Raw genomic sequence first — 144179 nt, 5'->3', positions numbered from 1 at the left:
AACAGCTTTTATATTGGCCCGATACATCGAGCTCACACTGCTCTCTATCAGCACAGGAGGAATACATTAAATGTATCTACACAAAAACAAAAAAACACACCCATCTGCCTGCAATATTATGTGCCAGGAGATGCTATGATATACCCCATCTCTCAGAAAAACACACAATTTCACACACGGCCCAGCATGCATACACATCGTTTCATGACACTATGTGGATAAATAATCCCATTAAATAAGATTGAGGGTCTTTTTTCCGATTCAAAGCATTTGCACACTCTCTCTCCATTTCTTTCTCTCACTCTGTCTCACTCAGAATGAGGTACGCACAGGAAGTATCTTCCGACAGGCAATTTACAGGCCGGACACCCTCACACACGCACACACGCACAACCAAAAAACAGTCCACCAGAAGGCACTCTTAGATAGGTCACAATAACTCTCGCTAGGTTGAACTTGGCACTTATGACTTTGGAGCAGAATTCATGGAGGTGTGGGTGTGTGTGTGCGTGCATGTGTGTGAGAGACTGTGTGTGTGTGCGTAAGACTGAGACTGTGTGTGTGTGTGAGAGAGACTGTGTGTGTGTGTGAGAGAGACTGTGTGTGTGAGAGACTATGTGTGTGATGACAGACGAAACAAGTCATTTAAAATCCAATAACATGTGAAGTACGTGTGGCCTCCTGGTGGCAAGCTAAGGTGCGATACTGAAGGTTTGAATCCAGCTGACAGGCTTTGTTACCTCTCACCCAGCAACACTTCATCTCTCTCTTTCTCTCCCGCTATTATTTCCCGTCACTCTCCATTTCATTATTATCTCGCTGAGAAAAAAAAAGCTTCCACAGAACCTAAACTTTTTGACAAGAAAGACAAACTTCTGTGTGAACAGAGCTGTTTCTGAGTGAACTAAAACCGGTGCATCGCCTGCAAGTCGTTCTGTTTGGCCGTGTTTACTTTGGTTCCTCATTATAAAGAGACAATGAGTACACTCCAGAAAGGCAATAGGGTAATTATCGAAGCTTATTCATGCGCAGAGTCAGGCATGGTCTCTGCATACCTGAGAGATCTCTTGGAATTCAATACATCAGGTCAAACATATTCCTGCCAGTCGCCCTCACAATCGAGCACCATCTTGACATTCTTCTCAGCGGGTGGCGCACCCTCTGAACATGGCTCAGTAATTGGCTTGTGTGCATCGCTCTCTCATCACTTTGGATAGCGTTGCAGACAGTGTTTGCTTATCTTTCTGTGTTGCCATAGTAGGTTGTGATAGTTCATCATTTGGTTCCACTTACACACCTGTGTTGGTCCAAATTGAGAGGTTTTAGTTCCTCGGCAGGTTGTAGATATTAACATCAGTTGTGGTATTCCTGATATGCTGCGGTATTGGGTCTAAATTGGATTTGGGTGTACAAGGTTTGTTTTTTGTCAAATCATTTGAGTATGCATTTGCCAAGAAGCACAGGAGAAAACAAAAAGACAGCTGATCTCAGAAAAGCCCTAAAATATCCAGTCAACATGTATCAACGTGTCAAACAAAGAAAAGCTTTGCAGCATATATACCAACACACATGTAAAGGGTAGATATTTGACTCTATCCTACATATGAGCATTTAAACAGACAGACACATTATATTTGAACAGCCACTGCTTGTCAGTCGGAGTCAGGAAAAAAAAAACGTTGCCAGCCAAAGCTCACAGTTGGTGCAAGTTAAAAATCTATAATTGAGCTATTTAAAAAACACACGTTCCAAATGCATGTAATTCTATTTTTTTTGCTGCAGGCAACACACTTAACTGTGGTGCAACTGATAGGAAATCATAAATTGATGACAATCTGGAGCTGGTGCAGCCATTACAAATGTTCTGCATGTTGAGCTCATATGAGAGAGGGCCTGCCAAATGTGTTGGCCGTTTGTTTTCTCATTATTCTGGTTCTCATTACAAAACAGTGCTGCGCGAATCCTGGAGTCTTATTATTGAGGGGAACATAACATCTGTCATAAAATTGCAAATGTACATTGAAGTAAAAAAGAGACAAATTAACGCAACATAAAAATAACATATTCAGAAATGAGATGATGAATGGCTTTTTATTTCCAAAATAATCAGTAACCCCTGGCCATAGATAGTATAAATACTTTCATACATGTCCCTCTCCATTCACTTTCTCAGCCTTTGATCCAAGAAAGATCAAAAAGAAATCACTCTCATCAAATGAACTCCTCGATCACATCTTCGGTCTTTGCTTTCCTTTCATCACTGGTTTTATTCCCTCTACAAACTAGTTCGTTCTACATCTATTTGTTAAACATTCTCCACAGTAACAGTTTAGCAGAACATCTCACCTGTCAGTGATACCAACTAATGCATTTTAATGATCTTTCATTAACCCGCTGCACAAAAGCTTAATGACAACAGTTCCGTTGTGATTGTCTTGAGTGTGAGGTACAGGTGCTAACTGTATCTGTTGTCGAGAGGGATCTATGGGGGACATTGCATTCTTTCTAAAGTTCATTTGTGCACGAGTGAAAAGGTTTTAATGACTCAATCATAGCTCATTTCTTATTTTCTCGCAGTTGTTTATTGTAACTTGCTCTATTTAACCAGTATCTGTGGAGACGCCTGCAGCTGTTTCAAAGCTCGAGGTAAGGAGCCGTGCAGGCTCTCTGAAGTCCTGCTGCTCAAACCAAAGCTCCTCTCTGAACTGGGCTGTGTGTGATTCTACTCTCTGAGCTCCCACGCATCCCTCTGCTGCAACACTCAGACACAAAGCCACAAAGCAATCCAGCACGGCCCAATGCAAGAGCATGTGTTTGTGTGTTCGGGGCTGCGTCAGAGAGCCTCCTAAATTGTTAAAACCTTCCCTTGTGTAATGCATCTTGTGCTCCGTATCTGGCATCTCCTGTGGGATATAATAATTTCAGGTTTTCTTGGGGTCTTATTTATTATGTATTTTCGATAGTCATAGCCAAAACATGGCATAACCTCATTTATATGAAAGTACAGTTTGTTTCAGAGCCATACTGCCTCCTACAAAAGATTCCATACGGCATAAACTAAGACAATAACAAAAGCTCCATAGTATACATTTTTAAATAATATTATTGGTCTTCTCATCCTCAACTCTGCTGATTGTTTAGCTTTGAAAACAAAGCGGCAGGAGGGCAAAGTTGAATTTATTCTTAAAACAAATTATCTGTATTCCCTTTTTATATATTTTTGTTTATGGGTTATAATGCGATTTGTTTGAATAATTAATAAAGTATATCAACTTTATTATTCAACAGATTTGTTTCTATTCTTTCCAGGTCATTGAGGATCTGAGCTGACTAAATGACCAAAAGATTAACTGAACAATGAGCTGAAACTCAGTGTAAAGCGGAGGGGAGCTGCAGATTTACATGATAATTATCAGTAGGTTTGTACGAGTGAACAATGAAATTGTCTTTGATAAAAATGTTCCTATGAAAACAATTGAAATCGCCGGTAAAGGGTTGGGGGGCTGGGGGGTAATCCCCCAGCAAGATTGCCTAAGAAGCCAGTCCGGCTTTATGTGTGCTATGTTTGGTTCATCAGCCCCACCTAACACATTTGCATATTGAGATCCGATGACAATAAAGAATCGAGCTAACAAGAATGTTTATCAACATCAAATATAATCGCAACTGCCCTTATAGTAATGTATAGATACAGATCACATGTTAATATCAGGTTTAAATGGGGCCTTTTCTTCTTTTGTTCAGTATATTGTGTAGTAGGGAAACGGATAAGATCAATAAATGAGGAAGGCTGCAATCCATGACACATTATAAGCTCATAGTATTTTCCTCAACCTGCAGACCATTTATATGATCTAGGATTTGCTATCAGTTGTATACGAGTTAGAGCTGCATTTCGTCATCTGTTTTTCTCGCAATCAGTTTTCTACAAACATGATGTTTTTGCCATGACAGAAACAGGGAATCTGAAAACTAAGATTAGTCTAAACTGAAATGTAAAGATCAGGATCCGATTTGTGTCATTGACTGACCGCCCACTGTTAGTTTGAGCGTTTTCATCTAAATGAGCTATATTTGTTAATGATGAGAAAAAGGGCCGGAGTGCTCAGTGAGTCGTCCTGTGCTCAGTCTGAGCCTCCATGAAGCCGTTCAGGACATGGTTATGAAACCATAGTTTCGGGGGCGGGCAATACTCTAAATCTGTCTCCAACAGCAGTGTTTCCCACACACAGGCATTAATAGGGTGGGGTGCCTGGAAACATAAGCGCAGGTATATTTTGAGACATATTTATTTTTCACACATTTCCCTCCCACCCCTGTTCATTTGGTTTAAGCACACCTTAACGTGTATTTGAAAATTCTGTATTCTAGTTCATTATTGGGCTCTTTATACGGCACGTTTTCCATTTGTTTTTATGTATGCCATAAAATGACAGGACACATTCATATCTGCTGATCCATGAAGCACAAATGGATTCATTCATCTGACTGATCAGTGGATAACATTATTTATTTTTTTAAACATCCATGAAAGAAACATGACATGAAAGTACGTCAAGGGCCGCAAGGATATTTTCAATTTGTTACTATCGTACATTGATTTGGATGAGCACCAATTCAAATATTGAATCATTAATAGCGTGTCAAAGTTTACAAGCATTGATGTGCTTAGTAACAGTCCATACCGGAATTCAAACTACTGAATTATTTACATTTTGCAGTGAAACATTAATGCTGAATTTCATGGCTGTAGGCAAGAAAACAAAGCTGTGGAAAAGTCTTTAAATGGATGTAAACCTGATTTCTAATAGATTTAAACTACAGTTTAATATTATAAAGATGATGTAAAATAATGAACTAATAGATAGATAGTCAGATGTCATTCAGTAAGACACGTTGGATAAGTAGGTCAAACATCCTGTTGACAGCATACTGCTCATAGTCATGAAGCACAGAGACTCATCTCTTCCTCTTGACACCTGTTCTGCCCCAGGGCGCTGACCTCGGGCCTTGAACACGGCTCACCCCTCCACACAATCACTCGCTCGTAAACTCAACAAACTGCCACCAGGGAAACATGTCCTCACAACTGAAGAGAACTGGGCACAGTTTTAACCCCGGGGGTCGTGCTACTGCACGGTGTTTTTACAGTTGACACCATGGAACACGTTCCCTGCATACGTACAGTTTTCACTCGTTTGTCATGTTCTACACAGCTGCACTAACCTCGGCTTTTGTATTCGCAAAGGGGAAAAATGTACTATATGTGACGTGAAATGACGAAGCGGCAGACATTTATCACAGAACTCACTTCCCCTCAGCTCTACGGAGTGAGTTTGCATCTTTCAGCTCAGTGTTTTGGGTTTAGGGCCCTAAAGGCTCTGATGAACCCACTGTACTCGACCGGTTCAGTACCAAACAGCAGGCGGCAAAGCTAGCGTCCACGAGCTAGCATCCACTAGCTAGCATCCACATTGCAGCTACAGAGCAAAAATTAAAGTGAATATTTAAACTTGCATTCACCGAGCTGCCAGAAACCAAATAAATGCGCTGCGTGTCTTCTGGGTGTGCAATAAGCTACTGTTTGATAACACCTCATCAATTTTAAAAATATGTAAATGTTGTGTTTTGCACGGCCTCCAAGAAATGTTGTGGTGCAGATTTAAAAATCAGACAGTTGCCAAAACAACACAAAGAACCAACACCATGCAGGGATTTGGTGTGTTTTCTTTTCATTAAATCAAATCAACTTCCCATCCAATCAAAATTCATCCATCCATCCTTTTCACTGCCAGTACAGATCCAGTACAGAGCCGTAATGCCACAAAGTCTTCATAGAGAAGCAGGGCAGTCCTCTTAGAGTTGTATTAAATGTAGCTATTATTTTGGAAGATTATATTCTGTTGAAGTTCATTTAGTATTTGTTATTATTTAATACTGTGGGTAAAACACCTTTTATTTGTCTGATATAGGCCTCATTTTAGCATCAGCGACCTGATTTTACAGTCAGCAAAACTAATGCAATACGACTAAAAGATGCTTAAAAGACTAGATTAATCTCTCTGAAATTATTCTTTTAAATTCAATTAAGAACCCCTTACAATGGGGGGGTCTACAAGTGTGTTAACAGCTGACTTGTGCTGTGCTTAAATGCATTTCCACCAACATATCTGTTGGCATATACGCTGTGAAGAACATAACAGAAGCTCAGCTGACTGAGCTTCACACAGGTGGTGCTGAGGACTGTAAACAGCGTAGTTCGCCTCTCAGGCAGGGCCTCTTTCTTAGGAACAATGATGCCTGCAACAGATTTCAGGAAATGAAAAAAATACTGCCTTTCAGACTCCGAGACGATCCGGACGTCTGCAGGTTTTTATCATTTTTAATTTAGTTGGGCAATTTAACAACCTGTAAGATGCCTATTGTGTTTTTCCCCCCAACCCTTTCTTAGTTTATTGTGTTTCAAATGGAGCGTTATATAAGCAGCGCTCCTCTCCTGCTGTCGTACGGGCGAATGAGAGGAGATCAAAAGGGAGGCGATATAGAAACAGTGTCTGCTGCCTTCTCTTCTTTATTCCCACACTGTGCAGCTCCCTCTACATGGCTTGCCCTGGATTCTCTCCTTCTCTCTCCCTCTCCAGGACATGACACTTTTAATCTCATGTTCTCTCACTTTTTGTCTCGTGTCCCCCTTTTGGTATCTTTGCCTCTCACGCACCTTCCGTTGCTCATCACTCCATCCATCTCTTCCTTTTTTTTCTTTAATCCCATGTTCTGTACTGCTTTGGCCCAGAGAGTCCCATTGTAATCTGCTGTCTCAATATGGCCCTGTATGCAGGGATGGATTAACCAACGGGCCTACCGGGCCCAGGCCCAGGGGCCCATGAGCTCAGGGGGCCCCTGGGCCTGAGCCTCCGCGGGTGACGTCGCTGTTATTAACATTGTATTGATATGAATATGATGATATGACACGATGCGCCGTAGCCGGTATATGCTGGGCTTATGTCATTCATGTCAGTAACAGGGCCCCAATAGTCCTACTGAGGGATGGATTACCGAACGAGCCTACCGGCACCAGGGGCCCGTGAGTTCAGGGGGCCCATGAGCTCAGGGGCCCGTGAGCCCAGGGGCCCATGAGCTCACGGGCCCCCTGAGCTCATGGGCCCCCTGAGCTCACGGGGCCCCTGAGCCTGAGCCTCCTCGCGTGACGTCGCTGTTATTAACACTGTATTGATATGAATATGATGATATGACACGATGCGCCGTAGCCGGTATATGCTAGGCTTAAGTCATTCATGTCAGTAACAGGGCCCCAATAGTCCTACTGAGGGATGGATTACCGAACGAGCCTACCGGCACCAGGGGCCCATGAGCTCAGGGGGCCCCTAATCCAGAGCCTCTGCGTGAAGTAGCTGTTATTAACTTTGTATTGATATGATGATATGACACGATGCGCCATAGCCGGTATATGCTAGGCTTAAGTCATTCATGTCATGGTCATATAATTCGCGTTATGTTGTCTGCTCAGCTCCAGTATCGTTGTTCCATACGGACTGTTTTGTTAGCGATGTAAAAAATATATATATATATTATTTTTTTTGCGGGTGGGGGGGGGGGGCCCTTGACAGGTCCAGGCCCAGGGGCCCATGGTTTCTTAATCCGTCCAAGCCTGTATGACATCTAATCCTATGATTGTATATTCACGTGTCCGTGTGTGCGTGTGTATGAGGATCTATGTTTGTGTTTACACCCAGCGAGGGATGTTCGGCAGTTTAGCAGAATGTGTTAAATGACACGACATTTTGATTTGTGTGTATGCTGTCCTCCTGCGCAACATGAAGCATGCCCTTATGTTGAGGTGTGTGTGTGTGTGGGGGGGGGTGTAGGTGTAGGTAGGGGTATTGTCATGTTAGAAGGGACATCGAGAGACAATCTGACACACATACAATAACTAGACCACAAGCAATTATGCAAACCACACTGCTTATATGAGGGATACAGGGAGGGATGAGAGAAAACATGCAAGTGAGAATTCTATTTCTTTACTAAATATAATCTACCGCTCTGCCTGTTTCTCTCTGAAGCCATGCTGTTTAATTCTGACTTTTTTTCTCTTTTTGGTCCAGCAGGTAGCTGCATACATTTATTGTGTACATATATAAAAATAAATAAATAAACCTGCCAGTCCCTTAGCCTAACTGCATGAACCGTGCACCTTTCCCCCCTACTCGTGCACGGTCATCACCCCGACACAGATCATACCTTTGTTATCCATCTCTCTCCCGCTCGCTCCCCTCAAGTCCTCCTTGTCAAATCCTCCTCTCAACTTAATAGATATCTACGCGGCTCCGTTAAGTCCCGGTGAGCTGCGGCTGCAGCCGGGCGGAGGGACCGGGGAGGCGGCTCGGCTCTGCCCGCACGGGAGCTGCGCGAAGTGCACTAGTTATCTCCCTCCCTGCTGGGTCTCTCTGCCGCGGGTTAATGTGTGTGGAGAGAGAGAGAGAACGAGGGGGAGAAAGAGAGAGAGAAACTAACCTCTGATAAAGTCTGATTGTGTCCTTTGTTCCCGGTCTCGCTGTCAGTTAGCTCCCCTCTAACCTTCGTCAACTTCGCTTCTGCAACTCTAAAGCGGCTCGTCATCACGTCAACGCAACATTGCATACTCCTCGCTCTCTCTCTCTCTCTCTCTTCCCCTCTCTCTCCCCCCCCCGCCCCCCCATCTCTCTCTCTTTCTTCCGTGTCGCTTCCTGAGCGCAGAATAGCGGAAAGAGGTGCGACTAATCTCTATTTCCACATCAGTTTATTCCGCAAGTCTTCGGGGCGCCTCGGTCTTTTTTCTAAAATAAACCGACTGTGTTTAGTAACGGTTTGACAGGTGTCGCCTCCAGCGCACGTTCTCTCTTCTTCCTCCTCCTCCTCCTCCTCTTCTCTCGCGGAGTCTGCTCGCGGTGTTGTCTGTCAATGTGTGTGTGTGTGTGTGTGTGCGTGCGCGCTCCATGTGTGAGGTGCGGGTACTACTCTTTACAATGGCTCTCTGAGCTCAGTTACAGGGGTTCAGCAGGTCACCATGGTCCAACAATTACCCACAACTCACCAAGCATTAGACTGACAGGTGCGTGCGCGCACACACGCCCACACACACACACACACCTACATTGACTTTAGCATGTGGTGCTCTGGGGCCATACATGCATCCAGTTTGTGGGCCCTTTTTGATGAAAAATTTGTGGATTTCAGTCTATGAGAGAAAGAGAGAGAGAGAGAGATGTCTCACACTTTGCAGAATACATGAAAAAGGAGAAATGATAATGGAGTTTGGTTCTATGTGTCAGTTTGAGTTTTACTAACATAAAGGCACTGACATCTTGCTGTTACCAAACTATAAGGTTCCCCCAGAGTCAGTTCACAGCTAATGACACACTGGTTAAACTATTTTAATTCAGACATTGTGACCAATTATTTGTATGTGCCTAAGGGGCACACCTCACACTTAATTTGCATTTATTACCTGTGGGCAGTTCTCTCACCAAAGAGTTACCACCGCTTAGCCCTTTTGTGCTGCATACACAGCAATAATAAATATAACTTTCACATCTAAACACGTACACAATTCAATGTGCACAGCTCATCAACACACAGAGCTTTGGGCTCCTGTGGGGCCCCTTAGGGCCCTGGTTTTGGGTGCAGCTGCACCACCAGCACCCTCTGGCGCTCTTTTGGAGATAACTTTCCAGGATTTAGTTGGAATCAATTTAAGTAATGGTCAAAATCTAAATGAGGCAATATTACAGCACAAGCTAGAGCTCACATGTCCATACTTTTTAATTCCATACTGATATTGGTATTTTAAAGTTTAACAATCTGAGAAAATATTAATAACTCGGCTAATATTCACCTTAGAAGATACCCCAAACATACACAAATAGTTTTCCTGATAATTGTGACCATAATATGTGACATTTTGCACTTTTACAAACCGGCCAGGGCTTTCTATTATGGCATCACTGTTTCTAAATACATATATCCACTAATAGAATACATCTGCAATGAGCTCATGTCTGATGTGTTGGTCAGTCTCCACTGATCTAAATTACTTTAGTTGTTTATTGACCATTTGATATTTTAATGTAAAATGAGGACGGACAGAATAACATGAACACCTGGACAATTCGATTCAATCCAATCCAGTATTTCTTTGTTTGGATTGTATTCGTTCATCCCTTCAGTGGTATCATATTATAGTTCCCCCCCCCCCCCCCCCCCATCAAAAACTGACAGTGATGCTAATTGCAGCCTAATATAATGGGGGATCATTTTCCTTTCTTATTTTACTTATTGAAAAATAGCCATATTCCTACTGGAACTATTAGTGCGTGTGCGGTAAATTACAGTAATTTATGGTCTAGTTATCCCTCGTGGTGTCAGGTTAATTGCCCTGTGCAGGCAACTGTTTAAGTAAAAGTGGGTTAACACATGGCCAATGCTCAATACCTTGAAATTCCCAGAAAAAAAGCATTCATATAACCAAGAACCGAAACGGAAAATAGTTTAATGGTGCAGATGAGTCAGAAATGATTGTTGGTTGTATTTAAATCAGTTTACAATACAACATGCTTTGGACTCGCAGGGTCACAACTCATGGAGTATTGATTGAATTTGATGTTGATGAGATTGCTCATTATTGGATTCAGTATTCATGTCTTACTTGCACTGGATAAGAATGTTGCAATACGGTTGAACTTGTATGTCATTCTCTAAATAAAATGCACTGATGATTGATGATGATGAAGTAAAATATTGTGGTTAAATTCTCCAGACCAAACACCCGGTGGGTGTTCAAGGCAATATGAAGCCTGAATGTGATAAACAAGACCTTGGTGACTTGCCAAATGACTAATTGTCAAAACAAGTTGTAACCAAGTTTTGGGGTCAATATTTACATTTTAATAGTCAAGTTAATAGACATCTTGTGACTTCTTTAAAAACATCTCATGGATGAATTATCAAAACAATGCAACCATTTTGTGCTCTGTAATATAAAAAAACATATATTTACATCCAGCTTGAGTACAACTTTAAAAATTGTTGGAACCTGTTACTAAAACTGTTTATTGGTGATTAAAATGTAAATTATTGAAAAAATATTGAACTAATTAATAATTTAGTTTCTGAAAAAACAAACGCCAGTAGAAAATCAGCAAAGTCTTTCTTCGTCAAGTTAGATTACTCGAATGAATAGCTTTAATCACAACACAAAGGAGTTATTTAAACTTTAAAGGTTATTGTTTTCTTCATTGATTAGCCCTCTATTCATGTTGGCATTTCTAAATCAAAAGAAAAGAAAAAAGTTGTTGCAAATCAAATCTCCAAGGCTATAAACTATCCATTTTGACTGACGATTGTTTTGTGTCGTCAGGCTCAGTTCTATAGAATGTTTTAATGTCTCGTGTTTGTGCTGTGGAGTTGTTCAGGTCGTTACTGTAGTAACTGTATTCACAGGAGGGTTCACACAGCGTAAGAACATAAGGCCAAGTTTCTTTGTGTCATATTGTCTCTGCAGCTGCGAACGCATGTAAAGAATGTAATTATTAAAAGGTCATTAGCACTGACAGGTGCATTATCTGTCAATTATAAATCTACTTTCACACCAGCTCAGCTCAAATGAATACTACCGCTGCTGTTGTTTTGTTTCGCCTCACACGTAGATTCTTGTAGAATGCCGTCACAGAGTCAATAACGCAGAGATGTTTGTGTTGTTAAGATGAAACAGTTTTTTTCTCTCTGTTCACTTTGTGTTTGTACGTCAAAGTCACCGCCTCTAGGTGAATTACATGCCTTTTATATCATAGTGGGTATCAAGAAAGGCACATTCACAGTGAGGCTCTGGAGCTACATTTGCTTTCAAGGCCAAGAACAGCCAACAAAACACAAATACTTAGCAAATTTTTTTTTTTTTTTTTTTTAACTCTTTACCCTTACAGTTGTTGGGCATCCCTACGTTGATCTATCTGGGACACGCGTTAGATAACTCTCTCTTAGCTGCTTAATAAATACAGTACTTAAGATGGATTGTAAAAGAACATGCTTTTATCTTGTAATTTCCTAATTCTAGTATATTCAGTTTCTTTTTTTAACCTTTACCTCCCTGTCCTGAAAAGTGATGTTTTATTTCATTCCTATAATCTTATTGAATTTCAGATAAAGGTGTAGCACCATGACTGCTTTTATCCTGCACTGTATCACTTGCTTTGTCCTTTTTTTTTCTCGCTTAAGGACATCAGCAAATTGATTGGCATTCTCAAGTGGACTCACTAAATGATGGCTGGAAATGAAATGCCTCAAAGAGGTCTGGTGGCAGTTAGGACAAGTGGGTAGAGGAGAAAGAGAGAGAAGGCGGGAGAGGGAGGAATACACAAACAGGTTGCACTATGGCCTGGGGAATAAAGGGGGAGAGAGCGCAGAGAATGAAAAATTCGATGGAGGGCCACAGAGAGCAAAGACGGAAGACATAGAGCTTCACATAAAAGAGATTTTAGCTTGTTATCATCACCGTCATAGCTATTAACTTCTAGTATAATCACACACACACACACACACACACACACAGGTGGTTGTACATCAATGTTTACTCAGCTAAACAGCCAGTTAGTGCATCCTCTCTTCTCTCTTTAGTTCCTCCAACCAACTTCTTCCCCTTCCGTATGGCCGGGTTTAAGCATTTAGCTCTCGTCCTTCACTGATGCATCAATCTATCCCCCCCCCTCCTCTCTCTCCCCATTTCACCTCATCACTGTGATTACTTACCTCCCCAGAAAGACGATGAAGAAGAAGAAGAAGTACACTCCATCTTGTTGTTTTATGTTCCCAGCAAATTGTGTCCTGCGTCTCCCTCCTGCACCCTCAACTCTCTTTCACTTTGTCTGTCTCTCTCACTCACTCTTCGTCACCCCTCCCTGAGCCTTCCTCTATCCCCTGACACCTTGCACTCTCCTCCCTCCCTCCCTCCCTCCCTCCCTCCCTCCTTCCCTCTTTAACTCCTTATATAGTTGTATAACTTATCACCCTGATCCCTTCCCCGCTCCGATAATTGGTGTGTCTCTGCAGAAGACGCTAGCAGGTTTTTTTTATAGCTGCTCAGTAATAGCGGCTCCAATTAGTCATCTAATACCAATAAGATAAAGAAACAGTTTGCCTTCCTGTGGTCGACATCGTGGGAGAAGTGAGTTTGTTTTCTGCCCATGCAACAACTGTGGTCAGTGCGCAGGCACACTCTCACTAACATACACACACACACACACACACACACACAGACAGTTACACTCGGTCCACACGCGACATGAGGATACATGTTGGTTTTAACAGATGGTGAATCACTTTCTCTCCAGTACAGACATTATTCTCTCCCTCTCTTTCTCTATAATTAACTGGGTTTCAGTATCCAACCTTTGGGCTTTGCCGTCGCCATGGTTACCCAAACTCCAAAGCACTACTGTCTGTATTTGTATGTGTGTGTGACTACTGGCAAGTATGCTGTATGTAGTGTTCACACCCCTCTGTGTGAGTGCGTGTGCGTGTGTCTGTGTGCGTCTGCATGATTGTGCATACACGGGAGTCTTTTGGTTGCTTTGATGCCTTTGTGTCCCGACGCGGCTCAGATGCTGGTTCTGTTTTAAGCGCCTACACAGAGAACAGTGGTATTACATGGGATCATTCAGAATTCAACACGGGTCTATTGTACCTTACATAATACAATCTTAATTATTATATAATGCCATGAATAAAAATCCCAAGCAAAAATAATTAAAGAACGATAAAATAAAACCATAATTTATTCTGTACATACTGTTGAATGTCTTTTGTTATCTTGATTCATTAGATTGTACTCTTTTAGACAGTCTCTCGCCTCGAAGGCATTCATAGTGTTGCACTCAGTAGAACACTTAAAGTGTCGGTGAGAAAAAAAGAAAAGAACAAAATTGCTTGATGTAATCAATCAAATACGTTTATGCCCACTATCCTGATAGATGACCTCGTTAATAAGTGAGCTGTATTTCTTCTGTTTACCTTCCTTACTCATAGTCTTATAAACCACGCTGCTGTGTTCTATCATCTGACAAGCCTTCAAAGTCGTGGATCTATGACTCAAACTCGACTTCTTGGATTGTATATCACTGTCTCAACTCTACCCGAAGCCCCACACAGCCCCACCAACGCTATTTCATTTTCCCAGTTGGCAGTGTGCTGGAAAAATTAGTTTCTGAGGCTAGTTTGTTAACATTTGGTGCTATATTGTCCTTTCTTTCTGATGATGGCTGTCCAGAAACAGGCAGTGCCACCTCTCACAGAGACATTTCTAGAAGCGACGATGGAGCATGATTGCAAAAAAAGACGATTTCAGCTCTCTAAAACATCAGTAAGCGCCAGGCTTTGTTGTCAGCCCCCAAAGCCAACCCCCAACTGATGGCCGCCTCAGAAATACAGAAGGCAATTCAGCCATAAAATATGATATGTTTGAGTGGCGGAACTTCACTATCACTGTGTGATTGTGTTCTCTGGGCTTTATTGAAATGACATTTTGGGAAATATTGGACATGGACTGACATGAAGACAGAGCAGACAGTGGGGAAGTGGCTGAAAATACATTTCAACGAGATATGTCCTAAAAATGCATTAAACATCATGAACTGGCACATAAAAGTAAAAGCACCGACCAGCATATTGTCTATTTAAAGTGCACTGAAGGAACTACTCAGGGCTGTTTTACTAGCCAGGTTTTATTCACCTGGTCCAACTGACAACCTTTAACCTGCTAGCTGAGTGTGAGGAAACCGCTGACCCAAAGGACATCTGTCATCTGCTCATATTATTTTATGAGAAAGTCAAACAATCAATATATTGTTCGTATAATGACCAGATAGCATTGTTAGGTTAGTTCATTTCAAACTGCATGCATACTACTAGCTATGCAAAACATGCAGATATAAATAAAACAATTCTGTCTACAATTATATATGTTTGACAGTTAAGTTTGGAGTATTCTTTGTAAAACTGTTATTTTTGGTCGTGATATCACAGCTTTGTGATGCTGCTGGGACTTATTTACTTTATCTTCTGTTTGTTTATTTATTTTATTGCACCATTGTTTACTGTGTATTGTTCTTTGCTCTTTTAACTGTTGAAATGTTTCGGCCCCTGTTATTGCCAAATTGTTTTAATTGTATGCAATATAAATACACTTTACTTTCTTTCTGTTTACACCATTTTACGACTTTAGATTGGACAGATAAAGTTTTCTCCTAACTGATTTACATAGGACTAATCTCTAACTAACTAAACCTAAGCTTAAATTAAGACAATTATTATGTATTACCAAAAGACTAATACATTTTCTAATTTGCTGCTGCAATACAAGCAGTGTAAAATGGAGATGAGCAAACAGCCGCGTGAATGAAAAACAGTGTTTTCTGCATCACAGACTGCATTAAGTTCTTGTTGTGATGTGATCAGTTTGTGCTTTTGTGATATCACGGCTTGGTTCTGTGGCATTAGGAACGTACGGCTCAGCAAGTTTGCATTTATAACGTAATGCCTCATTGATAGTATTGTGAGTAAATGAAATGGATCTTTTCAGTCTCTAAACTAAAAAATCTCAAAAAAATCTGGCAGCTAAACTTTTATAGTCTATTTCAGTCCGAAACTCTGAACATAAGCTGGTCGGGACGAGGTTATGTGTGCAGCATAAATTATTATGGCGATCTAGCCGGGCTTCAAAACTCTGGCTTTAGGCTTAACATACCTCTAACCCACCAATCCAGCTTCTTGGTGCACCGCTCTCCTGCCACCAGTTTACTCCACCACCAACAACACCCTGGGGACTGTGGTTTGGGTTCTTTGCTGCACGTCGGTGCTGCAGCGTCACTCCTTCAGGCAGATATGTCTTTCTTTAAAAATGAAACCTTTCATTATTCCGATGGCCTTGGGCGTGTTTCTCAAAATGGACACTTATTAACGCGTATTACCCATTATGTGATATCACTCTTATGCACAGCCTGCAGCTAATCAGCAGAGGATTAATAAGAAACTTAATGGATACTTTTTATTTGTCTGGGCTTTTACATCCCAATGAGCTTTATTTCAGTTCACCATAATATCCATCAGCTCTTAAACAAGCTGTCACCTCAAATCGTCTCACACTGTCACATTAAAAAGCGTCTTCTTTCTCAGTTCATGCCATATGGAGCTGCACATTTTCAAATTAAGAGTGGAGAAATCCACTTTGGGAGATGTTAGTGAGACATATACAGAGAAGTATAGTGTGTTGAAAGGCTGGAATTAAGTGGGATATACCATTAATGAGGCAGTGGGGGGTGGTGAAAAAGTTGAAGAGTAAAGGATTCTGGAGAGGGAAAGACAGCTCTGGGATTTAGTCTCTCTACTCCCCTCTTTAAACTTGCCTGATACACTGTCTGAGTCGGTACCCACTTGGCACAATGCCTACTGGCAAAGAGTAACTAAAACAAGAGACGTCTCCCATGTGTTCTGACGTAACTTTGTCACTGTCCCTCGCGCAGAGATTATGTGCTTATCAGATTTTCCTAACATGGTTGCGGCGACCAAAATGTGTTCCAGGATCAGGGAGAGAATTGCAAAACCCCGATTTTTATGAGTTTATGGTCGGGTTCGAGTTGGAAGCGCTGCAGTCTGCAGATGTCCCCGGGCTAGCACTGCTGACTCCACACGTTCATGGATATGCGAGTGTGGAAAACACTTGGATATTGCATATGTCAGGAGCCAGCCAGCAATTTACACACACTATATATATATATATATATATATATGTATATATAGTTTGTGTAAATTGCTGGCTCGGTGATGAGGCTGGCGACTGCTCCTCCTGTATGTATAATGTATAAATATATATATATATATATATATATGTAATCGAGAGAGAAACATAGAGAGAGATAGCTCATTATATTATTATTCTATTTAAGCTACAATCACCTCCTTGTTCAGACTTTCTTTTTTTTAATACAAATTAAACCATCTTGCTTGCCTGTTTCTCACAGAGTTGTTTATTTTTCTTTGGACTGTAGCCTCAGCATGAGTTTACTCATTAGCTTTGCATGCAATGCCTCTCAGTCCTCATTGGCGGGACTCGGGCCTGCTGGTTCTCGTTCTACCGATCTAATCAGGGAGTTACACCTGCAATGCCAGGTGAATGCTGTTAATTGCTGGTTGGCAAACTCGGCAGCACTGAGGACTTGTTGAGAAATGCTGACACAAATGATAAATTATGTAATGAAGGACAAATGTGCGGCTTTTTTCCGTTCAGCTAGTAAATGTAAGCAGTTATTTAAGTCCACAAAGTTCGATGTAAAACTTGATTCTATATTTGCAGATCAGAGTTTCTGAACATCACGCCTACACACACATCAGTGGCAAAGAAAAGAAATGTTCTGAACTTAGCTGTTAATGAATACAGCGAAGTGGTGTTGCTGATGATGTGTTCAACACATTGGCGAAGGTTTAAGGGCGCAGTGTTTTTACACTGATTAGGAGGAGAGAAATTGTCATTTCTCTGTTGCAAGCGATCAACACTACCGATGCAACCTTGAATGCAGCAGTGGTCAGTACTGCAATTAGTATTAGTTGTTATTTGGCCTGCATTATTTTCATAAAGGATTAAACCCTATTCAATTTGAAATATCTTTAAAAGTGCGAAAGTGCCAAAGGTGACGCGTGTCTATGTGCCAGCCAACAGATATTGAAATTACACTGAAAAGCAAAACATTCTGACATCGGAGGAGCTTGTAGCAGGAAACATTTGGGATTCATTTCAAAACATTAGCCAATTAATTTTATTTTAATTGATTGATAAATTAATTGGCCATTATTTTCCGTTCCAAATTTATGATTTTATGCAGTTATGAGAAAAGGATATCTCTGTTGCAAACAAGAAATCAAAACTGCGAGTGTGGGTTCAGCTGTGGTCTGTGTTCAGTTTCATACATTTTCTGGAACTTCCGCCAGTTGATTGTTTGGTTGTTTCAACTCAAGTTGTTTTTCGTCATTGTTATTTTATGGACATTTCTTCTTTCTTGTCTGTCTTTCAGCCAACAAGACTCTGCTCGGCGGAGGTGGAGGTAAGTCACAACCTGTCTGATCCTTTGGCTGGGTGCGTTTGTGTTTGCTTGCCAAGGCACCTGTAGGCGTCACTTGTTATTAATAGTACAGCTTTGTGGTGCAAATACTCCCCGTGGATACCAAATCATTTCAAATGTTCCTTTAATCAAATGATGCAGTGCCCTGTACTCGCCAAAGAGAGTCGGGTCTGTCCGTATATGTCCTTGTTTGGTAGCAGGTAGCTCTCTGTTATGGCAGGTGTGCAAAGTGTGTTTGCATGCTGCGCTGTGTGTGTCTGTGTGTTTGTGCGTGAGCATAGGTGCGAAGTCGGTGGTTCATATATTATGGGTGTGGAGTGCTGAGGATATAAAGTCATTTTTCAGTGTATTGTTGAATAAGTGCTTTGCTGCATGCGCGTGATGTCAAACGTACAGGCTTAATCGATACTTGTAATACATAAGTACAGCTAATGCGGCAGCACCATTCATTTAAACTTGCACACACACATACATGCACACACACACACTCCACGTGTGTGTGTATGTGGGTGTGTCCTCTCCAAGATCCTTGAGAAAGTGGTCGCAAATCAGTTGTGCGACTTTCTACATCACAATAGTTTATTTAGAAAACACCACAGCACCGAGACAGCACTGGTGAAAATTACAAATGACCTCTTAATGGCAGCAGATAAAGGACTCCTCTCTGTCCTGGTCTTGTTAGACCTTAGTGCTGCATTCAACACCATTGACCATGACATCCTGTTACAGAGACTGGAGCAGTCGATTGGCATTTCAGGCACGGCACTAATTTGGTTTAAATCCTATTTATCAGATCGATCACAATTTGTATTTGTAAACGATGACGCCTCGATAACCACCAACGTTAATCACGGAGTTCCACAAGGTTCTGTGCTTGGACCAATTTTATTTACCTTATACATGCTTCCTTTGGGCAATATTATCAGGAAACATTCCATAAACTTCCATTGTTATGCAGATGATACTCAACTATATCTATCGATAAAACCAGAGGAGAGCAACCAACTCGGTAAAATTCAAGCATGTCTTAAAGACATAAAAACATGGATGACCTGCAACTTCTTGATGTTAAACTCAGACAAAACTGAAGTAATTTTAATCGGCCCTGAGCACCTCAGAGATCAATTATCTGGTGATGTGGTTTCTGTAGACGGCATTGCCCTAGCATCCAACACCACTGTAAAGAATCTTGGCGTTATCTTTGATCGGAACGTGTCCTTTAACTCCCACGTAAAGCAAATCTCAAGGACTGCATTCTTTCATCTACGTAATATTTCAAAAATCAGGCACATCTTGTTTAAAAAAGATGCAGAAAAATTGGTTCACGTTCGTTACTTCGAGACTGGATTACTGCAACTCCTTATTATCAGGCTGCTCTAATAAATCTCTTAGGTCCCTCCAGTTGATCCAGAATGCTGCAGCTCGTGTTCTCACTAAAACTAAGAAAAGAGATCACATCACTCCTGCACTAGCTGCTCTGCACTGGCTCCCAGTAAAATCAAGAATCACTTTTAAAATTCTTCTCTTAACGCACAAAGCCTTGATTGGTGATGCACCATCATATCTTAAGGAGCTTGTAGTACCATATTGCCCCACTAGAGAGCTCGCTCACTACATGCAGGACTACTTGTAGTTCCTAGAGTCTTAAAAGTAGAATGGGAGCCAGAGCCTTTAGTTATCAAGCTCCTCTTCTATGGAACCAGCTTCCACCTTCAGTCCGGGAGGCAGACACAGTCACCTCGTTTAAGAGTAGACTTAAGACTTTCCTCTTTGACAGAGCTTATAGTTAGGGCTGAATCAGGTTCACCTGGTCCAGCCCCTTGATATGCTGCTATAGGCTTATAGCTGCCGGGGGACGTTTTAGGATACACTGAGCACCTATCTCCTCTTTTTTCTCTCCTTAAGGATGAATTTTCATCTCTCAATCACACATTACTAACTCTGCTTTCTCCCCGGAGTCCTTTTGACTTCACGTCTCATGGGGTCATCGGACCCTATGAGACGGCATTGATCATATCTGCCTGATGGATCATCGAGGTCTGGGTCGTGGAATTCCTGCTCCTGACTACGCCACTGTCCTGTTGAGACTCCGCCCACTGTTGAGACTCCGCCCACTCCTCCTCTCTACCACCATCTGCCTGATGGATCGTGGAGGTCTCCATCGTGGAATATGCCTACTATGAACTATTCATACACTCTGTCATATTCATTGAATGTATTTAAACTCTAAATCTGTCATTCTGTACACATTACATCTATTGCATCTGTCCATCCTGGAGAGGGATCCTCCTCTGTTGCTCTCCTGAAGGGTTCTTCCCTTTTTTCCCAGCTGAAGGGTTATTTGGGAGATTTCCTGGTCCGATGCGAGGTTTTGGGGCAGGGATGTCTATGTGTTCAGATTGTAAAGCACTCTGAGACTAATTTGTGAAATTGGGCTATACAAATAAACTGAATTGAATTGAATTGAATTAATGCTTGCAAATGTGGGTGCTGATGCGTTTGCCTGCGGTTGTTTTCTGTTCCTTCATTTGGTCAAAAAGCTTTAGCCGCTCAGACCAGATCACTTAGACTGACATATTTAACCTTCATTTTGTATGTAATGTGTGAACGTGTTGTTGCTTTCCAGTCTCCATGGTGACATATCTCGTGGCACACCTGCATGTGTGCATGTGCATTTATATGCGAGTTCAGTGCATTTTCCTGAACAACTGAAAATGTGGTGTTGATGTAGTAAGTCTTCCACCCTCAAGGATGTACCCCAGCAATGCTTCAAGCCGTACAATTGGACAAGGGCCTCAAGGTCTCCTGCATCGTTCGATGTTGCTCTATAAAGACAGATGGCTTCCACCTGCGCTGGATGGCATATCAGGTAGGGCAGGTGAGCGCTGCTTCAATGACATCAACCGGGGTCTTCCTCGACATTCAACCTCTCCCTCAGAGCGTCTCAGCTCCCACATGCTTCACTCGGACCACCATCGTCTCCTTGGTGCCTAAGAGTGCCAAGGTCACCTCCACGAAGCCTGAGATCCCGGTGGTACCACCTTCAGGATCATGAAGTGCTTTGAGCTGCTGGTCAAATCATTCATCTGCTCCTTGCTGCCTCCCAAATCATGCCCGATGCAGTTGCCTATCACCCTCCAACCGTCTACAGATCGCCTTGGCACCCCTGCGGTTTGCAGCACGCCTCCTGGTCCTGGACAAAGGACACCCACCTTAATTTGCCCTGGCTTACTACAGTTCAGTATCCAATTCATGAGAGCTCCTTTCATTGACACCCTCAAGCCTGTGACTCGGTCAAGGGCTCAGACACAAATGAAGCTTCCCTATCGACGGGGAGGAATCCCTGGTGGAGTGAATCGCAGGACCAAGACGCCATCACACGGAATCACAATAATCACCAACACAGGCACCCCACCAAGCCCTCCCTCACCCCCCTTGTTCACATGAGCCACGACAGTTCCAACTCATTGTCAAGCTTGCTGGTCCAGCACCAATTGTTGTGTGGCTCATCACTGGGCCTTTGTAGGGCCATCCCACAGAGAGAGGGTCGCCACCCGAGGATGGGCTTGCTGACTGATTTCCTCCTCGCCTCACTCCAGCAAGACGCAGGAGATGATTGTGACTTGAGATGATTAACGGCCTCTGCACATCAACGTTCTGCATGCACTGCTCAGCGTGCTCTAGTTCCTCGGGCTCAACAATGGCAATGATTCTCACCTGGTCTGCCCACACACTGGTCTGTGCAGACGGAAGCCGGTGGCTTCTCCTTGAGGAGACTTCTTCCTGAGGAGACTGAAGAAGTTCCTCTCACCAATTCCCTACAGATGCACACAGAAAGCCACCTTAAGCATCCTGACACAGTGTGACACAGTGTGCTCAGCCAAGGAATCGCAAGCACCCGCAGTGACTGCGCAGTGTGGTCAGGACTGCAGTGGAGCCCATCGGTGAGGAGCTCCCAGCCCTGCAGGACATACACTTTGCGACTGGCAGGATCCTAAAGTGACTGCGGGACTCCAGCCTTCTGCCCTGTTCACCCCTGCTGCCTTCTGAAGGCTGGGCGGAGCATCCGTCTCGCACACAGAGACTGGAGAACAGTTTCTTTGGAGAAGCCATCAGGCTGCTCAATGGACACTGACACACACGATCGACCTTTTTTTTGCACCTTTATACTTTACACTTTACATTACACTCACTGTCACTTTCAGCCTTGTAGCCTTTCTCATACCTTCCTGCTTTCACCTGCTTTCAACCATTTGTCATCCATTTGTCTGTAGTGTGAAGTTATTTAGCATTATATATTATGTTTATGTTCAGTGGTGTGTACAGTATGTTATGTTATGTTATATTAAGGTTTATATGTTATTTTGTAAAGTGGTGTTAGTGGTGCCTTGTCCTGTTACAATCTCCCCCTGACATTCTGTCATTCTGTGTATCTGACAATAAAAGACTTGACTTGAAAGAGGCCATACATGTGTGTAGGTGTCCACCTGTTTACATTGGCTTAGTTATTTAATTGTTTTATTAAATGTATCCACAACATCCGTTTCAGTTCTAAAAATGTCCATCGATGGGCTACATATTCAACAACCACCATCTGCATCAGTGTTTTTTTTTAAGCTGTCTCTATCACTCTTGAACACTCTTTTGCTCTTTTGGTTTCTCTCCTCTCTTATTGTATGTATTTCCCCCTCTCTGTTTCCCCTCCAGCTCTGTCCTCAGGGGGTTGCTCCAGCAGATAGAGGCTACAGTAGGTGTTAATTAGAAAGCGAGTTAAGCGTGGAGACAAGGGGAAGAATGGAACAAACGAGAGATGGGAGGGAAATAAGGGTTAGAGCGAGAAGACGAGAGACAAAAGCAATAGAGGCCCAATAGATAACATACAGATGCAGAGGCTGAGCACAATGGAACAAAAACACACACAAATAATTCGGTATACAACTCCATACGCCGAGATCACCCTCGCATTATTCAGTCATTCATTAAATGTTGTCATCCGAGGTGAGGCAACAAAGGGTCTTTACTGCAGTGCTTTACCACTCGGGTCGCAATGGTAACTGAGAAAATGTCATTCAGTTACATCAAACACACACCTGCCAACATTGTTTTCTTCAATCTCCGCATCAACAACAAACTCATTGGCAGGAAATTAAAGTCTTTTTTTGAATGTCCAGTGGCTGCAGTCGCTCATTTATTCCAGAGCTTATCTTCCATTTCAACATTTCACTGCTTTGATTGATTTTTAAAATAGAAAACAAATCCCAGATAATGATTGGAGGTTCAGTGAGCCAGCCTGTATAAAGTGCATGGTAACTTACTCTGTGTGTGTGTGTATATGTATATGTATATGTATATATATATATATATATATATATATATATAAATGACACGCACACAACATGTATGTAGGTCATATGTGACCTTTGGGAAGCGGGAAGCATTGAAGGTTTATTTCCACAAGTTTGTAGCCTGCTCTGTCTATACGAGGGGTCATCAACCCGCGGCTCCGGTTTTTTAGCCCCTCTGTTGCGGCTCCCTGAGGCCTTGACAAAAAAAGTCTGTCTATTTATTTATGTTTTGCCCAGTGGACAATCATTCAAAGTGAACACCTCTTATCTTTGAGTTTGAGCTATTACTGTCACTGGAAAAAAAAAAAAAGGAATATTTAAAGTAAAATGTGCGTTACATCCTATTATGTCGCTGTCGAGCCTCTTTCCCTGCAGGTGGCTCATCATGATATGCAGAACCCAATGGTTAAAAAAAGAAAAGTCACGGAGAAAAATAGAGAGTTTGATTGTACGTGGACGTATTGATTTGCTCTCACTGCCAACGATGCTCGCTGACCTGTATGCTTTATATGTGACAGGAATGATCAAACCTGTAATTGAAAGACCTCCAGAACTAGCACTCAGCATTTGCTGAAAGGTATCAAGCTGCAGACGAGCGTAGAGTGATTTCTCAACTGCTGCAGCAAACAGAGTAAATAAATATACTTTCACGAAGTCTCCAAACCCAACTACTGCTGCTGGTTCTATGTCAGCTCGTGATATATTAAGGAGTCTGTTAGGGAAAACGTGTCCGTCCTCGTTTCCTAACTCCTCGGTGCTCTCGTCTAAAACGCTCAGTGTAAACGTAGCAGAAGACATGCGTTTTTAAATGGTTACGTTCAAATAATAAGTTATTGCATTTAAACCATCCTCGGTATTCTAGGAGCAGTGGGCTGCTGTGAAGCGCCCGGGGAGCAACTGGGGGTTCACGGTTTCGCTAAAGGACGCTTTGTATATTATTTGTGATTTCAAATAGCTTTTGCGTCTCCGGACACATTTTATTTGGTGGAAAATAGAGCCTAATGGCTCTTTGGATAGGAAAGGTTGCTGACCCCTGGTCTATACGAATGAGAGGCTGAATCTCACAACCTCATTTCAAGCCACAGTAAACACTTTCCAAGTTGCAATATCCTATTTACTTTTGAGCCGTGAAAGTTTTTGTTGTAACATGTGAACCTTCTCTAGTATACTGAGGTACCTTGTTTTCGTGCTCTGTAAGGAAGCAACATGTTCAGTTGAGATGCGTTTTGTTCTCTTGTGAAAAGGTCAAGGCCCCGATGGAAAGATATGTTCAGAATCCTTCACTTTCCTCCATCAGTGAATTGAAAGAGTTGCTAGTCCCTGTAAACATCCCTCCATAGTAGCCATGAAGACAGCCCTCTCTAGAGAAAGGCCACTGTAATCAAGTGAAGTAGGTGTGTTGGGAGAAGGGATGTATGATCCACCTTTTCCCCAATTCCGGAACTCAGGGTGTTTGAGCCGAGTCGAAAAACTGATCTGATACCAGTGCTCTCTTTTTCCCCAAATTAAAAAACTGAATATCACGCTGTGTGGAACTCAATGGAATAATTCATATGCAACGAAACCAAGAATTGCTGTGGTCCCAAAATCTGAAATACACTGCATTTTATAATGACATTTACAAATGAAATGTATGTAATGCAGATTGTCACGTCTGTCTGGTACCCAATGGGCTTAATAAGGACTGTATCAGTGTGATATCATGCATGCTTTTTTACCAAATGTGCTCTTTGTGTGCAGATAACGATTTACTAGTGAGCTCCATATGGGAAGGGGTCGCCTCATGGCCAGTATGGACAGGAACATGGCCCCCCATTAACGCTCTTTCCCTGCAGTGTCTCTTCAATGTATCCGGGGTTTCTACACATTGAACACTGCTGGAATACCATTAGCAATGTGTTCATTTTATTTACTAGATTTTGACACAAGACTGAGCGTGAAGACCGGATGATAGTCACCCTTTATGAAGGAGTCGTTGTGCATCTTCACATCTTCAACAAACCAGTTGACTCACAGTAAAGTTGGATGTATACTTGATGTGAGGAGTTAACAATAATATTATCCAAGATTCCTGAAGCAGAGTTATTGAGTTATAATTGAATTATAATTAATTGGATTTTATCAGCTAACATCCACAATGCAATGTGCTGTACTTGCATAAAACATATTGATCAAAAAGAGACACAAAGTTACAAACACAGGCGGCTGGTATTGGAGAGCCTGTTCTGGTACTGTGGTCATGTGAACCAGCCATTAAGACGGTGCCTGCGTATGATTGGTTTGGTGTCTTAAGGTATCCGGACATGGCTCACAATAAATGAGCACGATCCCAATTAATATTTCATCCACTTAAAAAAAATTGTATTTGGAAAAAGAACAAAATCCTCTTGCACACTGGATTTTCTTGCCCAGCTTGGTTTGTGTGTGCTGACGTCTATAATCAATCCTCCAGGACGGGGATGAGGTTTGATTCCCTGCTCTGGAAGTGTTTCGGCTGTTGTTCCCGTGTGTTTGCAGTGCAGCCCTCCTCTCTGCTTTCTGCCTGTCTGGATGAGGAGAATAAAATCAGGCAGTGGTCGGGCTTGTCTGCTTGACTTTCAGAACAAGTGAACAAGCATGTACTGTGAATAAAGGGAGAGAGCAGAAGATTGGTTTTATCGTGCGGAGATGAGACAAGAGGCAAAGAGCACTTTACCTTCCACCAACAGTGTCTCTGTCTACATAAAGTCCCTGCATGCTTCACCACCATAATTGTGTTGTTGAAGTTCACAGGGGCATTTAACAGAGTTCTGCATGTTCACTTTATCAATACAAGGTCATATATATATATACATACAGTGCATCCGGAAAGTACAAATTTGTGCACATTTATTAAAAATAAAGAACGAAAACATAACATGTACATAAGTATTCACAGCCTTTGCTCAATACTTTGTTGAAGCACCTTTGGCAGCAATTACAGCCTCAAGTCTTCTTGGGTATGATTCCACAAGCGTGGCACACCTATTTCTGGGCAGTTTCTCCCATTCTTCTTCGCAGAACCTCTCAAGTTCCATCAGGTTGGATGGGGAGCGTCGGTGCACAGCCATTTTCAGATCTCTCCAGAGATGTTCAATCGGGTTCAAGTCAGGGCTCTGGCTGGGCCACTCCAGGACATTCACAGAGTTGTCCCGAAGCCACTCCTTTGTTATCTTGGCTGTGTGCTTCAGGTCGTTGTCCTGTTGGAAGATGAACCGTCGCCCCAGTCTGAGGTCCAGAGCGCTTTGGAGCATGTTTTCATCCAGGATGTCTCTGTTGTACATTGCTGCATTCATCTTTCCCTCAATCCTGACTAGTCTCCCAGTTCCTCCCGATGAAAAACATCCCCACAGCATGATGCTGCCACCACCATGCTTCACTGTAGGGATGGTATTGGCCAGGTGAGGAGCAGTGCCTGGTTTCCTCCAGACATGACGCTCGGCATTCAGGCCAAAGAGTTCAATCTTTGTTTCATCAGACCAGAGAATTGTTTCTCATGGTCTGAAAGTCCTTCAGGTGCTTTTTTGCAAACTCTAGGCGGGCTGTCATGTGCTTTTTACTGAGGAGTGGCTTCCGTCTGGCCACTCTACCAAACAGGCCTGATTTGTGGAGTGCTGCAGAGATGGTTGTCCTTCTGGAAGGTTCTCCTCTCTTCATAGAACAACGCTGGAGCTCTGTCAGAGTGACCATCGGGTTCCTGGTCACCTCCCTGACTACGGCCCTTCTCCCCCGATCGCTCAGTCTGGCTGGGCGGCCAACTCTAGGAAGAGTCCTGGTGGTTCCAAACTTCTTCCATTTCCGGATGATGGAGGCCACTGTGCTCATTGGGACTTTCAATGCTGCAGAATCTTTCTGTACCCTTCGCCAGATCTGTGCCTCGATACAATTCTGTCTCGGAGGTCTATAGATAATTCCTTGAACTTCATGGCTTGGTTTATGCTCTGATATGCACTGTCAACTGTGATACCTTATATAGACAGGTGTGCCTTTCTCAATCATGTCCAATCAACTGAATTTAGCACAGGTGGACTCCAATCAAACATCTCAAGGATGATCAGTGGAAACAGGATGCACCTGAGCTACATTTTGAGTGTCATGGCAAAGGCTGTGAATACTGATGTACATGTTATGTTTTCGTTCTTTATTTTTAACAGATTTGCACAAATTTGCAAAAAACAGTTTTCACTTTGTCATTATGGGTTTTTGTGTGTAGAATGTTGAGGAAAATAATGAATTTAATCCATTTTGGAATAAGGCTGTAACATAACAAAATGTGGAAAAAGTGAAGCGCTGTGAATACTTTCCGGATGCACTGTATATATATATATGTGCATGTGTGTGCGTGCATCTACCAAACCAGTCCCATCCTAAATGTTGCCTTGGCAACAAGCTGACTGAAGTAAATGAGTGTCCTGGCTCTGCTGAGGGATTGTGGGAAAGCAATATGCCAGCGTTCCGCCCCATTAGTTTGACGGACAACCTGTTTGGCCTATAAGAGGTCAGCTGGCAAGGGCAGCCATATTAGTATTCCATAGGAGAGCGCTCAGGTGTGTGTGTGTGTGTGTGTGTGTGTGTGTGTGTGTGTGTGTGTGTGTGTGTGTGTGTGTGTGTGTGTGTGTGTGTGTGTGTGTGTGTGTGTGTGTGTGTGTGTCCTCGTTCCTAACTCCTCGGTGCTCTCGTCTAAAACGCTCAGTGTAAACGTAGCAGAAGACATGCGTTTTTAAATGGTTACGTTCAAATAATAAGTTATTGCGTTTAAACCATCCTCGGTATTCTAGGAGCAGTGGGCTGCTGTGAAGCGCCCGGGGAGCAACTGGGGGTTCAAGGTTTCGCTAAAGGACGCTTTGTATATTATTTGTGATTTCAAATAGCTTTTGCGTCTCCGGACACATTTTATTTGGTGGAAAATAGAGCCTAATGGCTCTTTGGATAGGAAAGGTTGCTGACCCCTGGTCTATACGAATGAGAGGCTGAATCCCACAACCTCATTTCAAGCCACAGTAAACACTTTCCAAGTTGCAATATCCTATTTACTTTTGAGCCGTGAAAGTTTTTGTTGTAACATGTGAACCTTCTCTAGTATACTGAGGTACCTTGTTTTCGTGCTCTGTAAGGAAGCAACATGTTCAGTTGAGATGCGTTTTGTTCTCTTGTGAAAAGGTCAAGGCCCCTATGGAAAGATATGTTCAGAATCCTTCACTTTCCTCCATCAGTGAATTGAAAGAGTTGCTAGTCCCTGTAAACATCCCTCCATAGTAGCCATGAAGACAGCCCTCTCTAGAGAAAGGCCACTCTAATCAAGTGAAGTAGGTGTGTTGGGAGAAGGGATGTATGATCCACCTTTTCCCCGATACCGGAACTCAGGGTGTTTGAGCCGAGTCGAAAAACTGATCTGATACCAGTGCTCTCTTTTTCCCCAAATTAAAAAATTGAATATCACGCTGTGTGGAACTCAATGGAATAATTTATATGCAACGAAAACACGAAACCAAGAATTGCTGTGGTCCCAAAATCTGAAATACACTGCATTTTATAATGAAATTTACAAATGAAATGTATGTAATGCAGATTGTCACGTCTGTCTGGTACCCAATGGGCTTAATAAGGACTGTATCACTGTGATATCATGCATGCTTTATTACAAAATGTGCTCTTTGTGTGCAGATAACGATTTACTAGTGAGCTCCATATGGGAAGGGGTCGCCTCATGGCCAGTATGGACAGGAACATGGCCCCCCATTAACGCTCTTTCCCTGCAGTGTCTCTTCAATGTATCCGGGGTTTCTACACATTGAACACTGCTGGAATACCATTAGCAATGTGTTCATTTTATTTACTAGATTTTGACACAAGACGGAGCGTGAAGACCGGATGATAGTCACCCTTTATGAAGGAGTCGTTGTGCATCTTCACATCTTCAACAAACCAGTTGACTCACAGTAAAGTTGGATGTATACTTGATGTGAGGAGTTAACAATATTATCCAAGATTCCTGAAGCAGAGTTATTGAGTTATAATTGAATTATAATTAATTGGATTTTATCAGCTAACATCCGCAATGCAATGTGCTGTACTTGCATAAAACATATTGATCAAAAAGAGACACAAAGTTACAAACACAGGCGGCTGGTATTGGAGAGCCTGTTCTGGTACTGTGGTCATGTGAACCAGCCATTAAGACGGTGCCTGCGTATGATTGGTTTGGTGTCTTAAGGTATCCGGACATGGCTCACAATAAATGAGCACGATCCCAATTAATATTTCATCCACTTAAAAAAAATTGTATTTGGAAAAAGAACAAAATCCTCTTGCACACTGGATTTTCTTGCCCAGCTTGGTTTTTGTGTGCTGACGTCTATAATCAATCCTCCAGGACGGGGATGAGGTTTGATACCCTGCTCTGGAAGTGTTTTGGCTGTTGTTCCCGTGTGTCTGCAGTGCAGCCCTCCTCTCTGCTTTCTGCCTGTCTGGATGAGGAGAATAAAATCAGGCAGTGGTCGGGCTTGTCTGCTTGACTTTCAGAACAAGTGAACAAGCATGTACTGTGAATAAAGGGAGAGAGCAGAAGATTGGTTTTATCATGCGGAGATGAGACAAGAGGCAAAGAGCACTTTACCTTCCACCAACAGTGTCTCTGTCTACATAAAGTCCCTGCATGCTTCACCACCATAATTGTGTTGTTGAAGTTCACAGGAGCATTTAACAGAGTTCTGCATGTTCACTTTATCAATACAAGATCATATATATATACAGGACTGTCTCAGAAAATTAGAATATTGTGATGAAGTTCTTTATTTTCTGTAATGCAATTAAAAAAACAAAAATGTCATGCATTCTGGATTCATTACAAATCAACTGAAATATTGCAAGCCTTTTATTCTTTTAATATTGCTGATTATGGCTTACAGCTTAAGAAAACTCAAATATCCTATCTCTAAATATTAGAATATCATGAAAAAGTATACTAGTAGGGTATTAAACAAATCACTTGAATTGTCTAATTAACTCGAAACACCTGCAAGGGTTTCCTGAGCCTTGACAAACACTCAGCTGTTATAAATCTTTTTTTTACTTGGTCTGAGGAAATATTAAAATTTTATGAGATAGGATTTTAGAGTTTTCTTAAGCTGTAAGCCATAATCAGCAATATTAAAAGAATAAAAGGCTTGCAATATTTCAGTTGATTTGTAATGAATCCAGAATGCATGACATTTTTGTTTTTTTAATTGCATTACAGAAAATAAAGAACTTTATCACAATATTCTAATTTTCTGAGACAGTCCTGTATACATACAGTGCATCTGGAAAGTATTCACAGCGCTTCATTTTTTCCACATTTTGTTATGTTACAGCCTTATTCCTAAATGGATTAAATTCATTATTTTCCTCAACATTCTACACACAAAAACCCATAATGACAAAGTGAAAACTGTTTTTTGCAAATTTGTGCACATTTATTAAAAATAAAGAACGAAAACATAACATGTCCATAAGTATTCACAGCCTTTGCTCAATACTTTGTTGAAGCACCTTTGGCAGCAATTACAGCCTCAAGTCTTCTTGGGTATGATTCCACAAGCGTGGCACACCTATTTCTGGGCAGTTTCTCCCATTCTTCTTTGCAGAACCTCTCAAGTTCCATCAGGTTGGATGGGGAGTGTCGGTGCACAGCCATTTTCAGATCTCTCCAGAGATGTTCAATCGGGTTCAAGTCAGGGCTCTGGCTGGGCCACTCCAGGACATTCACAGAGTTGTCCCCAAGCCACTCCTTTGTTATCTTGGCTGTGTGCTTCGGGTCGTTGTCCTGTTGGAAGATGAACCGTCGCCCCAGTCTGAGGTCCAGAGCGCTTTGGAGCATGTTTTCATCAGGATGTCTCTGTACATTGCTGCATTCATCTTTCCCTCAATCCTGACTAGTCTCCCAGTTCCTCCCGCTGAAAAACATCCCCACAGCATGATGTTGCCACCACCATGCTTCACTGTGGGGATGGTATTGGCCAGGTGATGAGCAGTGCCTGGTTTCCTCCAGACATGACGCTTGGCATTCAGGCCAAAGAGTTCAATCTTTGTTTCATCAGACCAGAGAATTGTTTCTCATGGTCTGAGAGTCCTTCAGGTGCTTTTTTGCAAACTCTAGGCGGGCTGTCATGTGCTTTTTACTGAGGAGTGGCTTCCGTCTGGCCACTCTACCAAACAGGCCTGATTTGTGGAGTGCTGCAGAGATGGTTGTCCTTCTGGAAGGTTCTCCTCTCTTCATAGAGCAACGCTGGAGCTCTGTCAGAGTGACCATCGGGTTCCTGGTCACCTCCCTGACTAAGGCCCTTCTCCCCCGATCGCTCAGTCTGGCTGGGCGGCTCTAGGAAGAGTCCTGGTGGTTCCAAACTTCTTCCATGTCTGGATGACGGAGGCCACTGTGCTCATTGGGACTTTCAATGCTGCAGAAATCTTTCTGTACCCTTCGCCAGATCTGTGCCTCGATACAATTCTGTCTCGGAGGTCTATAGATAATTCCTTGAAATTCATGGCTTGGTTTATGCTCTGATATGCACTGTCAACTGTGATACCTTATATAGACAGTGTGCCTTTCTCAATCATGTCCAATCAACTGAATTTAGCACAGGTGGACTCCAATCAAACATCTCAAGGATGATCAGTGGAAACAGGATGCACCTGAGCTAAAGGTTGAGTGTCATGGCAAAGGCTGTGAATACTTATGTTCATGTTATGTTTTCGTTCTTTATTTTTAACAGATTTGCAAAAATGTGCAAAAAACAGTTTTCACTTTGTCATTATGGGTTTTTGTGTGTAGAATGTTGAGGAAAATAATGAATTTAATCCATTTTGGAATAAGGCTGTAACATAACAAAAAGTGAAGCGCTGTGAATACTTTCCGGATGCACTGTATATATTATATATATATATGTGTGTGTGTATATATATATGTGTATGTGTGTATATATATGTGCATGTGTGTGCGTGCATCTACCAAACCAGTCCCATCCTAAATGTTGCCTTGGCAACAAGCTGACTGAAGTAAATGAGTGTCCTGGCTCTGCTGAGGGATTGTGGGAAAGCAATATGCCAGCGTTCCGCCCCATTAGTTTGACGGACAACCTGTTTGGCCTATAAGAGGTCAGCTGGCAAGGGCAGCCATATTAGTATTCCATAGGAGAGCGCTCAGGATTGTGTGTGTGTGTGTGTGTGTGTGTGTGTGTGTGTGTGTGTGTGTGTGTGTGTGTGTGTGTGTGTGTGTGTGTGTGTGTGTGTGTGTGTGTGTGTGTGTGTGTGTGTGTGTGTGTGTGTGTGTGTGTGTGTGTGTGTGTGTGTGTGTGTGTGTGTGTGTGTGTGTGTGTGTCCTGGCTTGTCTCAATGTGTGCGTCTGAGTTTGTTTGTGTGCCCTGCTGGGGGTTGCGGGATGCTCGCCAGGTAAGCATATCGCCAATTATCACTACCCAGTCCCCATACTTCCCTGCCTGTCGCCCCCAAAGTCGGCCAATATCGAGCCTGTGAGGGAGGAATGATAACACCTAAACTGGTCAGCCGCCTGCTTAGCTGGCTGGTCACTGGTCTCCAGAAGCCAAAACACTCATTTCTAGCCCTCTCTGCGTCCATCCATCTATTGCATCCCTTTTATTCTTTCTCCTCTCTAAACCCCCGCTTCCCATTCATCTCCTCCCCTTTTGTTTTTAGCCCCTTTATCTCTCTCTCTCTTCACCTACCCAGCCTTTTTTTTTTGTTACACTTGATCCCCTTCCAAAACCATTTCTCTTTGTCCACCTGTGCTCTTCAATCCCTCGTCTCATCTTTCTTTGTCTCTGTGTGAGTTTCGCCATTGTTTTTTTATTTACTCTATCCCATCTCATATTTGCTTCATATTGGCATCAGTGCCAGAAAACGTTGATCTGGTATTTTGTATGGTAAGGAAGCTGAATGATGAATTCTGTTTTTTTAATATGGAAATGAGTTTGACACCTAAAAGATTTTTGTTGTTGTCTATTAATCTAAATTAAATTCATGACTAATTCATGCTGGTATCTGTTGGTGGCATTAGGTGTCGCTAATTACGGCTGATTGTTGAGTTGTTCAGGTACGCCATTTGCATGTGACGGAGTCAGTGGAGTATGAACAAGCATCTGAGGTGTGTGTGTGTGTGTGTGTGTGTGTGTGTGTGTGTGTGTGTGTGTGTGTGTGTCACAAAATGTTTAAAACAAGACGGACCAGTGTCTGAAATCCATCCAAACTATCGTGTCGGCAACATGTACTTTGAGCTATATTCTAATGTCAACATGCTAACATTAATAATATGCTGATGTCTGGCTGGTATAATATTTACCATGTTCATCATCTTAGTTTAGCATATTATCGTACTAACATTTGCTAATTTGCTCTAAACACAAGAGTTGCACAGTAGAGATAATAAGAATATCATTAGTCTTGCAAGTATTTAGTCATAAAACAAAGAATGTATTGGCACAAGATGACACGTTTAGATCACCAAAGTTGTGATGATTGATCCCCTGGGGACCATGAATGTGTGCTAAAAAATTGCATGGCAATCCAATGAGATATTGTTCACAGTCGACAGCGATGCAACTAGTTTGGCCAAAACCACAAGAGACACGGTCCGCAAATGACAAACGTGTGAAAATCAATGTGTAGTAGTATCATCTAAATGTTTAATATATAAGAGAAATTCAAACATTTTCATTCAGTTATTTTGCCCTTTCCAGATGGACTTGATATTGTTCTCTACAAGTACTAGATATTATTGCCATCCTTGAGCACACATTCACCTGAATATGTGAAGAAGTACTGCTGGTGCAGCTTTACTTCAAACAATCTTCCATGTGCACCTCCGCTCTGCTCATGGATCCCCCCTTCATATTTCTAAGCGCATTGAAGTGACAGAACCGTGTCTGAATCTACTAGCAGCATGCGGTGCTCATGCTGGGCTATTACACCGGCTCCCACAGAGCCAGAAGTTACCACGGTCCAAAAGAAAGCCAACATTGGCTGTCGAGTGAATGTAGTGAAAGGGACAGCTCTTTATATTGGAGAGGGGGCAGTCACGGAGAGACTCGATAGGTGTATGGATGTTTGTTAACCCTGCTCGCCGTGTTCCAGAGAGAGTGATGTATTCGGTCTCTCATGTGTATGCTGCATTTGAAGGTTGCGCGCCACCCCAAATGTGAAATGACATAAAGGACACTGCAGTGATGTGTCTGTGTATATCCGGTACTGCCCTCCAAAGAAGAACATTCACTTCAGCAAGTACCTCAAAATTACACGTTTACATTCAAGTGACAAAGTCCCCCAATGGGTGGAGCAATTATGATGGGAGCAAACTAGGAAGGGTCCGATCTTACGGAGCAGCAAAGTCTGCTCCTATGAACAGCGCTGGACTGTGAAGCTGTGTTGGTGGCTTTAGTGGTTTTAGTGGCCCAATCGGTTGTTTTCAACACTAGCCCCAAACATGCATGTTGAGCTGCAAAAAGCACAACTGTGATGGAGCCTGCAGAAGCTTTTCAGAGTAGATGCCACCAGTGAACAACTTTTACAGGAATAAATGTGGCACCATTTTTGAGCACGGTATCCAGTTCTGATATACTGTAGTAAATCCATGGTCGGGAGGACCCAGGCTAGATGGATAAGTCAACAACACTTTGGACTTTAAAATGGAGGACAGCTGTTTGTCAGCTTTTCCAATTACAAGTCCACTCCCATTTCTTATATTATGTCCACGAATGATGCGGCACCTTAACTCTCGTGCTTATTAATTCTCATGAAGACGACAAAGTCCTTATTTGAACCAAAACCATCCTCTGTCCCTAAACCTCTCACGTTCTTATTGTGCCTAAACATTTGTAACCACGGTGTGTTTGTGTTTATTTGTTATATTGTTGGAATCTCAATTAGGAATAAAGCACAACTAATTTAGGATAATTTATCCTGATGTTGAGAAACATCAATGCCAAAGTTAAAGGAAGCATGGAGCTGCACAAACATTACACATTAGTCGGCTGCCTAATTGTTTTTGCAACATCCAGCAATCACTGGTTCCACTTAATTCACTGTCCTCCAAACAGCTTGTGTATGTTAGGACACGTGTTACTTAATCTTGGCTTTGAGCTTCATGTGCTCACATGCAAACGCGCCCTGTTGTGTATGTTGTGTAGAAGATTAACTGTGAATGCATCTGTAACCACGCATTGTGAGTGTGTGGGCAGAGAGGTTGCGAGGTCAAAAAGCATTGGTGTCGCTCAAGGAAGTAGTCCTCTCATGGAGATGGGAGACAGTTTTCACACACACACACACACACATACACTCCCTCATGTATCTGTCAAACAAGGAACAACATAAGAGGTATTGTTGAGTTGTGTTTTAGTTACATTTCCATTCCCTTTCCTTTTGATTCTGTTATTCATGCCCGTTTCTTTATCTCACTCCACACTTCTTACATGTGCTGCTCTTTCCCTTCCCCTCCCTTCCTCCTTCACTTTTATATCTCTCCATCTTATCACACTTATTCTCTACTTCAGAGTTGGGCTGCTTCAAAGTGTGTGTGTGTGTGTGCATATGAAGAGTCCTTGAAGTGACACACTAACTTTGAAGCAGCCCAACACACTCAGTGTCAGCATGGTTTCTGAGCTTGTTTCGTGCACCCTGAGGAGGTAGCCAGTGTTCAGAGTTCGCCTTTTTACAACCTCACACGTGTGCTTAGCTCACAGTGCGGCCCAGTTCAACACGGCACAGCATGACATGGCACACTGCAGCTCAGCATGGCGTGCGAAATGCCAACTTAACACAATAACGTTCAGATAGCACCAGGCTCCCGCCCAGAGCTGCTCGGTTTGGTGAAACACACCGCTGTAGCAGCTGCTCTGTAACCAGTCAGACGGAGATAAGAGCCATCGGCCAACACGCTGAGCTGTGACATATGGATGGGTGTTATTGTACTATTTTCACCAAGTGCTAAAAGACTCACAGTGCTGTGACAAACTCATTTCTGACAGATGTGTTTTATTCTGGGTTTATTATGCATTATTGACGCCAGCCTCCTGCATTAGACCTCTGAGTTATTTCAAAAGAAAAGCAGAGTATCGAGCCAGGGCCTTACCAGGCTGCTAATGCTCGTGACACATTGGCTATTAACAATAACATTTAAATATACGCAGTATGTTACCCCTATGGCATTTACAGTGTTTGCTATTAATTTGTTTAGCCAACTACATTATGAAGAAAGCATAATTCATCTTAACATTACGCTAATATAGGCAGTGCCCCAGTTCTGTATGCAGGTTGCAGTTTGTGCAAAGCTCACCATGTTCACACGGTGCAGGATTCACGTCCACAGTCCGGCATGCAGTTGAGTTTAAGTAAACAAAAATCAAGTGAGCACATCTGTCTTCGGCTTTCACCAAGAGGACGATCTTTCCTTAACCAAAACAAATGACTGACTGCACAAAGATAACAATCATTCTATAGTTAAACATTTACATGATCTATTGAAAAAGAACATGGTACAAATCAAATGACATATATTGTCAGTAAACATTTTCCAGATACATTCTGTAACATTTTGCAATGTTGCACATACTTAAATTTAAATGTATCTTTGGGATAGGGGTATAAAACGAAATCTGCAACATCCCCAGTTTATGTCCAAATCTCTGGTGCATGTCATCCATCCTCCAGTTCTCTGTCCCCTTGTTTCCTGTCAACTCTACATCGATAACTTACTTAAAAATGCATAAAATGTCCGAGGATTGCTTTTTAAAACGTTCCCTGACAAAGTGGCAAGACCTAAACTTCTGTTTTCTACTCTTTCTTGATGATCAACAAACCTGATTTACTGTCAGAAAAGAGGAAACTATGCAAAATAGGAACCAGGATGCATCCTTTTTCACTTTAATTCTACACCTAATCACACCTTGCTTTCCACAGAATTTAAATATAAAAAGATAAAATCTGAATAACGAATGTGCATCTTTTGCTTCCGTTCTTTGATGTCTACCTACAAGCCAGCACTAGGACAGGGTTGTGGCTTTATGTTGCATATGTCTGTTTTTATGTTAAAAATTGTATTTAAATATTTTGGCTTTAAATTGTTCCTTAATGCTAAATGATTTTATATTTTGCTTTCCCCCTTTAGCATTCAAACCTGTTGTCCCTTTTTTAATCTTAATATGTCTCAAGTGTGAATTCATTAAAGTTAAATGCTGCTTTCTTGACCGAACGGTAATAATAAAACTGTTGAGATTGAGTTTGTATAAATAATAACTTTCAGAAAATGTGTCTAACTGCAAAGATTGTGACTCAAACTGGTAATTGGCACAGCTCTAAAATTGCTTTTCCTGCATCATTGCCTTTTTGGAAAGGAAGACAGTCACAGCCTTTATATGTGGTGTGGATCAAAGACGGTTACAGATTCATAAAAATGTAATCAAAGAAGACTAATTGACTAGAAAGTATAAGTCAGGTGAGGCCTTAATAACCCATTTTATTAAGTAATTAACTAAGGCCCTAAAATCCATTCAATAGACACACTGAGACATATTATTAGACTTATTAAGGTTTTGGGGGGGGGGGGATGTGTGTGTGTACAGTGTAAAACACACAAAGACAAATTTTGTTGAATTTGTGGGCTATACAAATAAACTGAATTGAATTGAATTAAAAAGAAGACGGAAAATACGACGATTATCCAGGTCCTTTCAGCTTGAAGCATTGACACCTGTAAATGTTTCAGCTTGACTTCAAACATTTCGAGTCTTTGTCGTCAGGATTCCCTGAACTCTCCTGTCCTCTCCTCTCCAGTGGACGGAGCGATCCACCGCGCTGCAGGTCCACTGCTGAAGAAGGAGTGTGCGTCCCTCCACGGCTGTGAGACCGGAGAGGCCAAGATCACATGTGGCTACGGCCTCCCAGCAAAGTGTGAGTATATGACGTGTGAATGTGACGTGTAACTTCCAGCTCCCTCGATGTGGTTTTATTGGGCTGCCTCCAGGTGTGAAACTGTAGGAAAGTGAGACAGTGATGCAAAAGAGCAAACTGCACAGTTACTTTTCTTTTTTAGCTTATTTTATTAGTGTTCAGAATCTCACATACACATATTGACATTTTTCAGATTCTTTGTATAAAGAGAAGTAAAAAACAAAAAAATAAACACATATGCAAATAAAGAAACAAAAACAATACCATAGTAACAAAACTATAAATAAATAAGGCAGGGAGAAATCATTTTCTATAGAGTAAAGAAATACAGTCAGGCCATTTATCTGTGACATAGTTGCACCACTCACACAGTTACTTTTCTAGAGATAAATTAAGGTTAGATAACCTCATGAAGAACATTTAAATAAGGCAACTCTGTTGTCCAAAAATATGCAACAGGAACATTTTCATCTTCACATAAAAGTACACAACTTAACTGAACAGTTTTTCTTTCTACTTGAAGTAGATCCGTTTTTCTTTCCAGCCCAAGAAACTCAGAGGTATCTGCAATAATCTCATTTACTGACTTCCATTTATAGCAATGTAAATGCCACTGAATTATTAAGTGGCACTGCATTGTGGCGTGTATAATACGATGAAACTGAAGATTCAACTTGACAGAAAAAGCTTTTCGAGGTGTTTAGTTCTGAAGGAGAAAAAAAATTCTCCTCCAGCTTCTCTGACATCTAAAGCATAACATGTGGCTGTGGGAAGAGCCTCGGTTCTTGATGTAGACATCAAGAAGAACTGAACAGCAGTAACTACACTCTGAAAACTACAGTCTCTTCCTGTTTCTACACACGGGCTTGTCTGCAATAGGGTTGCAATATACTATTATATCCATTTAGATTGATCTGTAGATTATTCTTTTTTGTATTATTGACTCAAGTGATTGTTTTGGGGCTGAAGACGACAAGAAATCAACAAAAACATCTGGGGCTGGAGTTTGAAAATAGTCAGACATCATTAGTCACTCACATCTTTTGGTAACATTAGCTCAAGGCTACATTAGCTTCTAGCATAATACACCCACATCTCTGAACTGTTGGCGGTTGAGGTGCATTGTGGTTAATATAAGCGCCAGGTAAAAAAAGATGACATCTCTGTTTTGTTGTCAATTTTGATCCTTTTTTAATCAGTAGATACACACAATATTATTTGTTTATGCAAAGCATTACACACAGTTCAAAGCGTTCCCATGCGTGACACTTGCCCACCACTGTAATGGCAAACACACAGCATGACGCCAATAGATAGTGCAATAATGCTCTTGCCAAGCTCTGTATAATATAATGACCATCCAGGTGTGTGTGTGTGTGTGTGTGTGTACACGTGCCCACACACACACTAACCCATGCGTGCGAGTAAGAGAGATTAAAAGAACACTGAGTCTGTGTGATATCAGCTTATGGTTCCACAGAGAGTTTAAGTTCACAGTAAAAGGAAAGCAGAAAAAAGTAAGGAGAAGCGATGATAAAGGTGAGCTCAAGGCGGAATGGAGAGCAGGAGGAGAAGATAAAGATAAGGAGGGAGTGGGAGAGCGGTAAAAGAAATAAAAAATAAAACAAAGCAGCGTGGGGGAGGAGACCAATGTGAGGAGAGCTCCAGACGCAAGGGAATTAGTGAGCAGATAAGTTCTAAGATCGCCTCTTCTCTCTTTGTTGGTTGTTAACTTTGTGGATGTTCGCTGTAATGTTTGAGTAGATTCTGCTGCTCGTCACAGTTGTCCTCATGTGTGCTTTTGTATCTCTCCCACTCTTAGTCGTGTTGTGTTGATGTGCCTACTGTGTGTTTACTTGTGTCTGGGTTGCTCTAAAGATCATTTGGTAACATGATGGTCCAAAACGTTTCTATTGTCTCTTAATGGCTCTCAACATGGCGACGGCTGAACTGTGCCAAGAGCAGTAACAGCAAAACAACGGCTCAAGTAATGACGGTAATGTGAACAAAGTTGTTCCTCTGCTCAGGTAGACGTTACTCCTTTGAAGGGGAGTTCATCAGTGTGCGGTGCCTGTCAGGTCCCATCACTCTTACCTGTAACTATCTGTCAGCGTGAGATATGTAAGACAATCGCACTGACTGACTAACTGTGTGTGTGCGAGGGGGGCGTTGCCCAGCATGTGGTCTGGAGACTAGCTCTTCCCTGACAAAATATTAAGTCTCAAGAATAATTCAACACTCCAATGCTTAAACACACACAACAGGGCTTGATTACCTCTCAGCATGAGGGGAGAGATGTGAGACGCACAGAAAGCAAAGGAGGGGTAACAAAGCAGTCAGAGTACTGTGTAAAGCCAGAGCGCCGCCGTGGAGAAGAGAAAGAAAGGAAAATGAAACTCGACAGGAGAGAGGCAGGGAGTTTGAGGGACAGGTCCAATCTCCAAGCCAACACGTTGATCTTGATCTGTATGGGCTTGCCACCAGATGTGGTATTTAAAGAGCGCCTGAGTCACGAGGTGCCAAATGGTCCAGAGGACCTGCTGTCAGCCCTCCATGCAGAGTGTCCGTCGATGATCCCGCGGCCACTTAGCCAGCCGCATCCCAGGACCGTAACCTAGCAACACTCAGAGGGCATGGCGCGCTACCGCTGCTGTTTAGCAAGAGTCGCATGCAATTTGGGGATGTTGACAAATGACAGCTGGAACAATTTCAAACAGGTCCTGTCTAAATGGGCATATTAACCCAAAATTAGATGCAGTTAAATCAGCAATCTGTCAACTTTGGGGCGTATCAGCCGCTGTAATTAGGAGGACTTGAATAGTGTAACGGTCCCGCTGTACAGAATATAATGTCAATATTACAGACTGCAGAGATCTAAAGAACATAAGAGAACAGAGCATCAAGATTATTGCTGTAAAATAGCTGCACTCCCTCGGCCAGTGTCTTAATATTATTTGAAAGTGTGTGTATGTGTGTGTGTGTGTGTGTGTGTGTGTACAATGAGTGTTGCTCACTTGTGAGCTAGCTGCGTATTGTAAGATGAGTGGTGCGTACCGTGTGTGTTTTTGGTTGCCAGGTGGGGGAGCGGGGGCCGAAGGTGTTGTCCAGGCAACCCGGTGCCCCAGAGCTCACCTGTGTACCGATGAACACAGCTGTAACTCTGCTAACGTGTTCCCCAGCCGGCCCTCGCTCCCCCGCTGAACAACAACGTGCTACGCTGGGGAGGTAAGGCGCCGGGCGGATCTAAAGAACGTTAGGGAGCGATGACACGAGGTCAGAACCATATGTATGTCCAGTCAAGGCGGCGCTCTGCTTTAGTGACGTCCATGCATACTGATCCCGCTGAAGAATGAGAAGGTTATAAATACAGAGCAAAGTCCTGAGTGTAAGACGGTGCTCCAATCAACTGCACAACATAAAGGTCCTCCATTAAGGCAGGACACATAGATTATTTGTCTGGCAGTTGCCAGAAAATGTGTCCATCTGAGCAAAATTAATTATTATCGCTCGGTTTTTAGTGTCTACCAAAATTCTTCGAAAAATACCCCAAATAATGACTTAAAAATTGCTCTGTAGAGCTGACAGAAACTGCAAGTAATAGATAAAAGCTGCACAACTCATCCCAAAACAGTACGACTCAGCAGTCACATTTGTGTTGCAGGTCTGATGACTGTAGCTCCAGTAAAGAGTGCAACGAAGCTTTTCGGCATAATTGCAGAAATTACTTTAATGTTGTCCCAAATACCGTCTGTTTGCATTGTCTTGTATTTCTGGAATACTGGTAGAGGGAGAAGAATTCTGTTGGATGAGTAAGCGGGAGGAGCACAGTGGAGGGAAAACATGATGGAGATGGAAAGGCTCAGATAGAAAAAGTTCTGAAGGAAATAGAGAGGAACAAAGCAAGAGAGAGATATCACTGTCAAAAACTGGCTGTTATGGTCCCCCTCTCTTCCCTCTCTTCCCTCTCTTCCCTCTCCTGCCTCCCATCTCCCAGTTTCAGTTCCCTCGGTGGCCAATTACCGCTAATTAAAATCGTTGCTGCTGCTCTCCCGGACTCCCCCTCTTCCTCTCCTCCCAGACCCCCGTCTCTGCTTCGCCTGTTGCCCTGTTGTTCCTGAGTCTGTTTCACTTTCTGTGAAGACGTGGTGTGTCTGTCCTGATCAACAACTTCAACACCTTGTTTCCTCCCGTCTCATTCTCTTCCTCACCTTTCTACCTCTTCACAAATCCTGTTTTTTTCTTTTCCTCAATCCTACGTCTCCCTCTTCCTCCTCCACCTTCTTTTTCTTCTTCTTCTTCTTCTTCTTCTTGTGTATGTCACTCCTATCCTGCACCCACCTTTACTTTCCCCTCCGATCTCACCTCCTCCCTACCTCCCTCATTCTTCTCATCATCATCAGCAGCAGTAAGGTTTCTTTAGTAGTGCCAGGAGACTTGACAAGGCTCTGGGCTAAAGACTGTAGCACTCAGACTGTGATACTTTGCTATTTGGGGTGGAATTATTTTGACAAGATTGTCGACATCTTTGCTTCTTCCTGCCTCGGCGTCAGCAGTGTGATCCTTCAAGGTGTTAAAAGGCTTCGCCAAAGCTGCTGCTGATGAGGAGGAGCGTGGTGATGATGATGATCACAGCAGCCCTGGTGTTAATTCATTCAGTTATTTAATTTGCCTTGAAGAAGGAAAAGGAATTTTAAAAAATTCAAAAGCTCGAGTGTTGCTTAGCTTAGGGAAACAGAGTTGGAGTTGAGCAACGTCTTTGCTCTTTGATGAAGTGAATTATTCCGCTCTTTCAGCATCGGCATCTTGTTCCTCCATTCTCCGTCCACTCTTGTTCTCCTGTTTAGAATAACTGCCGCTCTGTCTTTTTTAGAGAAAGGTGGAAAGAGATAGGGAGAGCTGTAGGGGCCTTTACGAGACCTGAGCCTTCCTTTTGTGCCGCAGGCCCGGGCCTGGATTTAAGAACTGTGTACGCTTGGCTGAGCACAAACTGAGGCCGAGGACACAAAGGACGAGCTCGGCTTTTTGCTGCCTCTCCTGCTTTAGAGGCAGATAAAGAAATGCGAGGGACAGATGGAGGCATGAGAAGAGAAAGGGGAGAGGAGAGGAGAGGACGGATGGATGGTCGTTGGTATGAAAAGCAGGAGCAGCGACGCGTGGCCTCCCAGGTAAGAATGGTGTGAGGCCATTGGGGGGAGCGAAGGGAGGGAGGGAGGGAGGGTAAGAAGAGCCAAAAAGAGGGATGATATCTATTGGCAGGAACAAAGCTGGTATGGCAGACAAAAAGAAAAGCCGGGGTGGGTGTCACCGGATGGTCCGCAGTCAAGTTCTCTTGAGCCTCACTGACGCCCACTTACGAGAGAGAACACACACACACACACACACACAGTCTCTTTGCAGGCTAAATTTGCATATGATGTGTGATGTATATAGTTTGTGCTGCACTGAAGTGAAGAAAATCTTACGGTGTGATGGGTCCTAGAAAACAAGTGGAGCAATGAGGTTAATGAAAGTGTCTTCATGCCATCTGTTAGAATCAAGCGTTTGTGGTATAATCACTCCAGACTGTTTTTACGCAATGAAATAAACGCATGTTATTCTAATGGATCTGATTTTAAAATGACAGTATTGTCCGGTGGAAAATAGGATAAAACGTCGAAGGGCGTCAGCACTTTGTGAAGAGAGTCTGGGGGAGAACAACTAACCTAGAAGAAAAGGTTTTGGATCAGGATGATAGAAAGAAAATAAAAGGAAGAAGCTCTTGCACACTCTCCACTTTACTTTAAATTATATTTTTCACACATACACTATTACATTTCTATGCAGACATTTGAATCAGGTTGGCTACAGAGAAATAGAGATTGAGGTTATTTAACAAATAGATGAGTTTATTAATATGTTTTTGAGCTATGACTCAACCAGATGCAACATTAAAATGCTGCGTAAATATGTGTGAGTCATAGTAATCCATAAATATAACATCATCAATATCTGGCTCCATTGGGTGTATTTGAACGTAATACTTTAATTGCATTTTTATTACAATACTTCTGTACTTGGATAAAACATTCTAACAGATTATGTTTCTTATGTTATTTAAGTAAAATATATCTGTACCAACTCTGGAAATGATGAAATGTTAATTAATTAATATGTGACTATATGATTTATATGCAATAATTGTTTATTCTCTATAAATACTATATTTAAAAATAGATTGAAAAGATTGGAGGGAAATTCATTTAGCTGTAGATGTTTTATATGACGGAGGTATGTGCTCCTGTGTAAGCTGGGTTGTGTTGACTTGAGTCTTAGTTTTGGTTTTATTCATGCTGTGATTTTTTTTTTCGTGGTTTTTTTTATATTGTCTGTCACTGTTTTATGTTGTATGGAACTTTGTGTGATGTGCTGCTGCTGCTGTCTTGGCCAGGACACTCTTGTAAAGGAGATTTTTAATCTCAATGAGGCATTTCCTGGTTAAATAAATGTAAAAAATGGAAAGGCTTGATCCTAGAAACGTTGCTGGTGCATTCTTTAAAACAATTAAATAAAACTACAATTTTGGAAGAAACAGAGACTCTTAAAGTATCATATCTTATCCACATAAACAGTACAAAGTAAATAGTGTACTGTAAGTCGCTGTGCTGTACATAGTGATTCCTTCATTTGGGTGAAAAGCCAGAAGTCAATACAACATAAATAACTGTTGCTTTAAATAAGTATGTAAGCAGGAGAAGAGGAAAGAACAGGAGAAAGAATTGGACATCCAGTGAGGAAGCTGCCCGGTTAGATTACATGAGATAAGGTGACAATCAAATCATTGCACACAATATCTCTATTGAATCCAATGGGGCTTGTCGTCCAGAGCCTTTGGAAACGATGTCTGCAGGGTAAAAATCCAAAGGCCTCACATATGTTCAACAATAGGTCATGATCCCCTCCTCTGTATGGAACATCGACCTTTTCAGCCCCACTGAGCAAAGACAATACGTCACTGACATGTACAACCACAGCGCAATGACAGCCATGAATTCAAATCGTACACTAATGTTCGTCTGCAGGCATTTTTAAATGTCTTCTTTTCATGGCCATAAACAGACGTGCAACACACTCAACACGTGTGCATATTCCTGCAATGACGATTTGGAAATGTTCAACCACTAGCAGGATGATAAAATGTGGCCATTACATGCTTATTTTTTTGCACTGTATGCAACTACAACAAATATAGCTGCTGTTAGGTAGACGGCATAAAACTGCTTGTTGGAAAAAATGCAAAATCAGCGTAAAGGAGCTGGTCTGTTAAGTTGCTCCTTCATTAATCAGCAAACAGAGCCCGAAACTGAAAAACACCACAGGAGCAAGACACAGTACTGATGTGGCGATGTGGACGTAATTTGATTGGTCCATGTGGGTCCACCAAACTTATATACGGTTGGGTATTTATTTAAATTAAACCTGTTGAAGGTCTTTAAGCTATACCATCTGAACCCTAGAGGAGTCCCTGTGACTTCACCCGTTGTTTTGTGGACTACAGTATCTTGATTTTATGCCGTTACCAACTTGGGTTTTTGCAACCAGTGAGAGGGTGGAGCGCAGTACAACCAAACGCATGAACTAAAAACACACTGTTAAAGGTTCAAGTTCGAGGAGGAAAACACGGACAACTCCCAGACGAGACAAAGTAGCCACGCTCTGAAGCGTACAGTGCGTCTATTTCCCAGTAAATGGGACCGGAATTTAATCTTGAAAATCCTGCTGTATTGAAGAAGATTTTAAACGAGCGATTAAGATCATAAACTCATGTTCACAATGTTTTACTGAGGTAATAAAGTAGGGTAATTTTCTCGTAGACTTCTATACCTCGGACTTCTATTTGCATTCAGAGAAGTCGCCCCCTGTGGCCAGTAGAGAGAATGCAAGTGTGAGGCACTTCTGCATTGGCTTCATTTGTTCAGACCTTAAGACTGTGATTGAAAGGATACACTCTGTTGTTCTTTTCGGTTTTCAAATGACTGACAAATGGTATTTTGTCTTTTCCTTTATATTTTCCTGAAGTATTTTGTTCTCTCTAAATTATAACTTAATGATGTATTACTGAGCCCCATAGCACAAAAATAATGTCGCCTCCACAATTAAAGAACTGAACAATTAAGACCGTTTTTTGTCTTGTTCTTGTGAAAACCCCTGATCTCTACAAGAGCCACAGTGGAACGACAACTGTCATTTTTATCATAGATTTGTTAAAGCAGCTCATGTAGTCTCGAGCCGCGAGCATCAAGCAGAGATGAGTAGTGGGCTCTTTTAGTCACTTAAGGAAATGTATCTTCTATTTTGGGCAGCTCCCTCTGGAACCAATAAAAAATGCTTCATACAACGTGTTTAACATAAGTACTCTACGAGACCTGCTGACAGACTGTGATGTTCCCCTTAACTCTGTGCACGAAGCCATGAACAGATATTGTTTTTTCAATTTGGTTCGGAAGAACTTGGCGGTCGTGCACTGAGCACTGACCTGAGCCCCATCCAACACTGGAGGATAAACTGCGACACCAACGGCCGGTCGCTTCAACAGGCCTGATCGTGATGGAGCAGCACAGCTCACGTCAGCTTGTGAGGCTGAATGGAAGCAAAATGGCTGCAGCCAGGTCCCAACATATCGTGGCACACCTTTCAAAGCATATTGATGCAAATTTTTTGGAATGACGTGTTCAACTATCACCTGTGGGTATAAAGAGTGTCCACATACTTTTGGCCTTGCGCACATTTTGAATTCACAGAGAGAGGATTCAAATGAAATCGCTCACACACCCAATCAACTGCCTTTGTCTAATCACACAGGGCAATTGTGTTCTCATCATTTTAAATACGCACATAGTTCTTCTGTCAGCTGCACACACACTTTCAGAAGACACTCCATTAACGCTGCTCCTCACAGACGCTCCATAACACACTGTTCAACGCACTCTCTCCTTCACACATAAATCCCTCACACATCCTAACATGCTCTGCTAGCTTTCCATCTCCCCATTGAGCTCCCCCTGTCTCCCCCCCCCCCCTCTTTCCCTCCCTCTCGCTCTGTGTTTCAGCGTAATGTGAGCCAGCAGCCGTAACACTTGGGTGGGGAGGAGGAGAGAGGGGGGGTGGTGTTGATGTATGGTGGAACTAAAGCAACCCTGCCGATCGATAATGTAAACAGGAGCGAAGAGAGGCGGTAAATAAGGCCGACTCCTGACAGAACTGTCGAGCTCAGGTGACGGAGAGAGAGGAGAAGTGGGGGTGAGAGGAATATCTAATCGACGAAGGGAGGGAGGAAGGAGGAAGGGAGGGAAGAGGATGCAGGGCATTATGGAGGGATGAGAGAGAGACATAGGGAGGGACAAATGGGATTTGAAAAAGAAAAAGGGAGGAATGATGGGAGGTTGAAATGTAAGAAGAGAAGAAGGAATAGGTGACTGAGTTATGGAGGAGAGGGCAACGAGGCAAGAGGATAGGTGGAATGACTGGATGAGGTAATGGTAAAGGAGGGAGGCAGGGGGGAGAGAGATGAAAAAAGGACGTGGGGAGGGAAACGGAAAGAATGAGAGGAGAGATGGATTGTGGTAAAAAGAGATGGAGAGACCGAGAGGTGAAAAAATGATGGAGAGGGAGGAAACAGCAGTGAACACATAATTGGTTTAGCAATGAGGAACAATTACCAATCATAGATTGCAATTCAGATTCAGCAGAAACTCTGAAGGGGGGGGGGGGATTCAAAACAGTGACATTTAACGAATGGAATGTAGATGAATGACCACCAAGTGACCCACCGTTGAACCGCACAACGCCTGCGCTGCACAAACACACAGTAAATACACACACGCGAGTCGACCACATACATGACGACAATCGCACACGCGTGTGTGATAATTACTCCGTACTCATTCCGAGTGGGTGCTGTCCTTTCATGCGCTCCTTCGTGCATGTCTGCATGTTTTGAACACGGTGATTAAGCCCATTTTTCTGTGAGTGTTTCATCTGCAAATTCACATGTTCTAACTCATCTACGCTGCTATTTAAAGAGCAGCGTTCTCATACACTATAAATACAATTGTTTCGGCTCACAGTGGTGAATCACAACAGTGATTCATCCGGTAGCCAGTTCTTGGGAGCTCTTAAATGAGCAGTTATATACTGGTGATTTGTTCCCTGACCGTAGAGGGTTCTTCTGTTTTGTACAAAATGCCACATTAAGCTGTCATTAAGGAACGAAGACGCTCTGATGGGGAGTTGTTTCGGCCGTTGTCTGTAATGAACTGACTATTACCATCACAATACTTCTTTAAAGTTCAAGTTTAAAACCACATGATGAACATCAAGTAAGGCCAAGTCACGATTCAGGATTATTCTGTGTTGAATTTCAGCAGAATTATTTTACAATGATGACGTGATTTACACATTCCTGTGTTAATTATCAAGCTGTGATTAAAATTAACAAAGGTTAAGTGTTTTTCAAGAGCGAGAGAAACAATTAGTCGATTAATTAGCTCCAAATGACAAAAGTTCACAGCTCTCACCCTTTGTTTTATTATTACTAAATTTGTATTGGATTTTGGATTCTTGGTCGACCAAATCAAACAATGTGCAGATGTCACCGTGGGCTTGTTAAAAACAAACAAACAAAAAGATAAATCGGTGAATTTGCACTTTAATCCATATTTAAAATAAAGCCAAACTGTAGAAACAGTGTACTAGTGAGTGCATTGTTGTTGGAGCAGGAGGAAGAAAAACTAAAGACAAGTAGCTGGCTGATGTTGTGGATCTTGACATCTAATTGGCCTGCAGCACATTGAGAAGAGGGTCTGGAGGAGGATTAACAGAGCTGCAGCGTCTGCATAGACATTGAGCTCAGATTTGGAAGAAATGTGCACTGAGAGGGGAGTCGTTAGGTGAGAATGATGCTCCCACTGCAGATTACAGATTACAGATGTTTGTGTGAATTAGCCCCGTGCGATTTCCAGGAGGATCCTTAATGCTGAGATGCTGTCAAAACTAACACTCACACTCGTGTTCTTTCACAGAGCCTAACGGTGTATTAATATCGTCAAAAACACATGAACAATATTCATAATATTTGTGTCAAATAGCCATTTGGATGTATACACAGGCTTTGATTGCAGCACTTATTACTCTTTCTGTGTGGGTTTATGCACTCAGACTAAGTGATTCCTCCGAGGCTGGACTCTTTTTCATTAGCAAGCCCTTTGATGAAGGACTGTCATAGTACACAGACACGTTTCTTTCAATCTACATCTGTGGATTCCACTTCCAGCAGCACCAGTCCTTGGTGCACACTTTGGCGGGGAGGCATCACAGAATATAGTTTTTGTTAAGTTTCCGTTGGTGTAAAGCTCCTCGCCCTCAGTTTAACGACTGCAGGAGGAGTGCTTTCTGCTGAAAGGGCTGCTTTCTTCACAAGAAAAGGATCAAAGCAAATATTATTTGTCATTTCTGCTGTTCTCTTCTGCTCTGTGCAGTGTTTGTAATGTCTTTCAGCTTATTGTTTTTGGTTTACGGTCCTCACTGATTCACTCTCACAGCTCTCCTCAGTGCCATTCTCAAACGCAGCAGGTCTTCTTTGTAACTCCTTCTTATACAGTGATATTATGTCAATGTTGTGGTCATAACTCACCCCAAATGGCCCAAACAAGTCAGTTAATGCAACTTTAATAATTAAAATAGTCAGCATAATGTTCATTTGAATGTTTAATGTTAATGCAAAGCCAAATAGAAAATTGCAGGCACATTTGTTTGCAAAACTAAATGAGTAAAATAAATTTAAAGTGTAACTCCACAGCATATCTAGTGTATCTCTAGTCAAAGGAGGAAACCATAACTGCGCTTGACTTTATGGGTTATCTCTCATGCAAATACATACACATTGTAAAACATACACTGTCCTTGTACCAACCCTACAGCATTGGTGGAACATTTATATAACCAGTCTGACAGAGGTATTTTTTTAAGCAGTTGACTTAATTGTATTTAGAATATAACAGTACAGTAACCGACTACAATATAATCAAGCATGTTTGTGACGGTTGTGTGTAAAACCTGAATTGCATGTTATGAAAATGTTTCCTACTGCACTAGTGTTGAAGAAGATTTAACAAAAAGTGGTTTAGATTTTAGCTTAACGTAAGTTTCCTCTTAATCAAGAGTTTCCTCTCCTTCAGCATCATAAAGGCTTTGTTATTAAGAAAGTAACCAGTGCAAAAGCTTTTTGTCCCTCAGAGCTTTGATCCATTCTCTGCGTGTAATGAGCAGATCCTGCATTGCTCACCAAATACTACATTACATTACATAATAATATCCTTTATTGACTGTGGTTGGATGGCACAATTTCCTTGTCAATGGATACAAATTGGAACATAAAACAAACCTGTAAAGGTTGTCTGGGAATTGGACACAAGAACACATTTCATGCCCCTGTTATGAATTTCTGGTTTTGAAACAAGATCATCAGATTGTATTGAAAAAAATCTCAAACAGTGTTAAATCTTTCTGCCTAATGGCCTCCTGTCCTCCGAGGGGCTGGATTAAAGAGCTTCTTCTGAGCTTCTGTGGTTTATGTACTGTGTGTGTGTGTGGGGGGGGGGGTTGTAGTAATGTCCATTTAAATCTAATTAATCACTAGGCTCATATTGTTTTGTTTTGTAGAAGAGATACATCTGGCCCACAAGGGGGTGAGAGACTGAGGCAATGATACTGGTGATATGTAATATACACGTAGATGTCAACGTCTAAAAACAACGGGCAGTTACTGTAGTTTAGAGGCATTAAAACGCCTGAGTGCCACTTTCATTATAACTCAGTCAAATCTCAACACACAGAAACAATAAGTTTTAGATTCAGTGTGACTTCACTTTCCGTAAAATATTATCTGAGATGACCATCGCAAACAGTCGGCCATAAATCCACTAAAAATGTATTGCAAATTAACGGAAATCAAGCGCAAATTCGCAATTCGCTGCGACCACGTACGCACACACGGCTGCACGTAGATGCACTCACACACGACCTCACAAACACTCGACCTCCATGCCACATTTCATCTTCCAAGGCCCAAACTCTGGTTGCCAACGTGTGGACGTCATGAACCCCTGAGTATAAAAATGACTAATTGAATTCGGTTGTGAAATGTTCCAATCGTTTGTCTCCAGATAAAAGGCATCTCACCGGTTCACCGGTGTTTGTGTCCATGCCGGTGCTACACGCTCAAATGTGGTGACAAAGTCGATGTGTCACAGCAGCAGGCAGAAGCTCCTTGTAAGAAGTCTCAAAACTAAATTAAACATGTTGTTGAAATGGATTTTATTCAGTGTGTGGGGGGTGATTCGACATGGTCTCATCACAGCGTTAGTCTTCACACTGAGAGCATCACGCTGAGCCTCATCAGAACGTGTGGCATCGGCTGGGTTGGCATACAGAGGCAGGGAAACCACATTTCTCTCTGTTCTCCCTCAGCTTCTGTTTGTGAGGTCCTCTATTACCTTTCTTCGTTCCTCTCTCTCCGCTGCCTTCCATTCAGTACACTTCAATTAATGTACCCTTTTAAAAAGGAATTAATCCAAATGGAATATTTGTTCAGAGACCTGAGACATTCATGAACTTGACAGACACAGTTTCAACAGAGCGACAACAGAAACAATTTAAAGATTCTGTATCGGAATTAGAAACGACTAAATAAGTTGTTGCTGTAAATTTGCTGAGACAAAGAAAATGGGATTTTCAAATAGATTTTCAGATTGATTAGTGAGTTCAAGAAAGAGCAAAACATCATATGCGAGATTCATTTAAAACCGGCCTGTAGAGGACTTAATTCATCCTCTGGCAGCCATATTGGAGGTCATTCGCTGTTGGCAGTGGCAGCTTATGATTCCGCTTGGTCAGGTACTGTGTGGGCTTAATTGGCTAGAAACATTATTTAGGATCCAAATGATTGACTTTATAATTAATGGCAAACACCCGCAAAATTCTTTTACAGATGTCTCGGGGTTTGCTGCCCAGTTAAATATTTTAAATCTGCAGAATCCAAACCAATGCCAGCAGCGCCACCATGGCTACCATAGTGTGATTTAAAAGCTAACATATGATAATCACTTTACTGTAAGCGGGGGATAAAATAAGGGCTTGTAATCTGCAACCTTGTAACTGGCTGTTTATTTTTTTTTAAAGATGGTAAATATGAATTGAACCTGTTATCAAACCCTGCTGGGTAAAATGTGAAAAACATGGACCGTCTAACATGCTCACCATAGGAGCTCGTTGTGATGTGAGGGTTCCTGTGTGGCTTCGTGCGTGCTTCCTGCTCACCTCGCCTGAGGGGAACACGTCTGACTCGCCTGTAACGGAGAGAATCTCTGATATTCAACACTTAGAAGAATATGCTTTTGACTGTTCCAGGCAAACAGAGGGAGGATAATACACATCAACACACATAGACAGGACCACTAGGGACAGGTGTGTGGCTGCAGAATGTGTGACATAATATAGTGGGCATTTATAATAAAACACTATATGCACTAAATGTGTGTTTAATTAATTCAGTGGTGGACTTTGGTCGGTGTGTTTTTCGGGTACTTCCATTGTCTTTGAGTGCTGAGTTGATAGAAGAATCGGTCTCGGCATGGATGTTGACGTAAATATTATTTACAAGTCGAAATTGTGATAACTCTGGCATGAATATGGCATTAATCTACCAGATTAAGTACCAGATCTCAGTCAGCCAGCGTACAAGTTTAATAATTTAATTAATTATAATTAAATTAACTGATCTTATATTTGTAATTTGCATTAAGAACATTTTAGTGTTAGACAATGGGATGGATGTTAAAATAGCATCTAGTGGGAAACTGTTCAGGACTAAATATTTATATTTACTTTTTATGTCAACACTTTGGCTGAATTTTTCTGATTTGTATTAATTTTGTGTTCCTTTTTTGATAAGACTAGTTTTCACATTGCTGCCATAATAAACACTTATTACATGCGATGTTTGACTGGGTAGGTCAAAGTCCGGACGTATTTTACTTCTGTCACCCCGCAGTATGAAGCCATTCATCTTCTCATCTCTCGCTGTCTCTGCAGATGTGATCCACACTGTGGGGCCGATTGCACAAGGAGGAGTGGGAGAGGAGGAGAAGAAAGCCTTGAGGTCGTGTTACAAGAACAGCCTGACAACAGCTACCAAGCACGCTGCACGCTCTGTGGTGAGGACGGAGGGGTGATGGAAGCTGGGGATGGTTGCTAGGAAGAAACGGGAAGGTGGAGAGAGCAATGATGAAGAGGTACTGAGTTTTTGTTTTTTTGTGTTGGAGAGATCGAAGGAGTGCCGAAGCCTGAGAGACGAGATCAAAACAGAGGTTAAAGGAAGGAAAGCACGGAAAACTGGGACGCAGAAAAAGCAAAAAAGGACCGATGAGGGGGAAGAAGGAAAAGAGAGAGGGACTGAGTCATGACTGGAAAAAAAGGAAGAAAATTCATCATTTATAGATTTTTTAAAGGACACGACATTCAGACTGAGATGATTAGAGAGGCGACCTGCAGCTACGACTGTAACTGTAACACCAGGCGGTGGTTTCACAACAGAATGAGCTGGTAAAATAAAAATGAAAACACCAACGCGACAAGAAAATAAAGTCAGAGGTACAGTAGGAGAAAGAAAAGGGCTGAGAGTTTGTAGTTTCACTCCACATTAGTATTTAAAGACACTTTGAGTTTATCAAGCAAACCGCAAACAGATTTTTAAACAAACGACTACAGCGTTTATTTTAATTGTTTTCATTACATGCCCATAAGTGTAGCTTAAAAATGTGTACATTTAGAGGTGTAATTACAACGTCTTGATTAAATCGATACTGTTTATATAAAGTAAAGTCGCGTACGTTTTTATTGGTTTAGCCTAAAATCACAAATGTTCCTTTTGTCATTAGTTCACCTGCGTTGACCTATGTTGACCTTTAGCCCAGAGGAACCTGTGAGTCGTGTCTACTCCGTGTTGCCAGATCTGCAATCTGGTGACGTGAAGCGGTCTGGAGACGCTCAGAGACTCCTGGCATCTGCTCGTAGTCACGAAATGACAGCAGGTTGAAGATCTGCCAGATTTGATTTACTTTGAAGTTCACTGGCTGCTCTTCTCAACTCCAGTGGAGGGCCATGGGCCTGCCTGACGTGGATCTCAATGACTTCAACTTGTGATGCCAAAGATTTCTATATCACAAAAAAAAATTAAGAAAATAGGGATTCAATGTATTCTCAGTAAATGCCTCAACATGTAGCAGTGTTGGTTGCTTTTGGTTCAAATGTGACTTTCCTTTTTTGACTTGCCTCCTCACTCAGTTCCTGCTGAATACGTTCGTCACACAGAGGCATCTTTCTAAATTAATTTCAATGTGGACAAAAGTCAGCTGATATGCATTCAAGGGATTGTAACAATAAGAATGATTGTTATCAAAATAAAATAAAAATCCTTTAAGAAGAGATCTTTTGTGGGCCAGTTTGCAGAGGGAGAACAATCAAAGGGCTTTTAGAGTACATCTAGACATCTGAGGAGTATGTTTAATGTTATGTTGGGGACATTGTATGCCTTTATTGGCAGAGTAAAGAGATGACAGGAAACAAGGGAGAGGGAGATCCAATGAAACGTCCCCAACCGCATACAAAACATCAATTAAACTGGATTCGAGCCGGAGGCTTTGTGGTTCATGGTTCGCGGCATCGTGATCGTTTTAAGACATACTTTTTCTCACTCAACTGCCGAAACGGTTGACTTTTATTGTGTAAAAGCCACATGGAGCTGCAGGCGAGAGGCTCTTACTTCCCATTTTTGAGAACCGGCACTTAAACAACTCAGTTTACAAGTGTATCCTGAAAATGTATCAGTCACTCGCAGCGTGGTGGAGGGACAGAATTGTCTTTTCATGACACCATTGTTGTTTTTAGGCCATGGTTTGTTTGGATGCTTATTTAGTGCATGTTGATTGTTAAGCCTCACTTTCTGTTACCAAAAGAAACCACCGGTGTTACCAAATCAATGTTGTAGATGATAATATTATAATATTATGACTGATTGTCAACACATCCATATTTCTAATATCTATATCAATGTTATTGGCTGAGAAAATAAGTTTTCACAACAGGTCTCCTGACCAAAAGATGATCGACAGTTTAGTCTTTAAAGAGAAATTCAGAGAGAGAAGAGAAGATGAGATCCAGAAGAGTCATTTCCATGAGTGTGAGATGAAAGCAGACCGTCATGTGACCAGCGACAGACTAACCGCTTTGTTTGTCATCTTCACCCTGCAGGCTTTCCCCTGCATCTCCACTGGAGTCTACGGTCAGTAAAGTGTGTGTGAGAGATCATCATGATAGCTGTACTTTAAGTGTTTATGTGTTTTGTTTTTGAGTAAGATACAATTACATTTTCAACAGCAGAATCTATTGTGTGTTTGTGTGCGTGTGCGTGTACACACTGTACACACTGTCTGTTTAGCCAGAGTGCTGAGCCGCCCTGTGCCACTTGTCACATTATCTCCTGCAGCCCAGAGGTGGTTCTCAGATTAAGGCCTTGGATTAAGACCGGCAGATTAAGATAGATTGTGCCGGAGATCGTGTCAGATTGACTGTAATCCTCCTTCACACTGGCAGGACAGAGTTAAGGATAGTGCTTAAACACTCCCTGGGGTGCGTTTGGGTCAGACGGCTGGCTGTAAACACTCCTGTTGCTCGAGAGGAAAAGGCCAAAGTCTTGATGGACTCAGTGGGTTCTCTTCCTCTCTGTTGCGTCTGTTTCTCGCTGTCTCTGTTTAGCTCATCTTTGTCAGAGTACATCCAAAGTTTTTTGCTTTCGTCCTTAATTAAGAGAAACTTAAACAAACAAAAATGTCTAAATTTGAGATGAATTTAGGAGCTGTTAAACGTACTCCTCGGTGTATCAACCGACGTTTGATGTGATGAAATTCTAAGATAGTGAAGGGGAGATGCCAACAATAGTAGTTTTTTTAATAATTACTCCTCAGAGCCTGTTGTGGAGCTCTTCAAAACAAATATATTTTGATATAATTGAGCAGATACTGGCTCTGTACATCACTACACACTCTGGCTAATTAGACCTCGTTAAAGTTTAGATGGGAAGATCTGGGATGGGACTTGCATGCAGTGATCCAATTCTTACATTAGTTTGTCTCCTGTTCAGGAAGTTTTGTGTTCTTGTGCGACACAAGAGTTGTAGTCGGTGTAGATGGGGGACAAACATCAAGCAGGATTGTGACACTGTAGTCGAGGATTTGCCTCCTTAGTCTTGTGTGATGATGATGATAGTAAGGGCTACTAAGCACCTGAGATGAAAACTATATATTAAAAACACATCTTTTCTGACTGTATCTTAAATAAAAACAGATTAGCACTTCAGTGGCACTTGAATGGCGCTTACTTATGGTATTTGTGTAGTTTGGCTTTCTTGATTCTCGTTGTTCAGAGTTTGTACTCATGGTTGAATTCACTTATTGAAAGTTGCTTTGGATAAAAGTGTCTGCTAAATGACATGTAATGTAATGTAAAATGAAAGCACCTGTGTAGGTGGACCTTGTTTATTCATTCATCAGATGAATATTCATCTGATGTATGAGACTAATTGACATGATGAGTATCTATGGAAGGAAAACGTTGCTGTTCCATCAAGCCGTGCGTAACAATAGATCAGGTCCCTTGCAGTGTGTGTGTACTCGGTGCTGACACAATGCATGGTTCAGTGCTCATTTGCCCCCTTTTGTTTAAATGTTGTACTCTCCTGATGTATAGAATGATTAGTGTACGCAGTTTGTGTTTGTTTGTGGCGGATCAGTTTGGCCAGGTGAGGATTGAGTTTCCAGCAGTAGTTGCAGCACAGAAAGGTCTCGGTCACCGAATGAGTATTGAAGGTGCACGCTCGTCTTCCTCCATCTGCCTCCTCGTCACCAACAAGTGCGTTGTGTCAGCACCTCGCCAGAATAGGCAAGTCGGGATGAGAGGAAGTGAGAATACACCGAGCACAGAGTGTTAGAATAGTGGAATATAAAAGCGACCGAATGCAAACACCCAGATCTGACACTGAACCTATTCTTGCAACCAGCGTGTGTATTTGTGTTTGTGTAGGATATCCACCGGAGGAGGCGGTGCACGAGGCGTTGGCAACTGTGAGGGAGTATCTGGATGAACATCATGACAAGGTGTGGATGTGTGTGTTTGTGTCTGCATGATTGGCAATGCCCCCCCCCCCCCCCCCATTTCCTCAAGGTATTATTTCTTTCACAGCTGTTGTGTTGTTTTCTGGTGGGAGCGAGGAGAAGGGTGCATTGAGAAAACAGATACACACACACATACACACATTAAAACACACACTCCCAAGTCCTGGCTCTCATGCTCATGGCCAAGTCTGCGTTTTAATTGGCTCCTTGCGGGACTAAACCCGACTAACACAAACACACACACACAATCTCTCTCCGGAGAAACAGCAAACTGAGAACAGACAAAATGATGGAACAGATGACTGAAGGGGAGAAGAGGGAGGGGAGACTGGAACAAAGAAGAAACTTTCCAATCAGTCGTTAACATGCTCTAAACTCTCCTCCCCTTTCCTCCTTTACTCGCCAGGTCTCCTCTCACTCTTCTTTTCAATCTTTCTTCTTGCCTCTTAACCACGGCGCTGTACCTCCCAGAGAGGGTGTTGACGATGTTATTGTTAGAGCGGCCGTCTCCAGAGTCTCTGTAGCAATACCAGTCCACTGAATGCCGTCAGCCGCACCGAGCTCAGCAAAATGAACCTTAAGCACGTCTCACCGTGGAGGACGACAGTCAACAAGACTTAAACGGCTGACGACAAGACCAGAAAGCCAAATCAGCGCGCCTCTAATTCACTTTTTCTTTTTTCTTTTTACTGTGAACAAACAAGATGGTGTTCTGTTGGTCCCACTCTTGACTTGGAGAGCTGTAATGTAGAAAATGACATTTAAAATAAAAATGACACGCCCAGCCAGACCAACCAAATGGACTGGAGGCACGGGGCAATGTGGCAACACCCTGCATCAAGTGTAATAATAAATACCATGAATAATTTAATTTTAAAGCAAAAACTAAACTTAGAGTGAATAACATCATACTAATAGGGATAAAAACCGTATAAATAAAAGAATATATCAACCATTTCCAAAAGCTTTTACGAATAGAAAGGTTTTAAGACGAGTTTAACAGATGCTAGAGACTCGCTGAGTTCAGCAGGCAGACAGTTCATCATGTGGGGCTCCAATAGAAAGAGACAGAGCACCCGGTCACATGATCGTCATCAGGAGATGTCTTGAAACAGATCTCGACGCTATGTCTTTCATGTGGATGGCTTCATATTTGTAGATAAGTGCAGTAGTTGTGTTGAAGGTTTCTATTTGTTCTAGTAAGTGCCGTATTGAATGACGATTTGTCTTTGAATATGAAAAGTAAACATGAGGACCACACTTCATTTCTTTCAGAAAGGTGGATGTAAAATGTTGAGTGAGGGGAGGCATTAAGTTACAAAATCCAGTGGAATGGAGGCTCGAAAGAACGACTTTACTTTGGCTCACTGTTCTAGTTCACAAGTAAATAATGATAGGAGCACCAGATTTACCAAGGAAATCCTGAGGAATTTTAGAAACGGTGGGCTCTTAAAAACTCTCCTTTAGAGGTAGCCAATAGCAGCCTCTCTTTTCTATTCTACTTTGCAGATGTAATTATCAGCTGTTGTTAGAGATTAGATCAGCTGGAGCTGAGTGGCTAATTCCGGCCACATAGCCAGCGACGGCTACCGTTTCATGTTGATTTCTTTTTAAACATATGCACTTGACAGGCTTCCCCATGGGGACACCCGACGGTGGATGTGCTTGAAAATGTGTGAACTTTGCGGTTCTCCGACTTCCTGTTGGGGAATAGTGTTTACATGCTTTAAAGGCAGTTCTCAGAGAGCCCCGTACATTTACTTGATGTTATTGTTAGCTTCTCCAGGGTCCCTTTTTCAATCGTATAAAAATGAGCTCCCCACTGCCACGGTTTTCCGGAGAGTGTTTTGCATGTGCTTTGATTTTAATAAGGGAGGCTAAAAAAATTGCACAAGTGGATGTAACTCAGTGTGGAGGTTAAACAATTGCAGACCTTAGTCCAGAGGATTTAGTTACTTCCCAAACTTTTCCATATTTTCTCTTTTAGCCTCCTTTCAAAACCTGGCGAGTGAAGGTAATTGTGCAACAAGCATTAAGCTGCAGACCAGCAGGCTGCTGAGAGCAATGCAGTTAAACTTCTTCACAAAGCAGGATGTGAACGAAACAGCCGGGCTATAAATTGCCCAGCCTCGCACCAAAACGGAAAAGTCTAAACCTTAGGAGAGACATTAGGGAGGTAATAATGTTTGTTAGAGGCTGAGAAATAGGAGTTCACTGGGGAGCTGATATCCCTGGAAACATACGGTAGCTACAGTAACTTTAATCATCAGGCCACATAGAAAGCTGCGCTCTGTACTGTCCCGCTGTACAGAATATAATGTAAATATTACAGACTGCAGAGATCTAAAGAACATAAGAGCACAGAGCATCAAGATTGTTTATTACTGTAAAATAGCTGCACTCCCTCGGCCAGTGTCTTAATATTATTTGAAAGCTGTGTGTGTGTGTGGGCGTGTGGGCGTGTGTTGGAGAAACTGGCAGCCTAATGCTTAAAGAGGACACACAGTGTAACACTCAGAGGCTTGCACACAAGACCACAGTTACAGAGTTGCTTTATACACACATCCGGACACACAAACACATTAGTAATAGAAGTATTTAAAGACCTACACAAGAACGTCTACTCTCTCTGACCTCTTTCTTTCTCTCGAACACACACGCACACACACACACACACACGCACACACTCTGTCCACAGCACACAGTGTAATATACGCTGTGTTGTGGCATGATCATAATAGGATGTTAATAGGGGAGTAATGGACTGATGCTTTCCTTCTCGTGATATCGCTTCCACACACTGCTGCATTGTTTCCCTCCTGCTGATGAATTCACGGTTATTGCATGTGCTTGTAATAAAGGTGTGTGTGTGTGTGTGTGTGTGTGTGTGTGTGTGTGTGTGTGTGTGTGTGTGTGTGTGTGTGTGTGTGTGTGTGTGTGTGTGTGTGTGTGTGTGGGTGTGTGTGTGTGTGTGTGTGTGTGTCAGCTGGACAGAGTCATCTTCTGTGTGTTCTTGCCGTCGGATAAGGAGCTGTACTTGCAGACCCTCCCGCTCTACTTCCCTGCTGGTGAGTCAACACTCTTTTTTATAAATACAGTGGCGACAGCTTCGCTCAGCTCAATTTGACTTCACACACAAATCGAGATACACACAGTGGTGTGATACATATGCTGCCTCATCGTCTGTGTGCTATTTGCACATCCATGCATTCAGACAGATACACAAGGGTCATTAGACACATAATACTAGCACACTTAATTGTGTTTAATTACATCAAATATACATGTACTTTGCTCCCAAGACACACATATAGATTCAGTGACATGTTCAACCTTTTAATACACATGAAGATGCTCAGTGGCTCCAACCCACCAATGTTTTACAATTGATATAAATGCACAAATGCACACACAAGTAAACATAAAATTAGATAGAATACTGACATCAGTCATGGCCAACCTGCGAAACCGAATATCTTTGGATTTATTTAATCAATTAAATATATGTAGAGATTGTCATTTGTTCTGGTGAGTTTAGTGATACAAGATTACACAAATGTCATGAATGGCAGAGTGTGAAATGAATTCAGTAAGCAGCAAGTAGAACAAAGAAGATAAGAGGCACAACATACTGTTTTTTATTATTATATATTGCACCACTTGAATTGAGACATTGTTTCTTTCCTTTTTCTGATGTATTTATTGGAACAGCCATTCACGTATTTTCTTAGATGTAAGTATAGTGCCAAGAACAATATGCATTTGCATATTTATTTATTTTTTCTTTGACCAATGTTCTGGTTTACAAGGTTCACATTTCTGAGCCAGTATCTGTGCTTTGCCCTCATTTCTGTGTCCGCCCCTTTCAGCCTGACCAATGACAGCTTGTTGTTCAGGTAACCGGCATGGTGTGTGTACAAGTGTAGTTTGTAGGATCCAAAGGAATAACTACATTTGGTCTGCTTGCCATTTTGAACCGCCGTGTGAAATGGAAGTGCTATGTTCAGAGAGGAAACTGTGACATTTCCTCCAGCCAGGGTTGACAATATTTACACCTCAGTTAAATGTTGTTTTGCATTGGCCACTGCTGGCCTGCAGCGAGCTAGTTCATAAAACTGTTGGTGAGGAAGAAAACATAAAAAAGCTCCTTCTCTGAAGGTGAAAGGTCTCTGAAATAACAACCACATTTCTAGCTTCCAAGGTTTCTCCTCCAATCTGGGATTCCTGCCTTCCCTGCTTTTCAAAACAGACTAAATGAAAGTTGCGTGCCATCATTGCAGATTGATCTCCGTTGTTAAAGGAAGTTTATACCTAAATGTTTATGTTGGCTGGAGCTGGGACATGATGACGTAACCCATTTGTTTTGATTACCTCTGTGATTGATAGCGTTATAATGCCAAGTAGTCTGGGCTTCTAAACATGATCAGTCATTCACTCAATTATTCAAATTAAGCATTGGTATTACAAATGTAGACTTCACCTCTAATGCCTCGCTATAAATCAAACTCACCTCTTGCCTCCAAAAGAATTTGAGACATTTAGTGTTTCTGCTCTTTTGTTTGGCAAAAGCAAAACTGAAGACTAACAAAACAATCAGAAAGTTGCTGAATATTTTCTCCTCCACAAGTTACATCTTACACGCATCAGAATTATTCAGATGGAGCAGGGTCACTGAAACTCTAATGTTCTGAGTATAAAACGTGCATCTAAATCGGTGTCTTCACGACCTTTCTCTGCCTGTGCTTTAAGACCTTACAAAGCAATTGGAATAGTCACGCTTTGTTCAGTTTTATATTTACATTCACACACTGTGTTGTGGGACGAAAAATACGAGCTATTCTTTAAGTGAAAAAAAGGAGATAACACCAAAGATAAAATAACACACAATAAACAAACGTGTTTTGACAGCATGAACAACAGAAAGCCGATGCAATGCAGTTTGACATTCAAAGCAAAGCAAGTGTTGTGTTTAATTTTCAATGGAAGGAGGATGTTCATGGTCTCAGTGGCAGTAAAGCTGAAGCAACAGAGAAATGCCTCTGGGGCTTGAATATATCACCCTGTACATCATTAATATGCATGCTGCTTAACACTTCAGGGCGATACATCGACGCTATGCATTTTATGTCATTTCTCTCACCTTTACAAATCAGTATGTTTGAAGACGTAAAAAGATGAAAACGAGATGAAAAAGACACCAAAGACTGAAGATTTGAAGTGTTTCACATATGTGCTTAGACAGGAGCGGAGTCAAGGAAGAGGAAAGGAGGAAAGAGGAGCAGCTTATTAAAAATGAGAGCAGAATCCAATCAATTCTGCAGCCGTATCTCCCACATAAGCTTTACAGTCGGACATTGGGTTAAGAGTCTTATTTCTTTATCTTTTTGCCGACAGACATGACCGGTAGTGGCCGAATAGCAAGAAGGATTCTCGCTCATGCCTCATGCGTAAGCGGAGATCAATAGCTAAAAATAATGGTATCTCAAACTGCAACGCCCTTGTACTCTCTACTTTACGCAGACACCTAAACATGAAGGAAGTGTTTTGTAGATCAAATGTAAAAATGACGAAGCGGAGATATCACAAATCAATATCATATTCTTTTTTTATATAGTTAGTGTGAGCTGAAAGGATTCTAATAGTGGTATGCTATATTTTCTTATTTTCTTTAGATCTTTATCTAAATCTTTCGAAGCAAAAATGTATCATACTAACAAATATTCAGCCAAAGTCTGATGTATCCTTTTTTCTGCTATTTTTGTCCAGAAATTATAGTGAAAACATCTCAATGAGCCACGCTTGGTGGCATGCTTCATCATCAACATGAATTCTGGAACTGTAGTTTATTTTGAGTCATTATTTTTGCAATACTCACTAGAGCGTTGAGTGATTATTAATCCCTGCTGCAAATAGTCCCTCTAGATGTTTGCTGAAGTTAGTCTCCAGCTGTTTTAGGAATTTATTGAGTCTATAAAAAGACAGGACTCTACATATTTCTAACTTCTTTTAGGGGTTTATATATTCTGCTTGGATGCCACAGAAGCTGGTTTTAACAGCGTTCACCTTTTTCTTTGGTGTTGTGGTCCACAAAAAGGCAGCTGTGTTGTGCAACCAACGAAGACTGATAAACACATTGTATTCTAACTTCTCTGCTAAATGGATGAAGAACGACGTTACTGGCTGGCAGGTGAAGATAGTGGAGCATGTAGCGGCGACAGTGTGGGATATGTTGCTCCGGAGTTGGTCGGAAAACAAAACGGCAAAACAGAGGGTTGATATCAGACTTCACCAGAGAAGTGTTGCTCCGAGTGCAACTGTTTTGCTTTGAAGGCTTATTAATATTCATTTTTATTTCATGGTCGGATTGTAAAGTTGAGTTTTTTTACACATAATGCTATAATAAGTATTGAAACATGAATCCGTCCAGCGTTGGAGTCAGGGGGCCTTGTTTATAACTCTGAACAAGCATCAACTCTTCACTGAAGCATGAAATCAACACTTTCACACCTTCACACTTGGCTGGTTGCCGAAAAAGATTATTTTCCAAAAATGCAGGTGTGTCCTTTAAAAAACCCAAATCGTGCACTAGCTACTGGTGTCTTCCTCCTCTAATGGATGTACAGCAGACTCGGCAGCAGCAGTGAGCGGTGCTCGGCTGGCCGGTGGAGAGGAACCGTCTGCTGCAGGCAGGCCTCCAAGTCTCACTATAAACATCATGCGTCTCCAACACCTGGACACACTGGCTGTCTGTTTGATGTGTGTGTGTGTGTGTGTGTGTGTGTGTGTTTGCATGTATTCAGTGTGTGAGAGTGACCAATCCACACCAACAGATGCCTCTGAAGCAACAAGATGCTCCAAAAGCCAAAATGCTGCACGACCACGATGAAATGCTCTCGTCCCTTTGTTTGACGCTGTGTTGGTTCGTTCTCTCCCAGCAGCAGCAGCCGCAGTCAAGAGTAAACTCTGAGAGGGGATCGGTCCCATTTGGTTGCTGTGGATACCACCGCGACGCTCAACATTCAGGCTGCTCCACCTCGTTGCACATCAAGACCTTCTTCAGCAGGAAGATAACTCCTCAATGTATGATTGCTTGTTTTGAAGTGCTGTTCAGCAGATGTCGATGAGTTCTTCTTTTTTCCCGTGAATGGATGAGAGACGTGTCGTGATGAAGGTGTAAAATGATATTGATAATTTTAGTGAAAAATTTGACCTTAAGCTGCATTCTAACTTGACCTTTATTGTCTTTGAGCAGCTTTGCATCAAGCTATGAGTTGTGTCCTGAGCTAGTTAAATATTGGGATTCCTGTGGGTGTGGGTGTGTGTGGCAATGACAAAAGCTTATTAAAATGAATTACAAAGGCTCCTAGTGTGTATGAATTGATTATTTCTTGGGATGCGATACGAGTCAGTGAACTGGGGCATGACGAGGGAACACTTTACGCCAACATTGACTTTTTTGCTTGTTTTGCATCTGAATGTAAAGAAGACAGAAAGAGGGCCTTTATTTAGTAAGTAAGTACTTCACTTTTCCCAGAGCATTTCTACTTTATATTGAGATATGTTTACCTGTACTTTAAGCAGCAATACATTAGGCTCCTACTTTAATTTAGAATACTTCTGTCAATATCATTTTTAACTTTCATACCTTCCCCTTTTCTTTTTCTTTTGACGACCCCACCACCTGTTTATTAAATTATTTTATTAACAATAATCATCAATCCTCCTCCTTTCCTTCTTGTTTCTCTGGATTTATGTTTTATCCCCATGCTGTCCAAACCCCCTCCACCCTGGCTGCCTGTCCGGACTCACCATATGTGTATTCATGCTTTTCCATACAGCGCATCTGTATGCGTTGTTGTTGTTGTTGTTTTCTGCGCCTTTTGCAGGATGTAGTCGTCAGGTGTCGTCGGCTGGACGCGGGCAGTGATTTGTGTCAAGCGAATTTGAGAGTTTAGCAACCACCGACCACCCCTCGACTTTCATCTGCCAACTAGCATCTTTATAGACTAGAAACAATGTGCCACGGTGGTGCAGAGATACAGGGAGGAGGAGAGGGGGGGGGGGGGGGTGGAGTAGTTTTGGGAAAATGGCAGAAGAGGGGTTGAAGGGGGGGAAAGAAACTTCAAAGAATATTAACAAGAAATTGGGAGAAAGTTCCCTTTGTGTATAAAAGCTTCATCCCCCACAAAGGGATTGTCTTTTTCTCTGCGGAGCTCTTTGATTCCCTCTCTCTGGGACTCCGGTTCTTCTCTGGCCTCGTCTTCATTGCTGGCCTCCTCTTCATTGCTCTTTCTCGCTGTTTTACTCTACAGGGTGGTGGAGGGAAAAAAATAAACAGATGGAAGAAGGGAGAAGGGGGAGAAAGAGAGAGAAAGGATGCAGGAGTTCAAACAGTGAGGGGGAGAGGGGAAAAGGTGGGGATGAGAGGATGCAGAGATTGAGGGGAAAAGAGGGATGGAAAGCATGATGAACTCCTATTTTTTTCCATTAGCAGCAGACTGTGAAGCTACTCTCCAACCAGTCACTCTGATGAGAGAGAGAGACTCTTTGAAAATGACAGATGAAGAACAAGTACGCTAACTGTTTCGTTAACTTGAAGGCTGATTTCCTGCCATCTCCTCAGATATATACTGATAATCCGGTTGGCCCAGGAAATTACTTGCTGCACGTGGCTCGCCAACACACACGTGTGTGTTTGGCGCCTTAATTCTACCGTCAATAGTTAGACTGTGTGTGTGTGTCTGTTGAAAGATGTCCACTTGTATGGTCGAGTATCCGACGGCAGTGACCTCAGGTGTTTCATGAAGAATAATTTCCGGCTTGATGATTGCTGTTGCTGACTGTGCTCATTTCAGTCCAATACAGTACGGTCTTGCCTTGTCAACGATTTCTTGGCACGTAAACATATTTGCTGTTGTGCTTGAGTTTGTTCCAGCACGGAGACGGAGAACACACTTAGAATTGTAAGTCTGTATTTTCTATTATTTCCTTCAATTTTGAATCTAAGTGGCTCTTATTCAGAATCTGTATTTCTCTGCAGTGGCACTATTTCTGGTGTTCCTGAGGTGCTCCTCTGCTCTCTATGAAATGAGGAAAATTTGTGTTTTTATTATTTTGCTGAATGTTTTTTCTTCTAGTTGCAGCTAGTTCTCGTTATTATCATGCGGTGCGTTGGGTTGCCTTTGCAGTGGAGCTCATTTGCCGTGTGATAAGCTAAATCAGTTATTCAGATTTGTCTTGAACAGGACTGTAGCACAGAATAAATGTCAATTATCACAAAAGGTGTCATCAAACTGTGTGTGTTTGTTTGGCTGGCAGACTAATTAAGTGAATATGTATTGACAGGGCAAGTTACAAGGTGCTTAATAACTTTGTGCTTAATTTGATCAAATGTGGTCAGATAGCAGCCATATTTATCACATAAGGTCTTATTAACACTTTATGTTGTAATATAATTAGGGGCTGAAAGAAAGTAATGGAGAGTCTTTTTACTTACCAGAGAACAATATTTTGTTAAATCACAGTTTATGGATATGTTATGCTCCATATATGGCCCTCTAAATCCCCACAGTTGAATAAAAGGGTGTTCATGCCACTGTCACTACTTTATGTTAATATTCCCACAATGCAATATGTTGAAATATCTTCAATGTTTACGTTCACGGGCCAAGTGTCAAAGTAAACATTGAACTGTTGATAAACAGTTCAACAATGTAATATGATGAATAATTATGTAATCCTGAGTTAATGTTAGAATTATTGTACCTCTGTATAGATAAATATATAAGTTTGTATCTACTTCAATTATTCACAGATTTCTCAATCCAACCCACCCCGACATGACGAGACCATGAGCTCACATGCTAATGCTGGTTGTGGCTCCTCCAGCATGAACTCACTGAGTCGCTGTAACCTTCAGGGAGGCGTACGAGGCCTTTCCTCTGATGTCACTCAGTCAGCTCAACAGGAGCATTGCAGTGGGACAGAGGACGAGTCGTATTGTGAGAATAAACAAGTCGGATAGTTTCCATGTCAAAGTGGCCTTGAGCAAGTCACTGGGCCCCCAGTTCCTCCCTAGGCGCTTCACTGCAGCCCCCTGCTCCTTATAAGGATGGGTCAAATGCAGAGAAGAATTTCCTCAATAAAAGATGAATTATCATGATTATTATTAAACCATGGAGCAGATTGAGGAGGATTCCAGGTTGCATGAGGCTACAGGATGCTGCTCAGGTGAACACAATAACACGCGTGTAGTCAGCTGACTCACTGAATAAAGTAAAATGTCTGACTTGTCATGTTTTGGTGATGGTTTATTCTGCCGTTAGTTTGGCTAATATTTGGCTCTGTGGTGGGATGTATAGCCGATAACATGTAAATGTCCTGTATTTTAATGACTCTATAACATCATAATCAAATACTACCTTATTTATTTTTTATCTGAACAATTTCACCTGTACTTTAGGAAAATTCCTTTAAAGTTACATGCAGTACTTGACTAAAACTAAATTTCAAATAACAGTAAGTAAGTATTATATTTGTTCACTCTTTCCTTCCCTGCTGAACATAACACCAGTAAATCAGCCAATGCATCAACAGGGAAACAACAACAGCTGTCAACAGTCTTCCTCCAGTTATTTGTGTCCCTGCCTGTTGCAGACATTGTTCTGCCACTTCGGGCCTGCATGTTCTGAATCTGCAGCGGTGGGATACCGTCTCCCCGAAGGGGCTCACGGCCGCGCCGGCTGCTGGCAGGCCCAAGGTTCTGGCTCCTGCTGTTGAGATTCGGGTTGTGACGCATTGAAGGTGGGAAACTGAGCTAAGAGCTTTAAATGAACATCTTTGTAAAAATGACACGCTGAGGTATAATTCCAGCTGGATAAAACGGCAACCACTAAATAAATGGTGGTTAAGGGCGCCTTTAATCACATTTACTTAATCACACTTAAACACTGCACAAAGATGGCTCATATTAGACAAAAAGCCAATTAGCAGTGGCAATCACCACAGTGGGATGCAATTGTATCAAACAACATGAGAACAATACTCTGGAGATTTACAATTATATGGCAAGAAAAAACATTGTAGCATATGAGAAACAAAATAATCTCACTGTTTCTGTGAACCCTTGTCCACGTTGACTTAAAATGTGAGGTTCAAAGTTCATTGTTGACCTGAGAACTAACAATGAAGGAACTCTCAATATCCCGGTCTGTAACTACGTTTGCTCATCTCAAAGAAATACACTGTATGCACACGTATATAAACTAAAGTTACTTCAATATAGACACTCCTCCGTTCTCAAATACGCTGAAGTATACATCTGTAAGTATTTGAACACGGACTCACTCCAGTGCATTGGATCTGGAGTAAAACAATGAATATGAAGAGGGTTCTTGAAGAGTGGAGTGTTGAATTTGGTGCATTTTGGACTTACGACATGAATAAAGTCTGAACAAACAAGTGATTGTTCTCAATGGTTGAGGGGCTTCAGGGTTCGATTGAATGAATATAAAACCCAGATTGACTACCCCCCCCCCCCCCCCGTCTTGACACCAATGGCCAAAGCGTCATCAAACAAGCGTTGATGAACGCCACGTCATGCAGTCTTGCCAAAAACTAAAATAAACTCACCAAGCTGTCCGCCTACGGTTGAGTCACACCAGTTTGTGTACTGGTAGTTCCGCCAGTGGTTGACCTCACACTTCATACAAAACAGTAGAGTTGTTGCATAACACTGTTGTGACCTAATGTGTCATAAGTATGAATGGTTTAAAGGTAAAGCGTCTTTCTAGTCCTGCAACCACTCAAAGCGCTTTACACGACATGTTAATATTCACACAGCTTGCTTGGCCGCAGCTACCAAGCAAGGTGCCATCTGCCTAAACTAATTCACAGTCACACATTCACACCGATGGCAAAGCCTTCGGGGGGAATTTGAGTGTCTTGCCCAAGGACCCTTGGACATATGGACCGGAGGAGCCAGACATCGAACCGCAGACCTTCTGATTGGAAGCTCTACCTCTGAGCCACAGCCGGGGCAGGGAGGCGCATCACTGCTGTTTACATCCCTGCCTGAGGGCGGTGCTGTTTACCCTGCCTCAGATAGTTTATATACTCATATACAGTGGGTATGGAAAGTATTCAGACCCCTTTAATATGTTCACTCTTTGTTTCATTGCAGCCATTTGCTAAATCCCAAAAGTTCATTTTAGTTCTCATTAACTCAGCACGCCATCTTGACAGAAAAAAACACTCCAATAAAGGAGTAGACCCATCTCAAGGAGGATCGGAAGAAATGGACAGCAAAGGGTCTGAAGACTTATGACCATATGCTATTTCAGTTTTTCTTTTTTAATATATTTGCAAACATTTCTACATTTCTGTTTTTTTCTGTCAAGATGGGGTGCTGAGTTAATGAGAATTAAAATGAACTTTTTTTGATTTTAGCAAAAGGCTGCAATGAAACAGAGTGAACATATTAAAGGGGTCTGAATACTTTCCGTACCCACTGTATATTAATATACAAGTCGTATGTAACAAGATACAGTACATAATGGTAAAGTATGTTTAAAAAAGCCATAGTATTATCACAGTATTGTGCAACAAATTAGAGTTATACAAATATAGTTTAGTATTTCAAATACAATTGTAAATAAAAAATGATTTAGTATAGTTTGTCATAAAAATGTGACATTTCATTGTTTAGTATGTCATGAAAAAGTAAAATACAATATCAAAAGCATTGAAAGAATCGGCATAGTATGTCAGTATATCATAAGAATGTTGTAGTATTGTATGTCATAAAAATGGCATCACGAATGTTTAGATTAGTATGTCACAAAAACAGTCGTATCGTATGTCATGAAAAGGTCATAACAAATATCAAGTGTTAAAAATGACATAGTAAGGGATGTCGTGAAAATGTCTTAGTATTGTATGATGTAAAAATGTCATCATAAAGTACGCTAACAAAATGTCACAACAAAGGTCAAAGTATAATATCTCATAACAAATCATAATATCTAGTACACTTAAGTATGTCATAAAAAATCCATACAGAATCCCAGCATGTCCTAAAAATGCCAGAGTACAATATGCTCTAATAAGATCACAGGGTAGTAGGTCATAAAAAATCTAATTTAAAAAAGCCATAGTATATTGTATGCTATAATAAAAAGTCACATTCTTTATATTCCTATGCACACCAATTCCTCTTTTGCAATGAAAATATTTCATCTCCTGTCAGAAGATGTCATTGAATCTAAAAGACTCTGTACAGCTGCTGGATTTCAGGGCTCTGCGGCCCGAGTTGAGCATGTGGTCCACAGCCGGCCTGTAAAAGGTGCGGCTCGTTGGCTGCTGGATGCTGGACGTCCTGACGTTACAATCAGACTTTTGTTTACTTCCATTGGGTTGTGCAATGAGCCGTTCGCTAGGCACTGCACCTGTGTAACCATAAAGCAAGGCATCTGTGTGTACTGCTGGGGAACCAACGATGTGCAGTAAAAAAGAAAATGGAATTTGAATGTGTAACACCTTCCATATAAATGAACTTTGTATACAGGAGCAGTACCGCTGCAGCACCAGGGCTCTGCAGCGGGCGTTGTCCTGCCGTTCCCTTTCGCCCCTTGATATATATACTAACGTTACTTCCCTGGAGTCAAGCTGAGATGAGCGCTTCTTATGAATGCTGCATGCAGCTCTACCGAGTCTGAGTAATTGCCCGGCTCCAGGCACCGGTTCCAAAAGCCTCCAAACAATCAAGACCCCTGAAGACGCTGCATACTGCATATCCTGGGAGCAATGGATCACGTCTTCATCGAAACTTTTACTACCAGGTCACATTAGAATGTAAACATACTGCACAGATAATACTCCAGAGTCTAATAAATGTTAGATATCTGATGTTTGCATGATAAAGTTTCAATTCTTATATGTAGAAGACAACAGCATCTCTGGGCTGCTGTTGTTGGGGGACCGACTTGAAAAGGAGACCCACACATGTATCGCATAAAGAAGTTACATTTGTTCTGATGTTGCTGAAGTCAGAACTCTTGGAACCAATTGAAGAAATCCTGACCTGCTCTCAACCCTTGTTGTGGAAGAGCGTGTTGGATATACAAGTGTGTCTGTGTGTGTGTGTGTTTATTTGTGTGCGTGTGTGAGCAATCAGGAAGTATTAGGGAAATGTTTCAGGCCTTTCAAGGTATTTCTTTTCTACGAAAATTACAAGTCGGTAGCAAAAAGTGGGAGGAAAACAGCGGCACTCAGAGAGGATGAGGATCCAGCAGTTAGGTGAGATGGGTGATGTGTATGGATGAGGCCATGATGGAGAGAGCGAGAGAAGAGGGAGGGGGAGATGTTTACGGGTGGGCGGTAGCGAGGCCAGTAAACTGCTTGTGAAATGAAAATGGCTCTTTAGCAGAATCCAGGACACTTGGGCGCTGCGCTGGATCAATGTCTCTGATTTACTGTCTGAAAGCCTGTCAGAGGGAAAGAGAGGCATAGGGGGAAGATGGAGGCCGAAGGAGGGGGGAGGCCAGACAGAGTGAAGGTAGAGTTTCGAGGTACAAGAGTCCTTTAATGGAAGAAGAAAGAGGAGAGACAGGGAGCAGTAAGGAAGAAGAGGGAAATTGTCCATCCGGGTGACGGTGCGAGGAGCCGAATCAGAGGGATTGCTCCTCAAGTCCTCATGGCTCCGATACAAAATCAATCTGTCAAGGCGATGGGGAAGGGCAATCTTGTTTTGTGCAGGGAATAGGTGCAGCCATTTGGGTAAAATCAATAGAGGACACATGGCACTTCTTAATTCCTTACTGTCCCACAGAGGCCAGCCGTATTGACGAACACGGGAGCGTACACAAATCTTTAACTTGACCTGTCTGAAAGAAATCTGTATTCTGTTGGTGACCACAGCAGAAAGTGGGGAATTCTGCAGTGAACATCCGAATGATGGAAAGACGACTTTGAGGGAGAACAAACTGCCGTCTATGTGTCAGACCGGCTGACAGATTATGTGTCCACTTACTTGTTTAGTCCTAAAGTTTTGTTTGAAATAGTAGATTCATTATTTTTTGGGTGATGATTTAATCAGTTCATGATTGCAGATCTCTCCCTCTCTTCATACTCATCATTAACTGTTTTGACCACGAGTAGTTAGTGAGAATCTGAATGCGTTTGCTTGTGTTTGCCCCAGATTGCATGAGTGCGTAGGTGAGGGAGGAGTGTTCTGCTTTGAGTACCTCAACGGCTGAGTCAGTGTGACACACGCACACACACACACACACACACACACACACAGGTGGAGCTCTGGGGCCCAGGACGACAGGCCGGACGTCTCGACAAGAGTGTTTTCCCGCACCCTCGGGACGCAGCAAGTCTGGGTGGTGGGGTGGGGGGGGTATTTTATTTTTTATTTTGAGTGTTTAATGTATTAAAAGGGGCCAGGGTAATGAATTATAATCTTTAATGCAGAAACCGATCGATACCACCAAGAGAATAAATCAGCTTTTACTGAGAGCGTCAAAGCCCCTTAATACACTAGAGGAGAGAGAGCGAGTGCATGAGAGAGAAGGAGCAGCAGGGACAGACTGTTAGGAGAGGAGGAGCGATCCAGAACCAAGCAGAGAGAGGGGATGATGAAATGGAAGAGAGGGGGGAGTCTGGAGGAAGTCATGGAGACAAGGGAAGTTATAGATGAACAGACTCACCTCTGGGTTAACCTCATTGAGTAAAAGCCGGGTGAAAGCAGAGAGATGTTGACAGTTTTGTGAGGAGACGAGGTTGCAGGGTTAGCCGGTGTGTGCACACAACCACTCCACTTGTTATTGCCGACTAGTTGTATTATCTTCCCTCGCTATGATCCCCTCCCTCACCGCTGTAGCCTGGAGCAAAATATAATTAATTGAATTACACCACCAACCAAAGATCACCAAGCCGTCTGTGTCTCTGCCGGGAGAAAACGCCAACAACAACCAAAAATGAAGTTTATGTGGTGTGCACTGAGTTCTGATCAGCCAGACGGCAGAAACGAGTCTGGGAGACGTAAAAAAACCATGGATTTGGATGAGGATAATAGTTAAACAGATTCTTCTTAGTGGAAAGAACCACGACTAAACAGAATCTACTGCATCTCGAAGTATTTAGGATGTCTAGCCTGTTCAGTTCGTGGACTAAGTGGTTGAAGCGAGGTTTTTGGAGGCTCTTAAGAAAAAACATTCAAATTTGATAGAAGCAACGGGGGGGTTTCTGGCACAATGTCGGCTACTTCCAATGTGCAGAAGGAAAACAGACTCCAGCAACACTTGTAGAACATAGAAGAATTTTATTGTTGAGAACAACACATGTTAGCTTGTGAATGAAGGCCTTGTACTAAACAATAAAGTTATTCTACATGCTACATGCATTAATGGAGTTTGATCCAATTTGATAGCTTAAGCAAGGACTGTTGGCAAATGGGTCGAGGAGGGTGATGAGGAAAGATACACACACACACATCGCAAATATGTGTAGAAAATGTCTTTTACAGCAACCGCTCCTTCAAGCATCTCATCAGATTACCAGGACGGCCTTTGTCCACCTCAAAGTATCGTTCCCGCCCATCGCTCTCCTCCTCTGCTGCCTACACTCTTTCATCCTCTGTCATTACATCCACTATTTACTCCTGCAACATAATTCTTTGTGGCACATCATCCAACGTCCTAAAATAAACTCCAGCGCATCCAGAACTCAGAACAGATCGTCTGTTCACCCATTCCCGTGATCACGTCATACCTGTCCTCCAGAACACTGGCTCCCCGTCTCACAACCGGTCCAATTCAAAGTTCTTCTCCTCACTCACAAAGCCCTCCAGAATCAGGCCCCCTCCTTCCTCGCCGACCTGCTCCAGCACCACACTCCTTCCCACGGCCTCCATTCCTCTAATGCCAACCTCCTGTCTCCACCAATCGGGACCAAGTACTGGACCTGGGACTTCTTCATCGCGGCTCCCCCCGCCTGTAACTCACCACACACATCTGAGACTAAACCACTGTGTTCACACTTAAATCCCAAATAAAAACTTGTCTTTTTAGAACTGATTTCAATGTGTGATTAACGCTGTGTTTTTATGGTCAGTTTTACTTAAAGTAAAGTGTGTTTGAGTTTAATGAAAAGCACTCTCGAAATCTATTATTATTATTAATAATAAACATGGGCTACAGAGGTGAAGAGTTTTCTTGGGAAGAAAGAAAGAAAGAGTGACCTTGATTGTGTGAGTGAGAGAGAGAGAGAGTCTTTAGAAAAGGAGGAAGGCAAAAATCATTGAAAAGGAGGGTTGAGAAATTGATGTTCGCTGATAGCGTCACACCCCTCAGGTGCTCAATAATTAAGCAGCTGAGCAGACTCTTGAGATCCAACCATGATGACAACCAAGGCAACCATCCATCATTCATCCCTTTAGGAATCACAGGTGGCACTTAATCACTCATTTTGTGCCAAGACTTTTCTCTCATTCTTTTTTTTCTCTGAGGCTTTTTTTGACTGATACTGTGTTGCTGCTTGTTATGCTTTCAGCAGGGAAACAAACCCCCTTTAAAAAAAAGATAATACTGGTTTATTTCAGTGAGACATCCTGTTAAAAATATGGTCAAATTGCAAATGAATCGCATTCCTTTTTTATTCATCCTCCTCAAAGTGCCCCTCTTTAAGAATGTATTGATAACGTGGGTGGGTCACTTTGTGTGTCACCACAAAGTTATGTTATGCCTTTGGACAAATAAACAACACACAAATGCAATTTACTCACCTGCAAATATTTAGCATAAAAAACTATTCATACCAGCAGTGATGCGAGTTGCAGCACTTTTTCAACACACGGTTTGAAGAAGGGATCAAGTACTAAGATCACATTGACCCAGAGCAGCTTCAGTCTGAGGGACATTGTTGTTTAGCCGAAGCTTCTGTAAGACAGACAAATAACGTTCACACATTCACTGCCCTCGTCAGCGTGGTGCTCTGAATAACCGAATGCTGCACTCTGAGTTTACGAAGGGTCCAGTTTGCACTCCGGCACTTGAACACATCCATTATGCACAAACTGATTAGGTGATGCCTTTCTTCGCGGGGTTAAAAGGTCAAAAATATATACCTTGCTGCAATAAGAAATTAGGCCTCTTTTTTTTGCAGCGTATTAAAACAGTTCTGATGACAACAAATTATATTGGTGTACAAACCCAATGCACAAAAACAACGGCCATGGTGTGTAGAGGTCTCTCACCTCCAGTGTTTGTCCGTGGGTGCTGTCTGCCTGTCTGCCTGTCTGTCTGTCTGTCTGTCTGTCTGCCTGTCTGCCTGTCTACCTGTCTACCTGTCTGCCGGTGTGCCTGTCTGCCTGTCTGCCTCAAGCCGTGTGATTGTTGCATTGCTCTCATAATAAGCCTCTGAGTGACTGGCAGCACCAATATCTTGCTCTCGCGTTGCCCTGCGCTCACTCAGGCGGCTCGGTGACCCCCGTCATGCATCTCAATTCCACAAACACGATGTTCCCAGCCGAGAGAAGGGGCCTGCTTCTTTATTAATGTCACCATGACAACTACATAATTCATGAATTGTATTAGCGACCCATTTGTCATTTGCAAATCATAATTCAGGATGTCTGTTTGGGGAGCGCTGGCTTTAGAGACGGCACTACGGCCTGCCATTATCTTAGTGTCATCTTCCGCACTCTAACACTCAAAAACAAGTGGAAATACTGCCGTAACCTCGCTGTAATCTGGGAGGCAAGGAGCTCTTTGGAAGCTGCCCGTCTTCTACGAGGGCCCTTTGGCTTCATGATCAACTCTCAGGTCTGCTCATTTAGAAAGTGTGTTACGGCCTCTCGGTTAACTAGGGATGCACAGGCCGCAACATACAAAAAGGGATACAGCTAAGGGGGAAACAAAGGAGGCAAATAATAAAGTTAAATACTTGAACAAAATATGGAAGATTTATTTCACAGTTAAAGGTTTAACGAAGGGCCGAATAACACAGAAGCAAAGCAACAGGAAAAATAGGCGTCAGGGTCTCCAAGGCCAACACAACAAACAAAACCACAATGCTAACTAGAAATCAAAAGATACCACTGACCTACCATTGAAGAAAGGAAAAACAATACTAAGCTCCCTGTCTGACCACAAAACAGGAGAAAACTGACACAACAAAAATGGCAGAGAACCCCTACAAGCTTGACCCGAAAATACAAATGGTGGCCAACACTTCGGCACCATACCACAGAATGGTCACAGCTCAGAGGTGGAGAGAGAGCGATAGAAACACTGAGTCAGGGTGTATATAAGCCCCGTCTGCGGGTTAGGTGATCCCTCTCAGGTGGTGGTACTCCAGGCGTACCAGAACTGAGAGAGATAGCTCCACCCTCTTCCTGAAAGAGGGCCGTCTCAGTCACGGGACGTAACAAAGTTGCATGCTAATTCTCTCCTCTCCATCGGTCTGTCTGTGCCTGTCTGTCGGCAGAGGCCTGGCCGGCTCCACACTGACACCATTTGGTGGACAGTGTAAGAAGTTAAAGAGGGTTCTCATGAAGGCAGTATTGCAGATCCTTTTCCATTAGATCAGACATGGGCAAACTACGGCCCGCGGGCCACATCCGGCCCGTTAGGCTTTTTAATCCGGCCCGCCGAATTTGTCCAAATCGCAGCTTTGTTTACTTCCGGTGTGCGTTGGCGCGGAAAGTACTCGTCACACGAAACCCTTCACCATGATTTGTCAATCCGTTTGTCTGTCAACATTTTGCAAAAAAACCAACCAATGAACACTCAGTAAATCACAAAGGACCCGCCCACCACACAGGTGAGGCTCATTTAGAAACAGCCGCAGTGATTTTGGCGAGCAGCGCGGAACCTCCGGAGGAGCTGCGGAGCCACGAGGAGGAACACGCAGCCAGAAGAGAGCCACTTGGACCGGGTAAGAGTCTTTACTACACGTTACGTGTCCCGTCACGGTGTCCGTAACGTGTGCACGGTGCTGACTAGTATTGTATTTTACAGAGAGGATTCACCAGCGCCTGCAGCTCCGCCTGCCCGGCCAGCAAAGAGGTCTCGTGCCCCGGAGGACCACCAGCATGACACGATGACATGATGTTATTATAGTGAAGCCATATTGTAAATAGTCTGTGCCAATAGTTGTGTTCTGTTTTCAACATGTATATAATGTAGTTTTATTTTATTTATGTACAATACATATTTATTTGAAGAAAAAAAAATGTAATGGTCATTTTTTTATTTGCACACACCCCATGAAGATTTATCTGCAATATGAAGTAATTTCTCAGTCCCATCTTTATCATTTTGGTGAATGTGTGACGGACCACATCATTTTTACTCAAAACGATAACTCATTTAGTTTTCCACATTTATTTACATGTATCTAGCATTGTATTCAGATATTTCACTGCTTTTGTGAACCTATGACCTTTGGTAAACCAATTTCAAACACCAAAACAGTTGGTCCACATGATTAAAGGTGTGGTTTCAGAAGAGATATGAAGAATTTTTAAAAATCGAACTTCAATTTTCAGCTTTAGGGCCATATTTTCTCTTTCCACTTGTACCTGAGGACAATTGTGCCTCATTATATAGAGTGCTGAGACAATCCGTCCATTATTTTGTGGGGTTTAAAACAAATAGAAATTATTGAGCTTGATTATTTCGTTGGGTAAAAATATGTTTTGAATGTTGAAAGTGCTTCCATTGATCTTTTTCCAGTAAATGTCATTTTCTTTAACTTTGCACCTTCAATTGAAATGTATAAAAATCAGACGCAATCTCCAGGTTTAATAAATTACATTGCGTGTCCAAATGCTCCTGGCCCGGCCCCTCTGTCACATTTTAGAACCGATTGTGGCCCGCAAGTCAAAAAGTTTGCCCACCCCTGCATTAGATCAATGACTTGATTTATACAGGAATCCTAAAATATAATGGGATTTATAGCCATATGTGAGCCCGATGGACGGCTTTCTCCATGTTCATCCCGCTGTACACGGATCAGATCTTGAAGTTACCAGCACCTCAATCGTAGATGTATTTATTTATTTCTCTTCCTGCAATATTCTGACTGCAGATGACTTAATCCTTTTTAGGTTCCTTACTTAAATAAATTATTGTGGCACCTTTATTAGGTATGTCAAAGTTGATATTGAATATGTTTGTCAATTTAGGGAGGATGTGATCGATCAGAAGGACTAAAAACAAATGTGTTTGTTAATCCTATAAAAGGTTTATGGAAGACAAGATGAAGCACTTCTAGCACTGACTTGAAAACAAGAATACATGTTGTAATAAAAGCTACTTTGATATTCCTGTTGTCTTCACTAAGCATATGTATTTTAGTGGGGACACACACACACACACACGTGGTGTGTGGGTCTGTATGTAGAGTACGGAGCCCTGACACTAAAACAATGTAGTAAAAGGTAAGAAATATATCCGAAAACATCAATACATAATATTGTACGTCAATAATTAACATGGAGCGTGAAAAGGAATATAAACTACAGTCGCTATGGTTGGAATTTGGCACAAAAACACCTTGGTTGGGAAAAGATCCAGATAAAAAGTATATTTTGTTCGAGGAGGATTGCGCTCACAGTCTGAAGGCTCGTTATAATACACTGATGTTAACTTTTGGCAGGAAATGGTAAACAACAAGCAGTTAGAAAACAGGGATAAAGATACTTAATAGAAGTACGTGAATATAAAATAATAATAAAATGAGCACACAAAAGATGAATGAAGAGAAAACAAATATGTTTTCATGTAATTTATCAACTGATATGTTGACTATTGCCAGAATGATGTATTCATCCATGTAGGCTATAAAAAATATACCAGAAGGATCTCATATCTAAAATAGTCCGACGTATCAAAAGCTGCAGCAAAACATTTTGCCAGGAGTACATTAAAAAAAGTGTTCTTTAATTGAGAGTCGGCTGTTCCGTCTCAGGTCGTTGTGGCGTCGTCACCGGTGTGGTGTGTTGATTTTCTAGAAGGAAAAGAAGATCACAGAATTAAAGGCGCATACATGCTTTATTATAAATAATATTAGCTGTATTTTGAAAGCTTGAATTAACTTGTCAGCCCACAGACCTTTCACAATGCGGTGCATAGTCACAAACACACACTTTAAAAACATCCACCTGAACGAGTCATTCATGTTTTTTATAACTATAAAATCCTATCAGGAAAAGTCTCAGCATGTTCTTACTTATTTTGCTATTTTCTTCTTTTAAGGAATAACTAACTAAATGGCTTGTTAGCATGGGCATTTTTTAAACACTACAGACATCCTGCATCCTCCTCGTCGCACTCTACCACCTCACCTCTGCCGCCTTCCTCTTCGACACTCTCCTGACTGCTCAACAGTGCGTCTGCTGCCTGGGGTGTATTCGTCTCGGCTCTCTGTGCCTCCCAGAGGACAGCAGAGATATTCTGGCTGGAGTGCAGCTGCAGGCGAGGGGGCGTCCGGTGGTCACCGGGGCTGAAGGATTGGGAGACTCCAGAGCCTCCTCTTGCCAACCCAAGCCCCCCCCAGCCGTGACGGGATCCCAGCTTACGACGCGCGCCAGAGCCGGAGTGTGTGGCTGGAGTCCCGGGAGCCGAGATGTCCAGCTCTGTCTGGGAGGGAGCTTTTCTCATGGGACAGGGAGAGACTGGAGCACTGCGGCGGTCTGAAACGACATGAAATCACTTCAAAGTTGATGTGCATAGAAAGACCATGGTAGTCATGTTAACATTTTGACATCAGTAAATGATCGTCTCCTTAACGCTGAGATGAAATGATAATCAATGATGGTATTCAACATTTGTCTTCTTCTGTGCTAAATTATTCACTGTGTGCCACCAGGTGGGACAAATCTGCTGACGCTTTAAAGCACAAGCCAGGAGGGCACTCTACTTTTCTTCCAATGGAAATGCAGTTCCAGGGACTGCGACGATGGAAGATGCCGAAATGTATTCGTGATATATAATAATTGTGACTCAGGTGGGAGAGCTTGTCCGTCACTAATCACAAGGTTTGTTGTTCAATTCCTGGCCCATCTTGTCCACTTGTTGTCGTGTCCTTGAGCAACACATTAGACCCAGACAATGTTCTCCTGATGGCCTGGCAGCCCTGCCGACCATCATTCTGTGAGTTTGTGAATGTGATGTAGAAAAGCTCTGTAAAATCAATAAGTGCTTATTTATAAACCCCCTATTTAGCAATTCTAAAATGTACACAAACAATAAAGGGAACATGCTTTGTAAAGTACATTGATGTAGCTCCGAGCACACTGAGTTTTTATCCATACATTTGTCAACTGCAATTCCTCCTGGATGCATCCAAAACATTTTGGAAAGTAATTGGATGTAGGGATATATTTGAAAGGTAGAAACCAAGCCTTCCTTTTCCTAGACAATAAGGCCTTTCAAATAACAATTAAATTCATGACGCTCACATTTAAATTGCTAAAAATGCTACTTTGAAAACATGCCTACATAATGGTTTTAAATTAATAAACAGTGCTGTTTAGATTATATTCCGAAGTAGATTCAAATGCATACATATTTTATGAAGTACATATTTCGAGAGAATTTAAATAATGTTAACTTAACAGCTTAACATGAATAGAAGCCTGATCTTTATATTCCAAAAGGCGATCCTAACATATTTAACAGTAGATTATATCAAATTGAGATAATTGACATTATTCATAAGTTCTGACTTGGTTTAATGAGATAAAGAACTGCTGGAAGAACTCACTGGCTCCCAGTCTGTTGGAACACCAGCTGCAACCTGAGGCCAGTGGTCAAGTTAACCCCCCATAAAGCGGGTTTGTTTCAGGGTTAAATGTTTAAATTGTGGCAAATGTCACTTCAAAGATCTACAATAGGAAGAGTGAAAAATGTCTTCTTACAAAACATATTATTTATCTTGAGCAATTGAACTGGGATTTACATTATCTTCAACAGTGATATACAGTGTGTTTGCTACATGCATCATCTTTAGATTTTCTCTTTCTTCCACTCGGGAGAGTCGATGAGAGATCGAGTCCGTCATGAAACAGGCTCAATAAAACCCACCCGTCCTCTTGTTGAGGAACGGAAAGAGCCAGGCCTCTCGGTGTCGGTCCTGACACACAATTTAGAGCGCTGGGTTTCCGGGTGGATAATATAAAATACAATGCGAGGAACAAACTAATCAAATGAGGACACCGACAGTATGACAAAAAGAGAGAAAACATGAATGCAGGTTTGAGCTTCAAGTTTAGCTTTGAAAATGTCTGCAGAGAGTCTCTCAGCGAGTGAAATGCATTCCACTGTCAAGGTGCATTAAAAGAGGCTGAAGTCTTGTGAATATTTTCCTTTCAACATGTGGTTAGCAGAGAAAGCCTTGGCACTCTATAGGGAGAGATCTGACGAGAAGAGAGTGGTATCAATGCCGACCACACTTGGTAGTCATGAGATGATTTGTATGCATGCCTGTAGCCTCGCTTGATGGGGCGAGCATGTGAGCATATCTTTGATGAAACCAGTCGGCTGGTGTTTGTGTGCGAGGGAGAGAAAGAGAGTTAGTGTGCTGGGCTGCGTGTGTGTGTGTCTGTGTGGTCTCACCAGGCTGAGGTGTGTGTTTGTCTGATGTGAATTCAGTGCTGTCAGACAGGTTTTCCACGCTGCCCATGGCCGTAAAGAGGGCGCGTTCCCCTCTTCCTCCTCCCCGGGGTTTGATTAGCTTCTTCATCCTGTCCGCAATCCAGTTAGATTTCCTACGAGGACACAGAGGACAGGGACCATTTACAAAGAGGGATGAGCTCGGAGTGTGTGTCAGTGTGTGTCAGTGTGTGTCAGTGTGTGCACACTCGCGCACAACACCCAGATTTTTCAGAAAACCATTGGCCGATGCGAAGTGTAACAAGGGCTGCATGTTTTCAAAATGAGAATAAAATGGCCCTGAAGGAGCCAGCCAACTGTCATTTATTGTGCCAGCGAATACACTCTGTACCATGATGTCAAGAAAATCAACTCGGAAATGTTATAATTAAAATGTCATTACCATATTCATTCAAAGAACTAGGGAGAAAATGCAATTCTGTGAGACTTGGATAATTTGTACCCACCAATCCTAATTATTACATTTTCATTTGTGGTACAAACTGGTTGCCAGCTGGCCAACGAAAGCCGCTTCCTCAAAATGAATTCTGCGAATTGAGGCTAAACAACTTATGAAGTGAAATAGCTGCACGTCAGTTTACCAATTTATTTTCTCATACTGAAGCATCTTTGGAAACAAGCCTTCATGAGAGCACCACAAGTGGTTTCCTCCTTCTTTTATGGTGTGGGAAGAGGAAGAGGAAGAAATCGTCCTCACAGATTGGATCATGATGCACTTACAAGAAACCAAGGGGTTTAGAGATGAAAGGAAACACAGTGCAAGGGAAAATAAACCTTCTGTTATGAGGAATATAGACTGTACACGAGAAGCTTTTTATCGAAAGTATTAAAACCTTAACATCTAACCTAAACACAGGAAGCCTTCTTTTAACAATTACATGTGCAAAATAACATTTACATAACATCTTAAGAGAAAAACAAAGACGGGGCAACAACACATCCAGTGTCTCTCAAACCAAATGGTTGCATCGTATCCAGGTAGCAATCCAAAACATTTAGCTCAAAGTCAACACCGTTGGGAGACTGACACTTCTCAGGGTCCAACACAAACATAACACAGAGAGTGAAGAAGAATAAAATAGTAAACTGAAGGACAAAGTATTGACATATTTTGTCTTTTTGGCATGCAGCTAGCAAACTGTCCTCAGGGTAATGAAAATGTTGAAATGGCAACAATGAATTAGAAAACAAATAATCCAAATGAAATCCTGTGTTTAGGTTTTGATGGCACCGTAACTCGTTGACTCTGGGGTGAACGTGGTGTAAACTAATATATTGCCCATACCTAATGGGGCGGAGGAAATATAAGAAATTAAATTAAATGTTTTGTATCAGTTCATGTTGTAACGTCCTACTGCATATGCACGGCACTGCATTTATTTTCTTTGGGTGAGCACTTGCCTTCTGCAGGGATAATGTGTTGTAGAGATGTACAGATGTGTGTATATATATATTTATATTTGTGTATACAGTACTTGGTTTTGCTGGCTGGCATGCTGGGCTCGAGGACTCTATACTGATCCATAATCTTCTCCACCAGTTTCTGCTTCTCCCGACGGAGCTCGCTCAGCTTCTCCCTGAAGAAAAACACATGAAGAATCAGCTGAGGAGGAGAGTCCGTTTGATTAATTTCATGCATTCATTATCCGTACAAATTGATGGGATTATCCTCAAAGTGGGTACGTAACGCGGAAGAATCTGCCCGTTCCTGGAAACTGAGCAATGGAGCTTTCCGTGCTGTTTGAGCTGGACTCTTTTTACACCAGCAGATCAGAAAAGAGACCGTGTGTGTGTGGAAGTTCATGTTAATGGGCTGCTGGTGAGTGTTCAGGGTTAAAGCTGCATCATAAAGAAGGACGTTGATGAATAGGCTGCATGCTGCATAAAAAGACAGAGCGGGAAAAAAAACACAGACTCCAAAGTTGCTGTGAGTTGACCGCCTGTTACTGACACACAGCTACGAGCGGAAAAGATCAGGAAGGTCAGAGGTGAGCAGCGGTCAGTATTGAGGCCTGTGTGTATTTGTATCCATGCTATCTTCTGGTCCATTGTCCGGTCAGCCCATCAGTCTTAGGTGTGCTTCGTGTTTAGCGCACATTCTCAAATGCTAACTTAAATTTTACTGGGATAGTCTTATACATGCTGGAACATACACGTCGGCATTTAACCTATTCTAAGCATTTTAGGAGCCACAGTCCCAAGACATGCAGCTCAGGCTAATTGGCTCTAAATGGGCCTTGGGTGTGAATGGTTCTCTCTCTCTATCTGTGCTCTGCGGTGGACTGGCGACCTGTTCAGGGTGTAACATGCCTTAGCCCCTTGTCAGCTGGGATCAGCTCCAGCGTCCTGCGACCCTAAATTGAATAAGCGGTTCTGATAATGGAATGGATGGAATGGAAAGTTCAGTTCACTGAATGTTTACCAATTTAATAATGTAGACATTGGGTTTGGTCATCTTTCTGTACTTTGTTTCAAATTCTCAGGACGTGCATCAGCTACAAACCGAAGCGTTTATCCGGCGGTCAATCAGGATCAGACGTATTAAATAAGTTTAGTTTGATGAAGCACTCTTGAAGGCCAGCTCAAATTATTTCATGAAAGCTTATGAGGCCTCCTCACATATTTGCCCACTGAATTCACAACATTTCTTGCAACATTAGGTTTGGAAGGGCAAAGCCACTGCATCGTTTGCCCTGCGTCACTCACAGCAAGGGGGGTTTTGTAAAGTAAACAACCTAAACTGTCTTTTGCACTTACCAAGGTCTTGAATATATTTTGTCAGACACTTCTACACTGAAAATAAGCACAAGACTAAGGCACGGGGCCAAGACGTCTGTGAAGTGTGACTTTCAACCTTCTTTTACGAAAGAAGGTGTTGTGTATATGTTGTCTTCTAGATGAAGTTATGGTTATTGTTTCTAACCAATTACAATTACATTTAATTTAGCTGATGCTTTTATCCAAAGCAACTTACATGTTACATTCATACACCGTAGACAGAGATACAGGGGGCAATTCAGGGTTAAGTGTCTTGCTCAAGGACACATCAACTAGGGCAAGGATTGAACCTCCAACACTTGAAAGACAGACCTGCTAACCACTGACGCAGTCGCCGAAATGTTTTGTGTGTCCTTTTATTATTATTTTGGAACCAGAATAATTGAATCCATGTTTTCTAGCTGGTTAGTTTCCTCTTGTATTTTCCTGGCGCATTGCTAAATGTCTTGGTGCATTAATGCCAACTGTAGGTAAATATTGTGATTGTGTGCTCTTGCTCATGCATATACTATACTGTATAACCTCCTGTAAATAACAAGCACAATGTGAACCCACTCACACTCACTTCATGTAGCGGTCACAACCTCCACAGGGGGACTTTAGTATTCAGCAACATAAAGGTTACCCTAAGGTCTTCTTAATATAAAACTATATTTCTCTAGTACACATGCCGTTTGTCTGTGGAGTGATATCATAACACAATAAAGGTACAAACCCAAGATTCTTCCATCTTGAATACTGAATTATGATGTTTATCCCATTATCCCAGCATGCCATGAGGATTTGTTGTTTCTGTAATTTTGTGTAATTTCTTTTTTATTATGACAACTGTGCTGATAAGGAGTAGAGCTATTTTAATCCAATACAATTTGTATCAAATGCAGACAACATCTCCTCTGTGCTAGCTGTTTGCACTTAATAACAATCCACAGCCCTAGCTGTTGGGAAACCAACAAACTATTCCATCCAATCAGAAACACAGCGCTCATGCACAGGATCGGTAGTCATGCATTCAGACCTCCACAGCGCTGTCAATTCTGGAGAATGGTCCAGCTCTACATAGGAGGGTAAAAATGCAATGAATTGAATTTATTCTTTTTAACCAATGCCCTTGAAAATCGATAGTGGAGATAGCAGAAGGGGGGAACGCTGCATGAAATATCCGGCCAATGGCGGGTGTACAGCCACAGTCTGCATACAGTGAGTCAGACTAGTACAAAAGAAAGGCAGCGAGAGGGACGGTAAACCCAGTATATTAAAATAGCCTTCTCCCGAATTGCTGACTCCACCATTAAAGGCGTCTGCGTGATTGGCTAATTAATTAAAATGTGCAATGTTTACAGTTACATTTTCTCTCACTTATTTCCGAATGTGAAACCTTTGAATAAAACAGATCTTTTCAAGAAGGAAGCTTAAAATGAAGCTGCCAAAAAATTTAATTTGTGAGAAATGTGGCTCATTATAGTTAAAAGGTGAAACCAGCACTCAGCTGCTCCCTATTAGTTCTGGAATAATCTGTCACCAGTCTGTTAGTCATTTAAAAGGACGACTGCTGACTGTTGTTGGACTGTGAAATTGTTGTCTCGCAGTCTCAAACATTTAAACAAGTGCTTTTCTGTCCTGGATATGAAGACAGACTGTTACTCCTTACAATGTTAACAAATAGTGTTTTCTGTAACACACATTACTTTAGCTTAATTTGAACAACAGCTTTAAATGTTTTTTTTATGAGAAAACTGATGTCTTCGTCAATATGCTTCTTTTTTCAGTTATTCGGTGTTGTCAGTAATTACAAACAAAACAAATTATATGGGCCACATTCCTCATACGTGGTTCATCTCAGTCGATCAAATGTCCTATTAGCCAGCTTAAATTCTCGGTTTCTTAAAGGCTGATCCGTGCTCAAAGTGTCGCATTAATTCGAACCAGACTTCAGTAATCAGGATGATTGCGCGTGTCCGTCCTACTTCAAGAGGGGGAAGCGTTGATCACAGAATCCATGATTTTCTAACAGCACATGGCAGCATGGCAAATAAACTCAAAGAAAGAGCCTCTTTTCTCTCCGCTGACGAGCAGGAGACGATCATGAACACATATGAGGAATTCCAGACCATAATAATAGCAAAATCTAACACCACCACCGCTGCAAGGACTCGTCAAGTATCGGTAATGCTCACATAAATATTCACAACGCTTTACTCGCCTGAGTTTACTCAAAGGACTATTTGTGATTTATTCATTCGCTTCATTAGCTTCATTCGCGTGCTGGAGAGGGGGCGTGGCTTATCTCTGTGAAAACAGTTATAATTTCCGCCATCCACCATGGAAGAAGTAACCACTATTATTGCTTTATACTTGTTGTGGAAATCCCACAAACGTCGGTACATCAAACGCCCTAGCGTTTGGTTTCTTAACATTAATGTCATGTATCTATATTTATACATGACATCATCTGTAGGCTCACACAGCTCCGTGAATTTCAAGACTGTCTGGATGACAATCCGCTTTATTCGCATCCATTTGTGTCCGTGCATTGACTGTCTGGAATCTACTCGCACGAAAAATTCTCAACACTTTAGGTGTGAATGCAGCATAAGTGTTGGCAAAATGTATCGGCTAATTTTAACTGCCTCATCACCTCAATCAATCTGATTATATTTCTTTAAAAATGCCTGCTGGCATTCGGCTTAATGGAATGCATCATCCAATGAGATCTTGCTCGTGAAAATAATGATCTTTCAGAATAAGTAGATAAAAACAAGCCCAAAGAGTATCTAATTGATACGAAGTAATAGATATTTATGAGGCTATATGTCCTGTATGCCCTTCTGTATCATGTACATATGTGTATACACATGTATGTGTGCATTAAAGAAATTGTGTATAATTCTCTCTATTCTTCTCATGAGTCCACCTTAAACTGTTCTACAATATTCTGGAGTCGTGGACGGAGCACGGCCATTTGGCCTCAACATTTGTTATAAGGCAGGTGGAGTCACAGATCATCTACGATGTCATGGGTATTGGACCTTCAGCAGTTAATTGCAAGGTCCATGACCACTATTGTGAAAGACATATGATTGTTTTTATAGCAATGTAATTTAAGGAAAATTATGTCATAAGTACCTGCACATTAATGCTGAGAAAGGCTTTTTGTGCGTGTGTGTGTGTTTACTGACTGGTATTCCCTCTGCTGCGAGTAGTGCTGGTCTCGGCGCTCCAGGCTCTGCTCCAGTAAGGCCCGGTTCTCCTTCAGCAGACCCTGGTTCTGCTCGGCTAGGTGGCGGTTCTCCTCCTCCATGTTACCCTTGAGCTGAATCAACAGCTACACACATAAGATCAAAAATGTCAATCATAATAAATGGTTTGGGAAGCTAGAAATATTTAGTTTTTGTATGTATGTGTTAGAGCACATAGCGCCATCAATGTAGAGAATAATAGTAAATGTAGAAGAGAGAAAACACACAATGAATCTGCAGAAATATCAAAACAATTTTCAAATTAGTTGAAAAGTAGTTGGCTGTATTGAATGTTAGAACTTTGAAAGCATTTTTAAAGACTTTCATAGTGTGTCAAGATGTCAAAAGCAACTGAAAGAGATACAAAATATGGTGACTGAATAGCCGGGGCAATGGTCTAAAAAAACCTCGAACTTGTTTAATGAAACCCGAAAAACAGTGATGCGAGAGGTCAGAGAGCTCAGCATCTGACTGACTGAAAGGCAGCTTCACAAATTACCAAATAATTCCCTCAGCTGCTCTACGAAGCTGAAGATTCTGTCCAAGAGTTAACATAACAATCTAACACACAAAATCAAGAGTGAAGGAAATTATTTTTGAAAACAGGCGATCCTTATTAACATAAGTTTCAAACATTTTAAGTCTCACAAGAAGTTACGGCTGCAACTTCACAATTTCCTATTTGTAATTTTGTTCCCAATTCCTCCATCTTGCCCTTGGTCTGACCACACCCATCTTCAACTGCGATGCTATTATTAGCAATTAGCATAGCACAAAGACAGAAAGCCGATGGAAACAGCCAGCCTGGTTCTGTCCAAATGTAAAGACATCCTCCTACCTGCACCTCTAAAGCCAAAGTGTAAAAATAGCTATTTGACATGTTATAGATGATTATATGCTTAACTATTGCTTCACCAGGTGCAGTAACGGCCTGCAGTCTCTGCTGGTTGCCTGAGAACCTGCTCAGACCCAGACAAACGTGTATGCCACATGTTTGGGTTTTTTGACACTCAGACAAAGCCTGACTGTTTCCCCTCACGCTAAACTAAGCTGACCTGACTCCAGCTAAATATTTACATTACAAACATGAGAATGGGTTTCCTCTTACCTGTATTTTCCCCAAACGCCCAACTATTCTTTTAAAAGGTTGGTATTGTTATTGTCAACTGACACTGATCCAGAAAGCAGGCTGGTCCAAGTATGTCTTGCATTGCTTTTGTGTAGCTGCTTCTTCTTCTTGTTCTACATTTCTTCACATACACTACCGTTCAAAAGTTTGGGGTCATCCAGACAATTTCGTGTCTTCCATGAAAACTCACTTTTATTTATCAAATGAATTGAAAATTGAATAGAAAATAGTCAAGACATTGACAAGGTTAGAAATAATGATTAATATTTGAAGTATTAATTTTGTTCTTCAAACTTCAAGCTCAAAGGAAGGCCAGTTGTATAGCTTATATCACCAGCATAACTGTTTTCAGCTGTGCTAACATAATTGCACGGGTTTTCTAATCAGATATTAGTCTTCTAAGGCGATGAGCAAACACAATGTACCATTAGAACACTGGAGTGATAAGTTGATGGAAATGGGCCTCTATACACCTCTGGAGATATTTCATTAGAAACCAGACGATTCCACCTAGAATAGTCATTTACCACATTAACAATGTATAGAGTGTATTTTTGATTAATGTTATCTTTATTGAAAAAACAGTGCTATTCTTTGAAAAATAAAGACATTTCTAAGTGACCCCAAACTTTTGAACGGTAGTGTACATCTGCACGACAAAACTCCTGTACTAGCTTTCGGTTCAGGGTTCATGAGCAGCTGGATGAAGCAGCATAATGTAACAGCTTGTTGACTTCTTTTACAGGAAGTCAATTTCCACCTGTTAAACCCCTCAAATGACCGCAGACTTTATTGGTTGAAGAACACTTTTAATATTCAGCGCTCGTTTGACAGCATTACACGGAAGAGTAAGCAAAGATGCTTCTCCTCTTCATGGACTACTTTATATTCAGTTTATGTTTGGACTAATAGATCATTTTTATGACATGTCAATCTGAAATAATATTTTTAAATCAAGCATTAGAAATCAGCCGCTCACCGTTCCCCGCTGGTAATACGACAGCTGTTCCTTAAAGTAACATTATGTAACAATTGTACCTTAAAATAACAGCGTGAAAAAAATTGTGCCGCTACAATGACTTTTAATATGGCGATTTGCGTCTCCGCCATTGCCATCGGGGGTCTGTGGGGAAATAACTCCGCTATGTAGGATTCTGGGGCCGCCCGCTCCGGGGCGGATGTACTTCGACCTGCTTTCTGGCAGTGATTACGCAATGTCATATAGTGCCACTTCACGCTCGCAGCTCCAGTATAAGGGTAGCTTTTTTATGTTGCTTTTTGGTGTTGTCAACAATATTGTATTCGATCACACGTACTCCACATTCAAACATTTAGAAAACAACGTATATATGCTGAAAACGCGATCGGTATTTCATCTAAACTAAATGTCATTCTTTTGGTTATGTTGTTTCATTCGCCCTTAGCAACTCAATCAAGGGGAAAAGGTACAATACGCAAAAAAAAAGGGAATGGGCGGATCTGCGAGTTCTGGTGTTAACTCTCTCTGCTCAAATGGTCGTAAAAGAAAACCACACAGTCGATATGCGGAAACCCAAATGTTATTATATTAAATCAAATTCAATGCATCTGCAAGCCACCAAAATGAACACATACACTACAAACAATCAAACCCACTCAAAACGAAGTATAATACCCGGATCCCGACAGTCCCAAAGTCTTTGCAGTCCCCCAAACAAAAGTAAATGACTGCACACCCCTCCCCCCAAAAGCCGGCAAACAGCTGACCGACCAGGCGGAAACGTGGCGAGGCGCCGCGTTCAATCCCCGCGCTACTTCACCCTAGTCCGGTAGGTGCTGGGCCAGTTCAGTGTTCCTGCGCAGTCTTCTATTAGTGATCCCGCCCGTTGGTATAAATCCAAAATAGAAACAGTCGCCGGATTGCTTCTACCGGGCTGCATCTATCGTAACTGGGTATTTACGACACTGAAGTAAACGTTAAATACCTCAAAAACTGAAGGGGTCGCTAAAAGGGAAAAACTACATAATGGGGCTTTAAGTGACCACAACTATGTAAAATACTCTCTAAAACCTGCAGTTCAGTGCTAATACATCGTGTCTAATTGCCCAATAATGCTTTGACTAAATGTATTATTGAATATAAAGACGGTCTTTGAGGCACTAAATCCCTTTTTTGCATGTCATTGGTCGGCTGGCAGCTTGAATGCAGATCACCTGTGTGTATCTGCAGGTGTGTAAATGCATTTTTGTGTTTCAGGTCAATACCTGGTACTGGCTGGTGAGGCGGGCGCTGCTGAGGTCCAGGCTCTGGTTGGTTTCCCTCAGGCCGCTGAGTTCCCCCTCCAGTCGCGTCCGCTCCAGCTGGGAGTTGCTCAGCTCGGCCCTCAGCACTGAGCCCTGAGCCAGCAGCTCCACCTGGGACGCCAACCCGTCCTTCTGCTGCGCCTGCAGCCTGAACCACCGACACACAGGCGGGCGTTACTCACCACTGCCACTGTGATCCACTACAGGGTTGTGTATCATTTGTTTGGTAAGTGAAGCTCATCACTATATCATATTGTGATTACAGAGCCAGAAAATAACCAACATATAAATTGAATATCGTCTCAGAAACAATGGTTGAAGAACACAATACAGGGCCAGGCAGTAGTTTTAGACCATTGCTTCAAAAACTTACAGCTTAGGCAGATCCCTCTGTTTTATTTTGTAATAAGAACTACAGAGAGATTAGATGAAACTTCGAATGATCACTGTGGGGGAAATTTGGGCATATTGAGTTATTAAACATCTTACATTTAATACTCCCAATGTGGATTCAAAATGTTTTGGAGTATAACTTTTTATGCTAAGTTCAAACTGAACCAGTTTGCAGCATAGCTCAGCATTAAACACATCAGTTGCTTCTTTACTTTAGAGATACAATGAATGACTCATCATTATTGATTATTTGATGAAACATCATATAAAATGCAAGGAAATAGTAAAACAATGACTCTGTGGTGACCTCTTCAAATGTCTTTGTTTTGCCCAACCAATGGTCCAAACCCCCAAATTAATAAGGTAAACACAGAGTTAGCAAACCGTTGCATATTTATACATTATCCCGCAGTTACTAAGCAAAATTATACTTCATATAGAGTTGTATATCTGTCTGCCTGATTAGTGTAAGTCCAATAATAACTCGTCTCCGCCAACTCCTGAGGGAAATACCTTGCTCTTCTGCTGCTGAATTCTCTACTACATTCATCAGCTAGTCCCCATCTAGATCTGTCTGCTGTTGGGCGCTGAGCAAGTAGTGTACAGTAGGATTTAGAGTGTATATTAATGAAAACAGCTGCGTGCTGCATTCAATGCCGTTAAAGTGAACCAGAACAGTAAAGTTGCTGCCGGAACACTAAACAATGAGCTCAAACTCACGATAAATATCTTTAAAGCTGAGAGGTGCTAAGTGTAAGTTCATCACAACCCCCATCAATGTCACGCATTTATCAGTTCATACGTTATGATTATGAAAATACTGACTAAAGCCACTTAAAAAAGAAATGTATGTATATGTATATATGTAGATTCTACCTAATTCAGCTAGAACATTAGATGTATTGAACAGGTCTAATAAAATGTTTAATTCGATGGACCTTTGATATGTTACTAATGATAAGAATTTGTCATGTTTCATCTGTCAACCTGTTACCAGCTTGATAACCCCCTCGTCAGCGTAATCAATCACGTCATTATTAAAATGATTATGATTAATTATGGTTCACAAGTATCTCATAATAATGATGATCAGCATCATTATATGAAGTGTCCACCACCCCCTAGATAAGATGTAATCAGGCTTAAATGCACACACATGATCAAGACAAGAAACAGAGGTAAAATAAATAAATAATGCATTCTGTGCATTCCTAAAGTACAATTTCAATCAAACCAATTGCTGTTTTGCTCCATAAAGAGATATTAATGCTCTTGCTGATTGATAGTCAATGCAACATGCACGCGGTGTGAGGAGAGGAGTGAAAGGGTGAGCAGATCTCATCGACGTGGTACTGATTGGTAAGTGAATGTGGTACCTCTCGTTGTCTTCTTTCAGCCTCTCCAGCTCTCGTTCTCTCTCAAGTCTCCTCTGGGCCTCTGCTTCCATCTCCTTTCTCTCCATCTTCATCTCCAGCTCTCTCTCATCCACCTGGGCTTTACCGTCCAGCAGCTCTTTGTATCTTGAGATTACAAACACAACACAAAAACAATTATGTCTTAAAAGGTAAGACAGAAAGAGAGAGTGTTTTTTCAAAGGTGGTTTTATTGGATTTGTGTGCAGATTGTTTGTTCTTGGGGGAACTGGATGTCCTCACTAGGATTTAAATAAATAAATTAGGATCTAATTGAATGCAGTCAGTGTGTGTTTGTACCTGGCCTCCAGCTCCCTGTGCTGAGCCTCCAGGCTGCGGTTGTTACTCCTCATCTGAGATTGTTTGTCCAGCAGCTCCTCCAGCTCCACCTCCTGCCGCTGCTGCAGAGCAGTCATCCGATGGTGGTCCCGCCTCAGAGCCTCCATCCTGGCCACCGACTCCTCGCGCTCCCGCGCCCACACCCTGGACTCGGCCTCCAGAGCCGCACACCGAGCCTCGCTCTCACTGCAGCGTGCCGACACTGCTGCATGCTGGGCGCTACGGGATGCTTGCTCCACCTGTGTTTGTTTTGAAATAGAGAAATCAAATGTGCGCCGACATCAGAAACCAAAACTACTACGAAAACCTTTTTTTCTTGCTCAATAAGGTAATTTTCAAGGACGTCTTGTCGTAAAAAATAATTTAGGTACAACGTGAAGCATACAACTGAAATCTGAAGTCAGCCGACGCTAACACAACAGCAGTTTGAGCTAAAATATAAGGTCAGGATTTTAACATATTTAGCATGTATGTCTAGTTTAGTGTGTTAGCATGCTTTATTTGATTATTAAACACATGATTTATTTAAAGCGTTTACAATTCCTCCTGATTGGGACATGAATATTGTGACCAAATTTCATGAAGATCTAAAGCCACATTTCATATTGAGACGAAGCAACCGACTAACCGACTTTCACATTTCTGTAAAGTATCGGAGGGCAATGGCAGAGACTCGGGAGCAGAGGGAAATACAGGAGTCAAGGAGAGGTGAAAAACTCTCTTTACTAGCAAAAAGCCACACAAGGATGAGGAACTCAGGCTGGATGGCGAGGCACCACACGGGAACTACAATAACTATCTGTCACCGAGCGACGAGTAGACACATACTAAATATACAGGGGAACGAGACACAGGTGGAAACAACGAGGGCGGGGCTTGCAATCATACAGGAGGCAGAGGAGTGGCTGAGGGCAGGTGAAGGGAATGAACAATCAGGGGACACAGGGAAGTCTTGTACACAGGAAGCACACAGGATGTTACACTGTCATAGACAGAGCCCCGCCACCAGCAAAGCAAAGTACATGGTGTCTCCCAACATAAAGGAGTCTAATAGTCAAATAATGTAATGCATTCTTTGAAGCTATGTCAAAATGTAATGCAAGATAGTGTCACCATTAATTACCAATTATTTAGGTAAAAAGAGGTGTAGTACATATTTGATAACCCAATATGATCCTTTAATTTCAATTTGAGTAAATAATTTCAGCCATATTGGCGTTCTCTATCTGTGTGTTTGATCACCTGTAGTTGGGTGTTGAGTGTCTGGAGCCTGGTGCAGGACTCCTGCAGGCTGAGGGAGTGGCGGCGCAGAGCCTCCAGCTGCACCTTTAGGTGCTCACACGCCTCCTGGGACTGAGACAGCCGCAACAGCAACGCGTCGTGTTCGGCAACTGCCACCGCTTTCTGAGGGAGGCAAACATTCAGACTGAGAGAGCGTCCACAGCCGCGTGCAGAGGCAGCTGCGTCGGGGGCTTTGCTACCTTTGACGTCACGTGCGCCTCGTAATATCCATATTATTTGAAGTTAATTTGCAGCTGACCTTTCACAGCGTCATGTCTAGCAGCTTTATGACATTTGAGTCAATCTATACATAGATGAAATTAATCTTGTGCTTATGCAGAAATGTACAATAGATCAAATATACATTTGTAATCCACAAATGTTGTTTATGAATAATATATTCTACCAGATTTTTGCATTTACATTTGTGATCCAATCATAAAATCTGCACACATATTTGTTCTTTGCTCGAAGTGTCGATTGAGCAATATGCGGGAAATGGATAGTAAATGTTGCATTTTGCTAAATTGCTGGAGAAAATCTGGTGTTTTTATTCAAAACAAAGAAGAGCTTGAGGCCATCCACAACTCGGCTCTACACCCACGAAACATTGTGAATTTAAATTGAATTTTTTTCAAACTAATTCAAGTACTGGCAAGGCAACAACACACTTCATGTGTGAGTCATCTGGAGGGTCTGGAGCTCAGTTTTGGAGTGCAGTAGCGCTTTTTCTTTCATTTACAATTCTTACATATTTCCTACCAGTGGGGATTGCTCCTTTTTTCTCTGGCTCCTTTAGATTACATTTTTTTACTTCACAGGTTTTGTCTTCCAATGTCAGTTGCGTAAAGCATCATTTAAAGTACTTTCTACTTTTAATCCACAACATTTCAGAGCAAATTAATATGTTTTTTACTCTACTTAACTTATTTGGAAGCGACAGTTATTAGTTATATATCTGTTTAATATATGAAGAGGTTCTAAAATACAATACATTGTTTAAGAGTCAGTCTTTTTTAGCATGTAACCTCTTACAGAAAAAGCAGTTACTGGTGGTCACATTTCAAACGAGTTGTTTCGTTGAAGAAACATTTACATCAAAAGTTCTCAAACAGTTTCATTATATTTTAGTGTGAGGCCAAAGAGGTGAAAGCATCTCCAAAATATTCAATAATTCATAATATTTCACACGTCTCATCATTTTTCTTCTTTCTCATCGTATTGCACACAGATGGATATTGTGACCCCTGAGGTGGAGGCCCAACCCCCAGGTTGGGAACCACTGAACTAAACTAACTAATTATACACCTCGAACAGCTACACCAGTACAATGTGCCTTATTAATAATCTTATAGCAAATCAATCACAGAGCATACTTCTACTTTTATTACTTTCAGTCCATTTATCTAATAATACTTTTGAACTTTGTTTTACTTGTAATCTCCTTATAGCTTGATGTTAGAGTTTATTATGTGCATGTCTACCGATTCATCTGTTTGAGAGAGAGAGTGAGAGTGAGAGCAGGAGAGCAGCAGAAGAGATAAGGAAGATTAACAGTAGCCAAGGCAACATTATAAAAACTGATGAGCAGAGATAAAACGGTAGTTCCTGGAAATAAAGTGCTGCACTCGTGGAAGTGACGGCCCACTGTGAATTGGTAGTCGTCAAGCATCCCTAGAGTAAGAATTTCAACATAATATACACCATCTCCATCACAGGAGAGCTGCACCGACTCAACAGCCAGAAAATCAGATACAAAGGCTCCCACTTAAATCACTCACAAATATATATTGAAACATAGATACGCACCTCTCTTTCCAGCTCTAGCAACCGCTCACTCAGCTGCCTCTCTGTCTCTCCTGTGGCATAATTATGGATCAAGGAAAGGTCATGACCTTTGCCAGCTGCAGGGGATTGATCCAGATGTAACATCTCCTGGGTGTGTGTCTGAGAAATAAGTGCTTTGTCTGAGGAGTCTGACTTTGAATTGGACGAAGTGTCCACCTCCACACTTCCTCTTCTCTTTTCAAACTGGAGAAGAGATTCACTTTTCATCAGGCTCTGGCAGAGCAATTCTGTTCTCTCCTTTGATTGGTTCAGAGAACTGGCGGTCGTCTGTAGTTCAGCCTCAGCTTGTTGTAGTTTCTGACACAGACGTTCGACTTCAGTGGACAGTTTCTGGGAACGTTCCTGCTCATTGCATCGGTCCTGACAAGAGAGAAGTAAGAGGCAACGCAGCGCTCAGAGATTAGAATCTGAGGAATATAAAAAGGGGATCTTTATAAGACAAAAATAAAAATCTAAAATCAAATTTCTACATGATTAAGTTTGTGAGTCGATACATTCCTAATTGAACCAATCTTTATATTATCACTTTAATACTATGGTTGTTGCCTCATTTCATACTGCATACTAATTTTATACAGTATAAACTATTTTCTACAGAAAATAGTATTTCCTTTCTTCCAACCTGTGAGCAGAGTCACCATTTCACACGTGCGCTGCATTCAGGGACAATAGTGTCCATCAGCAGCACACAGACTAATCTAGCACATTTGGTATGATTTGAGAATACTGACTTTTGTCTCTTTTCCGATAAGAACACATTGCATTTTTATGCAGGACAAACATATAAACATTATAGGATGGACTATGACTATAACTGTACATTAATAACAGTTTATGAAATTAATTTCTGCTGTCTAGATAAAGTGAGAAGGTGTAGGTGAGCTCATCCTCAGCTACATCTCCACAGTCAGTGACGAAAATTACCACATCACAGCTTCCACACACACCAACCTGGGACAGTGAATTAATCTTGGCCTGAGCATCTGCATACTGCTCCTGCAGCTGCTGTTTACCCTCCTCCATGCTGGTTAATCGAGTGCTGAACTCCTTCTCAAGGTCCTGCAGCCGAGTGCAGAGCTCCTTAGATTCAGACAGCTGCTGACACACACGTCTGTGCGAGCACACGCACACACACGCACACACACACACACACACACACACACAGCACGCACGGGTCAGACACAGGTTGAATGAAGATAAAGTTGACATTAAGGATAAATGCATGGTGCAGCCAAATAGCTCCCGCTGATGCCTTGTAAAGTTAATTGCGTACCTCAGCTTGTGATCGGGGTTAAGTGTGGAAACAGGAGTGTGTGTGTGTGTGTGTGTGTGTGTGTGTGTGTGTACCTGTGTTCAGCATCCAGGGCCCAAGCTCTCTGGTTGCTGTGCTCCAGGGCCAGGGTTGTGCTCTCCAGCTGCTGCCTCAGCCTCACTGCCTCTCTCTCTCTCTGCCTCCCCTCCTTCCGTTGGCTGTCCAGCTCCGCCTGACACAGCTCCTTCTCCTGCTCCACCCTGGATGCCTCCAGCAGCGCCTGGTCTCGCGCCCGGGCCAGAGATTCGGCCTCTACAGTTGCCTCACGGAGCTCTGCCTCCAGCTCCTCTTCCCGACGACGAGAAGTCTCCAAACTCCGACCTTGTCGTTCCACCTCTGCCCTGAGAGACTGAGAGGAGAGCTCCAGCTGGTCACTCTGGAAAAAGGGAAAAGATGATTATTTCTATTTGATTCTTACTGGCCACTTTAGATTAGAGACATTTGATAATGCCCAGAAGTGAAACTAGTTTGGTCCGAGATGCAGTGTAAATTAATAAAACACAAATCAGACAGGTCACAATAGACTTATGACAGATATAATAATAATACCACTAACACACAAACTAACACATGCTCCAGGAGGACTGAAGTGCAGCTCAGGACACTTCTCAGACACACAATTTAAAAACTATGTAATTTATAAATAAGACAAAAGATGCACCAAAAACAGGACGAATAAACCAGCTAACGATTAGAAAACAAAACCCTCAAAATGATGTTAAAAAAAGATTCTCAAAAATATGTAATAAGTTTTACAGCTCACAATATCTTTTGACGTCAGTAGCCTCTTGACGTCAGTAGCCAATCAATAAAAACCCTTTTTAGACTTCAAACCGAAGAATGGGTTAGACTCTGGTCATGCTTCCTTCCTGATGTAACTTGTGGAAATGCTTTGTTAGACATTATTGAAAGTCACCCCGTGGAGTTTCTTTTCATGGTTTTGTTTTGTACTTCTCGTAAAATCCTGTCCATGGTATTTATTTAACGCTGACTTAGCATTGCTCTTCAGTGGAGGTAGCTTCTCTTTAGTCTTTTTTTTTTACTGCAAATAGCACACTAAACATATAATTCTAAATTGTTATTTTTCTCAGAAGATCTCAAAGACGTCTACGTCCAGAGTTTTTTTGCACTCATGATACTGGTGTATAAAAACATTATGTCATTCTCAGCTTGAATCATCAGTTTCACTTCATGCTGGCAAATCCAACTCCTATATATGTATATATATATATTAATTGTAAGATTAATTTATTTTACTTAAAATATATATATATGTATACAGGACTGTCTCAGAAAATTAGAATATTGTGATAAAGTTCTTTATTTTCTGTAATGCAATTAAAAGAACAAAAATGTCATGCATTCTGGATTCATTACAAATCAACTGAAATATTGCAAGCCTTTTATTCTTTTAATATTGCTGATTATGGCTTACAGCTTAAGAAAACTCTAAAATCCTATCTCATAAAATTTTTATATTTCCTCAGACCAAGTAAAAAAAAAGATTTATAACAGCTGAGTGTTTGTCAAGGCTCAGGAAACCCTTGCAGGTGTTTCGAGTTAATTAGACAATTCAAGTGATTTGTTTAATACCCTACTAGTATACTTTTTCATGATATTCTAATATTTAGAGATAGGATATTTGAGTTTTCTTAAGCTGTAAGCCATAATCAGCAATAAATCAGAATAAAAGGCTTGCAATATTTCAGTTGATTTGTAATGAATCCAGAATGCATGACATTTTTTTTTTTAATTGCATTACAGAAAATAAAGAACTTCATCACAATATTCTAATTTTCTGAGACAGTCCTGTATATTAATTTTAAGATTAATTTGCATCAGTTAATATATATATTTATATATATATATATATACAATATATAAATGCGAGACAAAACACAAGAACATTGCCTCTTTCTAAAGTGATGTAATTAATATAAGTATCGAAAGAGCAATAAAAGCAGTTGAACAAAATGTAAGAGTTTTTTTGTTACTGGGGGTTTGTGTTGCATAAAAAAAACTCTGCTCCTTTTAATTTGGTTTGCACGTTTCTACATGTATTTCCCTGCCATTCATCCAGCTGCTCTGAAGTAAAATAACATCTGCCATGGTCATGAAAATGTTTGGTGTCACAGCTGCATCGTGTGTTTGTGTGTTTGTGCGTTTGTACTCTTTAACCTTGCGCTGGGCGCTGCGCAGGGCATCCATGGTGCTGCGCAGTGTGTCCCTGTCTCTCTCCAGCGCGGCCCGCTCTCCCTCCAGGGTGGCGATGACCGTGGTTTGCATCCCGTGAAGCGCAGCTTGGCTCCGCATGCGGCTCAGCTCTTCCTCCATAATCAGACCCTCGGACTGAAGAACCTAAGAACACGACGGGAGGATAATGAGCCGGGCAACTATCTATTAATACAGACACCTATATACTTGTCTATCCATTTTAAACCCACTGGGTGGTGAGGCTTTCACTGTATGGGTCCTCTTTAAATCAACAACTTTATAAAAGCTCAAATTAATCCATGGAGCTGTCTTTTGAATTATTGTGGGAAATTGTACATAAATATATTACCTCAATATCAACCCTTGCCTCAACATTATTAAACACAATATATCTTTAATTCATCCATCAAACCTACCAAATATCCATGATCTTAATTGATTAGCACATTTTCTTCCACCCATACATCGACACACAAAAACCCCTCCCCCATCCCCCCCTCCCCCCATCCCTCCATCCGTACCTCGATCTGCCTGCGGGCGTCTCCCAGACTCTCTGCAGCTTTCTTCAGACGCTGCATCTCGGCCTCCAGGACCATCAGCCTCTGCTCAGCCTCCCAGGTTTTCTTGCTCTGCTTCCCCAGCTTGGAGCGCAGGTCCTGGGCCACGATCGCCTGTCGGTCAGCCTCCTCACGGGCCTCCTGGAGCCGCTTTGTCAGAAGCGCCACATCAGCACCAGACAGGGAACACACAGCCTGGTCTGCAACTGTGGTGTCTGTATCGTATTCGATACTTTTGGGGTGATTTTGGATCTCTGAGCTTCTTACTATAGCAGTCCGTTCTTTCTTTATTTGTATTTCTTTCTCCTTCTCTTTCTGTCCTCCCTCTGCTTCTCCTCTCCTTTTGGACTCGACCTCCTCATCGCATAGTTCTTCTTTTTCTCCATCAATATGGAGAATCTCTTCCCCAACTCCTGCTTCCCTCTGGGTTACGATGTTTTCTCCTCTTCTCTCTCTCACCCCCATCATCCTCACCCTTCCTTCACCCTCTCCTCTGCAGGATTCAGAGCCCTGGACTCCTCTCTCCACCTTCTCCTTCTCCTCCTTTTGGTCTGGCTTCTTCACTGCTTCCTCCTTTCTCTCGTCTTCTATTTGTTGCAGTTTGGTCCCCAGCTGGTCAAGGCGCTGCATCAAAGTGGCATTTTCACTCTTCATGTTTTGAAACTGAAAGTAAATAGAAGTTCATAACGGACGTGAGGTCTCCTGCATTTTTTGTGTGTGTGTGTTTGTGTGTGTGTGTGTGTGTGTGTGTACATATACATGTCAGACATGTCTGACATGGGAGTCTCCCAGGTTTCTGTTGAAAACAACTTGTATTTTCCTTTCATCTCACCTCCCTGAGTGTGTTCTGATGCTCCGTCTCCATGCAAGCTAGCTCATCTTTTGCATCAGGAGAATCAGCCTAAAGCAAAAGGAGTTAGTGGTTTAACTCTATGTGTTGCTTCCTGCTTTCCTTGTTTCATTTACTCAGATAGCGACGAGCATCATGTCTGACTGGTGATGCCTGGCAGACTTGACAGGTGGGTCTACAGGTATTTTCAGATAAGATTCTTGCCTCAAATGGTTTGTTCTTCCAATTATAAAGCACATTACAGACATGTTAAAGCTCTAATATTTACTTCACATAGCATAGAGCCCCAGTCAACTTGTATTGATCATTTCTGCCAGTTATTACCCTCAAACCCCTGAACCCTGACCTCTTGCTGGGCCTGCAACTCCTCCAGTCGTCTCCTCAGCTCTGCGTTCTCCTGCTCCGCTCCCAGCAGCATCAGCGTCGAAGCCTCGCCCACCTCCACACTCAGCGGCTTCTGATCTGAGGGAGAAATAAATAAAGAATAAAACAGGAGAAAGATGAACAAAGAAGAGGGCGAGAAGAAGAAACAACTAAATGGAGGAAAAGAGAAATGGATATATGAAGAGATTCCCTCGATTATTTTTGATTGATAACCTGTGGGCCAGTATTACCTCAACCTATTTTCTCTTATCAGTTAATTAAAATGTCTTAAATGACAAGGTGCAGAGAAGCAGGTGCTCTCACCAATCAGGTCACTTAGCTCTTCGTCAGAGTCCAGCTCTGATTGGAGGAAACGTCCGTGAACCGCAGCGACCGGAGCAGGAACGCTGCTGCAGCTGCTGCTGTGCCTCAGGTCCGCCTCCAGGCTCATGTTCATCTCCAGCAGCTCATCAACCCGCTGCTTCTCGGTGTCCCGCTCCTAAACACACAGACACACACACACACACACATTCATCATGAAATGCTTCTCCTTTGCCATATGAGTACATGTGCAAACACAGATCAAGATTTTGAGAAGGAGTGGCATTGCTTCACCCATTACTGCACACATGCATACACACACAAATACAGGCAGTAACATTTGCATTTCGACAAAACATAGACAGAAAACACAGTCATTGAATTACACCGACCGCTTCCATGTCTATGGTTCTATGACGCAGCAGAAGATTGTCCCTCTCCAGCTCCCTTATTGAGGAGCAGCGTGCTCGTGCGTCGGCTAGCTGTTCTTCCAGGAGAACTTTGGTCTCCTGCAGTGCTGCACACAGCTGCTGCTGCTCCTGCAGGGGGGGGGGGGGCAAGCACAGACAGAAAGGAGGCATGAGACTGAATGTCGTCATACAAACATGATGTACGATATATAGTGAGGTCGTCATGTCAGTCAGACCTCAGCTAGGTAGACATTCAGACCAAACATCTGCTGAGAGAATCAAATCTATGTGTCTTTTGCTGCTATTGCCCTCAGAGATCATCTTTGATCCACATGTTTGCCTTTTTAATTTCAATTCAATTCAATTCAGTTTATTTTGTATATCCCATTATCATAAATTACTAATTTGTGTCAGAGGGCTTTACAATCTGTACACATAGACATCCCTGTCCCAGGACCTCACATCGGATCAGGGAAAACTCCCAAGAAATAGAAGAAACCCTTTCACAGGGAAAAAAGGAAAGAAACCTTCAGGAGAGCAACAGAGGAGGATCCCTCTCCAGGATGGACAGAAGCAAGAGATGTCATGTGTACAGAAGGAATCATTACTTTTTAGTGGCAGCTGAGGGCAATATGGGTTTTCAACATAATTCCAAGCAGTTATAATAACCTTTTCTCATGAAACATTGCTCCGACAAAGTCAGACAGTACAAGAAACACAAGAAAAGATTAAAAGATCATCGTGTTTGACCAGTTTAAACATTCACTTAGCCGTTAAATTGAGCACATCCAAAGTGCCGATAATAACCGGACTGTATTCGTTCCCCCCACTTTCAACCTGGTAATATGTGAAGATGTTAATGTTACCAATATAAATGATGGTTGCAGTGATGTAAATAAACCCAAGATGTAATAAAAACTAAATTACTCGTGAAGTGTGTGGGTTGGACTTTTCTTTTAAAAGAGAACAGCTCTCATTGTAAACATTCAACATTAGCTCCACTGGTTTTAACAACTACGTAAGAGATCACTGCGAAATTGTGAAACATTTATTAGAAACATAAACAAAAGAAAGAATCATCCTGGCAGCTAATGTGGGCTTTCACACGAATGCAGTATGGCGGCAGAATGAATCAAATAAGACTGAGAAGGTGACAGTGAGGACACTGTGAGGTGCTTTTCAAGGGTATGAGCACATTTGCCTCAGAATAGTTATACTACCTCAGATAAATCTCATTTGGGTGTAAAAGCTCCAATAACTGAAGACGCACTCCTGCTCTTTGTCAATGAAGCCGCCTCAGGCTGTAAATCCTGATGACATCACACAATATAATCTCATTCTCTGGCTTTGAGCTTCAGAATTGTTTATATTCATTCTTGATTGAATTGCTCAGGACTGTGAGATGGAATATATGACGTATGATTATAAAGCGGTGTTTCTTTAAAAAAAGCAGTACTTACTCAGAGGGAGGTAACAAGGTGATCTTCTTTAAGTGACCTCCGCTGGTAATGTTCACATGAGGTTGTTGCTTCGTGAGAAGTGTGTGTAAGTTTATGTGTAGATGTGTATTGTGACTGTGAGTATGTTTTATTTTGTTCATTGTGGGAGATTCAAATGTGTAACTTACTGCCGAAGCAATTTAAATGTATTACATTGTGTAAATGTAGTGAGCTGTGTGTGTGTGTGTGTGTGTGTGTGTGTGTGTGTGTGTGTGTGTGTGTGTGTGTACCTTCAGCTGAGTGCGTGTGAGCTCCAGGCTGCGCAATCTGTGTTTACAGCTCTGAAGCTCGGTCTGGAGCTGCTCGGTCCGTGCAGCTCGCTCTCGGGCGCAGTCCAGCTCATCCCGCAGTGCGCGCATGCCCCTCACCTCACCCTGCAGAGAACGGTTCTACAGACAGACAGACAGACACACAAACACACACACACACACACACACACACACACACACACACACCATAGGGGATGCGGTTAAAGAAGGTTGTGAACAGATGTGCAGTTAACAAACGTTGCCAAAGTCTAATTCAGGAAGAAGGAAAGGTGTGTACAGTACTCATGGGTATGCAATGTCAAGTTTCAAGGTATTATTAGGACACGGTTTAGATTATGGTAAGAGCTATGCAGTATTGAGCAAAATATTTAAGTAATTTCAAAAAAGATATGCTCAATATTTGTTTGTAGCACAAAGTAGTGTTTACAAATCTTAATCTAATTGTGTGATTTGGGAACCTTGTTTGAAGGTATTGTAAATCAATTTAGCACAACTACAATTGAAAGAAATACAAGGAAATGATTCGTCGAAGGTCTCATGAAATCCAGTATGGTTCATGTTGTTGTTTTGTTTAAACTGTCAAGTTTAGCAGGGAAAGAAGTTTAACAACAATGTTTTTCTAAACAAAATTGTAGTTGGCTGCAATTTGTGTCTAATTGTGGCTGAACACTTATTGACGATTAAAAGCAACCTGTGTTTTGTGCTGCTGTCTGTGCCGTATTGTTTTTTAGGTCAGTTATACAGCATATCACCGCCACCGCCAAACTAGTTCCGCTTTATGTGCGATGAAGTCTTTCTCAGTTTCCAAAGCAAGGGTCTCTTTCTCTTTGAGGGAGAGAATAACCAAATCAGAGCACCAGGTTTCAGTCTGTACCTCTTTCTGAAGTTTCTTGAGCTGGTCCTCCGTGGTTTGAATCTCCAGGTTGTAATCAAATATCTGATCACCTTTATCTTCCCTACAAAATGTTTTAAAAAGTCAAACAATGCTATTACACTATATTTTTAAAAACAGTATTTTGTGGATGTTTTTCTGTGATACATTGGCTTATAAATATATTAGATGAGAGAACATTATGTTTGCCAGAAATGGTTTGTAAAAAAAAAGAGACATGCAAAAATTATAATTGACCAATAGTGACCTTTGTGATATATTCAAAGCAGCAAGAGCCTGATTTGTATCTTACTCGTTGCTAAGTAACAACTCACAGTGTTGTGTGACAAAATCATTTGCACATTTTTCAAGTTGACCTTTATCACAATTGTTTTAAAAATTCTCATGCACACGCACACACACGCACAGGCACACCACACTCACAGTTGTTGTTTAAGGCGGCGGAGTTTGGCCTTGCTATCTGCCAGCTGGAGTGCCAGACCTTGGGGTGGCTCCTTGCTGTGACCACCCAGGGGCGACGTGGGTGAGTCAGACCGGGCCTCATGCTCACGACACAGCTCCGCTATCCTCTGGGAGAGAGGACGAAAGAGAAGTAGAAAGAAAAGAGGTTTTGGAGAGAGAATGAGAGTCACGCGAGAGACAATATGGGAGAATTACATCAACTACAAATTACATTTAAAAAACTAAAATTAACTATTTTTGGATACTAAAAATGTGTTTAGTGAAGTGAGTAATAATGTCAATGTTAATTTTGAACTGACAATGTCATTACAGTACCTTTCTAAAAAAAAGAATTTAAAATGACTTTGTTTGTATATCAAGTCAAGTCTTTTATTGTCAGATACACAGAATGACACAGGGTCAGACTGGGCACTGAAATTCTTAGGACAAGGCACCACACAACAACTACCATAGCCTAACATAATATAACATGACATACACACTGTACAAGAACTCTGAACATAATACTAACATATAATACACATAACTAAACTACAGACAAATGGGAGTAGTGGGTGAAGCAGGTAGTGCAATAGAAAGTGTAGTGTAAGTACAGGCTGAAAGTGACAGTGGTGACGAGTGTAAAGTGTGGAGTGTAAAGTGTCGAGTGCAAAAGTGTCGATCGTGTGTCTGTGTCCATTTAGCAGCCTGATGGCTCGGGAAGAAACTGTTCTCCAGTCTCTGTGTCGAGACCGGATACTCTGGTACCGCCTTCCAGAAGGCAGCGGGTGAACAGTCTGAAGGCTGGATGATGGCAGTCCTTTAGGATCCTGCCAGTCTTCCTGAGGCATCGTGTGGTATGTGTCCTGCAGGGCTGGGAGCTCCTCCCGATGATGAGCCTCAGTCCTGACTACTACACTGTGAGGCCTTTGGGGTCCTTGGCTGTGCAGCTCCCACACTGTGATGCACCCAGTCAGGATGCTTTCTATTGTGCAGCTGTAGAAATTGGTGAGGATGACTGAATCCATGCCAAACTTCTTCAGTCTCCTCAGGAAGAAGAGGCGCTCCGGGCTTTTGACCACCTTGTCTGTGTGAGCAGACCAGGTGAGGTCGTTGCTGATGTTGACCCGAGGAACCTGAAGCAGCTGACCATTTCCACTGCAGAACCGTTGATATGCAGGGGCGTGCTCCTCCACCTGCCGCTCCTAAAGTCCACAATCATCTCCTTTGTCTTGCTGATGTTGAGAGAGGCTATTATCCTGACACCATGTAGTCAGGGTAGCAACCTCCTCTCTGTAGGCTGACTCATCATTGCCAGTGATGAGGCCCACAATGGTTGTGTCATCAGCAAACTTGACAATGAGGTTGAGTAGCTACACAGTCATGTGTGAACAAGGAGAACAGGAGGGGGAGCACACAGCCCCTGGGGGTGCCTGTGTTGGTGATGACTGTAGATGAGGTGCGGTCACCGATTCTCACCACCTGTGGCCTCCCGTCAGGAAGTCAAGACCCATTTGCATAGGGAGGTGCTTAGTCCCAGGTCCACGAGCCGAGACGAGTCTGAGGATGATGGTATTGAATGCTGAACTGTAGTCAATGAACAGCATTCTCACATATGTATTCCCTTTGTCCAGGTGGGTGAGGGCGTGGTCAGGGCTATGGCATCGCTCAGACCGGTTGGACCGGTATGCAAACTGCATCGGGTCCAGGGTGGGAGGCAGCAAGGAGCAGATGAATGATTTGACCAGCCGCTCAAAGCACTTCATGATCACAGAGGTCAGTGCTACCGGGCGGTAGTCATTCAAGCAGGTGACCTTGGTGATCTTGGGCACAGGGACGATGGTGGTCCGTTTGAAGCACCTGGCTTATTTGAGTCAGTGGAAATGATTTGATCAAAACTGAATATCATACGTTGTTCGGATTTCATATCAAGGTTGTAGCTCAAGATTTAGAACAGTATTCATTGTTGAAAACAGAGATAATCTCTTTAATAATTACTTTTAATCGCACAAAAGCTTGTAAAAGTCCACAGTGGAATGTCTGTGGATTTGAGAACGCAGAACGGAGTCAAATTAATAAAACAAGCGCATTATGGGTAATTAATTAAGTCCAGGTCTCCCTTGTTGTATATCTCAATATACTATGTGCACCGACGGTATTATTACCTTCGCATTAAAAATGCGGAAGGTTATGTTTTGATCGCCGTGTATTTATTTATTTATTTATATGCGTGTTATTCGCATAACAAAAAAAGTTTTAAACCGAATCGCATGAAATTTGGTGGGATGATTGGTTATTATCCGGGGACCATTTGATTAGATTTTGGGATCGATCGGGTCAAAGGTCAAGGTCAAGGTCATGGAAAGGTCAAAATCTTCTTTTTACCATAGCGTGGTCAATTTTTATCCAATGGGCATGCAACTATTGCCAACATGTTCATAATTCAATGCTCAATCTTGTGGTATGCGAAGGTATGCGCTCTACCGAGTGCCCGTTCTAGTTATATTTTGTTATTTGCATTATTTACAAAGCTAATCAAGTCAGCCTCTAATTCCACAGTATACTCTTTTATACTAATCTATCCTGCAGCCAATGAGATAGCTAATATATTTTTAACATCAGATAGTTATTTTACAGCTAAAAAGCAGAGTGGTGAATAATAACTACACATTGAAAAGAAGATCTGAGCGCTGTGAGATATGAAATGTTGATCACATACTGTATGTGATCAACATTTATCCATGATAAAACACTTACTTATACACATCCTAATGAGCAGGTAAATTAATACCTTACCGTACAGACATGAGAGTGCTAACAATCTGTGCATCTAAATGTCAAACTATTAATTTAAGTGTGTGTGTGTGTGTGTGTGTGTGTGTGTGCGTGTGCGTGTGCGTGTGTTTGTATACCTCCAGGTGTGTGTCTCTCTGTGCCAGCAGGTTTTGGATCTGTTTGGCCATCGAGGTGAACACCAGCTGAAAGTCAGCACCTTCAACCTCTACCAGCTCCTCCCACCTCAGCGGCAGCACCATGAGAGGATCCTGAGTCACCTGCAGCAAGTACAGTTTAGTTTATCAGGTCACATGATCAGATCAATGTGAGTCTGGGAAACCAGACACAGAAATGGCAGATTTGGGGACAAGCCACCCTGGCAGTGTGAAGGCTGTGTGAATACCAACCAGAGATGCATCTGTTTATAAAGAGGGTAAAAAATATATAGTTCTCACATATATTTGGAAAAATAACTGTGAGAGAAGAGTTTCCAAAGATGCTTGGCTAATACACGCAAAACTAATGATTACGTAGACAGATTTGAAATGTCCTCGGGTGGAAGGCATATGAACAGCAAGCAGGGGGTGCATCCATCGGCGCAGGAAGAACACCTCTCCCTTCTGTGATTTATGAGGCTGAGAAACCTGGCACAAAAAGAGCTGCTGGGAAACATGCTGTTACTGTAATTCAGACACGCTGATATGCAACATGCTGTTTTTGTAATGCCGGCAATTATTCACGGGGGGTATTTTTAAAAGAGTTCAATTTGGCATTTAGGCTGTATTGGAGAGGACGGCGGAGAATGACAGGAAAAAGATGAAGGAGAGAGGAGGAAGTGACAATGGTGGAGGTGGAGAGGTGAAGGATCCATCCTATGGTGGCATCCTAAGTCATTTTCACACTCACTTGAAGCTCGAAGCAGAAGGTGTATTAGTTTCACTCTCGCTGCCTACAGGCGAGACACAATTCTTTGCAACATTTTATTTGGGGCCAAAAATCCTCATCGAGGTCCTCTGGATAATATCTCCTCATAATAATAGTTTGTTGCTGAATGCCTTATATATTTGGCGGGGGGAGGGTAAATTATTTGATTAATTGTCCCCTTGAACCAACCTGCTGTATAGAGCTGGCAATGGCTGCCTGTGTCTCAATGTCCAGAGACTGGATCTGCTGAATGAACGCCTCCTTCTCCTCGCACTGCAGACACAGAGGGATGACATGGACTCAGAGGGGTGTGTGTGTGTGTTTGTCTGCAGCAAGTTAAATGATAATAAAATCGTTATAAAAGGTATCCTGTCTTGAACTAATGTAAAAAACGTGGGATCATCTTAGTTACCCGGATGTATTTTTTGGAGACATAGGATAATCCATACAATAATAATTGTACTTCTGCATCAAAGGATGCGAAAAACAATTAGACTAAAAAAACAGGTCCGTCCAGGTTCAGTAGCACAATACGGGTGTCACGTGATCACCTGCACAGCACATCCTAGTAGGAGCAGAAGCAGTCGCCTGAGCTCTTCCACGGCTGCCTCTGAGGACACAAAAATAGCTGTCATCATCATTACCATCATCATCATCATCATCATCTCCACCCTCCCCCAACATCATCCTCCATTAACACCTTAATGTGTCTTGCAGATAGCAGAGATATGGACTCGTATATAAAGTATAGTTATTTTCTTGCAGCTCAAAGACGTTGGCACTGATAGGATTGGATGGTTATCTTGTACCTGTTATCGGGTCCTGCCCCAGAATGGCAACGTTTGGGAGAGGCATCAATATCAACTGCTGCAGGTCCTCCTGATGAGCAGAATAAGTGTGAAGAGTTTAAAAAAAAGAAAAAAGGCCCTGTCCGTCAGTCTGCCCACAGTGAGCCGAGATAAAAACAACAAAAAGGCTTTCCACCAGACTCCTTTAGTATGTGGTGTAAACAAAGAGCTGAAATACGATAAGAATGACTTTTTCTTCGTCCTTCCAGGTCAAGGAGTCTTTATATTAGATTTGATATTTCTCAGCAGAACTTTTTCTCAGTATTCTCTCGATGTAAGATATATAATGATTAAATAACACTCTTGCGGTTAAAGGATACGCATATTATGGAGTAATGTGACAGCAATGCCGACACGGCACATTAACAATGTACAGAGCACAACCAGAACCCATTACCCGCTACAAACCAAAGATTACTACAACTAACAAATGATTTACCAGAGCCTGACCGATAGATTATGACTTGTATTAATGGATGAATTGCTTTATTGGAGCATTCATTCTTCTGTGGACCTGCAGTGCCACACAACGCAGTTTTATAACTCAACATAAGAAGTTTTAGTTTATCACAAGCACAGGCAATTTGTTATATTTATATATCAATTGACAGTATTTCAAGATTAATTTGCCTAAGTTAATATATATATATATATATATAAATATTAATTAATTGTAAGATTAATTTATTTAACTTAATATATATATATATATTAATTTTAAGATTAATTTGCATAAGTTTATATATATATTTATATATATTAACTTAAGCAAATGAATCCTAAAATACTGTCAAGTTAAGTATCAAAATAAGTTCTTGAGCCTGGATGTTTTTATCGTACTGGTAGAGTATTTACAATGAGGAAAGAGTAAACGTGGTGATTCAGGACTCACAGAAGGCGACACGGTGTTCAGGTTGTTTTAACGAGTTGTATTTCCTGCCTCAATATCTAGGACAAATGTCCTGACAGATTCTAAATGACATTTAATCAAACGGGATGGCAGACGCCACTAACATCCCTGGTTCCAGAAACCTGGCTTTTCTGACAGCAAATACAAATATTTGTCATGTGGACCTGCATTTCTTAGCTCCTCCTCCTACATTGCCATCTAGTGCAATCAGACAGATGACTTGGCTAAAAGAATTTCAGCAAAGTCATCAGACTGATACTTTATTACTTTACTTACTAGATCCTCGAACAGTTTCTCTGTTAATTAAAAATGTTTCTGTCTAAGAGCCACATTCTAATGTTGGCTAGCTCCTCGTCCAACTGCTCTGAAAGCCTGTTTACATCCTCCTCCGATCCATCAGAGAGAAATCTCCAGAAGAAATGTCTTCACAATTACAGCTCTCTCTCTTATTGTAATTTAGAAACTATATACAGTGAGAAAGTCAATGTAGCATGAGGTAGGTACTTATTTCTGCAACTCTATCATGTGTGAGTTTGGCATTAGAAGCCATGTGCAGCCAAGCGGAGGTTTGTGCCCCTTCAGGGCGTGTAGGATATTATCCACTGCAGCTCTGTGATGGGCATTGCTCATGGTTCCCAATGCCAAACAGACTTCTGCAGGAGATTAAGCAGACTAGAAATCTTCCCTGGGACGTCAAAGTTATAAATAAGAAATTAGCCTCTGAAAATAAGTCTGCCTTGGAAAATAATCTACTGTTGTATGAAGTAGTCCTGAATTTGGAATAACATGTACCATCAAGCTGCTGGCTGCAGCACTGAAGAGACTAAAAATCCATCTGCAACATTATCTTTCCAAAATTCCATCTTTTTATCAATAATTCAACTTTATGTTGTTTGGATTGGTGTTGGGTTGGATTTGCAGTGCTTCTGCTGTCTCTCTTTTCCTTTATCTTTTCTTTGCCTTTATTCACATGTGCAAACCAGATTTCATCTCTACATTTTTATGTTAATTTAAAACTAATTTATTGGTAGTTCAGTAGCCTTAGAATTATTCGGTTTTCTGAGGACAGAGATCTTTAAATGTAGAGGCTCAATAAATTAGAAGGCAATATAAATTAACATTTAGATTCCCATTAATACATATATGAATACTAAGTGTCTCCATTCAGAGACATGGATTGGAATACAACACGATGCAATAGAAAACAATATAGTGGAACACACATAGTATAATAACAAAGAAAATTATAGAACAAAACACAACAGAAGAAACTACAGAACACAATTTTATAAAACAGGATGAGATTGGATGAAAATATAATAGAACAACAAAAGAATAGAACATAATAAATAGGTTAGGATATAAAAAGAACAAAAAAGAAGAGAATGTAACAAATAGAACAGAAAAGAATGGCATAGAACAAACAGGATAAGATGGAATAGAAATAGAACCGAACAAAACATACCGGAATAAAACAAATAAAATACAACCTAATAGAATAGAACATAACAAACAGAATATAATAGAACAACATATTAAAATATATAACAGAACATAATATAACTGAATAGAATAGAACATCAGAATAGAACACACAGGGCAGTATAGAATATAATAGAATTAAAAATAATGGAATTAACCAAACAGGATAGTATAGAACCAATACAATAGAACAGAATAGAAACAATAAAACACCACCAATAAAATAGAATCGAGCAAGAAGAGAAGTTGACAAAGCAGAATAAAATAGAACAGTAAAAAACCAATTACAGATAGAATAGAAAAAAGAGATCATAGTACAATAATAACTGCCGCACAGTGTTTATAAATGGCACATGCCTGTATCATCTAGACAATAGCTCACTATTGGTAGTATCATTTATTATATTAGAGAAAGGGAAGTCCTACCAGGCTGCAGACTATTGCTGTGGCTTACACTCACCACACCCTTGTCATTGTATCGCTCTCTCTCACATACACACAACCACAAACACACTTAAACACGTACATAGCAAAACAACTATTAAAAAAAGGCAGCAAGAAATAAAACCCTGAACAATGTGGAACTCAAGGTCCACAGAGATAGTGGAGCTGATTCTGAGCTCGCCAGGTGAAATTGTGTTGCAGCGCCGACTGATATGAGCTTCCCAATTAATGCTGGCGTCTTGGGCTGCTCCGAGCTTTCAAGGGACATTAGTGATTCACTGAAAATTAGGAAGTGAAACCTTGTAGACTTGAGTTTTTTTATATTGTGACAACCTCAGCGGCGCATGTTCAGTCCACCTGACTAGTGCTGGGGGGGGGGGGGGAGGGGGGTTCTTTTGCTGAGAACAGAAGCCTTTGAATCATCCTCCGAGGGAAGAATTGTGTCATTTCCTCCGTGGCTCCAGGCGCCGACAATGCATATTCCGAAACACACAGTACTGCTATTTGGTTTTAATTCATTTACTTTCTTCAAGCCTCTAACCAAGGCTTCACCTAAAGTATTCAGCTTCCCACTCTTTTTCTCACCCCATTTGCCCGATATTAAGCAGTGACAGGTCTACTGAGGATGCAAATGTTCTGTGCTTTATCTCTTTCTCTTTTGTGCAAATGATGCGTCACCCCCTGCATTGACTTCAAACTTACAATATCCTTGAGCAAAATTCTTGTGTGTTGAGACTGATAGTTGAGCTTCAGTATGCCCTCCTATTTTTACTCCCTCACAGCTAGACAACTGCTTATCCTCCTCTTTCACCCTCTCTCCCTCGGGCGTTTGATGTGACCCCCAGTTATGTTTTAGAAGGGTATTTAAACTTTTTTTAACAAGACTTTTCTACTTAGAATGAGCTGAGTGTCATTTCAGTCTACCAAAAAAATAGTATTACACCAGTGTTTTTTGTGTATGTTTTTTTGTGTGTGTGCCGGACAGTCAACAAAGCTATCCAAGACATCTTTCGGAAATAATAATTAATGCTAGAGTTTGAAATGGTATAAAAATATCCAATTAACCCTTGTGTTGCCTTCGGGTCATTTTGACCCGATTCAATATTTAACCCTCCTGTCGCCTTCGGGTCAATTTGACCCGATTCAATGTTTAATGTCGGTGTTCTTTCGGGAGTCAACAAACAAACATAAAGTACCTCACACTTAAACTTGGAAAACAATATTAATTCTAATAATTTTCTGGAGATTTTAATAGCTGGGGTCATATTGACCTCAAGGGTAAAATATGTTAGTAAATATAAAGGTAACAGGAGGGTTAAACATTGAATCGGGTCATATTGACCCGAAGGTGACAGGAGGGTGAAACATTGAATCGGGTCAAATTGACCCGAAGGCAACACAAGGGTTAAGCTTTGTTGAGGTTTTATTCCAAAGAGACGCTTTTACAGTCCTTCAAGTGTGTTAAACAAGTTCAAGTAAAAAAAGCAAAGTAAAATAAGTCACGGCAAAAAGTTTATAACCTTTTACAACTTTTTCCTGACCCAGAGATGACAGCGTGCTAGGCCAACAGCTAACGGAACGGACAGTGTGTTCGGGGGTGAGCCAATGGTGTGTTGTACTCATTCAATCACACAATGCAGCAGTGGTCGTTGCAGACACACCTGGCGGAGATCTGCACTCTACTGAGTGCACCTTTCTAGTTGATTTATTGGCCACTTGATGTCAGCACAACAAGCTGTGAACACAACACAGACAGGTGATCTGTGTTAGCGAACGCCGACAAATCCTCCAGACAATCGTGTTTCTGTCTACCTGATGAATGAAGATCCAATATACAATCTTCTCTTAGCTCTGTTTTTGTCTTCAACACATCCTGGGAAAAAATTGTTTCTCTTTTTTTCTCTTTCTTTTTATTTTCCTAGCATCAGTCCAGATGTTTCTCCTGATTATCTTTTACCTTGATCTTACCCCTCCGTCCCCTGTAACTCTCCCCTACCTGGTAGAAGGCTCTGATGTGTCGATTTAAAATAGAAAAGTTCTGGACTCTCAGCATGTGGTCATCTTTCTCGCTGTCGTACAGCCGCTCCACCTTCGGGTTGGGGTCTCTGCGACAAACACAGAAAAGATACAACGGTGTATTTACAGCAGCTTGATCAAACAGCCCCGTGCCACGATTTTCCAAATGAGATATTCTCAGGCAAACGGTGCATTTAAGTGGAGTGAATACCATTTTAATGAGCCTGAGAAGTAGGCTGTGGGAATCCACGTGCAATTATTTGTAGAAATAACGTGGCTTAGGTCAGGCCAAAGTAATTGGCTATTCGGCAAATGCTGACTCACATCTTGTGTGACGAGACAAAAAAAGGTGTTATCCTGCTAAAAAATAAGGAAGTCAGGGGAGAGGGCTAACAGGGTGGCACATGTGCAGAACTTCATTTCATGATATGTAGAGGTCCTACATGTATTTATTATTTGATCCAAAGTGAGGTTACAAAAGAGAATGTGATGCATGTCACACAAATCCAAGTAAAGAACAGAACTACAAATCTGCATCTGTTAGCAGCTCTGAGAGGCTGTACAGAGCTAAGAGCTAATAATGGCCTACAAATGAGTAATCAACACAAAGGCAATGTCGTAGGTCGGATGGCATTTGGACACAAAACAACAAAGTTGGAAATATATATAGAGAGAGAGATATATATATAAATATATATATAAATATATATATATTCATGGTAAGTTGTCAAGACATTTCATTACTGGGGAACGTTAATGTCTGTACTAAATGTTGACAGTAGTTGATATATTTCAACATCCCTATCTAAAAGACAGTCCTAATTAAATATTTGGGCTGTTAAATACTTCACTCAAAAAGGGGCTATTTATTTTCCTAAATAAAGCCAAGGCAATTTTTGCAATGAACTGCAAGGTTACACAAATACATTTTGTTCAGTTTTCTACTTGAATATTTTTGCCTGAAATGGCTGAAAATGATCACTTATTGACTGGGGAATCTTGTCACATGTTCATCAAATTGGTTCTTATCTTCCATTTTCCTGTGGTCTGTATTATGACTGCAAGGCAATAATCTTACATGATCCTCATGATGTCATTGAGGAATATCCCATTGGTCAGCCTCACGTAACGATCCCGGGCACTTTGGGAAATTGCGTTTACTTCCATGTACCGACTGTAGAGCGGTACGCCGTCATCCCTCTCCACCATCTTCTCAAACATCTGAACCTAGGAGGGACAGGGAATTGTGTTGTGTGTGTGAGAGAGAGAGAGAGAGCGAGAGAGAGGTGCAAAAAATTTCACACAGGAAGCCACTTGAGTCTGTCCACCTGTCTGGACAGGTGGGATCTGTGCTCTCACACTGGGAAGCACTTCACAGTGACAGGCAGCCAAGCAGGATGGTAGCCAAGGTTTCTCTCTCTCTCTCTATCTCTCTCTCTCTCTCTCTCTATGCTAAGAAGAGCTGTGCCAATACAAACGGCAATATAATGAGGTTTATTCCCACCTGCACCTTCTAAAAACGGCACTGTCTGTAAACAGAGTAACAAGCTTGAGTTGCTTCGGCTGATGAGGTGAGGCAGAGCAGCCAGAGACCCTGTGACGAGGTAAACAGGGGGGCAGCGGGGGTCCTTCCACATATCATGTCAGTGAATGGCCGCACTGCCGAAGTGCCCTTGAGCAAATATTAAATATCTTCCCCCACTCACCCTTCAAACAACAAAGAGAATAAACACACACTGCACATTATCACATGATATTGTAAATACTGTTCATTGACCTGGGGGGGATATGGTTGGAATTGGTTTCCCCAAGTGGAAACCCCAGATGGAAAGGCAGGCTGTTACGAGTGCAACAAATCCTCAACTATAGTGAGTGAGACTATATTCTCTTGAGTGCACACAAGAACTTTTTAGCAAACCAGAAACAGCCCAAGGACACGGAAGTATGGCTTCAGAGGGAGAAAGGAGAAGTAGGGTGCTTGTTTTGCACCCAGAAAGCAATATCAATGCTATTTGTTGCCGTTTATTAAACTCTAACTTGTATAATGTATGTTGGTGAATACAACTGGAACACAGGCTGCTCTAAAAGACACAATGTCATGAATATGTGTGACTCGACATAATGTTTTACTGAAGGTCGGCCATTGTTGGTTTCTACACAGTTTCCACACAATCGGCCCGTTTTTTCCCCATCTCTATAAATGATGACCTTTTCTCAAACTGGAAGGGATAAATGATAAATGACGTACCCATTGCGCCAACGCACTTTCCATGAATTCTTCTATTATCTCCATAATGTTAGAGTCCATCGTGTTACGAGGGCTGTGTAACACTACAGAAAGAAAGCTCATTAAAAAAAGATCATCAACACGATGCCTGTAATGAATCAGACGTCAAGTAGTTTGACATTTCTGCGGCCCTTCCCCTCCTTCAGCTGCTGCCTCCTCTTCCTCTCTGACGGGGCGACAGTTAGTTTCATTGCAAAACCACACCGGAGTTTTCAAAAGGCACATGTTGCGGTTTTTTCTTCACACGCCCTCCACACACTGGCTAGCCTACACAGAGATATGTAGCTATGCTACATGATGACTAATATACAAATATAATAAAAATATGAATTGTTTTTAGTGTGCAGAGACAACTATTCTGGATTTGAACCTTGACGATTAGGGCCTCATAAATGTGTGGTGCGTTTAAACAATATGGCAGCAGACCTACTGGACACATTTTGAATGAACGTCATCTATTTGTGCAAACGAGGGAAACAATGACGACGGTTGAGACATATTAGAGTTATTACCTGGGAGTTGTCGTGCTGCTATATTGTTCCATTTCCACGCGCCACTCGAGTCAGATTAAAGCGCTGTGCAACAGCGACCTCCAGTGGTTACAGATGAAAGGTCCTCGTTTCCCAAATAAAATGATGCATTACATCATTGTTTCTATCACAAAAGACCCGGAGGGAAGTGCAACCAAGAAGCCCGTCTTAAATTTAGGTGCCGCACTTCCTGTGCGATGAACATTATTTTAAGGAATGATCTCGAGAGTCGTTCTAGCTGTGTCGTATATTTGTTATATTATATAAATATTTCTCAATATCTAACCTGATACTCCTGTTTATCTTTGACGTTGTGCGCAGTATGGACTCCTTGTATGTCCATAGATTTCACATTTCACTTCATTACTAGGAATCTTCATTTGTAGTCCGTATATTGTAGTGACTTTGAAAAATTGTAAATATCTTATTTGTTGACATTATTTTATCCATTCATTCATTTATTTTCTTTTTTAGATTGTATAAAGGCTATTCACTTTGCTATATTAATTATACAAGAAAACGACTATACGTATCCTTCTACTTCCCATTGTGCTACTGTAATATAAATAATTACATTGCTGGCAGTTTTGAAGCACATAAGCGTAAAACCACAAATTCAATGTTTTCCTCATTTAGAAACATGTCTTTCTGCAACCACTGAAAGCATGTGTATCTTCCCAAATAAAACATTCACTAACCTTATTCTGTGATAGTTTTATTTAAGAAGAACGAGCACACAGTAGCTAGGACAGAACACAATGCTATATTCTTTGCAAGTAAAAAGCATTCGAAAAAGGTTTTGCTTTATAAAATAACTTTCAACGTCTTGTGTCCGTTTGCTTTGTCTGTCCCCGCGTGACAGCATGCGCGCTGTAACTGCCTGTGCAGCAGTTCAGCGGGGATTAACACATCAGGATTATCAGATTGTTTCCTAGCTGCCAGAATAGACAAGATGACAGCTTCATATAGGGCACCACAATCATGCACACACACACACACGCACACACTCACACACACACACACTTAATCCGAATCTCCGAACTGAACTCAGATAACCCATTCTCATAAATTCGCTCCTCTATTATATCACTTTTTGTACAAACGGAGGCCAACACTACAAAGCAGTTAAAAACGTCTACCTTTAATATATTATTCAAGTGCCATTTTAACAGTTTTTTAAGCATTTCATTGCAGGTCAGTACAAACTCTACATCCATGAGATGAATACAGTTTTTATGGGATGAACTTCAGCTTCATGTGATGGCTTTTCCAGCTTTTAGCCAAACGTCAAAACACCACTTTAAACTGAACGCACTCGCTAGTTACAACAAAAAGTACTAAACATCTCTTTACAGATTCTCTGATGGTTACACATGCATGAAGTCCTTCACAGAGGAGATGTTTAGTCTCTGTGGAGGGCCTGATAAGATTCCCTCTTTATTGCCTTGTTTTGGCCATGTGCCAGAGAGTTGCGGCAAAGGTGTTTTACCCGCCATCTCCGATTCACACAACCAAGAAACCACACGTTCCCCCTCAGCTCAACATTTCTTCCGCACTAACTTGCATCCTTCTCAGCGCCTGCAGCCTCAGAGGACCCCTCGGCAGCGTTGGGGTCAACCTGCCCAAACTTTAGCATGGTGAGAACATTGATTTTGAAGTCCTCAATGGTTTCTTTCACACTCTTCTCCAGGAGAAATCCCTCGCTGTCGCCCTCCGGGTCCTCCATAACCATCGCTGTTTCCACAGCTGTCTGAAGGTACCGCAAACTCAGAAGCACTGACAGCTGGACAGAAAGAAGCAATTCAAAGGATGTCAAAACTGCATCTCATTTGGTGTAGTGAAGGATGTTAGTCAGTTTTAAATAAAGTTATTTTCTCATTTCTGTTCTAATTCACCCTCTTTCCTCTCTTGTTTGGTCTATTGCTTGAAAATCAGACATTAACAACAACTCAGCGTGAGGCCTCATTAACTCTTGGCATGGCAGCCATCTACTGCCATCATGGACGACTAGAAAAAGCCCCATGCTGAGGCTCTGCATTTAAAAGTTTAGACTGTTTGTTTAGCTGTAGGCGGTGTCTAATGATGCACTGTCAAAGATGTGTACGAGTGGCCTGTGGCCTGAGGCCTTGTTTGACAGTGTGCTGTCAATATTGTTATTCGGCAAAGGAATGAAGTGCATGTTTGAATAAAAGATAGAAATCGACGTGTCAGCTTTTCTTCCACGTGCTTTTAATGGAGGTCCGTGCGTCAGGAGACAATTATTATTCAAAAGATTTTCTACGTGGGTGTGTCTATAACTCTGTGACGATTAAATGACCGCTCTGTGACTTTACCACAACGGATAGAATAACTGTGTGTGTTTATGTTCATGCCATCATGTATCCCACCTGTACTAAGATGACTGACAGCACACCAGGACCAGTTGAGTTCATCAGATCCATGTAGTAGTCGGTCAGCGCCTGCCTGCAACCGCGGCTGTACAGGTTGAGTTCCTCTGAATGGTAGTCATAGTTGAAGTGGGCGTTGTTATCTGTCAGGTGGTACCGCAGGCAGGGGCGAGGGGAGGTGGGGTTACAGCAGCTGAAAGGAACGCCGTCCAACAGGTAACGGTTGTCCACGTTACTCCGGATACGACTGAAGACAGAGGAGGTAGGAACATGGAGAGGACAGATGATCGAAACCAATTGGAAGAGTAAGAGAAAGAGAAGTTAAAGGCCTGACTTGTTGCTCAAAACACACTTAACATTAACAAGAAATAAGCAGCTCCTCTCCTCAAGTGACCTTTCAGTTCTCTCATTCCTTTTCACTCATTTAATCTTTGACCAATCTTTCTTTGCTTGCTCCATGACCAACCTTTCAATCCATTTCTGTCATCCTCTTAAAAAGTAAAGGCCAGATCTATTTTTATGACACTCTTCCTCCACTTTAAAATAATTCTCTTTCTCCCCCCATCCCCTCTATATTATTGTTTGACCTTTATGGATGTGAAGTCTACTTATCTGCTATTCATCTAGATTTCTCTTATCTTCCCTGTAAACCCCTCAACACTCCAGGTTCTTCTCTTTCATCCTCGCACGGGCCTGCATCTATAAACGTTATGTTCCCTGTAGTGTGATTCACTCACTCCTTGATGTCCTTGGAAGTGAAGTTCAAGTATCTGTTGCTGACCCACTGAACTTCAAACCAATCCTTGAAGTTGTTGTTTCCACAACAGCGAAACTCCATCTGCAGACGATCAATGGTTTCTTTTTGAAAACAGCGGCCCGGCACGTCGGTATCCTTGTAGAACCGGATGCCATTCCTTAGGCCGACCTGACAGGAGAGAGAGAGAGAAAGAAACGATGAAGACGGTGCTTTATCTAATGTTTTCAACAAAGCCGTTTACTGTTCTGTTTTTCAAAGATACATTTATTTTTTTTAAATCTACTTCAATTAATGAAATTACTTTATATTTGTAGGTTAAATCCTTTCACAAAATAAATTATTTCATTGACATCCCTGAAAGAACAGAAAACTCTAAATTTCTAGGGCTAATTTCAGGTCTCGGTGCAACACTTAAACAAGGGTGAGAGCTTTAATCCTTCACTATATTGTCGATTAATAAATGAATGTTTGAAATGACCAGACGATGTTGACTGTCTTCTGTTATATTGATCAATGCACACAGTTTTGTTTAAAAAAAATCTTATCTGCATTTATTGGTGATCTTGAAAGAATATGAGACCTTATCTGTACTTGACCCCCGAAACACTTCCACTTTCATCTCTCATTCACAGCAGCTCAGGGAGAACAGGTTTTATTCTGTATCTTGCTTGAGGATCAGACAACACCATCTTGTTATGGGACAGACATCTACTGACACCTCCTCTACCTCTTGATCTTTCACAATCATTACTGGCGACCCCACCTTCAGGGACTCCTCCAGGCTTCCCTGCAGGGCGTAGCTGAGCGCAACGACAGCGATGAGCAGGCAACAGAGCACCGCCGCGACAGCAAACCAAGCCAGCAGGGGAACCTTCCAACGAGGGAAGCGGGTCGGGTCCATGGAGTCCTGACACATACGACTGGCCACCCAGTTGGTGCCGATGGAGGCCAGGCCCACTATCATCAGGATGTTGGGCACCACGTGGATCTCTGTGTTGTCCATCACCTCGAGGAAGCAAGAGCACAGTCAAAGACAATTCTAGCCACAAGGGCAGCGGCTAGCTGCAGGTCACTTTGTTATTTCCTTGAAACACTTATCAGGTAATAATTCTGCATTTAATTAACCATATCTATTCAGCCAAGAGCTTCAATTAGCTGCTGATATGCTTGATGCAAAGGCCACTATGGCAATCTGATGACACATTTACATCTTTGCCCTACAGCGAAAATCAATTATAAACTGAGTTTTCAATAGCCTGTCAGCCATGAAGCACCTTTGACTCATTGTTGCTTTTTACAATTTACCATTAAAAAACTAATTCTGGGACATAATCATTTCGTAATATCTATCCAGCCATATGTCAGTTCAGGACAATAACATTGTCCTCCAGTTGTGGAATAATCAGGTGTGTCAATGATCTGTAGTAAAGTGCAAAATGAACCATATACATTATATATTTAACAAGTACTTTGCTACACAACCAAGAGATTATGGAATTTCCTGTTGGCGATCAATAACTATTTGAAGCCATATGTTTATGGCCTGCAGCTTTCCTGTGCAGACCACTGCATATCACTCCCATGCAACCTATCCAAATCAATCAGTGATCAATATAGCACAAGGACAGCTGGTAGAGGCCATGACCGTCACCTGCTGGTCACGTTATCTAAATTCAATTCACATTGAACCTCAATGACTTTGGAAACAAATATTGATTTTTATAACAGCTTTTTAAAAACACAATGTCCTCACGACTTAACATGCATGAGTTTGCGTGTGTGTGCTTGTGTGCATGTTTACAGTGGTATTGTGTGTGCTGCGTGTTTGTAATTGTGGATGAAACTGAAGAGCTAAATTGAAATAAAAGTCACAGATAAGCGGCAACGCAGGAGACTCAGTAAACAACCACAATGAAATTCAAACCCATGTTTGTGTAAATTTAAAGGAATTAATTCCAGTGATTTTAAACTTCAACATGTTTAAAGTTTTTAAGTTGGCATTGTAATCATCTGTGTGGGTATGAGTGTATTTTCCTCTCCCTACCTCGGACCTACGGAGCAGCTCTGTCTTAAGGTAAACCCCCAGAAAAAAGATGATGCCCCCCGACATCACTGCCATCCAGGACAGCAGCCACAGGCCCTGGGCCAGATGCACCCTCCGCTGCTGGGTGAACTTTATCTTCAGCAGCACCATGGCTCACTACCATGCACCGATCAACGCTAAGACAGAAGAGAAGAGGAGAAAGAGAGAAAATGTTCAGTCAACTGTGGTCAAAAATGTTGTTTCAATCCAGAGGAGGCCAGCTGCATGTAAAAAGACAACGCCAACAGCGCTCACAAGAGGATGTTTCAGTGTTACAGAAATACGGTGGTCACTGCAGACCTCGCGCTTGTTATGAGTAGTTAGCGGGTTGAGCTCATCTAAGTTGTTCCAGGTGGAGGGGATAAGCAGGTAGATCCCTCAGATGGTAAAGGACACAGTAGACCTCAGAGGATAATCCAAAAGCTTTCACATGGATGCCGAAAGTGTCCCAAAAAGATAATTTATAATCCAAATCAGTGCAGAAAAACCATGGGAAATGTTAGATGATAGTTCAATAGTAATGATAGAAGATACGAGGTATTCTTTTTTCCAGAGATGATGATTTCCCCTCAAGTTGATTGGTCACTATGCCGTAGCCCCCCCTTCAAGGTGATTCCTTCCTCTTGAGGTGGTTTTGTCTTTTGATGGCACCCCTCTGGGTCTGGGTCTGTGCCAATGCGGTGACCCCCTAAACCACTGTTCCCATGGTTGGAGGACACAGACACTGGTCAATGTCGAGAGTTTGGAACCGTAATCCCGCAAACAGAGTCCCTGGGATCCTATTAAGGTCCAGAGGCCAATGGGAAAGCAGGCCAGTGTGTGATCAGCAAACTTGTTCTGACAGACACATATATACTATAAGACACATATAGTATGGGAGGGACTACTGGACTATTAGGACAGGTGGACTTACCTGAAACCCATCAGCACAGGCTGGACACTATGGACGCCTCACGGACCGAGTAGATAGACGCAGTTCTCTGAGGTTCAATGGCAACATCGTGAGATTGTTGGAGTGGTAAATAAGTAAAAATAAAGTAAACCTAATTTAGCAGCAATACATGATTTTACTGTGTAATAAGGCAAAGATATGCAGTAACATATAAGAAGGAAGACATAAAACATACCTTAAAGATTCCCCATTTTAATTGAAAAACTACTTAAGTCTTAATGCTTCTGACTGATACGTAATTATTGATGACATTATCAGATTTCGAATACTCTTTCATCAGTACACAGCATTTTACTGTTGCAGCAAGTTGAGATGGAGCTATACATTTCACAGTTTGGTGGTTCAGTTCAGTGGTTCCCAACCTGAGGGTCAGTGACTCAGGTCCCTCCAAAAGGTACACAAGATAATTATGACTGACTGGTCGTGATTCAATTCAATTCTGTTTATTTGTATAGCCCATTTTCACAAATTAAAAATTTGTCTCAGAGTGCTTTACAATCTGTACATATAGACATCCCTGTCCCAAAACCTCACATGGGATCAGGAAAAACTCCCAAACAACCCTTTCACAGGGGGAAAAAAGGGATACAGTTAGTGTCTTAAAATGTAACTTTTACTTTCCACTACTGCAGAATGTTTCCTTTAACAAACACCTTTACCCAACTAACAGACCTCAATACAAATCCATCCTAAACAAATTAGCAAATTCCAAGTTTATAAAACTGAAAACAGACTTGGAATATTTATAATGTGCCATTATGACAATATATTCAACTGTATGAACCTATGACAAAAAGAGAAAGCCCACGAAATCCACTGCACCAATTTATCGACTGAAATTAAGCAACTTTTGTCCCCAACATTATCTCAAGGATTTTGTGGAGGATGGTAGCAGAGAATCTTTGAAGAGGAGACTTGTGCTTGTATGGGATTATCTATACACTGCAATAGAGAGGGAGGTTGATGGGGCTGGATCAATAGGATTAAACTGTTGTTATAAATATTTCTGACAGCTTGAGTCAGAGCTGTATTCAGGTTGAAGCCAGTCTTGTGTCGCCAGCTCTCACAACAAACCAAACAATACTCAATCAAACACTCACCTCATATCTATTTATTATCCATTGATTTTCTTTTCCCACTTTACTATTAATCACATCTCCAGTGATGTCTTTAAATAATGAGGTTGATGGAGACTCATATCGATATAATGATTGAACTCAAACCTCGAGTGGCAGAGATGCTGATGTTGGTCAGTCGATCTGTCCATCCGACATGTTGGCTGGATCCCAGACGACATTGGAGACCCTGGACACTTTGCCAGACTATCTATGGCAGGGATGACACATAGAGACAGACAACCATGCACACTCCCATCCACACATTCGAGCAATTTAAAGTCTTTAATTGACCTAAGCTGCATATTTTTGGATTGTGGGAGGAAGCCGGGGAACCCGGAGAGAACTCACGCTCACAGGGGGAGACTGCAGACTCCACATCGAGAGCCCGTCTAGCCACCGCACCCCAGTGCTTGTTATATTTGTAGTACAGCTAATGTTAAGGGTCAAAAAGAGCAAACTTGTCTCTGTTATATAGAGAAGGATTAGTCAAATTAATGTGTGAAGTAACAAGTAGAGTGAATCAGAAACAATGAATACATTAGCTGTAATGTTGCATTAATGTAAGATGATTGTTTTTATTGGTTGAACAACTGTCATGACACAGTTACATTTTTAATAGACTAGCAGTATTCAGAATTGCATAATTAATTTATTGGATTGGATTGGATTCAATCTATTGTCATTGCACAGAGTACAGGTACACAGGCAACGAAATGTATTCTCTGCATTTAACCCATCCTTAGTTATTAAGGAGCAGTGGGCTGCAGTGATGCGCCCGGGAAGCAACTGGGGGTTCAGTGCCTTGCTAAAGGACAATTTGACTTTACCCCACTGAGCTACAGCTGCCCCTATACAGACTAGAATAACATAAATATGTTGCTGCTGCACTCCAATATACATCATCACAATCATTTGACATATTTTACACACATATATATATATATATCAAAATGGTCGGGCCACCACGTTTCATGTATTTTATGTACATCATTAATATTTACACAAATCTCTGCAGGTAAATTTGTACATTTTTTTATTCTATACTCATTTGAAATTCTATTTTACATAAATCAGTAAATCTATTTAAAAAATGTAACTTTAAAGCCATTAAACTGCAGTTTTCCTTGATCTCGAATATCAGTTATTATTAAATATACAGTGCAAACGTTAAAATAAAAAATGGTATTATTTCTTTGTAGAAATATCAATCCTGGTTGAATAATCATTATAAAGTAAAAACTAAAATAATTTTAATTAATGCTACAACAGGCTGTTTTTGAAAGAAGACTATGTATGTCATCTGCTAGAAACAGAATAAAGCAGATGTTTGTATCCTCTCTTTGCAGCTGCTTGTGTTGAATTTTAAAAGGTTGTTAGTTTTATCCTTTTATCATTAGTCTCTGTCATTTATTAAGTTATATCAATTGATAGCACTACTATCTCACATAAATGTAAATGTTTTTAATACCAATTACACTTAAAAACCTTGTCTTTCATTGTACGAATAGGTCAACTGTAGCTGTTTAGCTCACTCCTAAAAAGAAGAGCAGATTCTATCTTGAAATATTCAGCATGTATCTAAATTCTCCACATCAACTTAATATCTATCATCATAGACAACACTGGGTGAGTTATTTTTGTCATCGTCTCTCCTCACACTGGCTCCCATAAAAGCACAGAGGCCATTTTGATACTCAACAGTGCCACTGAAGACATATGCAGGTGACAGGTTATGTGATTGGCATGTTCTCTGTTAAACTGGAGAGAAATTACAGAGCACCAGGGTAAGGGAACACAGCAAATGGCATTAAATTAAAGTTACGACTTAAATGGAAATATATGTATAATATATACTTGGAAATAGCTCCCTGATCTTGTATGTACTTTTCTCTATTACGACATGTTCACATTTATAATAAATACATTTAGGAAATTCTTCTGTTTTAATATTAAAGAATTTCCTTTTTTCCTATGTGGACTCTGGTATATAAAATCCTTAACACTACACCTAAAAGCCCAAATATTATATGCAACCCCAATATCTGGCATTTGAGATACATTTATAAATAAATACATACAGATACATATATATACACATATATTGCATTGAAATGGGTTTTTATTTTAAAAAGCCAGATGTTATATATATATATATATATATATATATATATATACACTACCGTTCAAAAGTTTGGGGTCACTTAGAAATGTCTTTATTTTTCAAAGAAAAGCACTGTTTTTTCAATAAAGATAACATTAATCAAAAATACACACTATACATTGTTAATGTGGTAAATGACTATTCTAGGTGGAAACGTCTGGTTTCTAATGAAATATCTCCATAGGTGTATAGAGGCCCATTTCCATCAACTATCACTCCAGTGTTCTAATGGTACATTGTGTTTGCTAATCGCCTTAGAAGACTAATGTCTGATTAGAAAACCCTTGTGCAATTATGTTAGCACAGCTGAAAACAGTTATGCTGGTGATATAAGATATACAACTGGCCTTCCTTTGAGCTTGAAGTTTGAAGAACAAAATTAATACTTCAATTATTATTATTTCTAACCTTGTCAATGTCTTGACTATATTTTCTATTCAATTTTCAATTCATTTGATAAATAAAAGTGAGTTTTCATGGAAGACACGAAATTGTCTGGATGACCCCAAACTTTTGAACGGTAGTGTATATATATATATATGTATGTGTGTGTGTGTGTGTGTGTGTGTGTGTGTGTGTGTGTGTGTGTGTGTGTGTGTGTGTGTGTGTGTGTGCGTGTGTGCGTGTGTATATATAACATCTGGCTTGTATCAATTAAAAACCCAAATAAGATGAGAACATACATTCACTCTGCTGTGTTGTTGGAAGACATTGTCATTCGGCCACTTGGTCTGTCTGTTCCGCTGCTCCCGCCCACTCCTGCACACCCTGCTGCTCCTTTCCTTTCCTCTGCCCGCCTCCTTATATGGCTGCAGCTGCTGCAGGAAGTCATCCAGCGTCTGCTGGGCGGACGTGGAGGTTGTTTCCACAACATCCGGCTCCAAAAGCGTTACCTTTCCCCCACCCCAGCTGTCACCGGCCACGCGGGCCTGCTGGAGGGTTGCACGGTTGTCGGCGTGGTTGGTGCCCAGGGGAAGAGGCTGTTGGCTTTGGGGATGCATAGGTTTTGGTCTGGCAGCATAACTGGCAGCCATTTTATCAGAGATAGCAGAGCTGATGTCAGATACAGAGAAAGGTGGGCTGTGGCTGGATTCGCGTTGAGCAGAGAGACTGCCTTCAGATCCTGCTGTGGGCTCCACCTGTTTAAATGGTATGAAGGCTGTGACCCTCTTCGGACCCGCCTCTGATCTCGTCAGCCAATCACGTGGAGCTTCTTCCACCTTCGTGGAAGTGGCAGAATGGCTGATTGGAGCAGAGGTCGAGACACGCTTCTGGATGGACTCAGATGAGTCAAAGTGCTTTTCCAATAACTCCTTTATCAAGCACGGCACCTGAAATCCAGACACACAAACATTCACTCTGCGTTAAGTCCATGGAACAGAAGAGTAAACATCACTTTATATGATGAGGAAGTGGAAATAGCTTAAACATGCAATTACAAACATATCTGTGTTTGAAACATTTTTTTAATATAACATGAGCACAGAGTGATGTGATTTATAATATTACATTTGAAATATTGAAATGGCATGCCTAAACAAGGATTGGAAAAGAATGACACAGCCCAATGGTGTATTTAGTCAAACGTCTGCTAACTGAAGTGTGCATGGATGTCCAGCAGGCGGCACTGTGCTCACATTGATGTTCTCCAGGGCTGCGATGGTCCTGTGGGCGTCCTCCAACTCTAAATTCAGCTGCGACACAAGGCTTTGTAGGTACTTTCTTTCACTGGTCAGGCTCTCTGACTACACACACACACACACACACACACACCACACACCACACACCACACACACACACACACACACACACACACACACACACACACACACACACACACACACACACCACACACCACACACCACACACACACACACACACACACAAAATCAGGTGAGATGACACGAAAGTAGCCCATGGTTCGTGAATGCAGTGAATACCGTTCCTCTTTTATATGGTGCCCCTTAGTGTTCTCACCGCTATATGCAGATGTTCCCCCAGTAGATTATTGGCCTGCTTGGTCCCAGTGTGGGTCTCTAGAAGGCTAAAAGACACAGATAACCAAACAAGACTAAAGAAGAAATGACAATGAAGAAATACCTATAGTCATTATTTCTACACACACCATGTCATTGTTTAACTTTGTATCTGCGTTTTTTATCTGGGGTTAAAGACAGTTGTTTGTCAGGCCAACTGGCAACCACAAACTCTCCAAAACAAATATGTAACAACTGACACCCAACTGGAGCCCAGAGTGAGGGGGCCATTCACTGCAGTTGCTCCAGTCTGTTGTGAGATGAGTGGCATGTGCCTGGGAGGCAGCCGCGGTTGTTTGGAGACGAACACAAGCGTGACAGGGTGGTCGTGAAGGGACATGACAGATGCCTTGCGGAGCCCTGTCTCTATTGGCCGGGGAAAAGAGGTCACTGCGGAACTAAAATACTCAAATGAATGCACGGGGTAGAATGTACAATGTGTTCCATCAATCAATGAATCAATCAAACTGTTATGCGAAGCCAAAGGTTGACTTGATGGGTTTTGGTTCTGAAGTCAATATGTGTGCATCCGTTACACCATTTCAGTCGCATAGTGTCCTTCATGTACGGCATCATACTACATGTCATACAGGGTAATAACAATGTAAATCAATTGTGCCTGTTGAATTGTGTTCTGTTTATGATACCAAACCTTTTATATTTCTCCTTGACATGGCTGAGCTCGTCCCTGGTCCTCTGCAACTCCGCCTCCAGGCTCTCAATGCAAACCACAGTCTGCAGGAGGTTCTGGTGAAGATCTGTATTCTCCTCCTGCAGCACCCTGAACACAGAGGAATGATGGGAGATGGAGTTTTGTCACAGAATATAATCATCCTGGAGAGTATTTAGAGGTGATGCCTTTTTGGACCAATATTTTCAAAAATAAGTCTGTTTTAATACAATACAGTCGATCTGAAATCAAGTCATTTGGCACTAATGACTGAAAGAAATATTCAAGATGAGGCCTTCTGTCCCATGCCTCCATTTTGTGAGTCTATTCATTGTGCATGGTCAGAACGTTTTGGGGATTTTGAACTGTAGAAACATGCAACAATTTACCTCATGTCGATATCAAACTTCATTACTACACACAATTTGACTCTTCAGAGGTCTGGCAGTCAACAGTATATTTTAAAAATAATAATAATAAAAGATCAATCTGTGCCCATTGGAAAAACAAAATCATATGAGTGGAACAGCATCAATAAAAAGGTGTGTGTTTACATAGCAGAGTGACAAATATAATATTTAGTAAAATAACTAAGATTTAGTAGTTTAAAAGTCCTCTTTCATTTGTTGCTTATGTTATTTTGTCTCGTCTTTCTTAAGTTATTCTCTCACATGTTTGAATTTCTAACATCATATAAATGGTTACATAAAACAGTTACATAACTACCATAACTTTTCCTGTCAAATCAAGAGTGGAGAGAAAGAGGATGCTCAATAGTGTGATCAATAACTACTGACCCATCAGAGAGACCGACAGAGAGAGGACAGCATAAGCCAGAGAGGCGTGTGTGAAAAGCTGCCCTGGAATGTGACGTGAGCAGACAGAAAGTATTTTACACACTTACTGGAAATGGTCGGTGTCATACAGTATGTCCAAGAACAAGAATAGAGGAAGGGTGAGAAGAGGGAAGGTACATGAGATACAGAAGACAAGGGACCTCATGGTCATTGTTTCAATTTAATCTCAGTTTACTGGAGTAAAGCCCAAACAATGCCAAACATTTCACTGTCAAAATACAACATGCAAAGATACAAACAACGATAGCAATTTAGGACTGATTCTAGAGTTGGTGCTGGAATGAAAAAGCATAGTTCACTAAGGAAAACCACGCCAGCAGTGATACATGTTTACAGTTGGTTTATTGTGAAATAAATGAATGAAGGGATGATTATGTCTGGAACGAGAAGGGTCGTGAAGAGCGGGTTGGAGGGGTGCTATTGGAGACTGCTGACGTCTGGTGGTTAGAGGGAACGGCGGGGGTGGAGACTCGTGGGTGGGGGTTGTCTCATCTGAAGCTCTGGCTGTGCAGAGTCCCCCGTTGTTCCCGTAGTCCTGTAGTAGAGAAATGGGAAGACAAGAACGGGGTCAGGAGGGAGGGATGTCGCCGCTGAGACGAAGAGGGCGTGAATCGGTGTGACGTGTTTAAGTACCGTCGGCTCGAATGATTGGCTGAATGAGGGGCGTGGTCTCCCCTCCTGAACTATGTTCTGTAAAACCTCATATATAGAAAGAACGATACTTAGCAAGAATAAGGCCATCGCATGCATCCATTTATTTTCTATGTACATTACAGGAGCCTTAGTGTAAAACCCGGGGTGGGTCACCAGTCCAGTACTGAGGACGTGACAGATTGAATAAACTATTGAGTTTTGGCAAACCTGCTCCCGGGAATAGAATCGATTCGTCCTTCGCCCCTTTCTGTGTGTGTGGTTATGTTCATGTACGTGTGAATTCACTGAACCTCAACTTGACAAGACAAACTCAGTGAGACCAAATCATACACAGTGACCAAATGGAAAGAAAAAGTAAATGTTATGTAATGTTGTGTGTGTGTTTATTGCTATATAAGTGCCAGCCTGAGCAGATTCTTACATAAGAGCAACGTGATACTTATCCAACCAACTCACTCTCACATTTTACATTTTACATTAGTGCTGAAAGCGGATGAGTGATGTGTGATTATTACTTTCTCTGACAAAATCGCTGAATCACAGAACATATAGTAGCTGAGCCTTGAAAAACAAACCCCATTTCAAATGATGAATGTATTGTCCTTTAACAGCTCAGGGCGAGCATTTGCCGCATTGCTGAGGAATGACTCAGCTTGCAGTGCGCCATGTTTGACACGTCACACGCAGCCTGTGACTCAGCCTACTGCCTCTGCAAGAGAGGAGCAACACTGCCTTCATTACATTCCCCCGGTTCTGTCCGCCCTTCAGGGCCCTGTGTAATAATCAAAGATTGGCAAAGGACAGTAGAGAAACAAGCTTTAAAAGAATCTAACATGAATCTAACATGAATATTTAGGACTGGGCGATAATTAAATACTATGAATGTTTTCTCTCATATTATATTGTTATGAAATCATATATCAGGACATTGTGATACACAATCACGTAGTCTAAATTGATAATCGGTATACTAACTCATGTTTTCACATCTGATTATTTTGCACTAAAGTTCTTAATTACATGAGAAAATACGACCAGATAGTACTTTTCATTTGTCAATTATTTCATTCACACAAACCATGTGGTTATATCACATAGATTATGTATGTATTGAATAACTAGAAAACAAACAAAAAAACACAAAATAAGATTTTGGCCATCGCGCCCCATCCGATGAATATGTACGTGATGTTATTGTTTTTATGAATCAGTAATGGCGGATGTCACTAGACAAGCTTATTTTTTACAGAATGCAGAATGCCCATGTGTTTAAAACATGTAAACATAATGTTATTAACCAAAACAAGTTTTCATTCATCCTTCCTGACTTGTCGAAACTAAAATAAGTCTTCTGCGCTATACATGTGATATTTCACTTTCACATTCATGATCTGAGGCCTGAAATCTCACTTCACCGAGTGTACCTTATTAAAAAGAGCTGAAACAGTCAACTCATCCTGTGCTGCTTCCCTTGCTGTGACTGGTGTCGACCACTCTGCTCTGAGATGTGGCCGGTGGCTGTGCAGGCTGTGTCTCTGGCCCTGGGTGAATCAGATTTTGTGGAGGAAGACTCAGATCCGATGCCTGGCCCCACACCGTCACTCACTCTGTGCCCAGGGCCGGGGTGCACCGGTTGAGGCTGGTGCTGAGGGAAGAGTTGTGTGTATTGGCTGTGGGAGGCCGGGGGCTGCTGTTTGCGTTGGCGACGTTGTTTGGGCTGGCCGGGTTCAGGGCTGGTGCCGCTATATCAGTCCCTGACACAGATCTGTCCCCTCTTCTCTGCCTCCTGCTGTTGGCCTTTCTGGCTGGTGGTGGATGGGGGTGGGGGTAGGGTATGGTGGTGGTGGGGGGGCTGCTGTGCTCAGGTGTCAGGGCAGCAGATCTGATTGTCAGGAGGCAGCCTGATTGCCGCTGTCTCAAGCCGGCTTTCCTCTCGAGGCTGCTCTCTCTCTCTCTGTCGGGCTCTCCTCTCTCTCTGGGCTGGGAGGGGCTTGACAGGGCAGGGGGTGTGTCTCTTCCTCCTTGATCCAGGTGTGCACCTTCCACATGGAGCTTGCGGACTTATGACCTGTTTCCTGATCTCATCCAGAAAGGCTGAGAGAGAAACTGAAAGGCTGCTAACATCTTTTCCCTGCTCCCTCTCTCCCCTGCCTTGCCGTTCTCCCACTGGTGTCTTGGACCTTGAGACCCGTGGGGACTCTCACTCCATCGACTTAGCCTTGCGAATGTCAGCGTGAGGTTCCTTGTTGTTGAGGATGCCTTTGCTGGGTAGCTGACTGGAGGACACAGCTCTTTTAGGGCGGAGACCCTGGGCCCCTAACCTCCCCTCTGAAAGTCAGTCAGGGTTCAAACTAGCTTTCTTATACTTATGTCCATGGTTGATGTGATGATACTGTATGTCCTGGATTGTTTCCCCTCAGATCAGCATTACCTGGCACTAGGCCTTCTTCACTTCTGCTTAGACCTCGGTCAAGAGAAGCAAAACCACGCTTTCCCCTCTTTTGTACACTCTTGTGTGTCTTACTATAAACGCCGCTGTTCTTTCCATGTTTAATGGTGGCAAAGACAACGGGCGTGCTGTTGTCCTCCTCCCTGAAGCCCCTGCGCACATCTGAGATGTTGGAGCAGGACATGGAGTGCTGTGGCTGCTCCGCATGACGAAGAGAGAATGGATCGTTTGCACTTTCCTCTGTGTACCATGAGGAAATAGAGGATGAGGACGGGGATGAAGAGAGGGAAGAGGAAGAGGCCCTTGAGAGAGTAACAGGTGTGTTGTGGTTGTAAAGTATCTTGTCCTCTTCGCTGTGGTGAAACTGCTGTATTGGATGGCGTTGACGGGCATCGTGATGAGGGCTGTTGTTGAGATGGCGACCATGTTGATGGGAATGGTGGTACCCGTGACTTTCATCTGTGTTTCTGTCTGTCTCATCAAACATGGTATACCTACAACACCCAAGGTTATAAAACGTATAACTTTAAAACTTTTACCAGAATGTATATATTTGATTTTAAAATGCAGATGCCTTTATGTGTTATTTCTACAAAGCATTATTTTAGGAATGCCTAAAATGTGACTGTATTTCTAAATGCATTAGAAGTTAATGTAAATATGTCAGAGTGAAATAAAGCATTTTACCTGTGGGACTGAGGTTCTTGGTGATGGGGAAGGTGATGATGAGGTTGATGATGATGGTTGTGCCTCCGCGGCTTGGTCTCGTCCGGGCCAGAGGGGCCGTGAACAGGCTTAAAAAACGTATCCATCACTTGTCTCCTCCCTTGTGGTAGACTGTTGGGTCCTGGTTGGGTCTTTTTCTCTAAACGGCTATAATTTGTCCGTCAATATCAGCAGCAGAGATCCCCACTTCAGACTGGATGATAATCTACTGCTGTTACTGACCACAAAAGAAAGTACAGCATGGTGAGCTATGGTGGTAAAACTAATTAATATCTAAACCATAATAAGGAAAAAGTTTATGTCCAAACAAAAGAAAAATCTCAAAATGTTTCCACAAAGTATCTAGTTGTCAGATTGTTTCTGAATGAGTTTGACTTCCTCAGAGACTGGATGCAGAATAATGAATGAATTCCTGGTTGGTGGCTTGATTTTGCATCACGCCTGACGTAACAGCCGGGCACTCATTGAACGAGCTGTCCACATACATGAGACAATCGAACCGAGCCCTGCGGAACAGGATCTATAACAGGCTTCATTTAAACCCTGATATATCTTGCAGAAGGCAGGTTTGCCCATATGTTTGTGCTCCCGCACACTTCAACTTCATGGGTTTATTCTAGGGCTGTGAAACGATTAACATTTTGAATCGGATTAATCACAGGTTTCTGTGGATTAATCATGATTAATCACATATTTCCGATATTCTCGGTATATTTTGTGAGAACATAGAGATTTATGACAAAAGACGGATATATACATTTATACATTCTTCTATACAATGGTGCTGCAACTCAGCAGTTATTTAGCAGTTTTCTTCCATATGGAACATTAATACATCTTCATCCTAAACAGAATGTTTAACCCTCCTGTTACCTTTCGGGTCCATTTGACCCCATTCAATGTTTAATGTCGGTGTTCTTTGGGGTCAATTTGACCCCAGGCTGTTTTTCAGTGTCAAACATATAAGAAATATCAACTTTTTTATTTATTTAAAGGGCTATTTAGGTAGTCAACAAACAAACATAAAGTACCTCACACTTAAACTTGGGAAGCAATATTAATTCTAATAATTTTCTGGAGGTTTTAATTGCTGGGGTCAAATTGACCCCGAGGGTAAATTATGTTAGTAAATGTAAAGGTAACAGGAGGGTTAAACAGAACATTTTCCTCTTGTTTGTCAACCATTAACTCCACCATGATACAATCTAAAGGCCTCTAGTCTTCCTCTAGCAGCTGCTGAGGCAAACTGACTGTGGGGTTTCTTCATGAACTGGGCCGTGATGAAAGGGACGGCGGGGACACCGCTGCAAAGCTGAAACCTCACCGGCCCGGACAGGTGGACAGATTGACAAGTGACTTTTTTTTTGCTCGGTCCCGATGCGCGCGCACGGAGCTCTGTGTCGAGCGAGACGGAGATCGATAAGTGTTAACGCAACGCGTAATAAAAGAACAAAGACGTGCTATAGAGAACATGTCAGGGGGCGGGCCAATCTTTTTAATGTCATGCGATCTACCGACACTACGCCGCGATCGACTGGCAGGTCGCGATCGACGTGTTGAGACCCTGATCTACAGGAAGTAAAAGTCGTAACAAGGTTTCCGGAGGTGAACCTGCGGAAGGATCATTACGATGAACAGACCGTCTGCATGAGAGCGGACAGAGTTCAGGTTGAAGAGGTGTATTGGAAGCTCATTTTGCAAGTGACTTTTTTTTCGTCCCGATGTGCGCGCACACGCCGGCATCCGAGCTCTGGGGTGCGCGAGACGGAGATCGGAGTCATGTCAACGCGACACTAGAGACAGAATGACATGCTGCTGGAGAGACGACCAACAACAGACGGATTGGAAGCTCATTCTGCGCATGCGTTAAATGCGTTAAAAAAAAACGAAGTTAAACCTGTAATTGAATTAACTGAGTTAACGCGTTATTTTTCACAGCACTAGTTTATTCTATAATCTTGTTCAACACTTTTTGTTTAGTTTGTTTTCACCTTACAAAAAAGCAGGGATGAGCATTAACCACATTATTGAACTGCCCCCAGATGCCCCATTGATTTTGAGAGGTGTCCTGATGCCATCTGGTTGAGGCCTGTGATCACATTTAGGAGAGGTGGGCGATCTGATATTAGAGGTTATGTCATACTATGTTTTCTGTGAAAGCTATCACTTTTGGGTTTGTGGATTTTGTAAATATATTGACAATGTTGCAAAGCCATAAGCAAGATGTTATAGGGCTTATGAATCAATGTGATGAAGTGCATTGATTTGTGACTTATCTCATTTCTGGTTTGGCCTAAACGTCACTTATTTTCAGGTTATTTAATTAATTAACTTTCAATTTAATTGATTTGTGGTGGTGTGCAGTATCTAAATATTTTACAACCAAACCTCTGATACAGCTTCCATCTTACAAAACCTTCCAGTCATTATTACAATTGATTACCCTGCACGGCTTTTAACAGAAACCCACAGCCACTCAATGCAAATTGAGAAGAACACCGTCATAATGACTTTGATGAGCAAGTTTCACACAAAGGTCTTGATGAGCCTTTAGCATTTTAAGCCTGGCGGGGCATGTTCATCACATCTCAAAAGATGCCTCTTTTTCTAATCTGCGTGACTTTCAGTCTAACAACATGACAAAGATCAATTAATTAGGGGAGGGGCTGAAATTCAAACAGAGGACAACACCCAGCACCCAGCTGTTGCTGATCAATGAGAGTGAGTTATCCTGCCCACCTTTTGAATTCACCTGGAGCGATTGTCAACAAATAATAAATGGTGTGCATCTAGTCTTTGTTGACGAATATTTTTTGAATATGGAGTTATTTATTCTATTGATGTGTTGAAACAGTATAAAACACAAATATATTCAAATAACTATGAGAAGAAAAGCAGCTTATCCCATTTGGGAATGTTTGCCCAATGCATGACTTGAATTAGCAATCAGCTATTAAATAGTTTCAAGTTAATTTTCCGTTGATTATTATGAGCACTTGTGTAAAGATGAACAAGATCCCAAATTCATTCAGAGGAAACACCAGACGCATAGAGTTTGGATGCGTGTCCTGGATATATTACTTTATTTGCAAGGAAAGTAAGAGTTTTACAATGAATGCTTGTGTTTAGACAATTCATCATCTGAGAACTTTGTTTTTGAAGTGTTTATTGCAGATTATGGTAAAGATATTACTTTAGTATCTGACACCATTTTCAATGACAGAAAGCCATCAAGAGAAAAGTTACACATGGGAGGTTGCCCAGACTTGTCCAGTCCAGGATATGGTAAACAATGTTGAAAACCAGATCAGCAGAGGAATATACAAGGGAGGGGGAGGGATAACGCACCCTCTGCTGGTGAGTACGAGTAACTCACATGTTGGCCTTTCAGTCTGGTAATTTTCCACCCTTTCATTGTAACATTTTTCTGGCACTAGATGTTTCTAGATAGGCCTATTGCTAGTTTTATCACGTACACTATGCAGCCAAAACCAACGCTGCTACTGTATTGCTCATGTTCAGGTTAAATTGTACATTAACAACAAAAATAAAATATTTTAGGCTTGTGAAAGTAGGTGTGCATGATGATGCATTTAACACCAAAGACTGCCAGCCTCAGCTGCTTTTAGGGCAATGAATACATCTTCCAAAAGGAAACATACGTAATTGAACATGAGCCATCTAACTTCTAGGAGATGAGTTGGCTGTTTTTTTATTGTTTGTCAATGACAAGTAGCTTATCATTGCAGTAAAGGGGAATGAGATCCAGCAATACAAGCTTATTCTAGTTTGATCCGGTTTGTCAGACCGTTTTACGCACGAGTAACGATTAATCCGCGCAGCCCTTCGCGTGACGTCAATGGTTTTGTCCGTTAGTTATCATATTGCTTTTCACTGTAAATAACTACTGATTTGCGTTTCATATATTTCCAAATAGTAATGTTAGCAGACAATATAACATTAAAACGTATTACTCACTCATTGTCTTACTGCGCCGATTTGAATGGGAGCAGCTCGGCATGCATCTAGTAACGATGTGTGTTCAGCTTTAGTTTCCCGACATAGTCTAGTTCTCATTTACTTTAGTCAACTCTGTGTTTTGGACTCTAATCTAAAGCCACAAAAAGCTTTTATAAGCGTTATCCAAGCGTAAAAGTAGGACTACTTTTTTTCGTGGATGAATACCTTCTTTTGCCGGAGACGGATCACCCAAACAGTATAAATACTGCCATTGACGCCATTTTAGCTCAGACTGCATTTGATACGAATTCGTCGTGATGTCAGGCGGGCAGGTTAAACCGGTCTTGTTTGTTTTATTTTATGTTGGTCGTGAGGGACGAGGCTGTATTTAGCTTAACCTACTTGATACTTTTTTATTTTGTGTATTGTTGTCAGAGACAATAAGCGTTACGCCCTCGAAAGATACCGTCTGTATTTTCTTATCAAGTTGTTGTTGAGTAGGCAAAATGTCAGCGTTGTGAGTTTCTTTTTTTTTTAACGCTAAATTATAGAGCCAACGGCAGGCAACGCAAGCCAGGTATAGTGGTGGTAAACATGAGAACTAAAAGCGTTACGTGACATTTCGTAATTTTATATACTGGTTAATGTACAATTTTTTTGGTATATATAATGGAGCCGAGCCAAGTTGGTTCTTCTCATTTTGGTAACGGGAGTTGGTTCAAGATGGGGGCCGTGACGTAGCAGCGTGTAACGGTTAGCTATTGGTTGATTTGAATACCTCGTGAGTTAACTACAGCGTTTCAACGGTCGTAGTCAGGATTTGACCAGTTTGCAAGACTTATTTCCTAAACGGACTGTAAATATTGTCGTTAATGGTGCGCTGACGATAATATCTTGGTCATAAACTAGAAAGATCAGAATGTGTAATTTTATTTTTTAAATTTTACGTCAAATGGCACAGTGTAATCCAGTCGATAGGAATTGAATTATCGAAATATTTGTTATATCATAACCTGAGGAGAAAGGCACAACTCTTGAGACTTAAGAGAAACGGTAGGAGTAATGAGATTTAAGTCAACTGAATGGTAAAAGGTTAACAAAGGAAACTAGGGCGTCTGTAAACCAAAGGATCAGCCGATAATCATTTGCTTTAACCTTTTTAGATATGGTGTATGAGACCCCGGCCTAGTTTCTTCAATCTACAGCATTGTCTAGACTATTTACTTCCGCGATTAAAACTTTTTTTTTTAGAAATTACATTTTCAAGTTTTTTTTTTATTTTTAGGGAAGATCGAAGAGTTTTTTCTTTTCTTTTTTCGGTGAAAATGGACTGAATTGTCATGGGGAGGAAATGGACTTAGTTAGAGGAACATCGCAGGACCAGTGCGGAGCGAGGCCATGCTACCGGGGAGGACCACTGTGGAGCCAGGCAGGACAGGACCAGAGGGCGTGGGAGCACCAGAGCGGTTACTGGCAGAACTGGACCAGAGGGCGTGGGAGCACCAGAGCGGTTCCAGGCAGAACAGGACCAGAGGGCGTGGGAGCACCAGATCGGTTCCAGGCAGAACAGGACCAGAGGGCGTGGAGGGAAGAGCAGAGGGGCCACCAGCAGCTGCAGTAGCTGGCGGCGAGTGTACACCAGAGGGAGCCAGAGGCGAAGTGCAGGGCAGCAGAGTGGCCATCGCTGAAGCAGTTCCAGAGCAAGCCAGCCAGTGATGAGAGGGTGGGGACAGGGCTCGTCTCTTCTAGCCCTACAAGTTTAAAGCGTGGCGTTTGGTTTGTATATTGGGTGGTTGTATTCCTCTAACAATATCAGGCATTAAGTTATTCCAAAAGTATTTTTATAGAACACAATTTCTTGCACAGCTCTCTTCCTTTTCACAGGCAAGCCGTGTAACGCGTTGCGTACCATCGTCGCCCCTCCTGTTGTGCGCTGACTTGAGTGTGGTCGTGTCTGCGGTGATGAATGCCTCGGTAGTGTGCTGGCGAGGAACATCTTATCCGACGTCTCTACCCCCTGCGATCACAAGTAGTTCCCCAAGCCAGAGGGAGATGCAGTCCCTTTGTTGTTCGATAGGTCCTCAAAGAAGCTTTCAGCATTGGAGTGTGAGCGTGGATGATCTCCTGTCCGGCCGGTTGGTGTGTGTATACGGCAATCTTCAGTACTTCAGCGGCGCATCATTGGTACAGATCAGCTACTTCTACCTCTTAACCTGAGCAGTGAGTTAATGCATGACATGTACATGTGGGTGTAACTATCCTGTACATTAACTCTGTGTTGCCTATACTGTATAATAATTTTTGCCATCAAAAGGAGAAATATGTTTTTATATTTATCCTGGTTAGTAAAGAGAATTATTGGGGGGGAGGGGGCATTTAAAACGTGTTTCGAGTTTTTCTTTCCACAGGCCTGGCCCCAAAAGCTGATCATCAAAAGAATTCCCCCCCCCCTGCTAACTGCTCGGTACAAGTTCAGCTCATCTTATTTATTATAGCGCTGTGGATCGGGATCATTCGCACCCAGTGCTGCGCTTAAAAGAAATGTAGGAAGGTATTTGGTATTGTTAAATAAATCCATTAGATGCTTTATTGATTCTACCCTATTTGGAACGTGTTGTAAACTGGGTTTCATGCAAATCATTTGGGAAATGGGAGGGTGGGGTTGTGTGGCGTTAATCAGTCTCTTCCCCAGACTTCACAGCTCCAAGTTGCCCATCGCAAAATGGCTTCAATAGGAAACATCCAGGTCCACCAAACAAGATTCGAGTGGACTCTATGCCTCGCAGGATAGCAACTTCAAAACTAGTCACCTGCTGTAGCAAGAAGCTCTTTTTCCAGCCAGTGTGGTAACAAGTCTCTTTACTAGAAGTCATTGTCATTCTGTACAGGCTTCACGTTGCTTTGTTGGGTTGGGAGGGGCTTGTATTTGTGACTCTTGCAGATTAAATTATGGCCCGCCCTCAAAGTCTACAGTCAAGTCCACATCCACCGTTCTTAAGGAAGGAATCCATCGCGTTCAGGCTTGCGGTATTTAAATGTTCTTCTGGGAAATTTCTTACATCTTTTGAGTTGTATTCGGAATGATACAAGTTGTGTCCTTATTAGAGTAATGCAAGTCATGTTCTTGTAGTTCTGTACTGCATCATTGGAGGGGTATTGTGGGGAGTGGCTTTTTCCTTTGCATTTTTCAGTGTGCTGTGACCTGTGCGCTTTCCAATACCCGAGACCATCAGGAACTCTCCTAACTCATTGTTTGTATACGTTTCCTTGCGCATCGAGCATCACGTAAGGTCACTTGAAGTGCTCATATTTCTCTTAACATTCATTATCTGGCTAAATACCTCCATTGCAATTCCTTTGCAATTAGTTGCTATGCCTTGTATTGACAATACAATGAGTGAACTATCTGTAAAGGATTTTCTTATTGCGTAATAAATGCATAGTTTTTTGTGATTTGAATAGTTTTGGTATGCATTTGTTCTTTTGGGGGGTGCTTGTGTCGGGGAGCTTTTCTTGTGCTTTTTCAGGTATGGCTAAAGCTTGGAGCTTGGTAGAGCACGGATGTGACCGGGGCTTGAATGACATCCTTTTCTAAGTGGGAATTGAAGGCAGATAAGTTGAATCCATCCGATATTGATATTGGAAAACAGAAAATTCTCCACCCGAGAAGGGTCTTATCTTGACGGCTCAACTGCCCTCATTGTCCTTAACATTTAAGTAACTTGCTATACTTGAATGTAGAAATAGCATTGTTGTGCTTTCTTAACAAGAGTCTTGTGATACTGGAAAAATGTTATGCACCTTCATTGACTCAGTAAAGCATTTGGGTAAGGATAACAATAGTCAGTTCTACGATACTGTGGGGGGAATATAGGGGTGTCTCTTGTCTGCCTCTGATCTTACAGAACAGTCCAAAGGAAGAATGCAGCTACCTACTAGGACAACACGGGAATCACCCTGCCCTTTGAAATCAACCACCTGCATGGTTTGAACAAATGGAGTCAGGTTTTATGTGTATAGACTGGAACAATTAGCCCTCAGCTGCTTGCCCTTGTGCACCTGTGCAAGTGGCAGGTTAGTCATACGAAATTACTTGCAGTCGCGCAACTGTGCGACTTTATTTCAAAACTGTTGGCAGCTGAGGAAAGCTGTGCATTGTGCAGCTTTAATTTGGTCTGAAACGCAGCACAACGGTGTTGCTTTAGTGTTTATTGTGTTTTGGTTGGATATATCGCGACACTTCTCTTTGCAGACATCAAGTGCGAGACTGCTACAAGCGCGAGTGAAGTCCTCTAACCTGGAGCGTGTAGTAAGATGTTGGCTTAACTTATTTAAATAAACTTCTGCAATGTTGTAGCTGACAAAATGACATCTTGGAACTGGCTTTATGTTAACCTCAAAATCATCAGTAACAATGCTTTACTAGCATACTCTTTGGCCATTGGGCCCTACTGCTTTGCATCTTAAAAGATTATAACTTGAATCTTTGAGTATTTTGTGGTGGGTGTTGTGTAGATCACTCTTTGTTTCAGATCATTTTCGTCTGTCATCTCCGATCTCGCCTGCCTCTGAATGCAAAGCCATCTGTGGACGCTGTCGGCAAATATGAGTGATCCCCGAATGAAGTACCAACCTCGTGTGCGCTTGTGCTTAGATCTGAATCCCTGATGTCCTTCGCAGAACCCCCGCCGGCCGCTCTCTGTTTGTGTGCCTTTTTTTCTTTCCCCTTTGGTTTCTCAGGTCGAAATTTCCCTAAAATTGTCTTAATTCTGGGATTGCCTAACCTGTGATGCGGCACTGAGAATCCACTCGCATTAAGACCAAGAGCTGCAAGCTTGTCTCATGTACTGCATCACTTCAGTCACATGGGTGCTAAGTTAAGTGATTTTGGTTCCCCTGATTTTTCTTTAACATACCATG

General features: G+C 41.8%; 2 protein-coding genes and 1 long non-coding RNA gene across 7 annotated transcripts; 1 reads left to right on the top strand and 2 right to left on the bottom strand.

The window, feature by feature from the left end:
- Positions 1 to 60707: 60707 nt before the first annotated feature.
- LOC130209998 (uncharacterized) lies at positions 60708 to 65084 on the top strand. The gene is made up of 2 exons (XR_008834755.1): positions 60708 to 60791; positions 64659 to 65084. It is a non-coding gene; the product is annotated as an uncharacterized LOC130209998 (long non-coding RNA).
- Positions 65085 to 79294: 14210 nt separating this feature from the next.
- Positions 79295 to 119159, bottom strand: ccdc88b (coiled-coil domain containing 88B). Of its 4 annotated transcripts, none has more exons than XM_056439972.1 (29): positions 117881 to 118626; positions 117137 to 117339; positions 116711 to 116859; positions 115613 to 115721; positions 110742 to 110811; positions 110484 to 110542; positions 110122 to 110205; positions 109146 to 109286; positions 106216 to 106361; positions 105775 to 105856; positions 104862 to 105020; positions 103115 to 103261; positions 102726 to 102900; positions 102385 to 102500; positions 102021 to 102089; positions 101153 to 101851; positions 100596 to 100775; positions 98453 to 98793; positions 98057 to 98216; positions 97067 to 97465; positions 95219 to 95380; positions 93938 to 94215; positions 93602 to 93745; positions 91794 to 91980; positions 88361 to 88506; positions 83879 to 83980; positions 82347 to 82498; positions 80075 to 80422; positions 79295 to 79737 (listed from the first exon to the last, which is right to left on the bottom strand). In XM_056439972.1, the coding sequence occupies exons 3-29, from the start codon at positions 116851 to 116853 to the stop codon at positions 79670 to 79672; spliced, it is 4866 nt and encodes a 1621-aa protein (XP_056295947.1). In that variant the 5' UTR covers positions 116854 to 116859; positions 117137 to 117339; positions 117881 to 118626; the 3' UTR covers positions 79295 to 79669. The 4 variants fall into 4 exon arrangements, with proteins under 4 accessions (XP_056295947.1, XP_056295948.1, XP_056295946.1 ...); XM_056439973.1 differs by having other exon boundaries at positions 118432 to 118626; XM_056439971.1 differs by lacking the exon at positions 117137 to 117339.
- A 411-nt stretch (positions 119160 to 119570) lies between these two features.
- On the bottom strand, positions 119571 to 124350 carry rom1b (retinal outer segment membrane protein 1b). Of its 2 annotated transcripts, none has more exons than XM_056439977.1 (6): positions 123932 to 124350; positions 123638 to 123813; positions 122357 to 122599; positions 121574 to 121761; positions 120837 to 121083; positions 119571 to 120232 (listed from the first exon to the last, which is right to left on the bottom strand). In XM_056439977.1, the coding sequence occupies exons 2-6, from the start codon at positions 123785 to 123787 to the stop codon at positions 120005 to 120007; spliced, it is 1056 nt and encodes a 351-aa protein (XP_056295952.1). In that variant the 5' UTR covers positions 123788 to 123813; positions 123932 to 124350; the 3' UTR covers positions 119571 to 120004. The 2 variants fall into 2 exon arrangements, with proteins under 2 accessions (XP_056295952.1, XP_056295951.1); XM_056439976.1 differs by having other exon boundaries at positions 123977 to 124350.
- Between the last annotated feature and the right edge of the window lie 19829 nt (positions 124351 to 144179).

Source organism: Pseudoliparis swirei, chromosome 19 (assembly GCF_029220125.1).
Source record: "Pseudoliparis swirei isolate HS2019 ecotype Mariana Trench chromosome 19, NWPU_hadal_v1, whole genome shotgun sequence".
Classification (NCBI taxonomy): Eukaryota; Metazoa; Chordata; class Actinopteri; order Perciformes; family Liparidae; genus Pseudoliparis; species Pseudoliparis swirei.
The sequence above is the reverse complement of the archived record's forward strand: the minus strand, read 5'-3'. Positions and strand labels throughout refer to the sequence as shown.

Coding starts and splice junctions, on each gene's coding strand:
- ccdc88b (XM_056439971.1), bottom strand. CDS start 117,982: ATGAGCTTTCTTTCTGTAGTGTTACACAGCCCTCGTAACACGATGGAC. Junction 102,501..102,725: donor AGAGCTAAGTGACCTGATTG/GTGAGAGCACCT, acceptor TTTCTCCCTCAG/ATCAGAAGCCGCTGAGTGTG. Junction 97,466..98,056: donor AGATTAATTCACTGTCCCAG/GTTGGTGTGTGT, acceptor CTCTCTTGTCAG/GACCGATGCAATGAGCAGGA.
- rom1b (XM_056439977.1), bottom strand. CDS start 123,787: ATGGTGCTGCTGAAGATAAAGTTCACCCAGCAGCGGAGGGTGCATCTG. Junction 122,600..123,637: donor AGCTGCTCCGTAGGTCCGAG/GTAGGGAGAGGA, acceptor TGCTTCCTCGAG/GTGATGGACAACACAGAGAT. Junction 121,084..121,573: donor ACTTCCAAGGACATCAAGGA/GTGAGTGAATCA, acceptor CTCTGTCTTCAG/TCGTATCCGGAGTAACGTGG.